This window comes from Dicentrarchus labrax, unplaced genomic scaffold, assembly GCF_905237075.1.
Source record: "Dicentrarchus labrax unplaced genomic scaffold, dlabrax2021, whole genome shotgun sequence".
Lineage (NCBI taxonomy): Eukaryota > Metazoa > Chordata > Actinopteri > Moronidae > Dicentrarchus > Dicentrarchus labrax.
Window position 1 is genome coordinate 13,916,584 of NW_026136723.1, and position 130,779 is coordinate 14,047,362.

A 130,779-nucleotide genomic window follows, 5' to 3' on the forward strand; every position below is an offset into this window, starting at 1 on the left:
AAAGATATGCACATAAAGTTATTCCTGCTGCAACCAAACTGACCCGAAACATATTTTTCATCAGTCACTTTTGAGCTCCCCTGTGGAAAAATAAACCTTCACCCATTTGGAATGAGATGTCTACGATACACCTTTTTTAAACTGTGTGAAAATCTGTAATTTACACTAAAACATCCAAGTTCAGAGAGGAAAAAATCAATATCCATTTCTCAAAGACAGGAGTATTGACTGTGTTTTGTGCGAGGGTATTTCTAAAAGCAGAAGAAAGTGCTGCTGATAAGATATATATTATCACATGATGGGAACTGGAATAAAAGGCTTGACTCATCACATGTCTGCAGACAGTGCATGCTTGTCTATAGACATGTGATGAGTCAAAACATCTGTTTCAGTGGAAAAGGAAGATTATATAATGTAATAATGTACATATTAGTTTTTGGGAAATACCCTCACACAAAACACACACATATATCTGTTTTTGAGGGATAATTTTTGATTAATATTATTTATATCAGGCCACCCTATTAAACTATGGAGGACTAAAAGTGCCAAAATTAAATAAATAAATACAACATTAAATAATTACTTGAATGCATCATTAATTCATTAAAATACCGATTCATTTTATGTAAAAACATATATAATTATTTCACTGTTTAATTCATTATTTCATGGTCCTGTGTTGCAGTGCTTCATGAATTTATTTTATCTGTCAAACTCGCCCATCAAAGTTGGTAGGCGGATCCTAACGCCTGATTGGTTACCCTGCGCATCAAGTCAAGGCAAATCAATTCCAGATAATAGATTGATACAGAGCTAGTGAACACATTCCAATACACTGAGTGGGGCTATTCACCTCTACGTTGATTTAGATACTCTATTAAACAAAACTTTAATTGCAATGGCTAAAAATCAAGGGGAAGAGGGTTGGAACTGCACTCGGTATGTCAAAAACGCCCTGGTCCTGTGTGTGTTGGGCCTGATGCGCCCAGGTACCAGAGAAGCGATGGACTGCTTCTTCTTAATTTGCAGTCACTCTATGGTCAATATCAATATAATATTGAAGGAACTTCAAAAAGTTCCTCTGCTTTACTCGCTACATGTTCTGGGTCAGCAGGTCTCACTTCCACATCCTCTGCTAAGTCTAAAATGTCTCTCACCAACTCCCTAGAAAGTTCATGAAGATCCTCCATCGTCTCTATCCAGGCACTGTACTTCAGACCAAAGCAAAAAAATTTAAAAAAATTCATGAAGCACTGCAACACAGGACCATGAAATAATTAATTAAATAGTGAAATAATTAGATAGATAGATAGATAGATAGATAGATAGATAGATAGATAGATAGATAGATAGATAGATAGATAGATAGATAATGACATATGTAATACACATTTATGTGTTTAAATCCAATTTTAAGTAATTAATGACACATTTAAGTAATTATTTAATCATGTATTAAATTATTTAATTTTGGCACTTTTAGTCCTCCATATTAAACTTCCCTATTCACAGCCGTTGAATTGAAACCAATTTAACTAATAGCTGAATGAATGGCTTTTTAAAGAGGAGCAGCCCCTACCTCGTTCAGTCTGCTGTAAACTGAGCCCTAGCGTTTCTTGAGAGGCTTCCCTGCAATGCTGATGTTTACGACCACACATAACATTTGTTTCGCCCCAGCACAGCCAGTCAAGCAACAAATTAGCAGCAACTTGTGGAACAAGATTCTCAGACGGCCGTCGTGAAAGTTTATGCAGCGGAGTCTGACACCCAATTAGCTGCTTCAATCCGTAATGCCAGTCACTAAAAAATGAAAATACTGGCATTATGTTGATTAAATACTGGAAAATAAGTATGTTTATTGAATTACAGTGGTTTGACTGAATTTACTTTGAATGAAACATAAATTGCCCCTTTAATGCATTCTGCAAGATATCTAAAACTATGTCCTTACACTATAAAAAAAGCCCATATTTGCAATTGGCCATGTTATTTTGCTTTGGTGGCTTCAGTTATGACGTACCGCAAGCTTCAGTTTGGATTCCCAATTTGAACCACAACCCATGAACATTTCTGCACTCTCTTCTCTGCACAGTAATAGACATGTCTGCAATTTCTTTATAGAAACAGACATTCCCATTCCCTTGCAGGTTTGTTTGGTGATGGGACTAAATCAATAAGCCCTCTTTAATGAAAAGCTCTGTGAATACACTTGGCTGTCATTATGAGAATAGGTTTGTCTAAACCGCGCACAGTCCCCTGGTTTCAGTTTTCGATTTTCTGCTCTTACAGAGTGAGACACTGAGATTAAAAGGTCTCCTCTGTGTGTGTGTGTGTGTGTGTGTGTGTGTGTGTGTGTGTGTGTGTTTTAGCCCTGTATCTCTTGAGATGAACCCTCTATCTTTTCCTCTCTTCTCTGTCAAGTAAGTGACAGCTGACCTGATGCGATGGAAAAGCTATTGAGGCATGTCCCACCAATGGGATCTTCAAAGACTTTATTTTTTCTCTTGTTTGTTTACATATTGAGAAAGTTGAGCAAAGTGAGCATGCAAAAATTGTAATAATGTAAGAGCCAGGTACAGCAGATGGCAATGGTAATATTCCATTATAATAATGGGACTATTAATTAATCAATTAACTTACAAATTACTTGCATGCATTCTTTTTTTGAGTATCTAGTTTAATACATTTTGAGAGAATATTTAGGTGATTATGAAATAAAATGTCAGAGGTGGAAAATAAGAAAGTACTTTTTTACTCTTTTCAGGTATCTATACTTTACTTTAATATTTGTTTTTACAACTTTTTACTTTTACCTTTGCTTTGGTATGGTTTACAAAGCATGACCCCAGGACAACATTGATAATTCATCATAATTATAAAAATTTGCATTTCATTTCAAAAATATGATTGAAATCTTCACACCAAGGTCATGTGCTCATAGGTTTCCATTACAATGCCTGTAAAATTTTAATTCAAATGTAATTGTTGAAAAAATGGCTATATATAGGATATAATCATTATGTTGCACGACCTTGGTGTTTTTGAAATGTTTAGCTTGAATGGTTATTTGTATTCCATTCACTTACAATTTTACATATACGTAGGTACAGAATATCATAGCTGTAATATATCAGATTTTGATTTCATAATAAATAAAAAATATTAATACAAGCTGTTAATAATTAAGAGTACAAACCAAAAACTTTAGCTTCAAAAGGTCCCACTATGTGGTGCTAGTTTGTTAGTAGTTGCATTTAAAAGAAACCAAGAAGAGCATCAAAATGTTTGTAATCAAAAACTTTTATGGGGGAGACCAGGGTGGTCGGTGGCGGGTGGAATTAACAGAAAAAACATCTCTCACTTGAGGCCATAAGACTTTTCGTAGCATGTCCTTAATACGTCCATGTTTGAGGATCGTGTCTGCAGCCAGCGTCTATCTGGAAATGAACCATGCTTGACCTCTTATGTTAGTTTTGCACCTGATATGTCAGGACAAGTCACAGCTTTAATCCTTTTGAATAAATGGAGTTTGATGAGCTCTGTAAATTCTCAGTATACCTCCTATTTTCAGTCTGATAAAAGGTCTAATCAGTCAGAGTATTTGAAAACCCACTGTGTGGGGACCAGGGGTGGACAGGAACTGAGCTCCAAGCAAAACAGGCATAAAAATTAATTTCTACTTTAGTAAGAAGGATAAAAAAAAAAAAAAAAAAAACAGTTCAATCAGATTGGTTCTTGATAAAGTTTTAAGTTAGCAAATTCAGGAAATTATTAATCAGTATTTCAAAGTTCAAGATTAAAAAATTCAAAATCAAAGACACGTGATTATCGAAGAACAAAAAGCAGCTTTCTAAAAACTGTCTGCACTTAATCTGGCCATCTCGTACACAGCTTTCTCTTCCATGTACAGCCAGCACAGCTCACGAGAATCTCCTCTGGTTGCCACATTCACTTTTACTCTTCCCCCCCCCTGTCACAGCTTGTCTTGTCAATCATCATGCGAAGTAAACATTACTAATAGGCTCTGCCAGCAATTGTTTTTGGTTACATATCTATGAATAGGCATGAATGAAGTCTGTGTGAGTGCATATCAGAAGACAGTGAGGGAACAGAGGCCATGTGGATCATTGATAGTGATTTCTATGGGCTTGGCTCGTGAAATTTGGCAGAGGTGCAGACACGCAGGAGCAAAGAGCGCCTGGTCTTTTATCTGAAAGGGTAACTGGGCCACGGCATTACAGGAGGGGTACGATCAAGCTGGGCAACCAAATGTGTCACAAAAGGACAGTGGGAACAGTGGTGTTCATTGGGTCATGAATCAGAGTATTGGAGGGGGAGGACAGCTCTGCAAGAAAAGGCAACACAACGGTTGAACGGTCGCATACTGCCACACAAACACACAAACTGCAGGTTAAACTGTCACCATGCCATCAGGGATACTACTATGGGAATAAATATATACACCAATTGTCTTTCTTTTGTCATTGGTCTTTTGTCTCGCTCCCTAGAGGCATCATTTAAATCCAGCAAAATTGATACTGCATACCCCCTCAATGGTGAACCATAAAGGAAAAGAGCCCACCGTTGGATGCTTGGAGGGACTTGCATGATGCTGATGGCGGCAAACGAGAGCCCACTGACGCATTATTTTTAATACGTTTCAGGTGTATACCTCCTTTAGTGTGGTTTTCAAAGTGCTTTAAGAAGAATTAAGGAGACTTCAACTAAAATCAAGGACAAAGAAGGTTAAAACAGTAGGATATCTTATGAAAAATAAGGCTTTAAAAAAGGTTTTAACAGTCATGTGGCTCTTTGTTTTAAAAGCTAGTAGATAGTTCTGTCCAAAACAAAGTTTTTGTAAAACTTTTGTATAATAAAAAACAGCAAGTCTTCAAAGTTAGGAGTCCTTCACAGCTTTTTTAGTTCAACCTGATCAGTGGGTTCCTAAACCGGAAGGCTGAGGGCTTGTAACCACACAGGAAGCCGTATTAATTACTCTGACAGTGTCCTGCTCCTGGCTGAGTAAAGCATCATTAGGATGGACAGCGGCACTGCTGAAAGGCAACGCTCATATATTCGTAATGGTAAAAAAGACTGTACTAAAGCTGCTGGAGCACAAATATTGTAAAGGGTGGATTTATAGATTATACAGTTTATTAATGGAACTGTAAGAACAACAGAGGCCATAAGAGTCCATTATTAGTGTGTTTATTATATTAGAATCATTTTGTTTCAACCTACAGTTCCAACACTGATTACTTGATTTTCACTATAGTGCACTTGACCCTTAACATAATTTGACAATGTTTAAATATTTGTATTAGCTTCAGTTGATAAGTTACAAGATACTGAGGTTATAAATGACAGCACACATCCTGCAATTATCATATAAAAACCCAAACAAGACACAAAGCCAGAAATAAATACAGACATTGTTCAAAACATTCACATTTACAGTATTCTTGGAATAGTTGCACACAAAATATGAAGCTGTATTAAAAACTGGGACTTCATTTTCTTTTTTCTCCTTTCAACAGTAAATCAATCTGCCCTCCCGTCAGGTCTGGTCAACTTAAACTATTGGAGGTGACTGGAGGGGGGCCTTAAAGCTTTGGAGGAAAGCTTTTGTTGACACAGTTCAACTAGTGCAGGAGATATTACTTAAACAGTGCCTGACTGCACAAACAAGACTTTCAAATACTCACCCCAGGACAATAAAATAATTTCCTCCTCAGATATGACAAATCAAACAATCACACCTGGTGCACATATACTACATGTTGACTACAGCAATTTATATTATTTATCAGAGTAATCATTATATTAAGATTTATGTCAATCATGGACAAAACAAATAAAACAGAAGAAGCAGAGAATCCAGTCAGGCACAATAAATACCCTGAAGTGAAATAATATACAGCAAACGCATGGGCTGGAATAATTTATAATAAATGATTAAAATGAAAAATAGCTCAGATCTTACTGTTTTTCCCTCCGGGGGCAAATTCAATCATGTTTTGTATCAGATAGTGGAGGTTTATGACACAGACTCTTCTTGGATCTGTAATTGGGACGTATTTACCAAAAAACTTAACAACGTTATGTGACTATCAAATTTAGCGACTCGTAAATGTTCACTCAATGTTTTGTTTAATATCAAGTTTGGAGCTGAATCGGAAACTGTTTGCAGTCAGTGAAAAGAGACGGTGTAAGTTCCATAAACGGCCACACGGTCACATCACACTGTTAGATCCTGTACTGTGTCTGAAAAACATACTCAACATCTGTTCCTAATGGTCAGGGAATAGATTGAAATTGTTATGGTTGCAGACAATTTGCAGAAAAAACATCATAAACATGAGTGCATGCATTACGGTACATCTACTGTATGCACAGAGTAGCTGCAGCATGCTTGAGAATGAAAGTTTTAGTATTTATGTCCATCAGCACATCATGAGGTGCATTCAACGAGTGGCAGTTTGAGTTTTTGACCACCTAAGGACAGTAGATTAACAGATAATTAGCATGTGGCTAACATATGAGCTTTAAATTGATACATATTGATACATATACAGTAGCTCTACTTCTGTATATACTGTACAGCTTGTTGAACACCACAACATGGATGCACTAAACTGAAAATGAAGACATTCTACGCTGAGCTTCCACTGTGGGGGTTTACTCTGTTGGGAGTGTCCATCTCTGTAGCTGCTTGACACATTCAGGGTCTGCACTGGCCATCAGTCTACCTCTTGGGTCTGTCAATGTCATCGATGGCCGCCAGAAGTTTCTGACGGGCTTTCTTGTTTATATGTGAGCCCAGACAAACGTTCACCAAGTTGGCTAGCTGCTTCATGGAATACTCCTGCGCAGAAGAACACAAGTCAGTGAAAACAGATATGCAGGTGGAAAACAAAACGACTACTTCAGTTAAAATGAATATTTAGTGCTGCGTAGGAACAGCCTGCTTCACTGTCTCACCCTGTGATTCTTGATGAACTGCTCCATGTCATTCTCCGTCAGGTAATAGGCCTTGATGTAGGTCTCGACAAACTCTTTATCAGGGATGGGTCGCAGGTCGGTCAGCTTCTCCAGCTTCATGAGGAACTGCTGGAAGTCCAGCTGCATCAGGGCCCGGCCCTCATTGCTGCATTTCTTCACATTAGCATAGCTGCGGTAGAGGACACAACAGCGGAGGGGGAAAAGAGGAGGTTAGTGTAGGGTAAAGTATTCAGGTACAGGTAGGCAATGACTGGAAAGCAAGAAACTCCTGTGTCATTTTACTTCACGGGTGCTGATCACAGCTTGCTGTTCATTTTAAGATTAGACAACTTTATTCCTTTCACGCAGGCAAACTTGTCTCTGTATATTAAGGGCAAAATCATGGTGCAATGGTTTTAAATTCTTTACTGTATTTCTCTGTGAATTTGCTACACTTAAAAATTGTCTGGGAGATGTGTTTCAGATGTGCCAGTTTTCATTTGAGTCAAAATGGAAATACTGTCAAAACTCCAGCATCGAAGTAATCAAAGAAATGTGCGGTAATTTACTAGATCATGAGAGACATTTGGAATCTGTTTTTGATTTTAAAAACGTGTGTAAAAAGTTTTTATAAATGGAAATGAACAGAGGAGGGACAAGTTAATGTACTTAATATTTCAGTGAATGTACTACTTTGATGTGTAATATCTATTGTAATTAAATCTGCATGTCACACAGTTCATTAGGTCTGTAATAATATAGACAGAGCCGTGTCTGTTAACTTTCTGTTTTTATTTGGATTTTATGAATAATACCTATGTTATTTATAGTTTATTTCATTTTATGTTTATTGTCCCTGCACGAGTTGGATTGAATCTGTAGTTTTGGTTTTTGTATTTTCCTTTTGTCTTCTTTAGTGAATATTCAGACAAGCCTTTTAATGTGCATGTTAATGACAGAATCAATTCCATATATACGAGTCTTTATATGTGTGTCTTAAATATTAGGCCATACTGGTCCATCCAGCTGTCTGTGCTGTGTCAGTGAATGTGTGTGTGGGCCAGAGTACACATATATTTCACTGTGTGTTTCTGTTTGTGTTTAATGTGTTTGGCAGCAGACACTGTTGTCCTCTGGCAGGTCAGTGTGTGTGTGTGTGACATCTACAGTACATTAACACACCACATAGACAGGTCTACTCTCTGTAAACTCTCTCTGTCTCACACTTCAGCTTTTCTCTCCTCTGTTTCTCACTCTCTCTCGCTTTTTCTCTCTTTCATCACCTCTATCTCTGTCATCCTTGTTCTTTTTTGCTTGTCAGGCCTGCCAAAGTTTGGTGTGGAGTGTTTTTTGAGCTTCGGCTCAGAATGCTAACAAAGCCATTTCTGCGGGTCTCTAAGGGGAAACAAGCGCTGGACAGAGAAATTGAATAACAGGCTGAGCGAGTCAGGGTACAAACAAACAAATATGACCACTTCGTCTTGGTGTGCCAGAGGGGTGGGAGATGAGTGTGTGTTTATGTGTGTGTGTGTGGAAGGAAAACTAAGCAGACAGCAGAAGTCTGTAACAGCAGTTTAAATTTGTAGAGCAGAGCAGTCGTAATGGGCCATGTGTTCATTGGAAAGGGTTCAAAAGTTCTCTTATGCAATGGGAAGAAAAGTGCTCAGCAAATGTGTTAGGAGGTAAACATGTTCCCTTTTCACAGTGGGTGAGGGCAAGTCTTTCACCTGTGCTTAATGCCCAATGTTCTCTTTCCTTCTTAAAACCCCAAACCACTTAACAAGCATTTGTTTTTGACCTAACCATTCCTTGTGCCTGCCAGCACAACCCCACCAACACTCACACACTGTAACCTGCACCAAAATTAGCAGCCCAGGATGACTGTGCCTTCCACATCGGTCATTTTCTTCTTCTCAATAAAACGCGTGTAACCTCATGATAATTGTCAGCCGTTAGCGTCTCGCCGCGTCACCATCCAGCCGCTCTGACTCAGTGTTGTTGTGCATCCAGTCTGTCTGAGCAAGAGCGGGTGTTCATCACACCTTCAATCTAAAAACCTATTTCGCACATTCACTCAACACGCTGAGTAAAGAGACAGCAGGGATGCAGTTGCTGAGAAAAGAAAAAAACAACACACTCAGTCGCCTATCACAACCCATACATCTCGTTTACAGGGGAGAAAGTGGTGAAATGCATTACAAGGGATGTGTCAAGAGCGTTTTACAGTTTGTGTGAGTGGCCTGTGTCATGCAATTCCCTGATGGGCCTTCGGTGAAGCTGGAGAGATGTGACACACAAGGTTTTTTTCTAGCATGAGGAGAGGAGGAGATGGCAGGAATTTAGAGTGGTTTTCTTGGGGGATTACTCCAAAGGAACTTGCCAACAGAGTCTCCAGGTTGCTTATGTACTGTAGGTAATTTCCCCTGTTCTTCATGGTGCCTGACAACATGCTTTGGAGATAATTTTTTCTTTTTGAATTTATGATGTGCAGCTGTTAAAACTGAGAGATTAACACACAGAGAAAAAGCTCCAAAGAGGTGAAAAATCTCCACTTCTCTTTGATCAGTATCTCTGTAGGCTTTCCCCTAAAAGATGCAATGGTTGAGAGTGGGGAGCCTCAAATCACTGTGCTGCAATAACTCACAGATGCTGTTTGGTATGCGTACATGACAAGCTTCGGGACACTATTTCTGACTGTTAAGAATAAAGAGACCTATTCAAGCAAAAAGGGGCTTCTACAGGTCTGCACTGTATTTAGCTTGGTCACATTACTGGTCTGAATAATTCATAATGCTAAAATGGGGATTCATTATCAGCAATCTTTGTGTTTTGTGCATATTGCACTCCTCTTTGCAGCACAGTATCACCCAGTATCAACTTGAATAGCATTGAATTGCTTCTTCAATAGCCGTTGAGATATCCTAAATAATTATTTAATACACAAAACCTTACTGCTGACTGTCAATGATTTAATAAGTTCTATTCAATGGTTTCTGACTTTTCTTTTTAAATAGTTCTATATTTATGAATACATGTAATTAATCAGGTAGGAAATGCTGTCCAACAGGCATTATTGCTACAAAAAACACAATTAAAAGATATTTGAATACAGTTAAAATGTATATTTAGCACTGATGTTTAGAGCACATTTGCCCTTCAGAGTATTTGCTTCTTAAATTTGATTGGTTAGATGACAACTCAACCTTGCACATCTTTTTGTACATCTAAGGGTACTAGGATGGATCAATCAAGGGCAAACATAAGTCTGCACTTATGCTCTTAGCAATAAATAGAAAGTGTACAGTCCGGGGACTGTTTCACACTGCTTTGTTGATTCGTTCTTTGATGCAGAAGAAAAGGGGGAAAATATTATGCCCCAAGAAAGTGCGTTTTTCTAGAAATGTTTTAACAATAATTTAAGCTTTGGCTGCACCTCCACCAGACTGGGGTGCACACACAGCTGCACAAAGGTGTTTTTACGACTTTCTTACCCTTCTACAAGAGTCCTGTTGGCCAGGCGGATGCAGTGCTCCCACAGGACGTTGGACACAGGTAGCGGGATGCGCACATGTCTGGAAACATCACCCAGCCGCTTGTTAAATTGCTCAAATTCCTGGGAAGGTGTAGGAGAAAAACAGGTGAAAACATTCAAGAGGTAACCAGAGTATAATAAAAGAAAGTAGCAGAAATTAATGAAGAGGTGGATTTCTTTAATTGGAAAACAGTGTAAAATGAATGTTATGTAATCAGACACAAGTGATATGCTTAATATTCAAAGGTAAAAACATATTATTAGCTTAACCAAAAAACCTACATGCTAAGTAAGACATTTATAAACACAACAGTAAACAACTGCAGCCTCAGACAGGAAACAAGCCACTATGGGACCAATACAACTTTGGTTTCCCAACTGCAAGACATAAACAAAATAAAAGTCTTCATGTAAGACAACATAAATGTATTTCCTCTGATTCGTTCTGAGCTACTCTGTGTTCCTGGATGACGCCCAACACCAGCTCCCCCAATCTTAACATGCAGAAGTGGAACAGAGTTAGAAAAATACCTCATGCTGTGAGTTGCATAACCCAAATTATTTACAGTCTGCAAAGAGTAAACTGCATCGGGGTTTGGATCTCTTTTTATAAATACTTTGGTAATTTAAAATACAGAACATAATTTAATAGTGGTATAAGTAATAGTGGTATAAGTAAATCAGATCAATCAAAGTTCAGTTATCTCCCCCAGAGTAAGCAGCCTGCAGTGTGTCTGGCTTATTGTACCACAACTCAACTTTAACTATACTACTTTAATGATTTTGCAGTCTGGGCTGGTGGACACTACATCCTGATGTCCTGAACAGACGGGGCAGGATGTATGAATCCACCAAGTCACAAATCATAGGTTAAAACAAATCACTCTTACAGTCAGCCCTTCGTCTGCCTTTGGGTTTTTTAAATTTATGTTTTTTTAATAAATAACTGAGATACTTGAGATGCCCTTTGACACTTGTATAACATCTCTTCAGCCGGTATCTCACCATTTCCATGATCAAGTACAAAAAAAGGACATCAGTCATGGGGGTGTTGTTACAGCTTGCCTCTAAATGTTCTCTCTTTTATGTTTCAACCCAAAGAAAAAAGAGGAGACGTCCCAGAAGACGGTGCAGGCTGCAGGACATAAAGCTGTACTATACTGTTTAAATGTGCCATGTTCTGATGCTACTCATTTGTAGCCGTGAAAACTCTGCACAGGAAGGGGTGTCAGCTCTACCAAACACTTGTAGTGTACTCACTGCACTCTGAAATGTTCAATTATGGATGACATTATACAATTATGATATTGTGTCGGTGTTTATAGGGAACAAGTAGCAGTACATAAGGACTGGTCATAAATATTATGGATGTGTCTCACGAGATGTGGTTTTTCTAGTGTGTGTTTGCAAAATATAGGTCTGCATCTTATTAAAAAATGAACCTGAATTTTAAGGCATGCACAACTGGCATTAATTTTTCACCCAAGAATGAAATATTATTCATTCACAAACAGCCACACAATAGTTTCTGACTTAAGCATTTTGTCAATGAAGTCATTCTGAGACTGCTGCATTTCCTTGCCACTTTATATGCAAATCAATGCCATTGCTGAATGCTAGTGATCAACCTGAATTCATGAATAAAATATTCTTGTGAGTGCAGTACAACGAAATTTGTCACACTCTTTTCAATCAATGCACATAACAAAATCCATATGCATTACCAGTGTCTGACAAGTTGGCAGAGAAGGATATTAGTACCTGATGGGGAAAAGTACATGCTACTTGTATTATGCATCATGTCAGTCCATCAGCTGGACACGGTTCAGTGTTTAAACCAAGCCAGTGAGACAAGGAGATTTTCCCCTTAGGCAATTTAGCTCATAAGCTAAATTAGTTAGACTAAACTGCCGAGCTGCCAGAGCCAGACAGAGATCTATGAGTCGTTCAGGAATTCAAAAGGTGAGTTTGAGTTCTTTTCTCATGAGCAGGTCATTTTTAATGGTGACTGGATGTGTATATATTTATTTATCTATCCCAACAACATGTGCACTTTACAGTGTGATTAAATCAACAGCTTTTTCAGGCATGCTGATGCATATATAAGGATTTGTCTTGGTTTGGTGCTGGTCTGTTCAGGATTTCACACCACAGCAAGCCCTTCAGACTTTCCTGTGTCTGAACGTCAGAGGCGAGAAAACTAGTGCCGTATGTCCTTCTACCCCATGCAAAATTTACAATTGGATAAGTGGCCAGCATGCATAAAGACACACATTTAGTGGAAAACTTCAGATTCCAAAAATATGTCTGCGACCGGTGAGCATAAATGTCTTTAACAAAGCTCGAACTTCAGGTGAGGTCTGCATTCAACTCTCAAAAGCTCACCCTTGTACTAAATTATTCACCCCATCCCAAATAATTGATATTAAAGATCCCTGCATGAATTTAAGTGGAATAAAGGGTAATACTTAATGTAGACACAGATGTTGAAAGAATAACTCACCCACTATGTGAGGAAAATCCCCGCTAGATAAAAGTAAATCTATTACAGCTGCCTTTTATGTGCTCTAATTTTTTCATTGTGGATATTGCATGACACGGATAGGGCTGCAGTGGACAGTTAAGTTATTGTTTGGGGAAAAAGAATAAACTTTGGGACAATTCTGAACTTTTCCTGAATGTGAAATACACTCTAAAAGAAAAAAAGGATTTAAAAAGGGTTAGCAGTCATCTTGGTATCCTCATTTATATTCCACTGACAAAGAGTCTTAGTGGCATAAATGATGCAACAATCTTAATGGGGAGATGCTTGCCTATTATCTCTGTGAAATGTGAGAAAAAAAGCTTTTCCAGTGAAGTCTCTATCCTTGTCTTTGAACAGAAACATGACACAGCACAAAGTAGGATTAATAATGCAGCACTGTGACTAATTTACAATTGACTCGAAACCTTTAAATCTGCACTAATCAATATCTTTATATTAACAATGGATAAAATGACTACATGTAATGAGAAAAAGGTCCCTTCTAGTGACAAATACACAGACAGTTATGGACTGACTCTACAGTTCCCCTTAACTTTATCACGAATTGTAGAGTCTTTCCGGTCATTGTTTTGGTTTTCAGGGAAGGAACTTCACTGATTTGGTTCACTCTCGTGGGTCTCATAAACCTTGTTCCCAGCAGCAGGCAGCTGTTTTCACTATAAAAGCTCTGATAAACTGACGGTACACTACTTGTCAGGAACAAAACGACAGACAAACATTTAGCTTTAGATGATTCTGTTACCATCATTTAAAGAGCCAAAAGAGCCAATTCACTATTTCTAACTCCATTCATAAACCACCAAGCTACAGTATAGCACATCACGTTACATCAACAGTCACATACGCATCTCTTATGCAACATTACCTTTAACAGGACGTCCACATAAACATTATGCTGTGACATTATGTCCCTAATGTCCCATTTTACGCCAGCCATCATGAGCAACATTTGTTCGTAGTCAATGGCCTTGGCTGCAACAATCCAGTATATTGGTTTCCGAAGTTCACTGGCTGTAGACACCGTCTGAAGGAAGAAAGGGAGGACACATATGTGGGCAAGTTTTTGAACATTATGTAAGCAGTAAACAGAGAGGCAGGATAGAACAATTCAAGGTCTCTTCTGAGATGAACACATTGTAAAGTTAACATAACGTCACTGATAGCACAATATTTCCTAGAGTAAAATTATAGGACATGACATTCATTTGATGTTTGGGGACAACAGACCTGTCTGCGTACCTGAATATTTCAAATGTCAAGTGGACAAAAAAATAGAAAAGTCTGGGAAAGAGCTGCCTGTGTGGTTCTGAGTGACAGACAATTTTCTCCTTTGCTGATTGAGAACAGGACTGAATGCTTGGGTTACAGTTACACAGACATTTGCCCCCAAGGAGAAAAAGGCTTTTAAAGAAAACAAAAAGGCAGAATGATGGTTACCTATAAAGGAATGAATGCAACTGGAATATTGTTTTCAGAGCAAATCAAATGAAAGATACTCTGCTTATGTTACTCTTTTTTATATAACCACAAGGCTAACACATGTGGGTAATGGTGATTCTTACTAAAAGTTTGATTCTATGACAAAATAAAATAAGTGACAATGAAAGATTTGGTGCCACCGTAGTCAGATGTTTTGTACCACGCTACCTGTGACTGACAGTGGCGACATGATTAAACAGTTACTGTAATTACACAGACTACATTAGAGAAAAGGTGCAAGTATACCTGGGAATAAAACTGTTGCAGGAAGGGCTTCTTGGCTGCAGGCATCATTGTGTCCAGGTGAGATTGGAGGGATTCAAATTGTTCCGCCAGAAACACACTGAGGAAAAAATACAGAAACAGCCATTTAATACAGTATTGTGGTGGCACAATATGGTCTGAAAAATGCTCTGGCCCAGTACAGCACAAAATTGTCTTATTTCTGTATTGTTCAAGAGTGACATTTTTAGCCATTAAGTTTCGATCAAATTTAAGTTTGAGGACCTGAATTAGAGCAACTGACAATGAGAGATAGTAGGGATGCACAAAATAATTTTTTCAGCCAATACAATAACAGCCAATTGTTGCCAGCTTCTCATAATGTCCTATTTTTGTGTTTAAAAAGAGATTGTAACCTGTAGTTTTAGGGTAAAAAAGGCTAAGATGTAGTGAGCAAAGATGGATGATTTAATATTCCATAACTCTGTTTTAACCAAATCTAACTGACATCAGTTTAACACAACAAAAACAGTTCAGACTCTTTAAATGTTTTTTTTACTTTTTCTAGTAAAGTACATCAAAAACACTTGACAAGCATACTTTGGCTTTTATAGAACATAAAGCTTATCAAATGTTTTGCATAAGAACTTAAAATAAATTGTTATCATCATCGGCCGATAATTTATCAACAGTAATTTCATTGTCTGGTTAATTTATAACAATATAAAGTTCCCCATTATTGGCTCAGATGATCATCGTGCATCCCTAAGAGATGGTCTTATTCACAAAACATCATATTTAATCTTAATACCAGAGCAGCACAAGAACAAAGAATACTTGATCCATGAGCTTCTAATATTAAAGCTAAGCCTTTGTCGTGTCACACAACAGCAACAGACAACAGAGAAAACAAAAGGAAAAGTCTTTGACTCTTCACTCTGTCATTCCTCAGATTTAGATGTTAATTTGACAATGTGAATATTTACAACCTGGAGACATTTCTGTACAAACGTTGTACCCTCTGAGCATTCTCTGTGAATGTTCTAACAGTGCACCATTAAATGCAGCTACACCATTCTCCACTGTTGCAGCAATCTAATTTCTCCCCCCGTGATCATTACAGTTTAATGTAATAAATAATGAGGTTGAACAAACTCCAGTGATGTCACAACATAAATCATCCCTCGACTCCGTGGTCATGTTGCACTTTGGGAAAACTACTTCCAAGTTTCAAATCTTCAAGTCTCACTTCAAGAGGCAAAATATAATTTATTTCCAACAAATCAGGCAGGGGTTTTTACGATAAGTGGATTTCAATTATCCGTGAAAAATATTGAGGCTAAGCGAAGCTAGCAGAAAAATAAATAAATACAGGGCAAAAAAAAAAATAAATCAATGCAGACAAAACTAATACCGCTATTCCACTGTGAATCCAGCTCTGACTAAATAAAGACCTTTTGACTCGGGCTGATCGATGGCTCTGAAGTATTGCCATACACTAAATAAAAACTGAGGGAGCAGGTTTGAGTGGACTGAAGTTCAGGGTTGAGTCTGGAGTTTAACAAGCATGCTGCGGTACAGCGCGATGATTTCTTTACAACTCCAGGTCAACAACAACACAACTGATTGGATAGTGCAATTTAAGAGAAGAAAACAACAGACTTAAGCCCTGTGAGTAGGCCACCACATCCTGCACTGCCCCTTGAATCCAAATTTAGTTTGAACTTGCTCAGAAACAAAGTGAATAACAATGTCAGTGGGACCGAGAATGACACAGTCACTCTCAACATCTCAATCTTCCAGTTGCTCAATAGGATGACAAACAATCTGAGTGACGGGATTCTAGCACAAAGATCAGAAAATGAATGGAAACTAAAGCTATTAGACCACAGAATAAAGTGCATTCAGAGTTTTGCATTATGACAACAACAATTATAGAAATATATTCAAAATGGATGTTTTGGAGAGGGCTTAACACTGCCAGTTTTAATTATAGCCAGAGAAATATTGGATTTCTGAGGCTGATACAAATACATATACTTTAGAATTTTAATTGGTCTTTTTCACACATAATATTGACAAACATTCTTGATAAAAATCACAATTTTAGAGATTCTGTTTCTAAATTTTTTGCATCTCTCTACTGCAATTTCTTATGAATTATCAACTGAAATTAGCACCATTACCAATATATTGCAATAAGCTAATACTGACCAATATATGTGCCTGGATTTTTAATCGGATTAGAATATTAAAAGGGTGGGATATATGATGTAATATGAGTAAAAGTTGTAGCTGAATCAATCAGCAGCTTATTTTCTGCAGATTTCTCTTCTCATTTTTCATGACCAGAAACAATTTCTGAGCCGTTCTCATTACAAGTAAAACCTCTCCAAATGATTCTGATCAGTTTCTTCATGCAGCACAAAACTACTAATTTTGGATGCAAGTCAGTATTTTTCATAAACAATTTTCTCTTTTTAAATGGGGCGTTTTTCAGAGAAGAGCCGTAGGTAAGGTGTACGCAATTTCCAATCCCTGCATGGCTGATTAATCCAATAATAGAGATATTTGAGTTCAAAAGCTGGCTATAGTGATGCTCCATAAACGGATCATCTGTAAGGATGTTGCACAGCAGTGAATACTGGCAACCGCAACAAAAATCTTTAAGCAAGTATTAATAATAGTTCTGTCTGGTTAACACTAAATCTGAAAGCACTGCATGAAACACAGCCAGCACCCCATAAATGAGCCCAGTGGACATTTGTTCTTTTCATGGAGCAGAGAAAATCACATTAAGGTTAGCTGGAACAGCTTGTGTTTACCTCGGCAACATGAAGCAGTGTGGAGGGGGGCGGGGGAAGAAGCACATCCTGCAGTTCACACTTATCTGATCACGCTTGTATAAATAAGACACCTCAACAACAGCCAAAGGGGCACCTAACAGAGGTCTTATCTTTGCTTTTGTTTTCAAGATTGTGTTTGAAAGGGCATATGCTGAAGAGGTCAGAGGTTCTCACAATGAACACTATGGTCAGATGCCTTTTCTAACAACACCTTTTCAGAGAGAAAAACTTTTCATGCAGTTCTGCCCAGAATAAGTCTGTCTCCTTTCTCCTTAGGAAATCTTTTTCTTTCAAACTTCGCCCAAGAAATATCGTCACCTCTGCACTTTAGCTCTTTTGCTTTCATTATTCTTCTGAGCTTGTTGCCTGCCTCCGATACACAAAAAACTTTGTGCGAGAGAGTGTAAGCCTATTCAGCATTTCTTTCAGGCGGTGTAATCTGGGCCCTTGGTTTACAGACTTATTTTATAAAGCACTTGTGCGCTGCAGACTTCTCAGGGTCCAAGAGTTGTCAGCACTGATGACAGTTTGGTCTAATTATGTAAGTATGTATGTGTAGATGTAATAGACAAAGATAGAGTAGGAGAATAACTACTCAGGCGGTGAAAGAGGGAGAAAATAAATCAGTAAGTGAACGACTGATTGCCAAAGTTTCACACAAATAGTAAATTATAGGGAGAAAGCTAGGAAGGCTATTTAAGGGTAAAAAAGGTCTCTCCGTCTCCCTTTATATTTCAATCATCTTTTTCATTTTCCAACTTTTTATTGCTGTGAATGTTGAAAACAACACTGCCACACACAAACACACACTGCAGGTAGCCCAACTCTTTGATGGCCTGGCTGTGCAACACTGCCTAATGAAATTATGTGAACCTTGGTGCGAGGCAGCGAGCGAGAACAAGCCTCTTTAACTTGATCAGAGAAAGTGCTTTGATGAACATAACTGCCGAGTTACATCACACCGCCTGGACACAGCAGTGACGACATAAAACAAGCCCTGCAGTCATAATACCGGAGGGGTAAAGACCAAGACTGCTGTGTGTTGCCTTAATGTGTAATTACATTGCTTTATAATGACTGAAATTTTTGCATGCTTTATGTTTACACAATGAGTAATTTTTTAAGTAGTATCACTGCAAAGTAATCATTTGAGATTTTAAGTGTTGAGTAGAAAGAGTACTTACAGAGACTCAGTGGCCACCACCCTCTGTGCTAGCCCGTAGAGAGTCCCACTGTTAGTGAGGACTACCAATTGGCTGAGATGAGGGCTGGGCACCTTCTCTTTCCTGTCCTCTGCTGTGCCGTGGACTCCTGCGTTTTCCCCCACTGCCTCCTGGAAGACACAGAGGTAGATGGAAAACTGAGCAAGCAGTCAAACAGTCAAACAGTCAAAAATGAAAATGTTCAAATTCTTAGAGTTTTCAGAGACACTTTATAACTCTTGAATAAAGCCCAAAATGATACCTAATTGCGTGGGGGTGATCGGACCTGGTTACCTGACGTTTATACTTTCGTGCAAGTCTACTTATTATCAAAATTAAACTTAGACTTAAAATACTGAGTACTGATTTTCATGGTTTGCAACTATCTGTGTTAATGGTTACACTTTCTAAAGAAGTCCTGCGGTGGAATAACATTGTCCTACTGTCACTTTAACAGTTAACCTGACATAACAAATATTTCACTTGCAAAATGAAGACAAAATGTAGATGTATGCTGGTAGGTAAGCATAATCTGAAATTCAATCAACCTTGTGGAACTCAGTTACATCCAAAGCACACAGTCTCACATTCTGCTGACCAAACACTCCTCAACAGCACACATTTATCTTCCTTTTGATATATTCCACTACACCTCTCCATCCAGAAACTCCTTTATCCCTTCATTTGAAAAACAATTGAAACAGAAAAAGAAAGATTTCAACCTAAATCCCCTCCCATCAATCACAATAATCTATATCTGCATACAGAGTCGTTGAGATTCTATACGCAAGATTCTATATGGGGCTTATGTCTTGATCTTATCCTATCATTTTCTATGGCATGTCTTTGTGACATGATGTATCACATTGGCATGTAGAGCTCTGCGGCTACAAATCCATTTGAAACAGGCAGATCAATAGCAATCACACAGGTAATGAACGAATGGGAGCTTTTAATGCTGTACCATGTCACCCACTTACATACTGCACTCCTGTGCAATCTGGGCCTGATAGTGTATGAGTACCATTATTCCTTAGGGCCAGTGGACTGCCTGTATTACTGAGGCAGCACCAAGTACAAACAGCTATTGTAGAATAAGGAAGTGTGTAAATCAAAGCAAATGGTTATATATATATATATATATATATATAATACTTCTAATTCATCTGAAGAACAGGAAAGGAAAACATCATAAAACATTCAAACTTGCGTGATAGCAGGCCTTCATGTCATTAGTTTATCATCACTGAGAACTAGAGAGAAAGCAGAAAGAAGGAAGAATATTTGCACTGAAGACAAACCAGTGTTGTGCATTATTGTAAGAAGATTCTTATAACTGTACAACAGCAATCTATTCACTAAAATCATATATATATATATATATATATAAACAGCAAATGCAGCATACGCGGCTCTGCTGACAATTTATGGTTCAAACCTGCTAGACTGATGCTGCCTCCCTGCGAAAGTGAAAACTGCAACCTTTTCAGAACCTCTGACTAATCTCTCTCCATTTAATCAAACCTTCAGTGTTACAGAAACCATTATCAGTCTGAAATAAAATTTTATCACATTCAGAAGATTAACACTTGAATTATATTACTTTTACTGTACAGTGAAGGGAACCTAATGGCTTCCCAATGGAGAGTGCAATATATCGCTCCCAAGAGCAACTTATCTGCAAATATAAGCACTGAAACATGAATAAAATAGGACATTAAGTGGAACGAAACACTCCTTGGCACAGATGGTAAAATCAATATCATAAGCAGAATAAATTACTAATAGAAATACATTAGGTTTTTAAACCAGAAATCACATCTGATTACAAAAAAACAACAACTATTTAACAGAAAACCTTCTTCTGACGCATATGCAACCAGAATTGAAAGGACAGGAGTAAAGGCATATGCTGATCATTTGTCCAATGCACACATTTTCTCCTCAAGAGGCTCCAGAGCATTTACAGCTGAACCTCTCGTCTAAATCCACACCTTGGCCTTCATACAGCTGAACTTGCTGAAAGTGCAGTTATTCTAAACTCAAGGCAAATTAAAAATGCTCTTTGTTTTTCAAACCCTGAAGTGTACAGAATAGATGTTTAATTTAGTACTTTTTAAGATTTACACAAGCTGTTTATGTTTTTAAGAGTGCGTTATAGATGTTAAGGAGTTTGTACTGTTAATTCTGTTGAGTCTCACTGATAATGGCAATAATATTCTGAAGCCTGAAACACCTAATCAGGGGTATTATAATCAAGATTATGCTGGCAAAAAAAACAAAAAACAAAAAACAAAAGGCAAGTTTAATCTTGCCCGTATTCCACAACATTAACATCACACATGATTTAATAAATGTGTTCAATTCTTTCAATAAACAAAAGGTACCATGTGATTGAACACATTTGAAGCTAAAACAGCTCGGTCACTGATCCATGTGAAGGGTTAAAGCCACTAAAAGAACAACAGTCATCAACATTGCAAACACTTCACAGCACATAAACATGACAAACGTGCAGCGGTTATGGACTTAATCCAGAAAGGCCATTAGTACCCACATTCAATTATGACAAATGATTTAAGATTTGGAACATGATAAAGATAAAAAAAACTGTTGCGCAGCAGCGTCTGGTGGGTATTTGTATGGGTGATGAGCCACGCCAATACAAACACCGATCACCAGAAACAGTCCCCTATTTATGGTGGTCTGGTGGTTTACAACCTTTTGGATTCAAAATTGATATCTTTCTACCCTGTGTTTGCAGGGGGTACACGAGCCACCACTGACGCTGAGCGCTCATTTGCATTTCTTGTCAATCTCTTCTTATCTTTCTAACATTACAGCGTGATCCCTTTAATTATGCTGTATCAGTTCTTATCATGACTTCTATCATTGCTGCATTATAAAAGCCACGCTGCTAGTTGTATATTCTCCTTTGTATTAATCAAATCAATTCAACTTTGGTCGCATTAGTCTGACATTACAGCAAAGTCTGGTTTGGTCTATTTTTAATCTCTCCACATGAGGCTTGACCTTTCATTGACTGTGGCCCTGCAGCATAAACACTTTATGCAAAAAAAAAAAAGAAAAAGGAGAAAAAAAAAAGGAAAAGATGACTTCTGAAAGATTGTCGGGAGAAATGTTGTGCTTCTTTTCCAACTGCGTATAACTCTGCGGGGATTCTTCAGGGAAAAGCAATGGCTAGGCCCGAACAACATCATGACATTTAGGATTTTATGTATGTGCAAAGACAATTTTAAACATGCTCCGAGCTTTGGCAGTGTAGCAACCTCAACAGGATTTTAGCTCTTTAAACTGTTTGGGATGACATGCACACTGAATGTGATACAGCACTGTCCCCGAGTGCCTACTTCATGTTTACTAGTTTATTAGATGCTTGATCTACTATCATTATAGGCTCAAAATGGCAAACGTGATTTGATGGAATAGCATTAACATAATTACCCACTGTTGTTGCCCTTTGGTGCCCCTGAATATTTAAATGATTTTTGAGAATAAACATGCAAATCATGTCTGATACTTAGGAAGACAGCATGGTAATATAATGGATACAAATACTTGCATATAATTTGAATGCTTCTGCTTGTTTCAATCTGCAAATAAATGTACAAGAGGCTGAGATGAGAAAGCTTATTTCTTGCCATAAATGAATTCCTACAAATGAGAGCCTAAACTCCTTTCCTCAATTGTCTTCTTAGTCCTGTGGCAATTATGACTCAAGCACAGTAATCAGTGTGGTTGTTGGTAGACGAGCACCAAACTGCAGTTGCTGGAATCCTCTGATTTATCAGAAAACAGGTAAAAATAGTATTTTATGATTCAAACTCGAAAAAGCTTCACGACGTACTGTACTCAACTGTATTGTAACTTGTTGCTTATTTGACATCCTCAAAGACACAACTACACAAACAATTTTGATTTCACTTTTATGATGACACTTGATCAAAATGACAAATGACTCCAGCAAGATAAAAGTAAACCAACTCCATCCGCCTGCTGCATTGCCAAGTACGTGCAAAAGAATGCCATATTGGACAAATTAAGCATCAGTGATAGATTTTTCAAACTCATACAAGGCCTGAAAAACTTTCCATATAGCCTGACTTATGGTGAAGAGGTCATACATCATTTGATTTACATCCTGCAGCTGCGGAAGATATTTAGGAGTTTAAACCTCAACAGCAGTTTGTCTGCTGTCCCACTGAGATAAATAGTGAAATTGCTTTTCCATGAAGTGTAGTATATTTGTTAAAGACTGTTGAATTGTTCTGTGGGGATATTCAATATCTGCTACCAGATAAGCTGATGGCATGCAAAATTTAGAATGCCTCTATGTATTTACAGTATCTATCTGTGGTTATAGTGTGTAGTGTATACATATATTCTACTAAATTTAAGAAAATATTGAAGCTAAAACTATTTACTATTTACTATTACATTTTAGGCCAATAAAATAGTGAAAAAGTCCCAAAGATTCTCTGGTTTCATCTTCCCAAATGAGAAGATTTGCTGCGTTTCTCTATTTTATGTCATAGTAAATGGAAATGGAATTTTACCATTATTTTACATATTACATTTTAAACAATTCAGAAATTAAAAAAGAAAGAAAAACAAAAAAGAAAAGGCAGATTAATTCACAAATAATCGTTTGTTGCAGTCCGAGTTATTAAATTAAATTATACTTTAAAGGCAGTAATTTAATCTTTCATATACTATCTGCAATCATGCTACAGTAAATACTCATTAGTTTAAGATTGACAAGTTGACATTAGCGAGTGACATTAAATCCCTTACAAAGTCTATTCATTATTAATGGTTTCCTGTTCACAATGTGTGAGAGGAAAAGAAATCAAAGTTTTGACAAACGCGAAATGAACATGAATCCGGTATTAGCCATAGCGAGACGCTGCATTGACTTTATTATTACAACCATATGAGTGATTTCCTCAGTAAAAAAAAATGTCATGTGCATCCAAGCATGGTAAAACAGTTCTCCAACAAAATGCTCTCAAATTGCATTTGTTGCATTTCCCAGAGCACACGCAAGATTAGAGCAAAAGGCTGAGCACACACACTCTTCACTTAGCAGATATTCACAAATCACACAACTATTCAGAGGACATTTTACAAATAGCCAGAAGCGGCTTTCTTTCTACACGCCTGACATAGATTTGGCAGGTTATGAGAAGGAAAATATGTGTGTTTTCATTTCTCCCTGTGAAGACATTCACCTCACTGCACTAATGTAAATGATCATCAACTTCTGACTGAGTTTAACACAGACAGAGAACCTGGGGCACTAGTGACCTCTGCAAAAACACAAGAAATAAAGATTAATAAAAACAAGTGTAGTGTAGTGAGCCATGGCAAACAATACGAAAAAAATGACTGTATGGAAATTAAGAATATTCCCATAATAGGTCTAGCTGGACTATTTTGTCTCTATGACTACAGTAAGCATTTTATCTACGATGCTTATTATTATCACTGCTTGAACCATTTCTCACAAACACTGCTAATAAACATAAATGGTAGCCCCACTACAAAAACTCCAACCTGCTATCCCCATGAACAGACCTCTATTTTGAAATATGATCAGTTTACTAAGATACCATAGCTGATAAGGCTTTCTTCATTCTGTGGTAGTCGCTAAACTTCTATCTATTTAGTTATAAAAAGAACCAATTGTCTGAGTTATGGTCTCTTTGTATGTGATTAAATTTCATGAAAAACATGTTTTGGTTTGGGAAAATTTTAAAAGGCTGGTTACTCCAAAGACCAACAGCCACATAAGCAAGTGAGGCCAAAAGTTGGTTTCAAGCCCTGCAGGTAATAAACAAGGTTGGCATCCTTCGAGGAGGATTCGCCGCAGGGTACAATTTGTTCAACACTGGTACAAAGGAACAGAAAGCAGTCTGCTGATAAAAGATCCCAAATCAAGTTACTGACTAAAAACGAGCCAGGAGGCCCACTGAAGCCTACTACAAGTAAGTGGTGCTTGAAAAATGTCCATCGGTGACTTCCCTCAATTAATGTAGCGCCCCTCAATAAATGTAGCGCACATTCTGTCAAAAAAAAAAAAAAAAAGGGTTAGGGTTAGTTAATTCTATCCACATTCTCCTCTAATTGCTTCATAAGAGAATAACTCACCATGCTTTCTTTAAACAAGCTCCATTAAATGAACCTACTGTACAAGAGCAGACTGACGTTTAATTAGTGAATGGGACGTAGTTTGGGAGTAATCTACACAATTATGTAAATTACTTAATCGGGACAGACGCAGTAGGAGGTCTTCACTGATAACACAATAATTAAGATTTCCCTTCCACCCAAAATTAAATTGTTTGTTTGAGACAAAAGTAATGACAGAACAAATTAAAGAGTTATAGAGATAGAGATATCAGGACAATATGTTTAGAATGTGAGAACACCACCAACCATACAGACTTAATTTTTTGATGAGCAGCTAAGTAAGCACTTCTGGTGAAAATACAATGTACAATGACACAGAAACTAATAAACTAACGTTGGCTATGTTGCAAACTGAGCAGAGCAGCCCCAGACAGCGATAGAACTCTGCTGTTAGTATAGCTAACATCACAACAGCAGCATTTCTCTGCAAAGTAATCTGAATGTCCGTGGGCAAGTGATTTAACATTACCTGACAAACAAATCCTGGCTCTTACTGTGGCTCGATATGATCTACTTTATTTCGCTTTTACAGAGCCAAGGCTGTGTACAAACAGCACACACAAAGAATGGAAAGCCAGTAGAGTGTAAGGACAATTACTTACCCCACCTCTAATGAATTAGTTGATAAAGCCAGCTAATCCTAGAAGAGTTGACCAGACTAGTAGTGGACAGAAAAAATGGGATGTGTTTAAATGTAAAGAAAGGAAGGAAGGAATTTGATGTGAGATATCTATTACTTTAATAATCCAGTTTTCTGTTGTTAATTCTGAGGATTAACCCAGTAACCAGACAAGAATACATCAGTAAGGTGACCATGAGTAACTGGACTTTTCACACTGCATATTCCAAGCCCTTGGCAACTATGCAGTGTGAAAAGTCGTGATGAGGCCAGGTCTCTTTAAAGATAAACATTTACGAGTTTCCTTGTAGAAAAGCTCATCACAGCAGCGTTAAATACAACCCTTTAGCCTTCCTGCTTTTCTATGCATGCCATTAGCCCCTTTGCAAGTGTGGTAGAGCAGCAGCTAATGAGCTTTGCATGCGTTGGGATAGTATATTTCCATCTCCCCTATCCATATCAACAGCCAATGTCCTCCATTTCATTAAACTGAATACTTCTTGTGAAAAATAATCAAAGCCCACCAATGAGGTTTGAACAAAAAATTTGTGCTGCCTATTGTATTAGAGAAAAGGAAATATATGTGTGGGTGTCTGAATGCTCAGCGTAATCTGAACTGAAGTAACAAAATGGGGGCCACAAAGTAGGAGTAGAGGCAGAGAACAATTATTTTCTTTGTGTGCTCACCGTGTTTTAATTATCTGTCTGGCACTGGTGCTCAGATAGAAGTGGCCCTTGAGTTAATGAACCATTATAAGAACCTTTTGCTAAACGACGAGTAAAACTATGACTGAAACTTCCCTGTGACAGAGAGATAGTTTCCGTCTTTTGTTAATTTTTTTTAAAAAGAGACCTCTCTGCCCCTGGATAACACTTAAAGTAATTCAAACCTTTGACTTCATCTGTCATAGATATAACTAAAGGGCACTTTAATGACTTAAGTAACACTTCAGTGTGTCAAGCTGAAGAAGAAGACACCACCTACTCAGAAATGTCTCTTTCTACACTGACATACAGAATGAACACACTAACAAGCATACACTGAATCTAAATGATCTAGAACTGACAACATTATGCTGTGAGATTTTGGTACTTATTAAAGACATTTAGTTTGACTCTTACTATTGTTAATGAACTCTTTCTCAGGGTGTAAGTGACAGCAGAAGCTAAACCATCGGGAATAAAATGTAAGAAATATGCTAATCTAATGAGTGGAAAATATATGAATCACAAACATCATCACAACAGATCGCCTTTTAGGACTTCGGCTCTTGCCCATTACGCTTGATGCACACTTTATACACTTGACAAAACTTTCAATGTTATTAATACTGGCAAGAGGCCATCATTACAAACCAAATGCCTCTGTCTTAATACCTAAACATATCTGATAAGTTTATTTGTGCTTCTGGTCTTCTGGGTGGTCTCTGTTTAATTTAATCTTTCTTTCTGTCTGCATCCACATACAATACAGTTAAAGTCAAACTATTCCCTTCCAGTCTTTGTCCTCCTGTCATTTTTGGCAATGGTAGCACCGATACAGCAGAGTCTCATGCTGTAGTGTTGTGTCCTTACCGTCAGGCACTGGGAAGACTTTGATCAAAAATCAAAGTGAACAGTGCAAAACAAAAAAGGGTGAGTCAGAATGGGGAAGTAATGGCAACTTTCAGCCAGAGTTTATATATAAAAAGTTATTTCTAGTGTGTATAGAAAATAAAGACGTGTATGCCAAAAGACAAAAACAAATCAGAAATGAGAATGTCAGCGCTTCAAGAGACATTTCATTGCAACTGCACTTATTTGAAGCCAAACCATAATTCGATCAGGAATTTTGGAGAGTATCACCCAAAAGCCTTCGGTGAGGATTTCTTTAGTTGATTCTGTCAGCTTTACTAACATACAGTTGTTGAGAAAGAACATCTTGCCACAGTCCAAAAATCAACTTCAATGTCCTTGAGGTTCTTTGTATTGTGAGGACAGTCGAAAGTAAAAAAGGTTTCCAGCATTGTTAAATATGAAGACATCAATCGTCTAAGCCAGGGAGCGTATCTACCCTTGTGTAATGATTAGGAATTAAGCTCTGGAATTCCCAATTAAAAAAAGGATAAGTATAAAAAACAGGGAGGGAGTTAATAACAGATACAAGCAAAGCTTTGAATAAGACTAAAAACCACGGGTGTAGCAGTTGCTTGATGATCAATCTTTTCTGTTTTTCCTCAGATCAAAGACAAGATGTTGTGATATTTACCCAGCTGAAAAATGATTCTCAATGAGGATAGACAGATGTATATTGTGTGTGTATATGTACAATAATTGTGTGTGTTAGGACTCAACTATAATGAGATTCTGCTAAGCTTTATGGTATTCATATGGGACATGTAATCTTTTTTCCCATAATGCCTCAGGGGGACAGTGGCACTTTTGTATTTTGTTTTATATCAATCAGGATGAAGAGTGCATTTTAGGTCCACAGGGAAAAACCCAATCAGCTTCCACTCCATGTCCCATCTCTCTGTAGTGTTTTTTAGGTTTTGTATACATACTTGCATTTCGTTGAACACAAAACCAACCATAGGCTCACTTCCAGCATTTCCCATATAAAATGTAGGGAAGGCAAACTATAGCTATTCGCTCCCTCATTACAGTTAAGTAGCAACAGTTTACATTGCGGGCCATTGGTTTCACTGGCTTGGACAAATTCTCTGTCTCACTAAAGTGCTGAGTCAGGCCCACCTCTGCTGGAGCATCATTTTTTTCATGGGGTTTTACTACACACACGTCCACTGGGTGATTTGTTGTGTGCAGCTCAATTTTGAGCAACAGCCTGAGGGAGTTTTGAGGTGGGTATAGGAAGCCCTATCTGTCAGCAGCAGCAGACACCTGAAGAGAGACGGGAGCTCCCTCTCAGTATCAAATTTGCTGGATCCGTCATTTCAACTGTGTGAAGTAAGATTATATACACCGCGGGGATGGGCTAGAAATAGTCCTCAACGGAAGTGTGGGAAAAGATATGAAAATACAATGGAATACTTAAAGGCCTTAAAACAGTTTTTAAATTAGCTTCAAAAATATATGATGGCAGTTTGCTTGTGCTGCACGCACTGTCATTCATATTGGATCCAAACACACACATGAGCTGAACGGACAGTTTTCATTAGTGTATAATCGTTGTGTTTTTGTTACCTTAGAATGAGCTGTTTTTATCTACATAGAAGTCCACCATGTTGAACCGCCATGTTTCTACAGTAGCCCAGAACAGATAAGCCAAACACTGGCTCTACACTTTATAGTTTTTCGTGAGTTTCACAGCCACCGCAGTTTTGTCACTGAAACCTACACACATTTTTCAGGTAGGTACTTTAAAATAAAAATATTGATACATTGATACAGCAATTTATTAAAATGGCTGATTTATTAAACTTGACTATAATCGAGCATCGGTATTCAGCTACATGTAAAATAACTAGCTTATTAATCGATTTATCTGTGCACTAGTGATAACTGACCTTTTAAGACATTTATCAAAAAGAAAATCACTGGTTTTAGCTTCTCAAATGCTTGATCATTTTAGGTTATGGTGCCCCTTTGCTCCGGCACCTTTTAAATACTAGCAAAAGAGCTAGAACCTAAGACCAGTGGCCTTCGCAGGACACAAACTTGAAAAACATAAGTTTCCAATATTATTCCCCAGCAAAAATGAAATTAAAAAAAAAGACTATTAATTTGAATGGAGCTTGATAATTCTGTAATCACCCTTGTCATGGAGGAAGCTTCCAGCTGAGGGAGTTGAAAAGTGATCTCTCAGTTGAAGTGTCTCAATCTATCGTGATTGACTGCTTACTCCTCTCCAATCCATTCCATAGAGATTTATGACCAAATCAAGTGGACTGGCTGCCAGGCAATTACTGTCAAGTGGATCCTATTGCACCTCTTTGTCACTCTAATACTAGAAATTTGGTTCTCATTAGATGAATGTCAAATGGAATTAAGGCCTTCATTTATTTTGTGCGACACTGCCCGGCACCTCAAAGCCCATCTCCGGCAACTTCTTTTCCCATAGCTGCTGGTCCACTCACCTGCTTTGGCTTGACTAAACGCGCCAAGATACAAGGGAAAAAACAACTTGGAATACTTGAATTAAGAAAGCTGAACATGAACAAACCAAACTGACGTGTAAAGAGGAGAATGCAGAATACAAATTCATACAAATTAAAAGTGCATCCATTCTGCTCATTGCCATGTTCTGGGAGATGTGATGAGTCATCGGCAGAAGTTGATGAGAAGTTGCAGACAGAAAGCGGGAGGTGCCGTATCCATGGGGATCAACTGTCTCCTCACAGCTAAGGAGCATGACCTAAAGTTGGGCCTATCAGTGATACTGTGTGCATGTGTTCCACTGACGTCCCAACAAAATGTCAATACTTGTGATATCCTGACAACTACAGCATAAACATTCACACCATGGAGCTTAATTATGATCCATAATCCCTGTCAAATGGCAATCCCCTTTGGTTCGTTGCACCATTCACAGAGAGAGACAGCAGGCCACAACAAAGAGGCCAGTCTGGACAGTGATGTGCCCTTGTGAGAGACACAGAACTAATGACTGGGTTCAGTGTAAAAGAAAATGCAGTGTGTGTGTGTGTGTGTGTGTGTGTGTGTGTTAGCTGTGCCAACCCAGTGTAGCGAACCACAACCGCAACACATGCTTAGGGATTATCACTCTGCTACTGGGAGACAGACAGGAAGAGAGCGTGAAAAGTGTGTTGGACAGCGGGGGTTAAATGTAGTAGTGACATACAGTAGCACCACAAACCTAAATGTTTGTTACTTTGTCTGTGAAAGTTTGCATTCTCTTGGTATGTGTGTGTGTGTGTGTGTGAAGGGAATAGTTTGTCTGTCAGTGTGTGTGTTTTTTGTGCACATCTCTACAAGCACCCTTCACTGCCAGATTACCGGTGCCAACACAGAAATTACCCCGGCTTCTAATTTCTGTGTCAGTGCCAAGCCTGAAAAAGAGTCCCACTCTACACTGAAGCCGAGTACCCACAAGCGGATGTGTACACACACACACACACACACACACACACACACACACAATTGTGGGTTTTAGGACTCACAACAAAGAGAAAAAAAAGGAAATCAAACACAATTTCCAGCCTGTATGATCTTATCTTCATGCCTGGGCCGATTTTGAACACTGAAATAAATACACAAACACACCATTGTATATTTAGTCGGAAGCACCAATAAACTGGGAGGAACGATACAAGCAGTTGTTTGTGCTGGGAGTCGAGAGGCATGTAATCACTGGCACACAGCTGCTAAAGAGAAGAAGGCGATAGGACAAACAGATAAAGTGGAAAGAGGGAAAAAATGAGAGGAATGAGCAAAAGAGTTGGGAAAACAAGTGAGAGAAATGGGTTGACTGATTGAACGGGTAAATACTGGTGGTTTGAGTACTGAGAGAAGCAAAAGGATGGTGAACCAGTGGTGGCCTTGCAATTGTGGCAGTTCTCTTCACAACGTTGCCTGCAGCAACGGCTCTAAACAGCTGTCATAGCTGAACTTTCTGGCAGCAACTATATGGCCACAGATGTAGTTCATGGCATTATTCTGATAGGGCTTTGTCATCTAACCTGCCCCGAGCAACATCACCAGAGGATTTGGTTTTTTTTTAGCAAGGATTGTAAGCAAAACGTTGTTTTATGTGACAGCTGATTCCTTTCAAGTAAAACAATTCAGCTTCATATTCAGGTAAGGATACGCATTAGAATTTCAAACTGGCGACAGCGCATGTGATTAAACATTATGTAACAAGTGTTTTGTGGGAAACGTTGAAGGCAATTATGTGTCTGCCACTCTCAGAAGTTTCTCCCTAACCTCACAACCTTCCAAACATTCTCAATGAAATATTCAAAGCCAAAAGCGAGTGAACTCAAATTGAAAACCGTCAAACCCAGACGAGCGACGGGGTTTCGAAAAGGTAATCAAGAATAACGCAGGCGGAGAAACAGAACATAAACGGGGGATGATCTTTTAGGTTTTTTCCCCGTGGAACTCCAAATTTGAGCTGAAGCCACCAGGTACCTGAGGCGAGATGAGATGGAATCTCGCTGCCGTTCATATGGGACTCAGAGTCATTACCAGCACGCTGGTTTTGGGATCAAACAGTTGCGACGGCAAATCAGGAGAACAAAACCGCAAGGATTCGGTGGCTCAATTGAAATGCAGTGTGCAATTAACTTTATAATCTGTTTACAAATGAGGTCTACCCTGCTGCAATCTCTGGAGTGTGTGGGTGTGCGTATTTGTATGCAGGTGCAGAAGTGCGTTTGTGTACTCGATGTGAATTCATGCACCCTCTCACTTTGGACCGAAGTCACCTATATTAAAAAAGGGAGTTATAATCCATATGCCCCCCCCCATATAATAAAAACTTGCATATAAATTATTATAAATGACAATATTCACATAGCAGCTGCTTTTTTCAAGCAGTATACATTCAATATGCATTAATACTTTGAATGGAAGAGTGTGTGAGATTTATGTGTGAGGATCATAGACGTGAAACACAGAAGAACAGAGAGGGAGGGAGACGGAGAGGGAAAAAAAGGGAGTTCTGTGTTAGTTTGGAAAATAGGGCATCTCTCCACATTGAATGATTTATTGAGATGAGCTAAAATAGTTTTGCATATGAGAAAGGGCAGACTAAAAGCATTTGCCGATACATTAGAGAGTGGATGGGTTTTGTTACAAAGCCAGAGTCTGAGGACACAGTCTGTGATAGCCACAAAGTGATATGATTATGCTCATCTGAAATGTGTGTGTGTGTGTGTGTGTGTGTGTGTGTGTGTGTGTGTGTGTGTGTGTGTGTGTGTGCATGTGCTTAAGGTTTAGCATCGTTTTGTGTCTTGAGAGAACTCTCACTCACAAAAACCCACACACATCACGGCGCATCACACGTTTCCACACTTTATCTCCAGATAGAGGATAAACATATTGCAGCTGAGCACCGAGCTCATCTGACATTTGAAAACGACTAACAACTTAGCCAGAAAATTACTGGGGTGTAAATAGTTGCTACAGTGCCCCCTGAGGGAAGAAAAACTTGTCGCTGCATCACACTGTTTAATACAATTTCAAGTTTCGATTGTTTATTATTCTTTTCTGGGTTTTTGACTTTTATCCGTTTTCTTCCCTCTGCCTTCTCCTTCTCCTCAGAGCAGCCAATAAACATCACAGCCAAGAGCCTGCGCTTGCTATCACAGCAAACTGCCATTATGCTGTCAAATGCATGCTTTGTCTTAAACAGGCGCTTTAGATGCTGTGTGGAAAGAGTCAATAATATCTGCATGCAAAGGTGATGCTGGTTGAGAAAACGCTTACTTCACATTCTGATGGGATATGCATTAAAGATGAGACTGGTGTTGATGGTTGCCATGACGGCTTGCCATCTGATTGTTATCGGCACTGACACTCAACTGACAACTTAACAAAATCCAAATCAGTGATCGAGTGGCTGCCACCTCTTTTCTTAAAGTTGCAAAAATGTTTAAGACCCAGGAAGAACAACACTAAATGGCGCATTTAATAGTTGCAGCCTGGTTTGTGGTGTTATGCGAGTGTACAGATGAAATTAGAAGAGATATTTGAGAGAGACAGACAGAAAGCCCCACAGATTCTCAGAAAATGAAAAATGAAATGACATTATTCAGGATCTTACCATGGGAAAAGAATACATTTTCTTTTTCATTTTCACAGCTGATGTATTGTGGAGTATTGTGAATCAGAATTTGTGACATATGATAAAAATCTAATTTAACAACGCATAAGAATTATTGGCCTCTTTATTTTCCAACACAAGCAGCTCTGGGCTGTATATTTGTCTGAAATAAAAGCTGAGCTAATGTTGTCTGTTTTCTAGAACTTCAGAACTGGACACTTCTGAATAACAATAACAGACACATGTAAACGACATATTTTTAAATGAATAAAAGATGGATCTTAGTATCCAAATTTGAATCCAAGGACGAATGACTAAAATACAGTGAGTTCAGTGAGCCATTCACTCACACACAGGGACACAACTAATTGCTTTTCCTCACTAAACAAAAAAAAAAAAAAACATCCATATTTGCCTCCAAGGTAGCAAAACTTCAGTGGCTATGCAGATTCGGGCCAGATTAAGTAGCATGGCTTATTTGAGCACAGGCCAAAAAGGACAGTCTAATATGGAGAAAAATTAAAGGCAGAAGCAAGAGATGACACTTGTATAACCATGTAACAGAGGAGACAGACTGTAGACAGATATGCTATCAGATGAAAGTATAGGGAGTGTGGGCTGCAGCAGGCTAATTGTCACTATGTAGTATTACAGAAGGGAGTAGTGATTGAGACTAATGGAATAACACACACATCCACCCTGGTGTGGCCACTTAAACAGAGAGAGATGTGTACGTGTGAGTGACCACTGGTCAGATAATGATGACCCATAATGCATTTTGTGGCGACACAGGCTGTGTGCACTCTCAACAACGTGACCACACATATGGTTGGGATGGATAGAGTGGATGTGCAAAAAAAATACAGAGGCATAAAGAGGAAAGAGGCACATAAGGATTAGGGGAGGGGAGGGGAGGGGGGAGGGTGGAGAGAGCATGTTTGTGTCAGAGAATGAGACAGGCGATGAGGTAACGAGCGATGGTTTAAAGGAAAGAAAGGGAAAAAGTGTGAGTCGAAGAGAAAGTGAGACAGAGAGAAGAGGAGGAGAGTTACAGTCTTACCATGTCAATGAGGCTCTCCTGGATCCGGTTCAGTGTGGTTCTCAGTCGGCTGCTGATAAGGCCCAGACCCGATGACTCATACTGTAGAACACACACACACACACAGACACACACACATACACAGTTAAGAGTCTGCACCATGCACAAACACTCCTCTAAGAGAACACACACTTCAGCAGAGTGTGAAAGCACGCACACACGCACACACGCACACACACACACACACACACACACACACACACACACACACACACACACACACACACACACACACACACACACACACACACACCGCAACATCTACACTCATCTCACGTAGTCGGAGACGAGACAATCTTTACTTTCTGCTTCTGGTAAGTCGACTCAAATCCAAAAAAAAAGGGAGGTGTAACTGGGAGGAACAGACATCAAAAAATTGGGCACTCACACCGGCTACAGTAGATGACAGACGAGAGGTAAAAGAGGAGGGTGGAGAGGGTGAAAGCAGACCAAACTCAACATCTAAACGCTTCTGAAATCACTTTCAGATGTGCTTGATGTTACTTGAGAGAGAAAATCACGCACACCTTAAGGGTTTCAAATCAACCACACCACAACAAGCGTCAGCTAGTATTTTGGACTCACAAGGCAGGGACAGCCTTGTGTATTAGTGATAATACTTCCGGAGATCTACTCTTACCAAGCATGCAGGGCCCACCACCCTGGCGGTGCCTGCCTCTCTGCCGCCATGAGCTGGCAAAGACGGGCTTGGGACAGGCTATTGATGACGAACAGACAGCAGAAAGGAAAAACGAAGAACAAAAAAAATTGTGAAGGAAGTGTTACAGAATTAAAAAGACAGCATAAAGAAGCAAACAAACAAACATAATTGACTGAATAGATTAATGGAGGTAATATTTAAATGTAAATTGTGCACATTCAAATTGTTTGTAATTTAGAAGAGTTAAGACATTATCCAGTCCCTCCAGAAAAACGCGATTATGCAATCGCATAATTCAATGCATAATCAGCCAAAGTCCGCATATTTATGCGGGGGGCACATTTTTTCAAATACGCCGCACTTTTTGCATAAATATCCCGCATATTCCATCACATTTTTTAAGAAAACGTGCCGTATAATCAAGGATTTTTGCCTGCAACAATCACAAAAAAACTGCGTTTTTCTGGAAGGACTGATTATCCAATTATTGTTGAACCTTGCCTGAAGGATTCATTATAGCGTCCTAATTTGTGTCCACACATTAACTTGCACTTGAGTACTGAAACTGGAACATACTGCCAGTTCAACAATGTCCCCCTTTCATACCTCTCAGATGTGATACAAAGCTTGGTGATGTTTGAGAATTAGTTGTCACTGGTGTGTTTGTCCTTATTGTCCTGTGTTTTAGAGACTCAAGCAGCAAAGAGTTCAAAGCTTCTCGATAGTCGACTTCAGAAATATTTTTATAAGCTTTCAAGTTGCACTGACTATTTTTAGCAAATTCCAAATTAGCCTTTGAACCTTTGATAGAAATGGGGCATCACTCATCTTAATGCATCTTATGCAGTGGGTGGCATCAGTATAAAAGAGAACAATGCAATAGATTTAGTCTACCACAATACTAAAGGTGATGTGTAAAAGTCCACTTATTGTACTGTACAGAGGTGTATGGCAAATTGGTAAGACAACATGGTTAATGACAACATTAAAAGCAGCGTCCCACTGATTTTAGCACACTAATATCAGTTTAGTCATCATGATTAGTACCGCACAGCCTGTGTAAGCAGCTGTATAATGTCTACTCTGCCTCTGGGGGGAGCTTTTCTAGGTTTGAAATAAATAACCCTAATGATGCCATCGGGGTTATCTCAGTGTGGGCTTAAGACTTTTTAAAAAGAAAGCTTTTATTAGAAAACTTGAAATGTGGGGTTTGTAAGGGGTGGGTAATGGGGGGGTCTAATGAAAGATGCTACTGGTTTGCATTATGGGAAATGTAGGATCAAGCGTTTTTAAAGCATTTTTACTCATACTAGAGACTAAAAGTCTAAATAAATATCTCAACCTCTGCTGTTTTTAAAATCTGTTTCTTTTGAATCCTGAGTTTGCAAGTCCGATATGAAATTGCTGGTGAACCCCTTTAATCACCTGGCCCTCATCCTAAAGGGATTAAATAGTCTTACGTTAGAGAAGAAAATTGTAACCCATCTTTAAGATACCCTGGCTATCAGTGAATAACTAATATCTTAAATTGTAGTCTTAATTCAGTCTGCTTCACTGGGCTCATTTTCCAGAGAAGCCATCTATTCAAGTGTAAGATATTTTCCTGATCCGATCTCTCTCTCTGTGCAGCATTGTCTCAACACATCTTTCCTACTTCATTCTTTTGGTAGCCAGCCTCTCTCCTCCCTTCTTTTTGCCTTCATATAGCAAAACAAAGTGACACAGTACACAGTCTCCCATCTTTATCTCGCCTCCATCTTTTCATTTATATCTCTCTGTCTTAGTCTCTTTTTCTTACCAAATCCTTTTTCTGTCCAAGGTTATTCCCATGGAGTACCACTTTACATACTTTTGAAACATTAAACATTTTTCAAAAAGTGTTTGTAAATCTGCCTCTATCCCCACAGCAGAAAGCCCGAATATTAATGACGATGGAGAATCCATGAGCACGGCCCATATTGCACCTTGTGTGACAGAGTCAATAGTGCAGCCTGACTTGACAGGCCCAATATACACAGATAATGGGGCATTTACCCTTTTGAATATTAATGTCACCCATTACTCTTTAAGTAAAGACGTCAAGCAGCTCCATCTTGATTCCAGCGGTGTAAAGAGAGCAAAGCCTAGGTCAAAACACCAGCACACAGTATGTGCATAGCAATTTCCATAAGCTTTTTAAAGATTCATAGGGACATTAGCATTTTCCTGTAGGTGCCTCTTTGAGTGAGACTAGTCATGAAATGGGTGGGTTCCTGAAATTACACTTAATGAGGACTAGAGGTACAGTGGAAAGAAGAGAAAGTGAGAGTTTAAGAGAGATGCAGACAGACAGATTAAGAGTGGCATGGGAGTAATGAGAGGGAAAAGGCAGAAGGGATGAAAGACAAGCATGCTATGTGAAAGGAGCAGATTAGAACATGTAAGATTAAGGATGCTGTATGGCACAAAAGATGAAAAAAGAAGGGTGGGAAGCAGCAGGCTTGACTCAGAGAAATTACATAAATTATACGTGTAAAGAAGGAACAAAGAGTTTTGGACGAGGTAGATGGTGATGGGGAGAAATAGCGACATACATAAACGAGTGAAGAAAGAAGAAGACCTTGGGATGGAAACACACTACACTGGACTCACAGTGGTCAGATTGAGACACATGAGGAAAGGGACTGCTTGACAAGTTGTCAACTCACAACCAGTGCATCACCTCCCCACAGCTCCCCATAACGCACACACACAAACACGCCAATAATGTGTATCGGAGCGCCCCCGCGGAGCATTCAACCTCTTTATCTCTTCTACCTCGATGGGACAGAAGTCATTTTGTTGCTATCATTACCACTTCCCTGAGGGTGATACTGACACAAATGCTGTTTTCTTTCTTTGTGAGGCGCAGTATAAACGACATGATAGTCTTTCGATGGAGTGGGGGAGACTGGGCTCCCAGACTGTAACCTATCGTTCAACTGAATTTTTTTTTTTTGAGACAGACAGCAATGAGAAAAGATGGAAGCAGTGCTTATTCCCTCATCTCACTGTATATCATCTAATAAACATAAATAATTCACAAGTTCATCTTTAGAAATAAATACTTGCAATTTTGTTAAAAGCACCATACTGATGCAGTAGTAGTAATATTATGTAACTGAAGGCATTGCAATTACTTTTGGGCAATAGCTAAGTCAGTTCTTTATTTTTAGTAGCGGTGTAAGGGATGACACACACCTGCACAGTATGATACACATCAAAACACATGTGGAGCATGTCATGCCTTTATTTTTTCAAACTGACGAAAGAGAGAGATGACAGGAAATGAGGGGAGAGGAGGAACGATATGCCAAACACAAATTGTGAATGTTGTAGCTCATTGTTAGCACCTTAAACCTCTAGGCTGCCAAATCACCCTGTATACCTATGTTTCCTTTGTAAGCTCAAATACTTGTTAACTCTTCAGAAAAGCAGCGATTTTTTTATTTACACATTTTTTCCCCAGATCAACAGACACCCAGTTCTGTCTGTACAACGTGTGTGCCGGTGTGTTTTATAGGTGTTAACTGGTGCACATCAAATAATGCAACACTACATCACACGATCAATATGTGCTGAATTCAAGGTTATAAATTCTTTCTAACTGCCAAAGTGCTTTTTTTTCCCACACCCTGTGCAGCAGTGATGTACCACAGTGCTGTAGTTCTACACTACATCACAGCTGTGTGTGTGGTCCCGTTCACAAGACTGATACCATAAAGCCCAAAGACGCCAGTGCAGCTATGTTTTTCCTCTCTACAAAATCTAGTGGGAACATACTATGTGTGTGTGACCTGTCTGTGTTTTACTCATTGCTCTTTAACATAAACATAGAGTGCGAAATTAAACAGGAGCATAGCGATTCAGAAAATACTGTACCATATCATTGCGTCCAAAGAAGGTGTAGACAGCGTACAGGTAGTAGTCGAAGAGCTGTGACACACAGTGGATGACATCGAAGGCAATCGGCTTCAAAATGTTCATCATCTGCATGTACTTCCCTGTGTGGAGATGACAGAATATGAACTGTTAAGCAGAAGTATGCATTCCTGGTTGTATACCAGGGTGTGACATTGTGGACACACTATATTAGGATTTATTACAGTTTTTCAAACCTAGTGCAAAGAATGAAATGGCTGTGTTCTTAAGTACATCTTGTAGGAGATTAAAAGAGTTAAACTATAGTAAGTTAATCAAAGGTGGAACCACATCCTTTAGGGAAGAACTTCAGCAAGAACACACTTCATTTGCATACACTTGAGGGCAAGGATTTAATTTAGCACCAAGGTAATAAAAGCACTGAGTACGGAGGAACAGGGGTGCAACAAGGTTACCGTTGACTCAGAACTGATGAATGGAGGAAAGAAAAGAAGAAATAAACTCAATCTAGCTGGCTTTGCCACTGAGACAGCACTATTTCTCTCACAGTCTCATTTTTCACGCCCATTTCTCTTGAATTCTGCACCAAGAATGCAGGGAGCAATCTAACTCAGTCAAAGAGCTGCAGAGACTGAATTAGGAGCGATTGCTTGGAATCAAACTTTGGCTTTTTCGCACAGTTTTGCCACATGGCTCTAAATCAATATTACCAATTGTGTGAGAAAAATAGACAAAAGGAAAAAAACACAATGATTCTATTTTGTTCTGTATGTGCAGCAGAGTTTTGAAGTAGGAACAGAAAAGGGACAAACAGTTTAAATGAAAACAACTGGCGGGAACAGAGATTCTTTTTTTAAATATAAAATGTTAAGAATAGCAGAAGCTCTGTATCAGCCTGAGTTATTAAATTATTTCATATAGCAGAAGATTTATTCAGTCATACAACCTACACAGGAGAGATAACTGCCTCATCTAATTCCTTTTCACACATGCAAATCACATCATGAGGGTCACATCACCAAAGGGCACGCTTTGCCAAGGAAGGGGCCCCGATGTCTTCAAAGCCACGTCACCACGACGCATAAGCACCCCTTGGGAAACGATGGGTCAGAGCTCAGGGCAAAGGCTAACCATTATTAGTGCAGCTCAGTCACACAGGTAGCAGCAGACACCTGAGCACACCAGTCGCGATGAGCTGCTGGTTTCAGCGGTGAATTAATGGAAATCTCAGCAGGCTTAGAGGAGACACCCACTGGGGCTGAGTCTGGGATGCTCTCAATGAGAGGTAAGTGGTAGAGGTGTGTATGCGAGTGTGCTTGCGCAGGACTCACCGACAAGCCGGATGACGTTGAGGGTGGTGTTGGTGAGAATCGGTGCATTGGTTTTATTTAGGTTGTAGTCTGACTTTTTCTTGCTTCTTATGGTCTCTCGGGACACACTGATGCGTGCAGGGGGTGGGGGTGAGAGAGAAAGTAGGGCAGAGTCATGAGTAAGAGACAGACTCAGTAATATATGTTAACATCACTAATCCTCAGCAATGATCGGCCAGGTTCAAAACCTTAATGCAGGTCAGAGGCTTGTAATCGATCAATCAGAACCCATTACACAATGCAGGAGACACAGGAGGACCCCAGTGGTGAAGTCTTTGAACTGGTGATCCAGGAGCACCAGACACCTGACTCTTATCATTGAGCCATATTAGCCAGCAATCATTACATGGGCCTTCTAATTTCTGGATGTGACCATGTGAGCCATTCAATAATTAACAATTAGTTATAAGAATGAGGAATTTGCATTTTAGTGACTATAGGCAAATGTCAGGTTAATACACATGGGGAGCAGGGAATCAAATGTGTTGAGAATTGAAGCAAAAATATGAGAACTCAACACTGAGCACAAACATCACAATACCATTACTAAATCATTGTACATTGCATGACAGGAAATGATCATTATAACAATGCTTCTGTAATGAGGAGCTACTGAATAAGTAATAGTATTTTATGTCTTGTTTCCCGTGCAAATCCGGTGTAAAATCTGATGTCAGCTCTCAGATATGCACAAACACACGTACACCCGTACACACACGTACACACACGTACAGACACGTACACACACACACACACACACACACACACACACACGTACAGACACACGTACAGACACACACACACACACACACACACACACACACACACACACACACACACACACACACACACACACACACACACACACACACACACACACACACACACACACACACACACACACACACAGTACTAGGTTCTTAATAATTCAGTCCACCACATACACATGGAGTGAGTTTACTGTAAAATCACTATAAACTTGAACAAGGAGGGTTATAAAATTCAGAACTCCATTGCACTGCAACAAAAGCATCCATATTTATGGGGTTATTTATGATGCAGATCTATTTGAGGGGAAGAACATGCTAAGAAGGTGATTGCTTGCATTAATTACAAGCCCTGAATAAACAAAATACTAAACTTTCGTCAATTGTGTTCATATTTCTCATTAAAATGAAATTGAATCCTGTTACACAAGGTGCAGAGAAAACACATGACCACCTTTATTAAACAGTGACTAATCTTTCAATAGTCACCAATCATGTAGGCGTAGGAAGGAAGAAAGAGAATTTTTCATGGGTAGACAAAAAGCTTCATACAAGCTTTCTGCCTACTTAGCAGGGTTAGGCAGAGGGGAGCTAAAATTATCATTGCTAAATGCATAAAAAGTGGCGTAATGCATGACTTCCCATCCTTTTAGAACCTCCTTAAAAAAAGATTCAAGGACATATTATTTTATTTTTCAGTCGGTGATTACCATGAGTTACTTGCTTTTTTGTGTCTTTTTATGCTCACTTACTTTCATACATTTTAAATAGCTAGGAGTAGAAATGAAGGACACCTGGATATACCACGTAGCTGTGAGTCTTCGGTGTAGTGTAAAACAATTTGACTTGGAACTGACCTCTTGAGGGGGACATCACCCGTCTGCTCGTCAACGTAGTCCTGCTTGAGCTCCTCAGGGACATCACTGTCACTGTCGTAATCTTGATACACACTCTTCTCCAGCTCGTCTGACTCGTACTTGAGAAATGGGGAGAAGAGAAAGATCAGATAGAAGTCACGGGTGACGATGGTCAAAGAAGAGATACAGGACAGATGAAGCGAGTAACAGGGATGAAAGCAAAGTGGAACAATGTTATGACATGCTGTGAAGCTTTCCTGTCACATTACCAGTTGTGAAAGTGTGGAAAAATATTTACAGTAAAAAAATTGTTTTATTGCTGTTGATCAGATAACACACTTCAATGAATGGTTCATAGAGGTTTTAAAATGACAGATAATAAAAACTGGCATTTTTTTAAGAATAAAACCAAATTATGTTTAAGGGCTTATTATCCAAAACCTAATAGAAAAGAAAGATCACATCCCCATCTTTTAGCCCAGATGGATGCATAACCATGAAACGACTGGCTTGAGGAGTAAAGCAGAGTTCGGTTAAAGCAGAAAGACAATATTTTCTTTGTCCTTAACTGAAAGCTCAGGCAACACAACAGCCATATAGAAAGGATTACAAGCTTAAGTGCAAGCCAAGCTAGGGCCCCTGTAAGCTTAATATGTTAGATAGCACAATATTGCTTTTGATGTTGAGCCTGAAAGGAAAATATATCAATATAAAAAAGTGGGTGATGTGCAAAGGAACCTGTGTAATCTCTTTTCTGTCTATTCTTAAAGATAAATACTGTTTCTTTCCACAAATAATCTTTCAAGGTACAACTAACTGATTTTGGACTTTATACTAGTCATAGGAGGAGCACATGTGTAGAATATCCACAGTACAAGGCAATATTCTCTGGATCACTGTATCCATCCTATAGATATCTGGTACAAACCCTACAGAAGCTTTGAAAGAGATGTAGTGTCACTACACTTCAGTCACAACATACAATGTTGTCAAAAGTGAGTCAATACGAGTCTACTTCTGAGAAATTCAACAAAGAGAGGCAGAGGTTCATGCTGGTGCTGCTGCAAGTAGCAACCTACAGCAGACTTGTTTGTGCTCCAAAACCAAAAAAAGCAAATCAAAGCAAATCCAAAGCTGCAATGACGATTTGTCAGTCCCAGTCAGGCAACAAAGTGTGTGATAACAAAGACTTTAACCTTTCCTCAAAGAGTAAGAAGGCCCTAACTAGTGTAGTACCTTGCTAAAGCACATACTGTGCGATGTTTATTGATTCTCCGGTTCCTTCTTCACCCACAATAGTAGCCACTGTTTGGCTGTTGTTTGATATAATGGTACATGCAATGCCCATTATGTTTTCAGATTCAGATTTGTCGGGCAGGCTGAACCGCTTGCTTCCCGTTGTTGGACAAGACAAGAAGCTTACGCTCCCTCCCCAAATCAATCTAGACTGCTTCTTCTGGGTTTGAAGATGCAGTTGCACAAAGCATACTGATAGATACAGTCAAACAGGCTCTCAAAGATTGAGAATCACGATTGCTCTTCTCTGTTAATTATGTATGGTGCTAAAGTGGCAGGCCTATAACATCGACTGCCAGCAGAAGTGAATGGCAGTAAAAGATTTCTTGTAAGGTGAAGTGCTGCCTATTTATATTTAACATAAAACGCGGAGTAGAAAATGTGTTTCTAAGAAATAAAAAAGGTTTCTAATATTGGAGGGCTGAATGATACTAAACACTACACTAAAATGGCACAGTAGGGAATTTTGCTTTGTTGAGGAAAATGATTGAGTACTGATGGATGAGGACCCCCAAAAATCCATAGAAAAATGACAAAGATTCTACATTATTACATTCAGCTCTAGTCTTAAGTTTCTAATGCGCACTGCCAGTGGCTCTACCCACAGATTTAATTTGCTATTTAACAGCTTCTGTTGCAAGTCAGACAATTCGTCAAAGTGTTATAATAATCATGGCAGGTTCTGCACTGCTGGCCCTTCGCCATTAATAAAACGTTTGTTACGGCCCTGGTGGTGACAGCTTGAGGGCTGCTGTAAACCACTTAATGACTCACAGTGATTATGTCCCAATTAATCAAATTGTCTCTACCTCAACAGGTAACCTTGTTAATTAGACATAGTTTTAGTGTGACAACTTGACTGTATCAGCAGTCAATGAGCACTACCACTGTGGTAACTAGATACTGCTTTGGTAGCCTTTTGACTGACTGGGCGTTTCTCACAAATACTACAAATTCCAAACTATTAAGAAGGCACCAACTAGCTTGTCAGCAATTTCCTTCACTTGCACTTACCCCATTAGATGCCAGCACATCCTCTGTCTCCTCCTCTTTGTTCTCAGCGTGCATCTCAAAGGGGTTTCCCTCCTGAAGGTACTGCTGGAACAGAGACTGCTCCTCCTGAGCCGGGCTGGTCGAGGACACGGCCTGTCTGCTCGGGGAAACGGACGGAGAGCGACACTGGCCCATGAATTTAAATTCCTGGATTGGAGAGGATTGGACAGAGAAGTACAAGAGACAGATATACTGTAGATTAATGTCTGGTACAGTTGAGGCACATTGAAAAAGAAACTGAGGTTTAGAAACTTCAGCATTTGTGCTAACAATCATACTATCTTACAAAAATCTACAATGTACAGGATAGAATTTTGCTCATTATTAATTAGTGGCTGCTTCTGCAAATCAGCAATAATGACTAGGTAGAAAACAGTGATAGAAAATACAGTGGGAACATCGATGAACAAACACAATCTAACAAGTCAGGAGCACAATAGCATGCATAGCTTGGCCTAAAGGCAAAAACAGAAGCAAACTGTTAGCTTGCAAGGCAACATGCTTGTTCTTGAATAATTTTTCAGCTTCCTTTCAAGATATTGACCTTCAATTACGGGCTTTCCTCAGGCTGCAGATGTGTAGGTGTATCAAACCTTCCTCTATAATTTCCTTGGGAAATGCTCCAAAAACTTAAAAAATATTTCAAATGGATCCCAAGCAGTCAAGTCAAAAAAATGTATCAAGTGCTGGGAAGACCTTTAGAGATAAAGGCTCGCATCACAAACCCAGCTCCCAGTGTGACAGAGGACAGGTAGAGCTACACTTCCTCACCTCATGCCCCAAATGCAAGGCTCTGAGAAATCATAGTTTTCCTTATATTGTAAAAATACACCTAGAATTTGAAAACATTACAGACATTGAGAAACCAAGCTTAAAACTTGGAGAAATGCCTAAATGTGAAATTATTGCTGCAAAATATATCACTTCCTGTTATGACCCAGGAACAACAACCAGTGGAACTTGAGAAACACAACTGTCTATTCATTTGTTTTTGTTGTTTTTTTTCATTTTCATTTGTTATTAATATTATTATTTTTGTATATATCAGTCAACCTGGTTTATGATTCAGTAAAGTATTGAATGGTTATTACTACTACTATTATAACCTGGTTATATATGTATATAATGCTATTCTATGCTACACACACACCAACTTTAACACACACACACACACACACACACACACACACACACACACACACACACACACACACACACACACACACACACACACACACACACACACACACACACACCTATAACAACTTAACAACAATTGAAACAACCAAATACGAAGAATATTAAAATCACATTTTCAGTTGTATATTGTCCATGGTATCTGGATTATTTTTTAAGACAGGGATTTCTCTCTGAAATTGACCACAGTGGCTAAAACAGAGTCTAATAATACATAAATTACAGATATATATTTATGTAACATTTTACAGTATGATATAATGTTAGTACTAGCAGTCTGTTAAATTCTACACGACACTGGTGCCCAGTGGGGTTTGAAGGGCTAGAGTCACAAAAAAGCATTGTTTCAACTGGACACATATAACAAACTGTTGCTGAAGCTTTAATCTTTCTTTTAACGTCGGGCAGGCTTGATGCACATTTGCCTGTGGCGTAGCCATACAAAATTCTCATGGCAGTGGGTTTAATATGAAGATTGTTTGGCATGTGTGTTTGTTGCAAAAATGTGCCCAAGCATGAAGGGAAAAACCAGATGTATGAAAATGAAAATTCAGACTTTGAATTGACTCAATTTATCTTTCTGACATCTCTTTCTTTCCATTTATCATTTCTGCTTTTAGATCAAGTGAGCTGAACATACTGCGAGCAAAATGATATTTTCTTTGAGTTGGTTATAGTACATATCCATGAGATACCTACAATATTTTTGGTGGACATGATCAAAACGATGCTCTGATATCTAAGGTTTTATTTTTAACTGCTGCTCATGAGTGTGGGAAAGAAAATCTTCTAACATACAAGCCACATGGGACAACAGCCATTTTATCTTCTTCTGTGTTATATAATGTGCGGCGAACTTTCCTCCTCCTATGTTAATACACTGACACACACCCACACAGAGAAATCATTGAGCAGGATCCCCTGTGTTTCATATCCATATGCAAATTTCACAGTGGTAGGGATGTGCAGTGAGTGACAGCGTGGAATAAATTAATGCAACCGTGCTTCACTCTCTCGCCTCAGTGATGTGATTTTTACTCACATGGAGCTGGGCGATGTTAAAGTTAGACTTGACCGGGCACAGTTCCCACGTCTCATTTTCCAGAAACATCCTCAGCTCTTCCAGTCGTGCCCTGAGGGTTTGAGGAGAGAGAAAAGGGAACGAGGAATGAATAAACAAAGACCAGAATAATAGAGAAAAAGAACTCAACATCTGTCCATTGCTGACCACATATCATTTTGTATATTCACGCAGCGTATGTGTTCTGAGAGCGCTGATTAATTGTGCTGCAAAGGTCACTGATGAAAAGGAAAAAGTGTATGTGGTGTGATATGTTTAACAGCTCAAGACAGCCACCCCTGGTGCTCACCCGCTAGGTCAATATCAGGTCTTTCTGTGTGAAATGTTCGAGTAGTGTTGACTTCAAACACTACAGGACCCCTTGTTACTTGAGGTGTTTGAAGTTAGAAGAAGTGAAAGAACATGGAACAGCAGTGAGAGAAAGGGAAGCCTTATGGTACAGAAATAAAGAGGGGAAATCAATTCAACTTTCTGACTGAAAGGGTACGCTACAATCTGTTACCTGTGGTTGGCCTGGCTGTGCGTCACTCAGAAACCCAAACAGAAAAGAGGCTGATTGAAATTAATGAGACAAAATACAGAGAATACACGAGAAAGGAGATGTAAAACCATACTGAGATGGTTTTTGGTACTTAAAAACATAATTATATCTTCTTATGGATATCAAAACTTTAAAGAAAACACTGGAAAAGTGTAAAATATTGGACCTTTAACCGGCCCATTTTGCATCATTTCCCTACAGTTATGTTTCTCTAATGTAATTTACAGAGAATTAAAAGGACATTAAAACTTTGAAAACATTTCAATCACTCAGAGAAAATTAGTACCAATGGCACAGCTCTTAGATATTTATCATGTCTGAACCCTGACAATGTCATTCTGTCCTTTGCACCCGCAGGCCAACAACACATCCACCCCGATGACTGAGTGTATTACTGCAGGCAGCTGACAGACAAATACAGGCATCAGCCAGTCAAAGTCCACTGATGGGTAATCTCTTTGGGAATGACACCCGGGTGGAAAATGAATCAAACCTAATGTAAAGATGATACAGTTCTGATTTCTGTGTGTGTGTGTGTGTGTGTGTGTGTGTGTGTGTGTGTGTGTGTGTGTGTGTGTGTGTGTGTGTGTGTGTGTGTGTGTGTACATGGACACAGTGGCGGGGTGTAGCATAATGTGCCTTTGTTATGCTGCCTGGTGTCCACCCCCTCTTCTTCTCTCTCTGACGCTCTTTTTTCAGTTCCGATTACAATCTCACACCAATATCACCTCCATCTCATCACCTTTGATCTGAAGATTAACTGTATCCCATCATGCCTCTGTGTCTCTCTCCTTTGCCATTTTGTGTCACAGGAATTAAGCTTCTCAGGATTCTGATATTTAAGAATCTTATCAATGTTTCTTGACAGGCAACCACAACAGTGATCAGTGCAAATCACCTCGGATGATGTGTCTGTGTGTAGGCATAAATATTCATGTGGCTGGCAGGGGTTTATGTAATCAAGAAGAAAATGTGCTTACAGCTCAGTGAGTATTACTGTGAAATTACACATCTACTCCAAAGAGCGTTACGCTGGGAATAGAGCATGATCAAGGCATGGTTGTGGTTGTGTGTAAAAGTTTTTATCAAGCAATGATTACTTGCTTTCCAAGAATCATCTACCATCGTCTTAACTACTTTCTTTCAAGGATATTGGGGGACTGCCATGTCAGATCCATGCACTCTGTGTCTAAATAATCACACACAATCAATCCTATCAGCACAGTTAAAGAAGATAAATGAATGTTACATTTTGCGGTTAATGGTCTGGGAGCGATGGAAAACATCCTACCTGTGATAGTTTTTAAAGTAGTTGACACTCTGGCGTTTGATGGACTCCTGCAGGACCTCGGACTTACTGCCGCAGAACTCCTCACCCACCTGCATCAACCTGGAAGAGATGGTTGAAAGATGAGGGAACAACCACAGTAAGCTAAGACCGCTGATTATTTGATCAATCCAGATTTCTGTCAATATGAGTAAATTCGTAAAGTAGTTAGTGGAATAAAGTTTTATTGCAAAAGATCTTATACCTTAATTTCCCTCTGTACCTATATTGTATATGTGCTTCTGCATAAACAATCATTAAAACTGATGTGTTGTTTGCATAAAGGAATTCTAAACTCTTCAGGTACACATCAAAAACAGCCTCTGGAGGAGGATGGCTGTATGTGTTTGACTGACAGCTGAGCCAGCAGGGGCAAAGAGACACAATGTAAACAGACTAGCTCTGGCAACTGTAACTTGCCAGTCAAGGGACAGACAATGTACTGTGGCAGTTGTATTGAAGCAAAGGAACACACAAGCCTGCTTGTAAAAGTAAGGGATCTAAAGTGACCTATTTTGACACATAATTTCAGATGGACTTGAAAACATGTACAGTTATATCCTGGATTCTCTTCAAAACTCAAAATTTCTGACTCCTTCCAAACGTCCTTCCAATTTGATGTCCATTGATGCAAAATAACCTGGATTATCACATTATTATAATCATAGTTAATACAATCAAAGTGTGGAGTTTAAATGGGTTTGGACATACTGGCATTATATTTCTAGTTTTGATGTGTCTGAAAAACAAAGTCAATGAGAACTTTCTTATTAGACAAGGGAGTGTGTGTGTTTGTGTTTGTGTTTAAGTGTGTTACCCTAATTTGAGTCAGTTAATGAGTAAATTACTGAGCAAATAAGTATTGTGAGAAACAAGAGGGGAAAAAAGAGACACTGCATGTGAAAGCAGATCAACCTGAAAAACAGAAAGAAATACAAGGAGAAAGAGACAGTGATAGCAATGAAAATGAAGACCAATTAGTGGAAACAAGGACGAGCTGGCTGCTCTGGCCCCGCGGCATACCTGCTGATGACATCCAGTACCACTATGAAATCGTCGTACTTGAAGTTAGACATGTCTGTCCCCAGGATGTAGGCCTTTACTTTCAACTGGACATCCTGAAGAGAGAAGTGAGGGGGATAAGGTGATTTGTGGGAGGGGAACTTGTGATTGAGCAACACTGAGTTAAGCAGAAAACTGGGGGGGGGATAAATGATAAGAAAAAACTAGAAGTGGAGAGGAAGGAGGCTAAGACCATAGAGAGGGTACAAAGAGAGGTACAAGTACACTGCTCTTTCCTAACCTGCCAGATCCGTGTCAGTCCATGCTCCAGCTTCTTCTTCACATAGCTGCGGTCCACCACCGACTCATCAGACTCTGTGGCTGCGGCGTCATCTAGGGGTATTCAAACAAAGAACATAGATGGATTAAAAAAAGAATATATATATATACGATTCCTCGTATGCATTCTAATGTATACAGTATATATAATCAGGAAATCTGTTGTAGTTTATCTACAAGCTGACATGCTTGAGTACTGATAAAAGTACTTTGTTGTTAGTTTGACCATGCAGGCAGGCAGAATTTTAGCTGGAAGAAGTGGTTGTCAGTCAGCATCTGACAGGAGTGTAGGTCACAGAGTCCCTCAGTAAAGGGAAGACTGACAGTGACCTAGAACACAAAAGGACAATACTGGATTGCACTTAAGTAAGGTATCGGGGTCCTGTTCACTGTCAGGCAGTGGTTCCTCCTCTAACATCAGCCTATTATCCTCTTTCGTTAGGTTTTTTTTGGTCACCGATCAGATAGGAAAGCATGTGGTGCAGACACTGCAGAGGCTGCAATGTCATAGTAGCCGTGATACTTTCCCTTGGCTGAAAATTGCTTCAATCAGTCTCAAACTGCTTGCTCAATTTGAAGTGGCTCTCAAGGAAAGCCAGCAGCAGTAAGCCTGCAAGTCAACTAGCAGGTGGCTGTAAATCCCACATTAATTTTCTTGAATGTATTGGGAAGACAGGAAAATGTTTTTAATGTTACTGGGCAGAATGTATATAATATATATATTCCTTTTAAAATGAATAATTTCCACAACTTAAACATTAAATATATGCCTTTTACAATCTATCCAGAATACACAACCTTGTCCTTGTTTATTTCATACAGGGAATTACTAATATTTTAGAGGGAAAAAATCAATGAAAACACCCCTGTAATATATATAACATAATATGATGTTTATTTTGTTGGTCCTGTCAAGGAAATTATTTGTTTTTTCAATTTCTTCACTCTAAAGTGAGGCCTTCTCCTAGGAATTGAATGTCTCAACAATGTGCAGATTGAAACTATTTGGAAACCGCTCAGCCTTCCAAGCGTGTAGAAGAAACTATGGTGGCCACAAAACTCACAAAAAAACCATGAAAGGCCCTATCTAGAGCCAGCGTTTGGTTTGTCCGTTCTGGACTACTGTAGAACTGTTCAACATGGCTGCCTCTGTAGAAGAGTGCCCGCTCCCTCCGTAGATAAAAAGGCTCATTCTAAGGTAACAAAAACACAATGATTCTTATTTTCATGCGATTATACACAAGTGAACATACCTATAAATATTATTTTCCATTTCTTTCAATAGGTCTTCCTAAATGTTACACACTGGACCTTTAAAAGAGAAGATGCTTGTAGACATCGGAGCCTGAATCCTGGCTCTCTCTGTAGAAAGGAAGACCTTCCTACCCACTGCAGCATCTACCTAAATCATTACTGAACTATTAGTGCAGTGCAGTATATAATACCCCAAATGACGAAGAAGTCAAAATACATCATCACAAGTTTCTAGGAGGGAGAGAAACAAAAAGTCTAGCCAAAGTAAAAACAAACAAAAAAACAGCTAAAATTCTGCTGCAGCATCTGTTATTAGAGTCTCTTTTCACTTCTGGTTAAAAGGCATTCTTGTCAAATATTGGACTAGAATGTATATTTACAGGCAAACAAAACAATTCTTCATGTGCCCAAATCAAGGGCAGGGGAACCGATTATTGATGAGAAAGACATTCCAGAGGCGAGATTTTCCAGCCTTTAGTCTTCAGAGCCATGGAGAAAACATAAATGTGTCACTGGCGAATATGTGTGGTTCTCATTTGTGTTTGAGATCACACACACTGCCCTTCATTAACCATTAAACCAGATGATGGTTAGACACATTATTAGTCAGTGAAAACAAGGGAGACAGGCATGAATCATGGGTAGTGTTTTTCTTATTCTGAAGCAGCGAGACGGTTGAAAGACCTAAAGCCTTAAATACACAAACACATAATTTAACTCTGTTTGACTCAAACATCTCCAAGCTGTAGTCAAAACAGAGCCACCGTACACTGAACCTGCTCGGTGAGGTGCCTGGTCTTCTGAGCAGGAGCATAAATATCTTTCTATTTTGCCTCTTTGTAAACACGTATGTCGTTCTTTTTAGGAAAAAAATAATGGTACTTTATACCAAAACTGCATATCAAACATATTCCTTTTTGACCTAAGAATCAGGGGCAGTGAGGGGGTTCTCATAATGACACACCACAACTAAATGTTATTACACCCACATGCCATGCGTGTATCTAATTACATAAATATAATGACAGAGAACAAGAGCGACAACAGGAACTGACCAGAAGAATAGAGAAATCAAGATGTTGTGAGTGAGGGGTTATAGAAAGGAAAAAAAGGGAGGTTATGAGACACAAAGAAAACCTACAGCAAAAAAACACACAAAAGAAATACTGTGCAAATTTGAAAAAAAAAAAAACACAAGTACAAGATTTGAGATTTCCGCGTTCAGCGGGGATCAATGAACCTGGATAAATCAAAGCTCCTCAGAAACCTCTGAGTCTGTGAAGGTATGACTTAACAGTGATACAGACAAAAGGAGAACTGTTGCATTCACCAACATGAGGTGTTTAAACACAAAGCAGTAGAAAGCAGTGGGGTGTTCTGGTGTGACACAAATATATGAAAGGGTAATCCTAGGACAGGTGTAGGCAACCTGTGGCTCTTCAGCCCCTCTCCAGTGGCTCCCTGTGGCTTTGACAAAAGATTATATGGAAATAAATAACTGTTCATTTATCATTGCTGTAGGCCTAAAGTGGTTCTTAGAATTATGTAGCCATTACACACCAAATAAAACCATGTTTAAACATTTCTGAATTTAAATTTCAGAATTTAATAGTGCAGTATATAATACCCCAAATGACAGACAGATCTGTTTGCTTTTACCAGCAACGCTGCAAGCATACCAGTATGCTTGAGCTACAGAGAGATATTAGCATTAACTACTGCTGGTGGTCCAGTTGCATTATGGGTAACATACACACCAGGTTTTGACAAGGACAAAGAATGTGTGAAATAAAAAAAGATATCTCTGATTTAGCTGCATCGATTTTCCTAAATAGGTGGAGAACTGCTAACCGTGGATCATTAATCATCACTTAATCATTAACATCCCTAGCAGCGGGTCACACCTCTGCAAAACACAGCAGAAGAAGAAGAAATATCCCCCATGCAGCATAGTTCACCTCACAGGCTTTTCCTACTCTATTGTTCTTTTTCACCAGTCTGCATTTAGACCAGCACTTTACCCACAGGACCTGTGATTATCATACTTTGAGGCATACAATTAGCAGCACAGAGGATCTGCGCAGCCTTACCATGGATTCTGACAAAAAGCTCAATACACCAAAGAAGAGAAAATTCCACGAGAGGAATTCATGTCAAGTTTTATTTGTTGTGATAGCTCAGAAAAAGGTTTTCCTTTTACACATGAATAATGGGTAACCCCATGCCTCAGATTGTCAACTGCAATACTTTTCCATTTTAACATGATGTCTAACCTTGCATTAATGTCAAAAAACGTATCTTATTAAAACAAAACAACGTTTTGTAGTTATTTTCCTTCAACAACAATCTTCATCAACACTGAAATAATCTCATTAAATTTGCACTTTTTGGTCTCAAAAATATATTAACCATTTTAATGGCTGTAGTGTCCAACAGCGCAACAGCTTAAGGACAACTTTGTTAATAATTTTGTGAGTGCATATCACCAGTATCATGACTCACACCAGTGCTCTAGCAAAAAAAGATTCATATATTAACTTGAAATGGTCAAGTGTGTTCTATCCGTAGGGAGAGGGAAAGCTTCTCCTGTTACCAAGAATGGATAACAGCTGTTTTGAGCACCAGACCAGCAAGATTATTTGGTGGACAAGGAGATAGCACTTTCATAACAGCAGATCAAATCTTAATTCTGGTCAGAAAGAATATCTCTGCACCTAGACATATCATGGGTGTTTATCTTCTCCTTCCACCAACTAACTGATTGCAATCATCAGAAATGGATGTGACAGTGAGCAATACATCTCATGCTTTTCCTTACTATTTGGATTTATATGAAATATAAAGTGTTCTTATTCTTTTCAGATTCCTACTTTCACTGGGATTTGTGCGTTTTAAACTCAAGCTCTTCTCATCCTGTCACCAGCACTGTCGTGTTTCTAGTAATGAGTTCTAACAATGACATTGTGGCAGGGTTTAATCAAACATGTCACAGGAATTTCAATGGGTGTTTTAGGTGGGTTTTCAAACACTGTCCTTGACACTCCAATAACATTGGTTGTAATCTGAGTCATTAATAGGGATAGAACTGGTGAAGGAATTGCATCATTCACCAAAAGACAAAAGAAAAGAGTGCTAGGGAGGCATCGTGACATGGCAACTTGACATATCTGGGATTCATTTAATGAGCACAAGGACGGTAGTGGGAGTGAGGGGGTGTGAGGAAGAGAGAGGAAAAGATTTTGGAGAAGACAAAGTGAAATGGAGGTTGTGAAAACTGAGAGCCTCGACAAAGGTGAGAGAGCTGTGACTGTGAATGTTTAACTTTAAGCATTGGCTGTGCCAGAAAGAGTAAGGCTGTGCCAACAAAAAAAAAAGAGCAAAATCTAATTGCACACTGAAGCATTAACTAATACTTTTAAAGACAGAATTCTACAAAACCTTGGGAATTGATTCGAAACTCCCTAATACCCACAATCCTTACAGAACAGCATGAAATACCCACAAAATCACTACAATTGCACCCAAAACAACAACGCCCACATTGCCAATTTACAGCCAGTAATATAGCAACACAAGAAGCATGTTGATATGAAAATATGCTATTACTGCCTCCTATCTGCAACGTTCCCATGAATGTACAGACAACTATAACTGGATTAAGTCCTGTAGTTATACTTATCCGAAAGTGTGAGTCACACTGAATCTAAAAATATGAGTATCATGTCTGTGTGCTCAATCTTTACTAAATTAAAAGGAAGTTTTTCCTTGCCGCCATCGCCAAGTGCTTGCTCATGGTGGTAACTGTTGGGTCTCTGTAAATAATTATAGGGAGTACGGTCTAGACCTGCTCTATTTTGAAAAGTGTCATGAGATAAATTCTGTTATGATTTGCCGCTATACAAATAAAATTGAATTGAATGGAATTAAATTATGACTCAGACAGGGTGTGTACCTTTATTGCCTCCATGAGCTGTGTGACAGTTGCTGCTTCTGTAGCTATTGTCCGTGTTGGTAACTGGGAGAAATCAGCAGGACAAACTGCAATAATTGTTTCAGACTATCAGCCTACATCTGTCCCTTTCACCTCATGCTGTATCTTTGCCTCACATCTCTCACTCTGCGTCCTCCCTTCAACTCCACCATCTCAGTTTGAAAACCTCTGCTTTACATAAGCATGCTGCAAATAATTAAAAATTTAAATCTCATAGTGACAACACTGAGCTTGCAAAATGCAGTCTGCCATTAAAAGGCCTTGAATGAAGACACTGAAGTAGTTCATATCTCAACGGAACAGTGCTTATACCGAGTTTTTATTCCATTTGACAAATTATTTTCCTCCATCCGTCCCCTTTTCCACCAATTTTTGACACCATTAATTCTAACTCTGTGGTTGTTGTCAGTGCAGTTTGTGTCACTGCTATCACCCACTGTTGACCTGGTGAGGGTGTAGACAGCCTCCCCAGGTTAACTACTGAGAGAGCCTTCACAATGGTCATTAAAAAGAGAGGGAGGAAAAGATACATTATAGAAAAAAGCCACCCATTGCCAATCTGTCGGTGGTAACCAGTGTTTGACCTTTGGTGGCATTGTGGGTAACGGAGTTCTTAGTGAGTCACAGGACAAACACCCACAGGGCCCTTAACTCCCCACTGGTTTCAAACTATGACTAATAAAAGAGCAGCATGTGCATGATCTGTAATAAAAGTTAATAAAGATAAAAGTCAAAATATGGCTCATAGTTTCAGAATATTATAACAATATGACGTAAATAGAAACAAATATTTGACAGGAACTATGAGAAACTGGAGAAACAAGTTTGATACCTGATCATACAAATTCATAACTACGTGGAATTGGAAAGAGTATATTCTTCACAGATAAGTGAGTTGAGATAAATTTAGAATAAAAAAATAAAGCAGTAGAGCTGACTTTGTCATACATAAAACTCCAAACTAGCTCTGAACAGTTGCGCGGTATTGGCATGTAGCACTGCACCACATGGTTAATACAGCCCACTTAATTTCAATTACTTTGCATCACACTTCATACCCTATACATTCATCATTTATTTATTTATTCAGTGATGATTTGATGCAGTTTGAGCATAGCAAATTCTGTTTTTTTTAAGTCACATGCACACCTTAATGTGATGCAAATTATTGTATAGGCATCGTCTATGAAAATATTGAGAAAAAAACGTTGACTCAGGGGAACTGAGCGAATGAAAAACTATGATGAAATTGCTCAATAAAAAAAACCAAATTGCAATACATACTGGGAGAGGTCAGTAAACTATAGTAGGTTATTTCACATACAGTAGCATGCTCCCAAGCTTAGTTTATATGCCATGGTACTACTGAACATTAATGAGGTGTGAAGGCCAATTCTCATGCTGGCTGCTGAAAACGGATCGCTTTTTTTATCATAGCAGAGCAGACTGCCTTCATACATTTCAACGTTAGCCTGTATGGTTCATGCACATGCTCCGTATGAACATGTTAGAGATGAAGAAACTGGCCATGGTTATTTACTTTCACGCACATGGGATAAAACCATGCCTGACAGCCATCAGTGGTGATCAAACACGACAGGGTGTTTGCTACAGCAGGAATGACCCTGGCCCATATTACTTCCTGAAACAACCTTTCGTTTTATCAAGTAGATTAATTACCGAAACATCACAATGACCAGCTCAATATATCCAGTGGCCACAACCCTACATTCAATGGGAGGTTCTCTTTTTGCTTTCTTAATGAGGGGAGAGGTGAGATTGCATGTTGATTGATCTTCAGTGGGTCTGACCGTTAGGACTCTGAAGGTCCCTGACGGGAGATGGAGGTCACCGCAAAATACTCTTCAACAAATGAGACAAAGCCTGTACAGTAAATCACTTCTCTGATGGACCCCTCCCACGCACGCACACACACAGGATAAAGTGAGAAAGGTGAGAGGCAGGACAAAGCCAGGGCCGGGGACACCTTTACTGAGAGGACAGAGGTGACAGCCAATCAAATACTGAGATGACAGATGGGCCTCATGAAAGGGAATGTGGTGTATGTCCTTTCCCCCTTCGAGGAGGATGGCATCTAATGAAGAATCCTGAGGACTTAGCATGTCACCAACCTTTCAGGACATCCTTGCGTCCTCATTCATTCCCCTAATGAATTCTGTATGGTGTGGGAAATGGAAATGAGCTATCTTTCAATACGCAGCAGGAAAGTACCAGCTAATTTGACAGTTCTGTACTTGCAGCTAATATCTAACAAAGTCTCTGGTAGGGCAAATGATATAAACAGTGATGAGGTGAAAAGTGCTATAAACCAAATCCAGTATGGTTTCTTTTCTTGCACTGGTTAGAAATTCAACTTCTAGTGGAGCTTACTGCTAAACCGCAAAGTATGTATTGCCTTGACAACTGAGCTTCCCGAGGCTGATGTTTTCACATCTGGCTGACTGAAGGCAGGATGGAGAGAAGCAGCGACACAAGCAGGACTTTTCATGTTGATCCAGGCGTAAGTTTTGGGTTTGGACAGATGCGGTGTTCAGTCGTCTTGCTGTTCTTAATGGGCCGTAACTTGAGTGCAGCTATACTGAGTTTCCAGTGGGGAGTCAGTGTGCTTTATGCTGCTATTGTCACGAAATGTACCAAATGTGCAAAAAGAATGCTCAACTTGCTATTTCTTTTCTAAAACCAAAAAACAGGTATGATTTTGGGATCTAAATGATATCGGAAGGTCAAGAATCTCACTCCAGACAACATAAAAAACAACCCAAGGTGTGGAAAAATGCATTATTTTAACTAAAGATGACATATTTGTGGCAAGTTATCTGTAAAAGTAACATCATGTTGTAATACGAGCTGCATCTGAAAGTCCTGTTTGTATCAGCATGGAAACAAACCACATTCAAATTCATTCATGACACATTTCCCTCAGAAGCAAATGCATCATTCATGGTTCATCACCTGCGCATATATTTATCCTTGAAACCATATGACTGGGTCATATTCATTTTGCAATGTAGACTCAGCAGAGTGTACATGTAATTTATATTCATGCAATTAGGACAGACTGTCAAACTGATTTACATTTGATAATGCTACAAAAATGAATACATAAAAACACTGTATTATTGCACCACAGAGCTACATTATTTGTATTGTTTCTCAGAGGTGTTTCACCAATGACAGTGTAATCAAAAGTGATTACTCCACAACAGACCAATACGATGACCTCTACACTAAAGCGGAACATTGTAAATGCAGAGAAATATATGCCAGGTCAGTACTGTGTGCTGCAATGATGCACCAGCACAAATTCAATACTCTCATGTCTTTTCATACACCAAGAGTCAATCATTCCTTTCTGTAAGCTAGATAGAAATAGAGCTGATAAATCTACTGCATGTTGGAATCAAACAGCCAGGAAAGTGTGGTACTTCTGAGAGTGTGGAGAAAGCTGACCCCATATTCACCACATCTTTGCACACTGAATCTGAGCTATTTTTTCAGCCTGGTTATATGGAGCAGATTTGTAGTATGAGTACATCTAAATGAAAAACTAGAGAGAGACAGCAATTGAAAAAAAGAGTCAAAATTAAAAAAAAGAAGGATCAAATATTAGCTTGTGCAAGACAGAAGGTGAGAGCTTGCTGTATCTTTAATTTCTGAATCTGTAATTGCACCAAGATTATATGCTTCTGCAGAGAACTGTGCATCTTACTGCTGCATTTTCAGATCAGAACAAACAGAGTAGTGTTACATTCTGAAAGAGGACCACGGTCATATGGTCGAATAGGTATAGTCGCTTACCTGGAGTGGGTGTGGTCTCCTTTTTGTCATGCGCCTCATGCCACTGCATGGTGCGATGGTAACTCAGCATCACCTCCCACAATGCCTTGCATAGATCGGTCAGGCAGGGAATGTAGCTGTCCAGGGTGATATGCTGCCAAAAGAGAAGTTGCAAAGAACAAGGTCACTGATGCTCTTTTCTACAGTTTATGAATTCCTTGTCATATTTTGTATTACTCTATTTGTGACATACATCTATACACCAATCAGCCATAACATTATGAGCACTGACAGGTGAAGTAATCACTGATTATCTGGTTATCATGGCACCTGTCAGTGGGTGGGATATATCAGGCAGCAAGTGAACATTTTGTCCTCAAAGTTGATGTGTTAGAAGCAGGAAAATGGGCAGCATGAGGATTTGAGCGACTTTGACAAGGGCCAAATTGTGATGGTTAGACGACTGGTAAGAGCATCTCCAGAACTGCTCTTTTAGGGTATTCCCGGTCTGCAGTGGTCAGCACCTAACAAAAGGGGTCTAAGGAAGGAAAAGCAGTGAACTGAAGACAGGGTCATGGGTGGCCAAGGCTCATTGATGCACGTGGTGCATCACAGTTTGTTGTGTATGGGGCTGCATTATGACCACCAGGATGCTCAGGTGGTCATAATGTTATAGCTGATCGGTGCCTCTATTGTACTGGATTTACCTAAGAGTAAAAAAGGAATATTTTTCAGAGTTAATGAAACACACTGAGCTGAACTACTTTAAAATAAAGTACAAGATTTAGCAAGAGACTAAGATAAAAAAAAAGATAATCAGCTGTCCTCTATGTTGTATCTAATTAAAGCCTGTTTATAATCATCATTCAAGGACACCGTGTTGGAAAACATTGATTTTCTGTGTCAAAAGAAACACTTTCATCTTATGCTAAGAGCTAATTAATGTAAGGGCTGATTAAAATAAGGATGTTATTGAGATAATGTCTTACTAATACACAGAATATAAATTCAAAAATATCTCTGATGTGCACATTACTTTATATTATACCATGACAATATTCCAAAGTGACATGCATAAATGATTCTCAATTGTTATAATAGCCTTAAACTCAAATAAGACCCAGTTTTTAAGGTTATCTGTGAGAGAAGGGTTTTCTTTTTACTTCTTTTTAACAGTCATGTAAATCAAATGGACTTCAGGGCAATATTGTACTGTATGGTTGTCATGGAAACGGCACTCATGTCCAGTTAATATAAATACATTTACTCATATATGACATTTTTGATATAATAAAGGTTAGAGCACTTGTATAATAATCCTAGTACTATAGATACATAATATGTTTATGCAGGTGAATCATCAATCGCTGTCTGTGCACCAGAAAGGAATACATCAGCTGTGATATATGTTCATATGCCCAAGGCCTGAAGTGACTTATTGCTTTCATGGCAACTTTCTAATTTCTGCACATTATGAGACACTGTGTCGCACAGGACACAGGATCAATGGTAATTCTGCCAGTAACATGGCTTACATATTGATGTTTTTTCAGAGGATTCTAATTCTCTTTTTTTATGATAAATAAATATTTATCGACCTACCTACATATCAGACAATATGACTTAACCCATGGACTAACTGCAAACTCCTGCACTGAGCTTTGTGTAATATCAGAGTGGTGCTGAATCCAAACTTTTATTTATAGTAACAAAAGTACTCAGTATAATGCACACTGTTGTTTTTCCTGCACACATCGAACAGATACACACACTGAGCTCATATGAGGCCAGACAGGCTGGAAAACTGGGTGTGTTAAATTAAAATTTGGCCCACCTAAGAAAGGTGCAGCTGGCACAATAGCAGCCACTAACACAGTTCAAGGCTCTACAGCACAACTCGTCAATAGAGTCCTGTCAACATGTTCAGAAACAAATTAATCACTGCCAGATGAAACAATGCCGTCCACAGCAGCCGCACTTTACTTTGTTTAAACCACAATAATGAATTGAGTGTTTGCAGACCCCTGCTATCTTGCACAAAAGCACAGTAAATTATACACCACAAGCCTCACACATTGAAGACTACTGAGAGTAAAAAAAAAGTGCATTGTAATAAAGACCCCAACTGTGCAAAAACGAACATGAGTAGTCCTTCTCTGGCTTTTTCCTCTGGCATGTCCACGTCTCTGAGCAACAAACCACCACTTGCCAAGACAATCTCTCAACAGATCATTTCATTGAGACATCTGAAGTAGATTCACGACTGTAAGGCATCAGCAAGAAAGTTTCATGTGATGACTGCTATCTCAAAAGATGCTACCCTGCCCAAAGGAGCTAAATTGAGTCCACTGCTGTCAAACCCTTTTGTTAGACATGGTGGGGTAAGGTGGGGGAAAATGGTATTAATTCAACAGCCACTTCTCCCAAAAAATTAACGGGTAAATCAAAAATGTATAGGTCTTGAAATAAAAAGTGGGAAAAGTGAAATAGTGAACATTCTCAAAATAAAGAAGTCAGTGAAATACTGCATTACAGCACAGAATATCAGAGGTATGGTGATGCTTTTATATAAATGTCACTGTTAAATACACAGACTTTTAATCATCCAACAACAAGGCCTGCAAAACATTTAATGATGACAGTCAATTATGCTCTTACCAATGGACTAAATCCTCATTCAAATGTGTTTTAACTGCACTCAAACTTAAGAGGTTTATAATACCTTTGCTGCAATGGACACTAATCGCTGTTCCTGAGGATGTTTTTCTAAGCATACACAGCGGCAACTCCTCTCCAAATCAACAAACCTCTACACCACACCGACCACAGCAAGCTGTTGTGCTGAAGAGAACACTTGACCAATAAGTTGAACCAATTATTTTTTCTTAAAAAAAAGGTGCACAGTGTAAGAATTGGCCACCTGAATTGGCTAACTGCTGCTAACTGTAGCTGCCAGTAGCTAGTTAGCTCAGTTAGCTGTGCAGGTTTTTTTTTTTTTAGAAAAGCAATCAATGGCACCAGTGCAGGATATTGCAGTCAGGTGTGTACAAATGACAATGCATTACCTGATATTGGTAGTATAAGTACCGCCTGAGCCATTAACACCAAGAAAGTATCAACTAGCCATTAACAACTGGAACACATTTAGCAAATTATTTTTATTTTGCTCTTTATTAATATTGCTTAGGGCTGATTGTATATAACTATACTGTATATAGGGCTCTCCTCATGCCTGAACAAACAATATCAATCATAACACTGGATGGCTAGATAATCACAACTAAACAACTCAAATTATTATTCATTATCAACAGTACTTGTAGAGAATATTATTTAATATACTAATTGTGTGTGTCCACTATTAAATATGACATAAAATACTAGCACTAAGCCAAAGCCATGATATAAAAACTATGCTTTTATACTAGAATCATAATTTTCACATACAGTCAATGAATTGCTCAATGAATAATTGAGCACCAGTACTTAAGAGACCAACCTGAAATAAATAAATAAAGACAATCATAGCTGCAGTTACAGACCGGCTCCAGCACCACCGGTCAGATCGGTACGCTAATGAACCGTTTCTGACAAGACAAGACTTCCATTTGACATTCCATGTTCTCCACCAGCCAGCCAACAGTATGTTGCCAGGCAACTGGGGTGAGGGGAGACAGTGTGGGGGCAAGAGGTCTTCAGTGGGTTTGATAAGGAGAGGTCACCTTAGCTATCTTAGCTACCTAAGCTACTAAAAATATTTTGTTGGAAGCAGACGTCCACCTTGCTGGACACAACTTTCTCAACAAGTACAGACGAGAGCTCGGAGGAGGCAGGCTTGGATCTATTTTAGTTCTCGCTCTCATTATGCACAATGCCAAGCTGTGTCAGGGAGGTTTTGAAAAGACAAATCGCTGAGTCCATTTTTTTCCAGCAGTGATGTGGATATTTGTAGGAGCACGCGTGAAAAGGAATGCCACACATTTTAGAAAAGAGACGTGGAAGAGAGAGCAGGTACCCTTAACCGATTCTCTTTCTTTATGAATAGACAATCAGACCCCCCCCTTTAAAAAATAAATAAACAAACAGATTAACCTGCAAGAGATCACAAACATAGTCAGCAATCTGTAGACCTGCTGCACCAGCAAAAGAAGCAAAGTACTCTCTGCTAAACAGGAATCTTTCTTTTTCTCTGTCTCACACACACATTTAAACACAACCGTGTGCACACGTTTGTGAAAAGATTCTGGTTTAACTTTGGGCCAACATATGACACATTAGCCAACATATATGACAGGTACAGTGGATTCCTACATAAACAAGAAAATCTCTCATTACTGTGCGTGTCCCGATTTAATCTACTTAATTTTATTTGTAAGGTTAAGGACTGGTTTCAGATATTTTGTAGCGTTCTAGATGGCATAGATCTGTTTGTAAGTTAAGAGAGGCCTCGGCAATTGAAAGTGACATGCAATTTATGTGGCTAGAATTCAAACCACTTACCAATGCTATCCTTAAAGCCAATGTCTTTAAACCTCTTAAGAAAAATAACACCGGTTGACACTATGCTTTTGATAATTCAATAAATAGTTTTAGGCGATACTCCTTTTCATCATCATCACTTTATATGCAGTTATCAAAGACAGATTAGAGAATAAAGTATGAGATTTCACACAGGAACACACATTTTCAATCATCTGCTCCCTTTTCATGTTATACTTTAATTAACTTTATTTATTTATAACTTTAACGTGCATCGTTACAAAAAGTTGAACAAGGTTATTTGCACATAAATATTTGACTTCATTTGACATTAAATTGACTGAGTCTCCATGGGATTCAGGGGGAGATTTTATTGTTGCTATTCAAACAACAGATTCCACAGAAACATCCAAAAATGATCCAAGAAATAAAGAAAACTAAATGAATGGGCCATCCTGAGAATGATACATTTTTACATGGGACCAATTTCCACCCATAAGAGCTGCTAAGATAAGGTGCACAATGTTTGGCAGTAAATTAGTTTCATTCTGTAATGAAGCTATCTGCAGCCACGGTTAATTAAACACAAAAAGCCAGACTAGGATCGCGGTACTGCTTAACATGAAAAGACAACAGAGGCTACAGCCACTCCACAACCTTGTAAAACGGCCTATCCTTTGGACATACAACTGCACTAAAGGTCAGACTAAATCAAAACAATGGGACACTGCATAATAGAGTGGGATAGATCACTATGGGTTACTGATGAGAAGTTGTTGGATAGGTGTTGGTGTGATTTCTCTATCATCAGTAGAGCTAATAGCTTTGTATAACACACTTACAAAAAAAAAAAACAGTACTAAAAGGCTAAACCCCCACTAGCAGCTTCCAGCAGCAACTTAACGGAATTATCAGAAACAATATTTCGGTTGCAGTGTATTCCCATTACTGTAACTACTATGATATATACGGCATAAACGAGAAGTTAAGTAAATTGCCACGGTGGCTGGGATGCAGTATACCATCCTTTACAGTCACCTCCTCTCCTATGAGAACCTCCTATGATTCAGGGAGTGAACTGTCCTATTTCCATCGAGAGAAAAGTCAGACAGACCAGGGGATTGATAAGGAGTGAGGCTGGCCAATAATGATGAGATGTTGATGTAAAATTAATAAGACCCTTTCACAATCAGTACTGACCTTTCTGAGTGTTCCTATTTCCCTTGAATTTTAAGTTGCATACCTAAGTTCAGAGGGTCTAATGTGGCAGTTACATTTTCTTAACCTTTATTTATCAGGGGAGCAGCAGCTGAATAAGTTTGCTCTTCTCCACAAACACACCTATTGATATAGTTCCACCAACATTAACACCAGCTTCACAGGAGCAGGTGATGATTTGATAGCTTGTTGAAGAGCCAATCAACCGTATATGTTGAAAAACCAGAGTATTGCTTAAAGTGTAATGATTTGAACCAGAACTCGTGACAGGTATATGTTTTATACTGGTCAGAGAGATCTTGGAAATGTCAGCGAGTTCCTCTATGCTGCAAAATACCCAGAAACATCAGAGCAGGACACTGAAAGACATTTCGAATAGTGAGAAATTTCAAAAAGAACAAGTTCAAGCCCATCTTCAGATGTTGAGCACCTCTTCAAAACCACTTCAGTCCAGTGTGTGTGCAGTTAGTAGTTCTCTTTTTGACCTTTTAAAGGCAGGTACAGTACCTTAAATAAAACTATCTATCGTAAGGAGTAAAAGTAAGCAGAAAGGCTTAAAACGCTGCAAGCCAAACAATCGAACTGCGTGTGGTTGTTCGCACACCTCTTTTTTTAAGCGTGTGAGCGTGTGTGTGTATGTGCTGCCCAATCAATCATAATCACACAGCCGAGAGTGTAACGACGCATCCCATCAATCTTAAGTTAGTGGTTGTACAGTCTATGTGTGTGTTTGTTGCATGAACGGGATCATCCAGGCAACACAGCATGCTGTCAGGGTATCTATCAAAAACAAGTAAACATTAGTATGTGTCTGTAAGAACTGTAGAGTTGCATGCACATGGTATTTCAGGGGATCCATGACACCGATTTCCAGTAAGCCTAATAACAATTAGGCCCACAGGAAAAGTGGACAATTAGGTATGTCTCTTCAGCTTAAGGGAAGAATGTGTTGTTTCACTGAATATAAAATATATTATACACAACATCACAAATGCAAGTAAAAGATAGATGAAATATGAAAGTAGTCCAGTAATTTTCCTACTTAAACCTCCAAAAAGACATTAAGGCCCTTAAAGCACAAAGACACTGAAACATCTCGTTTCTCTGCAACTGTGTCTTATCTTATCTTTCGAAATTCATGACAAGAAGATTAACAACGAGCACGAGTTCCACAAGGAACCAAACTTTATTGTATATTAGATTTTTTTCCTCCATAACTCAATCTCAACTTTTGACTGAGGTGGATTAATCCCAGACGATCTCGCATTAAAGAGAAAAGAAACATTTACATAATTTATAACAGCAGCCACTGGTAAAGCTAACAAGCAAAACTTCTTTGCAAGTAAGCTCCCACCCCCACAACAGTGAAAGACAGCTCAGACCACAACTGAGAAAAAGTTCACATTCCATCAGCATCACCTTCATCACATCACCTGTTTCATGTCATACCTTTGATATCTTTTTGTGGTGACATAAAAACTGTGCTCATACTGAGTGAAGCCTTGACCTGGAACCCCAAGCATTTATCAACTGAATATTGCTCCTTCCAGGCCACCTACCTATTGGGGTAGGAAAACGAGCATAAACGGAGAGAAAAAGAAGAAGAAAGCAGGGGAAGAAGAGAAGAGGTAATACAGAGGCAAGAGGTAAATGGCATGGCATTGTAGATATGAGCACAGTGGGCCATGCCCCTAAAAAAAAGCTGTGCAGTCAAACAACAAGGCCAAACACGGAGTATGAGGGTCTGGGAGGAAAAATCTATGACAGTTGACATATCGGGAGGGACTGTAAAGAAACAATCTGCACCCTACAACAGAGTCCCCCCAGGCAGAGTCTAACCTTTACCTATACCTCTATATACTCCTCCACACTGTAGGTCAGACTGTAACACAGCCCCTGGGGGCTCACCCCCATCCAAGTTCATGATGAATTGACCACGTTATGGCTTGCTGGCCATGCAAAGAGGGAACTGAGGCGTGTGGGCCTATATGGAGAGCCCCACTGCTGCAGTGTATTGGTTCTGTATTGTGAGCAACATTAATTATCGCATAGTGAGGGGCTAAGCTATACGCCACCCCCCTTCTCTCAATCAGTTTCTCCATGCTTTCTTCTCCTCCTTCATTTCACTCTATTATGGAGAATCTGTAGAATCCCATGTCATGAAATAAGGTGTTTTTCAAGGCAGTAGGACAGCTAGAGGAGTAATGTGTGTAACAAAGTATGTGCCCCGACTGAACCTTTTCTGGCCTACACAGTTAAAATACCAACAGAATGGGTGGATATTGGTGGAATAAATTGACCAACACACTCTCTCATGTCCTTACCGTGCACAGGTCCTTGTACTGCATCTTCTGGAACTTGGTATCAGCGTTGCCGGCACACAGCTCCACATATCCCAGCACCACTTGGAACACTGTGTTGTGGATGGCCTGGGTGAAGTGCATGTGCAGCTGGTCCATAGCAGTCTGCAGAGAGAGCCAAACACACTGTTATGAAAACTATTATCTCAGGATGTCCCTGACATCTGCCAGTGTGGATCTATGAAAAGGCAAACAGCAGGGAAACTGCAAATCAAACTTCTTGGAGACACATTCTGTATAGTTGATATTTTAAATTATTTGCAGACATATTATGCTAGTTACACAACATGGCAAGAGGGAATATGAGGATAGCTGTCTACCCTGGGAGCTGTAAATGTTCAAGACCAAGAGAAAATGGGCAATTTTGCCTCCAGTTTCCATGATTCTTGTCTCTGAAACCAGCTTAGTTTGCTATTAGACATTAGTGACATGTATAGTATGGTACCACAGCAAACTGCCTCTAGCTCTGTTCACTTGCGGCACCATTCGTCACATATGGAATACCCTGAGCCATGCCATCAAAATTAGTTATTATCAGGGAACTATGACTTAAAGAAAATTTTCCCCCATCAGTCTTACACTGTTAAATATCACATAAAAATGACGATATACTGTACAATATTCTTTTAGTTCCATTACGGTTTCCTTGAGGGAAATTATCAGTTGCTTAAAGCTCCACGATGTTCACCAGATAGTCGATCATTTTGCTAAAAATATTGAGTATGGAAGCTTTAAACAAACACAACTTACTAATAGCAAAGTAGGATTTCCTAATTTCTTCATTTATCATTAATAAGCAGCATTGCTCTTAACTACGGAAGGCGAGAACGGCCGTGCTTGCAATTATTTTTTTAAATTACAAGCTAGTTATCAGTGAGTGGTTAACTTGATCACACCTGATTTCATCCTTCAAGATCACAGTCAGGGATGATTCATAACTTAACTGAAAAAAGTTGTTACCAGAATGAACATCTGAGAGTAAATTTAAGCTATTAATTTCCTGGCAATGGGATGCAATACTGACAAAATACATCAGGAAAAGATTAAAATTTGTTAAATGAGCTCAAAGATCCATGCAGTCGTACAGATCCTTCTCATGCAATGTCAGGCTTCCGGGCTGCTGGGCCTTGACAGTAGGAGGGCTGCTGCTGCTCATTTTCAGTATGAAAATGAATATTAACTGGCAATGCATTCCTCCATGCACTGTCCATTATGTTGAACCAACATCTACGCATGCTGGCACAGCACTCCTGAGTAATACGAGGAAGCAACCTTTTGTTTTCTCACAACAACAGGTTGATTATCTCGGTTCTCTTAAGATAACTGCATTAAAAAAACAACATCTGTAATACGATCTTCCTCCACTGTACTGTGGTTTATTTGTGCCCTCAGAAATTCAAGTGTGTTATCCCCTATTCTCTTTGAAAGTCAAGTTCCATTTACCATCATTTTCTGTTTTGCAGCTACCACCCACAGTCTTGCTATTGGACCCTAGTGGAATCGAGGACACCAGAGTTGCAGGAGAGTTGGGCAAAGCCCTACAGGTAATGGGTGTTGCAGTGCAATTAGATTTTCTTACCGCAAGCTCAAGACCACAAAATGGTGCCCCCATCCATTCTGACTGCCTGCTGCCACAAAAGTAATTTAAACATTTCCCTCCTTTGTGAAAGAGTTTCACTTCATCAGTCCTAAAAACACCAAGAAACTCTGTGGCTGTGGCTACACAAAGCATGCACTGTAGATAGGAAAAAGGAGGCAGCTATGGCAACTAACATAACAATCACTATCATCATTTCCAGCCACCAATCTTATTAATCAACTGCAAAAGCAAAAGGACTCATTCTTCGGCAGCTACTTATACCAAACAAGCAGATGTTTCATTCAGACAAATGTTGGAAAAGCAAACTGGGTGTCAGGCTCATTAGGTAAAGAGCAACCAGTGTGCCTCTGAGCCAGGTAATGAGAGTGAGAGCCAAGAGACCAATGTAAGGGGAAAGATACAAATGGTTTGAAGTGACATGCTGCTTTATGTCATGTATTACAGTACATCTTGAATAAGAATGTGAGAGACAGATGCAAAGAGGGTGTGACAAACAGCAGAAGTAAAAAGATAAAAAACAATACAAAAACAATAACAACAAGCACTTAGGCAGTCAAGAGGCAGTCAACAACAACTCCTTAGTTAGCTCTTGAGTCTACAAATGCTCATAATCACAGTCATAAGAAAAACATTCACTCTTAACACGCCTTGATGACACAGTCTCCACCTCAAAGATATGCCTAATGTCAAGAGGCATATAGCATATTTATTAACATCAACAATGGCTCAAGTTTCGAATAACAATGACGTGCTATGTTGTTGTACGAGCGCCAGGATGAAAACAATAATCTTTTTTGGTTGCTCGGATTATGCGACTCTTGGCGACTACGCTGTCCAATTTCAACTGTAACTCATCAAATACCCATCATACATTAGTACTGCCACACGGAATGTAGAGAAGGTGACTCAATCTTATTTCATGTAGTCTACCCCATTAATTAACAGAATTTACACTGACGATACAACAGCTGTACAGTAAAATGCCGTGTTTGCAGAACATTAATTCCCCCAATGTGTTACACTGGCAAGTATCCACACACATAGTACAATCTGGCCCAGCTCCAATATCCACCATAAGCCCTGAGCACTAAACCCTCACAGATTTTAATTACCATCGCCAGGAGGCTCAACGAAAATGTGTGAGTGCAGAAGGTGCAAGAGTTCAAAATGCTGGATAAGGAATGGAAAAGCATTTGTGGAATCACAAAGTCCAAACAAACCTGGCTGAAAGGTGTTCTGACACAGCAGCCTCATCATTGCTCAAAATGATCACGCATAGCTAAATAAATTCTCCTACTTGTCAGAGACCGAAGGTAACAAAGGTTTCAAGGATGACAAGGAAAAAGTGCAAAATGTTTCATTCTCGCTTACAACTCGAAGCTTGATTGATGATCTGTACCAGAGAGCACTGGTTCAGAGGAGTTGAAATAGTTTTACACCTAAGCTGCGAATACAAGGTCAGGGCTGTGAGAATGGAAGAAGGAGCGCAAGTGAAGTTACAAGAAAGAGATCAGGGTGAAGGGAGAAGCTGACATGACATGGGTTACAAAAGAGAAAGGCCCAACCATTATGGATCAATGCTTTTTGACAACAAATATGCAGTTTGGGACATGAGCAGCAAAGGATTAAAGATAGAGAGACAGAAAGCCGCTATTGATAAAATATCACATAACGGTGTCATTTAAGATTATGGTCTATCATATTTCTGCCCGGGGCAGTTTGACAGAAACCACATTATTATTTATTGTTCTCAACATAAAGGTCTTACACCTTCAAATTAACTGCAATAATTGTCCCTACAAACATATTGTTGTGACAGTATCGCCTCGGCCGTTTTGATGTTTTGAGAGCTTATTTTATATTAGCCAACTATTTTTCTTTTTGTGGGTGAATTATTTTTTTATTGGCTAGGACAGCTCAAGATAGAAAGGATGGGGGATGCTGGGGATGACACACGGCAAAGGGCCACAGGTTAGATTTGAACCCATGGCTCTTACAGCAAGGCCTCAGTCTCAGTACATGGGGCACAAGTTCTACCAGGCGAGCTCCACGCCACTGGCTAGAAGGAATAATAATTACAAAGAGACACTTGAATAACCCAAATTACATTCTCATGTATTCCAAAATGGTTTAACTAGCCTGCGTATGTAGGAATTGTAATTTAAATGGTGGCAAAAGGTGAATGCACACAACCCTGAAATTCTGTTAAGGAGAGGAACAACCAAGATGAACACAAACTTTTAAAAAATGCTGATATTTAATACCCCCTCCTCAAAAGAATCCCCAATAAGAGAAAAACAAAGAGTCAATATATGCAGTGAGGACAACAATTGGACCATCACATCCAGTCATGTTTAGCCATTCCCCGTGACCCTGTAGACGAGTCAAACCACTGACCTGTGTCTTGCCCAGGAGCGTGTAGGCCAGCTGGACCTTGGTGTAGTGCGAAACATCAAAGTGCTTACAAGTCTTCGACAGGGCGACATCAAGCTGCTCCTGGAGCCAGAAATAGATAGATGACAAGGGGGAAAAGGGGGGAAAGAGAGGGGAAGAAAAGAGAGAGGGATTATCAACGTTAAGACCAGGGATTTAGATATAGATGTGAAGATGTATAGCTACCACACAAGGCCAAGGGCAGGTAATTGGATGTGGACGTCGATGTATATGTTTGTGTGTGTGTGTGTGTGTGTGTGTGTGTGTGTGTGTGTGTGTGTGTGTGTGTGTGTGTAAGTCTTTGACAAAGACATAAAAAAGAGTAGAAAGTAACACAAGGTTGTGTAACCCTGACATATTAAGCCAACCTCAAAGAATATAACGCTGACAAGGCTCAGGGATCAAATACCTTGCGTCACCACGCATTTTCTCACGCCCTATGTTTAAAGCTGTGCTTTTACTGTAACATAAAGCAGTGACTACCGCTGACACAACAACGTTTTATTCTACAGTAGTTATTTTAACTGAATCCTAAAAGTCCAAACTACTTTGCGACTGTAAATATAATGTCTCATTATATGCTGTGGGGTTTTAATGCAGACTGTGCTAATTTTCACTGCGATTGTCTAACTTTTATACAATGGTCACATAGAAATTCTGGATGTGCATTCTGCCCTGATAACACATTTTACATCTTACTGTGCCAAATCATGCTTAAAGAGCAGAAAGTGCTTTGATTTAAAGAAATATTGCTTGACTCGGTTGAGTGGCTGGTTGCCTTTCCGTCGAGGGCCAGGACAGTAGGAGATAGTTATGTGTGTATGTAGAGTATATGTATATTTACATGAGTGGCTCTTAGCTGCAAGATGAAGGTGTTAGATACGAAAATCCTTAGTGTAAGTGTTTACGTTTATGATTTTAGAGGATTTTGCTTTCACAAACTCATACTGACAGGTAAACAAACAAGTACCTTGGTGCATGGCTAATATGTATGTGTGTGTGTGTGTGTGTGTGTGTGTGTGTGTGTGTGTGTGTGTGTGTACATGCACGCCTGTTTCTTGTGTACAGACAAAACTGTAAGTAATTAATCTACTGAAGCGCAGCAGCAGCGGAGCAGAGAAAATTGCTTTGCATACCATTTATCACACACAAGTATCACGACACAGCTCGAGATGAAACAGATATAATTTACTGTGCTTGCATACTCACAATAATGACTTTATGAATGTGTCAATATTTGGCAGACCCAAAATGAGAAAGCCAAACTATCAAAATGTCAAAATGAAGTATAAATTGCTTCTTTCAGATGAGGGCTTCTGGAAAATTACAAGGTTAGAGCAAAATATTATTCACCGCTGAAGGTCTCTCACTGATAACGCTCTCAAACAATAGAATTAGAGATAAAGCAGGGAAGCACATACCTCTATTTGCTCCAGAGTGTCTTGTAGTTTGGAATTCAATTCGCTGTGGGGTGAAAAAGGAGAGCGTTATTTCCTCAGTTCTGAAGCAGAATATGGAATCTACTATCAGTTAATCAATTAATTAATGTCTGTTTGGGATATTAATGGCTTTGTCAATAAAATGTCAAAAATAAACTAAACATAATATGGCAAATGTCCATTTCGAGTCCAAGCAAATTACTTTCTTTGTAAAGAAAACTACAAATATTCCAATCATTCCATCAATTTCCAATCATATCAAACAGAGACAAACAACACATTGTATTTAACAATCTGTAACCACCAAATCTTTCATATTTTTAGCAGAAAAATAACATATTCTGCCATTCAATATTAAAAATTACCCTCAATTTATTTTCTATGAATTGTTCAATTGAGTTACAGTTAGAGGATAGGATTCTCCTCCTTCGTGTGTGTGTGTGTGTGTGTGTGTGTGTGTGTGTGTGTGTGTGTGTGTGTGTGTGTGTGTGTGTGTGTGTGTGTGTACCAGACTATCACAGATACAAAACGCCTACGCATCCTTGGAGCGTGCTCAGATTTCGCCTCATCTTAGGAAACACTTTCAACTCAAAAGCTGCGAAGCAACAACAGAAATCACGACTATTTTGCCCATCCCAAGACAGCACCAATTCCCTTGTGACTCCCCCTGCACTGGGCCCATTCATAATCATCCTCTGTTCCACCGTTTCTTTGCCTCTGTCCCTGCTTTGCTTGGGGTCTTTTTCAGGTCAGCCCGCTCTTATGTTGTGCCTTGTGAGACCACAGTCGCCCAAGGGAGAGAGTGTCCTTAACAAATTGTTAATTAAGCATCTAAGCTTCAGCTGAGGATCGAGCAGGCAGAGTTAGGAGGAAGGAGCTGAGAGGAGACTGCGGAGTCCCACAGGTCGTTTGCAAAACAGGTAACAAAATGAGCATGCCATTTCAGAACTTGATGCACTGTAACCCTTTTTTATCTGCATGCGTGTGTGAGTGTGACAAATATTATGGAAGAGTAATTGGCAGGAAGCTACACCTACAATAAAAGCTGAGACTCACATTATGGCTAGTAAGTACAATGTGAAGTAATAGACAGATGAGCTCAACACCAATGGCACGCTTGTTATATAGCCAAAATGTTGATATTAGAGTGATTGCTTAGAGCAAGCTAATTACTGTACTATCAGTATCTGAACTGAACTTCCATCTCTGATTTTACCATCAAACAGTAAGACATAGTAGATGCCACATTACCATTACACTGTAACTGAATCCAATTAGTTAGTATGTGCCATGGCAATGATAACACCAGAAATTCTTAGCAATGAGCTCAGTAAGGCAAGCCACAGCCAGTATCCTCAGTGGAAACCACGACTGCAGCCAATATAAAGAAACGCGAAGAAGCAAGTAAGCTGGCTCAACTACAGAGGGGTGAACAGATCAATGTCAGGTCCTGGCTACTGAAGACATACATCTGAATGTCCATATGCAACGCCCCCGGAGAGTGCTAAACAAAGGCCTACACCTCTGGCAGCCACAATAACGAGATACACCAGAGGAGCAAAGGCCAACAGGATAAATGCACTGTTCATCACACATCTTTCTAGTGTACTCCCACGCTGCAGTGTGGTAAAGTAACAGAAGCTAAACCGCAAACTGAACAGCACTGGAAGAGCATATAAGACCAAAAAACATCCTATAGGTCCAGCCCTCGGGGGGATACCACACCTAAGACAGAACAGGAACCAGTCTGCAACACAATGGTTTACAAGAGTTAGATGAGAAGATTGATACCACCATCATGTCTGCACAGCAAATATAAAGCTAGAGCCACCAGGCGATTAGATTAGCTTAGCATAAAGGCTTGAAACCACAAATTGTTGCTTTTACATTTAGCTTGCATATGGATTAAACCAACAAGATAAACCATGGCAAGGCTTGCTGTTTTCCACCTGCTTACAGTCTTTTTGCTAAGCTAAGCTAACCATTAGCCTGCTCTAGATCCATAATTAGAGATGGGCAGTGGCATCAGTTTTCTAATAACACTCTTAGAAAGCATGCAAATAAGCATATTACCCCAACTAGCTAGAACAGGGTATTGTAGAAGCACCCAACTGCCAACCAATAGCCTGCCTCTTCATATAATCACAACTCCTGTTACCCATCATAACCTCTAAGCTAAACTGACATAACTATGCAGAGCAAACTTTTTCTAGTCCCATTTCAGAAATGGGACTAGAAAACCACACAAGAGGTCAACTAAAAGCCAATAACCCAGGTGAGTATATAATCCAGTCCTCCTGTTATTGTGTATATATTACTAAAGATTATGAGGTCCACTGAGTGTTCATATGTGTGCAGATGCAGCTCCTCCCCACATACTGGCACCCTTCCATGATCAGACAGAATACATAAATAACAGATGAGGGGAAAAACCTAATTAACAATCTGTTCCCTGCAGGAAACACGTGGATTTAAATAGAGTTACGTGGAAATCAGGGTGTTTTTTTTTCCAACAAGTTTTCAATTATCACTGGCATTAGGTGTCCACAGGGCCTTGAAGCAAGTTCCTCCACAGTGACTGCTGACTTGCTAAACAGGCAATGTGTTTTTGCTGCAGTCATGTCAGCCACTGTTGCAAGGCGTGCGGAGAGGCAAAAAAGTGGCAAGGGAAGTGAAACTGGGGGGGAAAGGTAAAGGAAGAAAAAGACTGAATGAGGAAGAGAGTTTGGAGAAAGAGCAAAGGGAAAATTGACTGTTTTCTTATTTTCTCCAAGTCCAGGATTTGTTGCAAAGTGATCCTTTCTCCGTGAGTACAGGGGTTCTGATTTATGGGCTCCAAGGTTACTTGGGCCACTACACAAAAAAGTTGACGATCTGAAGTTGGTTCACAAGGGATGATTTCATACCAACCTACCAGATTCCAATATCCCTCTTGTTTTTGTTTGTTTTCTAGACCATGTAAAATTCAGACACAGTTGAGAAAAGTGTAATGGTTTTCGGAAGACAATGGGAGTGTGATGTCTGCATGTTTCATGCTTCAATCTCAACTGTGAAAACATTCAGCTCAGCAGTCAAGAATTGGAATATTTACACTAATTTCTTAACCGTAGATATGCTCTAGGTGCAGGTGTACTGTTTTTTTTTTTTATATATGCTAGCCTAATAATAAAATAGTGAGTTGATTAGTCTGTCTGTTATATTGACTATTCAGTCCAGTAGCTTATGTGAACATCCAATTAAATACAGACATTTGGAAAGCAGATAACATGTCTGACTCAAACAGGTTTGCTGGAGAAATAAATGCACCAGCACACACATAATTTGTGCTCATCATTAAAAAAAGGACTGCAAATAAAGAAAAATAAAGTCTTCTTTCTTCCGAGCATGCAAGCGTAACTGAAGAAGGGATGCTGGTGACAAATAGCGAGACAGACAAAATGCACTGTGGTTTAGCTGAGTTTGTATGTGTGAAACCAAACCTGCCAGAGAGAAGGAAAAAAAACACTCCCAAAACAGCATGTCGTTCGGATGAAAGTAACTGACCCAACTTTGAATACGTCCCTCAGATCCTGCTGTTGTTGTGAGTGCTGGGAGGCCTTTATCGTGATCTTTTCAAAGCTAGCAAGTAAACACACATACAAGTGACACACTGCTATGGAGATCTTCTTAAAAATGTGCACTGGCCCACAATCACACAGCCTCCAAAAGAAAATATACTACAACCACAAAGAGGGGGGAAGGAGGCACCGTGGCTCTGAATAAATTGGTGAACTTCTGCAATGCTTGCAGTGTCATATGGGGCAGCCTGCACAAAATTGTTTGTGTATCGGAGACACAGAAATTAAGGGCCTTCTGCCCTTCTTACTACACTTTGCTCCTCTTGAACATGCAGCCGAACCACCCTGTCCTTCGATTAGATTAGCAGGCATGAACAAACCACCTCTCTCAATACTGAGACGGCAATTAGCTCAAGGGGAGATTTGGAGGAGCTTCACCTAGAATAACCCATTGACAATTTGTATGACAACTAGTGTAAAATAACAGACTCAAAGTAAAGTATGTTTTCTAGTGAGCACAAAAACTACTTACAAATTCTGTATGAAATTATTTGCAACCTTGATATTGTGACAGAATTGAGATTTTTATTATTTACAACGCCAGTTTTGTAAAAGTTCCATTTTCTGAGGAGTTGATAGACAGATGCCTAACATGCATTTATCTTATGTTTCAAAGGGAAGCTTCCGAGCTGATCTTAAATGTAAAGAGGGAAAAGTATATATATTTCTTTGTTACTGCCATATGAGTGGCTCACAATAATACAGAGACGTTCTAGGCTAGTTGGAAGGCTACAGCAGAGTTCACAGTTTATGAACATTGTGCTGGCATGTGGGGGTCTTGCTGCCCAACAGCCGCCCACATGGATCGGCTGATGAAAATGAACTGAGACGGAGCATGAGGCTGTGTAAGTGCCTTCTTGGGGAAACAATATTGACTTTTAAAGGGCCAAGGACAGGGACAAGGGAAGGGCAGGCATGAAACAAAGCCTCCATGTAGGACATTCAGCGGTGCATGGAAAAGCATAGCTACAAGGTTAAATCAAAGTGCAGCAGACCGGCAACTAGCTGCTTAGGGAGGGTGATGCTGCAGTCAGGGTTCTAGCAATTCTGGGCAGAGAGCCTGGGTGCAGATGTGTGATCAGTGCACCAATGTTAAAAACGATGGTATTCAGGGAGAGGTATTAGCATAATGCAAAGGAAAGCACAGGTGAAGAGTGCAATAGAATTTCTATCCTGCTGCCACAGACACGTTTGGTCACACATCCAGACCTTGTGTGAATACACTGAAGCTGCCGATTCTATAAAAGTGCCCCTCCTTCTTATAATGATAACGTTCCCTTTATTGACAGGCCGGCTGCAACGGGTGGTATCGTTGGTGGAAAATGGCGCACAAGTCTCTTCGGCACATTCAGGGTGCATTACCATGGATATGCAACGGCATTAACAGTGAATTAATGACTCTGTGAAAACAAAAGTGATTTCCAGATAAATAAAGCAGCTGCACACGGAGAAGAAACAGTGGGAGGGATTTTCCACACCACAAAAATCCCCTGTGCATAATATTGCCATATTGATTTCCCAGCAGTCAGTCTTTCACTTGAATGGTATTGTCACAGCCAGAGGCCCATTGTTTTCTGTTCTTCTCTTTTAATGTGGTAAATGAATGCTGTTACTGTTGATATGAACTCAAACACTTCCTGCATTTGCATCATAATAAATGTGTTTTAATTCTAAGGCAGTAATCAGCCTTAACCGCAAAACTAACCAAGTGACGGCTGGTTAATAAAAGTTGATTCAAAAATTTTTTTGTGGATGTATTTTTGGGGTGTTTTGGGGTTTTAAAGGAGTAAAAACAGAGAAAAATGTGGACCTACACACAGATGAAGTGGTTAAACGCAGAGGTGTAGGTTCTTAGAACTGTAAAAAAAAAGGTCTGTATCTGCGGGAGGAACTGCCCACACCTTGCCATGCATAACAAAATAGCCAACCGTATGTTACATATGCAACACCATATGTGTGCGTTACGTTGGTGTGTGTTGTAAGAGGGTCCTTCCCAAACACTTCTTCATAAAATATTCTGTCCCGAGTCTGTACTTCTGGTGTTGCAGGAAGAGGGAGAGAGCCAGCAATGATGTGCAGCCCTGATCAATCCTTAATCAATACACAAAAAGGACGCCTGTGGCACCCACATATTGAGCACAATTACACAGGAAATCAAAGGGACAGAGATGATTGCCCCTCTGGTATTCAACATGGCCAAGCTTACATTGGTGTACACACACACGCACACGCACACACATTTCAATATACCCTATACTTTAAAACCCCACTCTTATCTGAAATAGGAGGAGAGAGAGAAAAGCGTTTATCATGACAATGATATCAAAACACAAAAGGTTAAAAACATCCCTATCTATCCCTAAACGCTCGCTGTTCATCCTCTGGGGTTCTCATGTGCTTTTGACTGAGTCTGTCTGCCTGTCTGTCTTCTCTGTTGATGTGTTTTTTTCTGTCTAGCAATCTATATGGCACGACCAGCTGTCTCTCTTCATCTTGTAGCAGGATAGCTTTCAATCCAACAACTACCTTAGCACTAAAGGCTTTCACAATAAGAGTTCAGCAACAATATGCTTAAAAGCTGGCAGCTGCGTTCCAAGCATGCCAACCGCAAACCTCTTAAAGGCGGCAATAATTGCAGCAAGCTTACACTCACTGAAAATGTCCTGGTTACAATTTTTCCAAGCTAAAACCCCACTGACAATGTTGGCAGATAGTACACTTTTAAAAACGTATTTGACGTCATAGCCAATGCATTAGCACAGCCACAAGGCAATGACAATGAGCAAAACAAGAGGACATTTAAAAAAAATAAAAATAATACCTTAATAAGACCCCTCCTAACAGAGCAATTGTGTTCCAACACAGGGTCACAATTTTAAAGGAGACCCATTTCCTACTTTCCTCTAAAAAGCAGAGTTGGTCAGATGACCAGACAATGCTCAGAATGATCTCCATGTCCATGCCTGCTCTCCATTTTGGATACAACAACAACATCAGTCTGCTCGTACTGTACCTAATGCAGCTGTAGTGTTTGAAGGTGCTGGCAGCCTTCTGACATTCCAGACAGAGCTGGATGGCACCTGGGTAGTCCTCCTCCTAAAGGAACAGAGCAGTGAGGGTATGTAAAAAATACAATAGATTGACTGGGATTGCATTTACAGCACTGTCTTTACTACAGTTTATAAAAAATAAAAAATAAATGAAAGGGAAATTAATGATAAATTAAATTATATAAGTGTTATGTGTGACTTCTTCTGTGCATTTTTTTTCTGATCCAGTTTGATCCTCTTAAAAAAGGGTGTTACGGCAGATAGTCTGCAGATATACAGGGATTACACTCTGTGGTAGTCAAATCCATTGCATGTGCTACAGCTGACCTTCACAACAGATAGGCATTTGCCGGAGTGTCTAGTGTTTGTGTGGGTTTGTCTTTCAATGCAAAATCCCTACTGATGTTTGACCTTTCAAGTCAATTATAAACATTTCTCCCTGTGTGTCGGTGTGTGTGTGTGTGTGTTTGTGTGCGTAGAGAGGATTACAATACCTCAAGCATCTCGCTGAGTCTGACATCTGTTCTTTGCTGTGAGGGGAAGAACGACAAGAAGAAGATGAATACAGCATCAAATCACTATCAGGACACAATATTAAGCCATAACTAGTTCAACGTTGGTTACGTGTTTTCCTGCTGTGACCGATGTCTCTAATCTTTGAAAGATTACAGCTTGAGCAATTGATCAAAAGCAAATGAGCAAATGATTAAAACAAAGTATGTCTGATTAACTTTCATCTTAATTTTAAATCATGTGTGGAGGAACAGTTGCGGTAATTAGACAACATCAATTCATTTCACAACAGTGGCATGTCACACACATTTATGACTGTATTTTAGACTAAAACAGTCTAAAAGTAGGAAGGTCAGATTTCCAAGTGGATAAAAAAATTAAATAAACACTCAACAGGCAGATTAAAATTGTTCCTCAGGACTACAGTGTACATGAATTATGTTACAGATCAGAAACATACATGAATCAACCATAATTGTACAAAAATAATTATGTTGATTCCCGTAAGTAGCCAGGTTAAACACAAATAATTCAAAGGATCGCTTGTAGACAAGTTTCCAGCTTTTATTCAATTAAACTGACAATCTCTGCTGGGCATGGCAGTCATGCTGGCAGGTACTAATTTGGCTTTTGTAAGTTAAACAAATCAGAAACGACAATTCAAACAAGGCTCAACGCAAGGACCCAGTAAAAAGCATGCGATTACTCGGGACTACCTTTTTGAAGGTAGATCAAAGGTCAGCCTCAATTGTGAACCAGATTGTGAGTGCTCACTGTGGTAAAGCCGCAAGGATATTTACTTATGGACACTTCTGTTCTCCAATCTTAATGGCAAAACGCTCTTGTACCTTTACACAAGGGCTAGATGAAGTTTGGAACAACATATGTTGTACGTAAACTAGTGCTGTCAGTTAAATGCGTTATTAATGGCGTTAACGCAAACCCATTTTAACGGCGTCAATTTTTTTATCGCAAGATCAACGCTCTTTTTGGCCTCGCACAATTTGTAGTTTTTTTCACATGCTGTTGCAACAACTAGTAACGTTAGAAAAACTACAACACCACACCGGATCTAGCTAGACTGGAAACAAAACAACAGGCACGCCGCACACACTTGTTTAAGAGTAGTAGGCGTTACGTTTTGAATGGATGGCGAGCGCGAGATGCCGAAATGGATGCCAATAATATTGGAATGGAAAGTTTACTTTTAAAAAGTTGCCAAATGGTTCATTGACAAGACCAAAGTGATCTGTGTGTTTTGTCGTTGTGAACTGAGCTATCATCGCAGCACGTCCAGTCTGAAATACCACTTGATGGCCAAGCACACAGCTGATGCGAATTCTCCACCCCCTCGTCAAAGCCAGGCGACAATGGATGATGTTAGTGTGAAATTGAACACTGCAGTATATGCCAATGTTGTTTTCATAAAAACAACATTTGCACAAAGCAAGCCGATCCACTTTTCCATGTTGATAAGAGCATTAAAATGAGAAAAAAAATAATGGGACAAAAAGAAATCAAGGGACATTTAGAATAGATAAAAATGTGCGATTAATTGCGATTAATTGCGAGTTAACTATGACATTAATGCGATTAATCGCGATTAAATATTTTAATCGTTTGACAGCACTAATGTAAACCAAACTTTACCAGCGTCTTGATGGTCCTCAGTGACTTAAGGAGGCCTGTCAGCAGTTGCCGTCTCCTCTGATTGGCCAATAGACCCAGGCTTGCTTCTGTGAATCCCTCCTTCGATACACTCAGTTGCCTTCACACAAGATGTGACAGCACAGGGAGAATATAGCATCAATTCAGATTAATACTACTATGTACTGCATTGTAATGAGCTGTACACCTGGCAATATTATGCACCAGTAGGACTCAGTATTAACTGCAGTCATTATGGCAGAGCTGGTAGCACTTATTTTACCGAAACCTGCATATTGGAACAAATCATTGGTATGAATAATTTTGCTTTTGATATTTCAGGTTCCCCAAACATGTACCTGCGACATGAATCATGATACCTGTAGAATATACAAAATGTAATATGGTGTTTTAAGGGCAAACACATAGTTGTCAGTTGTCATTAACAATCATTTGTGACCATATTATATATATGATCATATAAGAATATATGAAAGGAAGAAATGTTATCACTGTTAATAGAAAAGCACTTTGTATGCAGATGCGGTTTGAATGGGCTATCGCAGCAGCTATTTCATTTAATAAATAGACAGTTTATATAGAACGCCATTACCTCCTTGCATTAGTGCAAATGACTGCTGCCAACTGCAGGTTAGTCTGTAACGCCGTCACACGCTCCAGTTCCTGTGTATAAGGAGGTAAAAATTACAGTGAATAAGAAAAAGCAGCATCTCTAAACAATGGAACATTTCAAAGTTCATGTTTCAGATTCTAAAGAATGATTTACTCTTTGGCACTAAAACTGCTGAAATATCTATCTACTGCTAAGAATTCTAAAATCATCTATAAAGCTGAAGCCTAGCAAAAAGACATGTTCATTTAGGGTGCTGTCAATGAAATATGCCGGTAATAATGCCTTTCACTGAGTAAATCATTTCCCCCACTAAGTACTGCACAGACTTGCACAGCAACGCTCGCACACACATTCATCAGAGCACTCTTCAGTAAGATGCATCCTGCTGTGAGCCCTTTATGAAGATAGATATTATAGATGATGCTATTATGTAAGGCATGTATCATCAGCGCCCAAGTGTAATGTCGTTCAAGAGAACAACTTTCGAAACATAAAGGAAATGAGGGAAAGCCTACATTTCTTCATAGCATTGACATTTAGAAAAGGATCAATGAGTACCCGGCTCGGAGGGTTCACTTAATATGCCACTTGAATGACCTCTGTTGAGAACAAACACTCCCTGAGCCAAAGAAAGTCCGAGGGACAAATTGCATCAGTTATATTTTTGACTTTTCTCTTTCTCTCTTTGTTTTTTATTTTCTTGATCTGCCAGATGTCATGCCTGAGGTGGGAGATGCTTGTTCTTTGATCTTATTTTTTTAATGCTGTATCGCCCTCCGCTTAAACAAGGTCTAGTGTTCACAAAAATGTCCTCATAACACTGTCAGACATAAAACAACCTTTTACCAAAAGAATATAGTCTGGGGAAATTCATTTTCAACGGTAATAAAAAAAACAACAACAACATCAAAGTGCCACTTCAGCTGTGGGTACGGGATCAATGATCCCATTCAAACCAATCAGCCCTCATGATCTTGAGTGTTGACAAAGACCTTGACAAGTCCTCCGAACAGTTTGCAAGAGTTGTTTCAATAGCCAGGGTTTTCTCTGAGGGGACATTCACCATGCGACTTTTATGCTTTTTAGCTCAGGGCCTGTGAAATTGGGACGATTAGACAACATATTATATCAAAGAACATTGTTAACACTTCACTGTCAGAGAGATCAATAAACTGCTTGCAGCTTTATAGACCTCAAATTATAATAGTTAATAATAATAGTTTTTCTATCATTAAGCTATCATTAACTTTGAATTTGTTAGAGGAATACTTCAACATTTTTGGAAATACACTTCTTTCTGGAGAGTTAGATAAGAAGATTGAAGTCATACCTCTGTACGCTAAATATGAAGCTACATCCAGCAGCCGGGTATCCTAGCTTAGCCTAGCATAAAGAGTGGAAACGGGGAAACAACTAGCCTGGCCCTGTCTGAATGCAACAACGTCAAACTACCAGCATCTTTATAGTTTTTGGTGGTTTTACTTTTCATTTCTACTTGTTTTAGATAGTGATAGCTGGAGAGAGACATGAAAGGCAGGGGAAAGAGAGAGGAGATGATATTCAGATGCAGAAAGGACTCAGTGTTGATGCATGGTATGCACCATACCAGGTGAGCTCCTGGGGTGCCCAGCATCTCTAAAGTTCACTAATTAATTGACAGTTATATCTCACTGTCTTAATTCTTACAAAAAGTAAAGTGTAAAATAAATAACAGAGGCACAACTTTTTTTTACATTTCACTTGCACAGTTTTTGTATTTTTTGCACAGAGGCAGGCTAGCTGTTTCAAGCCTCTATGCTAAGCTAAGCTAAGCTAACCACCTGTTGGCAGTAATTTCATATGTCCTGTATAGATATGAGAGTGGTATCAATCTTTACATGCAACTCTTGTCAAGAAAGCAAATAACAGTATTTTCAATTTAATACTGATGCCTCTATATGACCTACACAAACAAGCAAGACCATGAGCGACAAGACTGGCTGTTTCTATATAATTATTCTTAATGCCTGCCACCAGGACAGCTTCGGTCGGATTCCCCTTTAAATCAATTAAATGAGGTGACTTTTGTCCGCAGAGGCCGCCAGAATTAACAAAAAAAGTAAGTTCCTTGCTGCTGCCTGAAGTAATGTAATGTTGCCAGGTACTAGTCAAGCCAGTATTACGAATATCATAACATTAATACGGTCAAGGACAATATATAGACATGAGAAACTCACTCGCACACTCACAATGATGCTTTTGTAAATCAAATAGTACTCAGATATCTAAAAGCAATTGTCCATGAAGCCATCACAGATCTAGAATCCAGAAACCTTTCTTAAATAAGTACATAAGCACTGGTCAGAACAGTTTATTAAAACATGAAAGTACCACAGCGGGCTCGGTACACTCAAACATACATTAAAATGTATGCCGCAGTGGGAACTTGCTGGAACCGAGCTGACTCACCAGGACCAGCTGAGGAATAATTTAGAGACTGAATCAAGCAGATTGATTCACATACTGGGAGCAGTGCTGCCACAACTGTAAACCTCTGCTATGTATTGACCAAGTAATAGAGTGAGATTCAAAAAAGCCAGACTCATCAAAAGGTTCACGGCGAAAGGGCTCAAGCTATGCGGGGCATCATTTTCAAATCTCAATCTCCTCCTGACTTCACCAGCATCATGAAAGTGATGGGAAGTCTAAGTTGTAAAATGGATCAATGACTGACATGTATACCGGTCAGTGGTCAATAACTGTGTACTTACGAAGAAGTGCACTCACGGGCAAACCTGATCAAGGAAGGAGTCATTTTTCTTTCCTGTGTCCTATGACTAATTTTCTTTCGCTTTGCCAGATGAACACACACAGTCTGGCTCACGCTCTCTACCCATGACGCCCATTATCAACACACAGGTAATGCTGTATCTAGCAGTTGTCCAAACACTTAGTCCATGATGAAATATAGAAACACTCATGCATTAAGTTATTTGCACAAATCCACACAGGAAAAGATAAAAAATAAACAGCTTGAATAAACACATGCAGCTTCAAACAGAATCACATACACACTCAGAGACACACGTGGTCAACATGCTGAGTGCTTCATATGCAGCCTGAGGCCCCGATTTGTTGTTATTTCGCTGCTGTGAGCCGTCTATCCTGTCTGTAAGCCACAGTTAACCTGACTGACAGAGGGCTCAATCAGCTTAGCTTGTGTAAGGGGAAATACAGTAACTGTGTACACTGGTGGACAGACAATTGGTCTGTCAGTATTTAGTAGATAACAGAGGTTAAAGAGCTGGTGTGCATGACTGGGATAAACCATTAAAAAAAAAAAAAAAAAACATGAAATAATACCTCAAGTAAAGAGAGGCTGAATTCCACTATATAACCACACACAAATGTCGGTATACAGTGGATCTGTATCTACTGTGCACACACAAGAAAGGTGAGCCTAATCAAACTATACAAACCAACTCTTACAGTGTCCACAAACAAAGGCACTGGTGTGGGAAGTGAAGGTCAATGAGAAATGATTGTTTATCATATATTCATAAGTGGCCCTCCCTGCGACCCTCCAGCACATTGCCTATGCACGGGCTCCATGTTACCCATCCTGCCTACACATTCTAATGATGCTGCTGTCTGGGCCCTGCTCCTGCTTTGCTTTTGTGTATGAAGGTGAATGGAAAACAAACCTGAATGACATTTAGGACACACAAGTGCAGTGATTCACAGCCGGAGTTGACATTTTTTTGCCTCCACCTTCACACACAATTACCAAAAGGGTATGTGACCATACCAGCAAATCTACCACACATATCAACAACCCTGCTTCCTGTTAATCTATACTCTCGCCGATGAAACAACCCTATACGTAAGGATTGGTAAAGATCGGACAAATTACCAATCTCTTTTAAAGGACGCAACTGGGGAACACAAACAAAGGCACCAGCAGTAACTGTTATTGAATAAGTGTTTCCAGTGGAAAATAATTGAATACAAGTCCAAATCCATTCCATTCCTTTCCAGTGGTGCTGAGTGAGCTGGTTAGTGCTACCTGGGACGAATTCATTAGAACTTGGCCTCCCCACAAGGTCATCTTTCTTTCCTGGCAAATCTAAGGGTCTTGCACTGTGGACACTGTCAGTTACTGGCAGGTATTTGAAATTGTCCCATTATCCGTTTTATTGATCTTTATTTATTATTTTCATATATATATATATATATATATTTATATATTTATTGAGCTATTTAAAAATAATGTTACATCTGTCGACTTTAGATTACCAAACTCAATTGTAGAGGTAAAAAGGTGAAAGAGAAGGGAAGAAAACTCTGGGAACCTGAAAAATATACACAATTTGTAATCAACGGTCATAAATCAATAAATAATAATGGCTCTGGTCTCCGTGTAACCTTCCACATGAGTTAGCATGATCACACTTCTGATCCTTTCTGAGTGCAAGCAGAGGCCATGTGTCACTAGAGGGCAGCAACAGCGGTAAGACACAGCTCCCAACAGAAGAAAGGTTAGTCGCTACATAGCTATGAATCACATCAGACGCTTAGCGGGCTGTCATTTCAAGTTCTGAGGCAGGGGTGTACGTGTCTGCACAATTTATGTGTCCACCAATGTGTTATACACATCACGCAAGCACTGGAGAGAATTGATATTTTGCCCTGTGGTGGTGTTTGTGCAGGAGTATGTCTTTCTGTGTACATGTTTGATAAAATATCACACGGCGGAGATAAGACGACTTGAGAAAGAAAAATGGTGAAAACATAAAGGGGGGAAATCAACGGAACTCCTCCTATAGAAGCAGGTACATTGCAGCAAACACAACAGTGAGAGGAGCCCAATTTTTCAACTGCCTTTCATGATCGAAGAGCAGGATAAAGCATATTGCAAGGCCGTATATACTAAACAAATCTGCAAATCAAGAGACAAGCACCAAGTACATCATTGCTCTTGGCTTCCTTTGGTCTCTATTTCTTTCTGAAAGGCTAGGAAATGATGTAGTTAAACTCTGCATTAATGCAGTGGATGTAGAATCTGAAGTGCCCTCCGAACTCTACAGGGTACTTGTAGACCAAGTGATTCTGGACTGAGAAGGGCCAATGGAAGTGCCCCTGAAATCCCTGGCAACATCGACTAATAAGCCCTGCTGTCATTTTAACTCTGCAGAGTTACACAGAGGGTCACAAAAATAATGATCAATTCACTATTCATAGACTGACCTTCAGATGGCTAAGCAACGACGGTAATTTCACTGCGATTTCATGACATAGCAAATATGTTAAAGCTGTCAGTCATCTGCTGTGTCTTGCTGGGATAAAAGCTCCACTGACTAAACACAAATTTGACATACTCTACAAAACTTCAACAGCGATAGAGCTAGTGAAGTTTGGTTGCTAAATCAAATAATTCAAAAGGCTATGAAATCAAATCTAACACACATAAATATAAACATTTCAGCGTTCACTGATCTTTGATCTTCTGCACTTTTAGCTTGAAGCCCACTCGATGCAGCCACAAATCACTTAAAATGCAAGCAAAAATGTTTACCTAGTTACTGCTGCTGGCCTCAGCTGCTGCACCAGTGTCTGTATAGAGTTTCACTTACAAATAATCATTGATAGGCAAGATTATTAAACCTCCAAAAAAAAAAGGTAGTAGGAGTCATTCTTCTTCTTTTATATGTAGGAGCAGGTACAGACAACTACTCTTAGCTCATGTTTTTATGGTTTGAAGGGTCAAGAATGTTGCTGTTGCTGCAAGGTGCATTTAGAATGAGATTCACTGCAGCCAAATGAATCAGATTAATCCGTTAAAAGAATCACTCTGACTCATCACTGTAGCTATTGTAGTCTCCTGTAATTTCTACTCCCTACTGGGTCTGACCAAAAATAGACTGATTATCCTCTTACTCGATATAAAGACATCATTACACACACTGGTTAATTTCAGTTCATTGCAACATCACTAGGCGATCAAAGAAGGGATTTTATGGACTTGGTTTTAATTCACAACCTGACTATGCTTTGAATAAAAACTAGATTATTGCCCTCCTTTCCTTATCCATGGAGGAGTCAAATTACCCATTACCATGGTTACGGAAATTCTAGCATATCTTCTTGTCACCAGCCAACACAAGAATACATCCACTGATACTCTGATATATATAACCAGTGTAAGCCATACAGTAAGTCATAATTTGAGAGAAGATACCATGAAAAAAAAGACCAAATGGTATTTATAACTAATGAAATACTTCTTTAAGAGTGTGGCTGGGACAGAAAAAGACAAAAACAGATGTTTAATGGGGTCGTGAGTTAACACTGGAAGCTTACCTTGACATAAGAAGGCTGTTTCTCTAGAATGAGATCGGCGACCTTTTTAGAAACCTAAGGAGAGGGAGAAAGGGAGAGAGAGAGAGAGAAAGAAGATAAGAAGTTGAATATAAAAAAAAAGAGTGAAAAGACATTTTGATGTTCTTCTGAAATGTCCCCCCACAAAAACAGTTTGGGCAGTTTAATCTTGCTACTGGGGACGGAGCATGAATAACAACCACTGATGTCTGTATCTAAAGCGCAATATAGCCAAAGTCTTTTAAAAGAGTGTCTCTCTTTCTCAGTTTAGTTTCATTCAATGTCTTATTCAATAGCCTTACTCTTGTTTCTTTCAAAGAAGCATCTCTGTTCTCTCTGTTCCTATTGTGTTTTTTAATGTTCTCTCTTTTCCTTTGTGCCTTTTTTGCCCCAATATTACTCACAGCTAAGGTAAAACTGTAATAATCAAAAGAGCATGTGACCTTCTTATGGCATAAATAAAGCACAGTAAGCGCTGCCATGACATCAGTATGACCCCATGCTACGAGTGTTGCCCACCGTTGCTTTTAGCGGTAAAGTAAAAAGGTGAAGAACTCTGAGGGTTAATGGAAATTGAAAGACGGGTAGCCTCACTCACACTGAAGAGCCATACAAACAAGGTTAAACCAAATAGAGCTTAACTCCTATTTATGACTCTCATTTAATACTTTTAAATGATTGTAAGCTGTGTGTAGGATTGTTTTGGATTTTATTACTCTGTCTTTGGATAATATCGGAATGTAAAAATGTACATAATCATGTATGTTCAGGAATGTTTCGTTTCTAGAGCTCACTGGCTGAATCAATTAGAAGAAAAACAATTAATTTCAATGTCAAAGTCAAGAATGAATGAATGAAGCTAAAATGCTTCAAATCTTACTACAAATTCATAAGCTGGAAATTCATTAAATACTCATCCAGTAGATGCAACAAACCAAACCACTTTCTCCCATTCACAGTGAGGCAACACATACGCACAGCGAGTAGATGTTTTATGGTAGGCGTGAGTTTATTCAGAAGTGAGGAAGGTTCATATGTATGCAGCTAGTATGCAGTAGAGCAGACTAGGGGCGGGGATGACATTTCACCATGTGTTAAGTATGCACAGTGGCCGACTGGAGACCTGAACAGATGGCGACTACAGCTCAGTTGAAACTGTTCATTCCACAGGAGTGTCTGTGTCTTTTAACATTCAAATGTATGAGTAAGAGAAAGTCAGAGAGAATGGAATTGTGTTAAAGAAGGCCAAGACAGACATTCAAACTTTTACAATGCTGCTGCAAAATTAGGCCATAATGCCACCTATTGGCAACCCGGTGATCATACCACTCTAAACTTTTTAAAAGGAGCTAAAGAGTCTTAACACTTAATGGAAAGCGAGCAGTGAGCCACTAAACCCTCCTACCTGAGCCACAAGGCCAAAGTCATTAGTTTTCAGCTTGGCCTCACGTACAAAAATGGAGGCCAATAGTGTAGCAGCTGGGTTGCAAAGCGAGCACAGCGCAAGCAATATTTAGCAGATGGAGTAAATGTTGTCCAAAAAATCAGTGTCTGGCTGTAAAAAATCATCAACTCAGACACACAGGAAGACAAAGAATGCAATTTATTTCCGCAGGGAAAACACACGCACCATGAGGGAGAACAAAAATGAAGAAAAATAAAGAAAATGCAACACGAGAAGACAGATGCCTTATATAAACTACACCCTGCATCTCACACATATCATCTATTAGAAAGAAAACATATAAGCATCAGTAAAAGAGAGTGAACATGTCTGGACAGTTCATCAAGCTTCACTCATTAGCAGGAAGGTTGAACACCATATACTCTAAATGTTATTCTTATAATAAATGAGAACATGTTTGCTGCTTCTGACAAGTGTTTACCGAGATATATGAGTCAATTAAAGCTAAATTAGCTAGTACTAATTAGGGCTGGTAGCAGTGAAAAGTGCCGAGCAGCTCAGTAATAGTGAAGGTCAGTGTTCCTGATTAAGTGAGTTAAGGACTGAGACAGAGGTCTCCACTGGTAACGCAGGGGGACATAACCAATATTAACTTTGCAGCAGCGGTCTTATGCACTGCACCTGCACTTGTAAGGAGAGGTCTTGTTAATGATGCAGAAAACAAGTCCAAATTGCCAAATGAGAATAACATTTGGAAAATTAATTTAGGATATTCAAGGTTCCTTTTGTAGACTGAGGACTACAGGCCAAATTGACCCAAATATGATTTTCATATGTTTGTCGTATGACAGTGTGAACGGCACCAAACACATTAAATCTGATCTTTTCAATTCTGATTCAGACCACTTTCATATGTGGTCCAAATCAGATACAAGTCAGATTTGTGTAACCTGTAACCTGTTCACACTGTAATCTGATATGGGCCATGTTTAAAAAGTAATGTGAGCAGCCAAGCAAAAAAGATAAATAAATCAGATCAGAGCAATGTGTGAACTTAGCCTGGCTGACTTCTAAACAGGGTGTTGTTGCACCTTGAAGCTGTGTACAATATGTCTCTTTTTCATGTAGCAATGTGATCTCATGCTCTATTTTCGCTCACAAACAAACTTCCTCTGCACAGCAAATCGTCTTTTCAGCCCGATTTAAACAGGGACAATTTTGGCAGCCAGGCACAGGATTTAGGCAAAGGTTGCATAAGCATTGCTAACTTTTTTTTTTTTTTTTTTAAACTGAGCAGAGGGAGATAATTCATTACTGCTGCAGGAGGGATAGTCATCTCTAGCTTTCAAGTTTCATTAAAAATTGAATATGTTCATCTACGTTATTAACATCGCCTCCTCCGACATCTCTGCAGCCTACATTCCTGTAAAGAAAGTCACTTTGAGGTGGATGGGAACTATAAAGCAAAATGTGGTGATACTGCTCATGAGTTGTCTATTCAAAGGCATTAAGCACTGTGCACACGTACCTGGTTCATTTTTTTTCGAGAAAGCCAGGGGATATTTATGTCAACATGCGTCAACACACCAGTTCTAGCATACCTCCTCACAACAGGAGTGGAGAAAGAGAGGGACAAGTACATGCAGTACACAGGTACAGTACTGCATCTTTCTTACTTTTATCTCATGTAGTCACGCCCCGAGCTAGTACACACACAGACACACACAGACACACACACACACACACACACACACAAGACACACACAGGACACACACACACACACACACACACACACACACACACACACACACACACACACACACACACACCGTGCCACTTTACAGCTTAACTAATGCCGTCACAGATAAAGTGTGAGGAGACCTTCCACAGCATCTGGCGGGAGGAAAGGCCAGTACAGAACAGCCCCATGGTGAGAATCTGAAAGCACTATTATTATGTCTTCAGAGGCTCTATTTCACACATTGACGACTACATGCCTCTATAGGCTTGGATCTGGTGTGTGTGTGTGTGTGTATATTGATGTGCATGAGTCGGGGAGTATATATGTGGCTAGTATGAATGCCCAAATACAAACTGCCCACCTGTAGAGATGGTTTTTCCATCAGTGGCAGCAGGAGATCGTCCTTAGTTTGGTGAACCGCAATGCGTACAAAACCATCCACACATGACTCCACAACACAACAATGGAATTTCAAAAAATGTGTGAAGGACTTTTCTGCATTACACTGTCAAATTAATTCAGATTTATGCTCCGCTAGTGTATTTCAAACTTTCTCCGGTATTTTATTTGCAATGCATAAGATAATATTGATTTTTTCAACACATAAAATCACACAGGCTCCCTGTTAAGGCAACAGTGTTGATTTGCTCATACAAAGCAACAAATATTTTTACAAAACTTACTCTACCAATGAAAAAGTGTCAAAAAAGGCAAGATGCATGTACAGTGGGGAGAACAAGTATTTGATACACTGCCGATTTTGCAGGTTTTCCCACTTACAAAGCATGTAGAGGTCTGTCATTTTTATCATAGGTACACTTCAACTGTGAGAGACGGAATCTAAAACAAAAATCCAGAAAATCACATTGTATGATTTTTAAATTATTAATTTGCATTTATTGCATGACATAAGTATTTGATCACCAACCAGCCAATAAGAATTCCAGCTCTCACAGACCTGTTAGTTTTTCTATAAGAAGCCTTCCTGTTCTCCACTCATTACCTGTATTAACTGCACCTGTTTGAACTCGTTACCTGTATAAAAGACACCTGTCCACACACTCAGTCAAACAGACTCCAACCTCTCCACAATGGCCAAGACCAGAGAGCTGTGTAAGGACATCAGGGACAAAATTGTAGACCTGCACAAGGCTGGGATGGGCTACAGGACAATAGGCAAGCAGCTTGGTGAGAAGGCAACAACTGTTGGCGCAATTATTAGAAAATGGAAGAAGTTCTAGATGACGGTCAATCTCCCTTAGTCTGGGGCTCCATGCAAGATCTCACCTCGTGGGGCATCAATGATCATGAGGAAGGTGAGGGATCAGCCCAGAACTACACGGCAGGACCTGATCAATGACCTGAAGAGAGCTGGGACCACAGTCTCAAAGAAAACCATTAGTAACACACTACGCCGTCACAGAATAAAATCCTGCAGCGCACGCAAGGTCCCCCTGCTCAAGCCAGTGCATGTCCAGGCCCGTCTGAAGTTTGCCAATGACCATCTGGATGATCCAGAGGAGGAATGGGAGAAGGTCATGTGGTCTGATAAGACAAAAATAGAGCTTTTTGGTCTAAACTCCACTCGCCGTGTTTGGAGGAAGAAGAAGGATGAGTACAACCCCAAGAACACCATCCCAACCGTGAAGCATGGAGGTGGAAACATCATTCTTTGGGGATGCTTTTCTGCAAAGGGGACAGGACGACTGAACCGTATTGAGGGGAGGATGGATGGGGCCATGTATCGCGAGATCTTGGCCAACAACCTCATTCCCTCAGTAAGAGCATTGAAGATGGGTCGTGGCTGGGTCTTCCAGCATGACAACGACCCGAAACACACAGCCAGGGCAACTAAGGAGTGGCTCTGTAAGAAGCATCTCAAGGTCGTGGAGTGGCCTAGCCAGTCTCCAGACCTGAACCCAATAGAAAATCTTTGGAGGGAGCTGAAAGTCCGTATTGCCCAGCGACAGGAGGATCTGAAGGATCTGGAGAAGATCTGTTTGGAGGAGTGGGCCAAAATCCCTGCTGCAGTGTGTGCAAACCTGGTCAAGAACTACAGGAAACATCTGATCTCTGTAATTGCAAACAAAGGTTTCTGTAGCAAATATTAAGTTCTGTTTTTCTGATGTATCAAATACTTATGTCATGCAATAAAATGCAAATTGTGATACAATGTGATTCCATCACTCACAGTTGAAGAGTACCTATGATAAAAATTACAGACCTCTACATGCTTTGTAAGTGGGAAAACCTGCAAAATCGGCAGTGTATCAAATACTTGTTCTCCCCACTGTATATATATGCGTGTACATGGCAGGAGGTTCCATGTTTACCAATACCCATCTACTGTGTCTGTGAGGGATGGGAGTGATAGTTAAAGTGTTGAAGATCGTAACTGCAATAAAAGAAATACATTATTCATCTTAAATAAACAGACAACTCTGTGGACAACTGTCAAAAATGTCCAAAGAAGGGACGTCAGCGTGACATGGAGGGAACAGATGTGAAAAAGGACAAAAAAAAAACCGAAAGAGCTGAGGGAGCGAGGGAGACAAACAGGTGTGTGAAAGTACAGAAGCTTGTCAGGAAAGAGGGCAAGTGGGCGAAATCTGCACTGGATTGTGTGGACTGAGGGTGCGGAGGGGAAAAGAGCTGTTTTCTCTCCCACGTGTTTCTATAAATAGAATTTGTTGACATGCCGGCTCTCCAGTCTGAAACTGCAAGGACCTGGCTGACCTCAGAATGGTGGCGGCTGTGAAAATGGTCCTGCAGTGGCCGCAGGAGGAAAACACAAAGCACAAACTACAGCTGGGTGCAGGACATGTCCCTCCCTTTTGGATTAATGGACCACCAAGTTGCCAATCAACAAAAAAAAAAAAAAAAAAGGAGAGAGGAACATTAACACCCCTAAACACCATGATTTTGTTTAGCCTCACACACTCTCAGCATGGCCGCCGTTGACTGGAGTGGGACACAAGAAGTTGTCAGGCAGGCAGACAGGATCTTTGGGCTGCCAAGCAAATTGTTTCTGTGAAATCATGGCACAAACTTCAAAGCTTTTATCTGAATGAAAAAAGGCTTTTGTGGTATTATTTTCAAGATGCAATAGTGTTTCATACTGTATGTCTGCAGCGTATGCCAGAGTGTTAGGTTATAAGCACTTTTCATTACTTTAATTCTTCCAAAAACAGAATGAACTTGAACGCTGAACAACAACTCTTTTAAAACAACATAGACAAAGTGCTTAAAGCGCACAAGAAAAATGGAAATTTGAACATCTACAGTTGCATGACATGTGATGAAGATGATATGATCGAAAGTGTAACTTTCAGGATTTGAGTGGTGCTTTCAAACGTATTACATGGTCTTCATCAGCAGATAGAGATGTGGCTCATACGGACGAGAAGGAGAAGGCGAAGTGTTGTAGTTGAAATGACTGAGCTCTGAACGGCTACTGAGGTCAGATGTCAACAAAACCGTCTCCATGACAACTGAGCACATACAGAATACAGTACATATAGAATACAGATGAAAGAGTATTTCTTAATAACAATGCAAATAATAGCTACTTCTGTCTTCCTGACCTTTACAAACATGAGCCAGAAATGACCCTTAAATACACTGACCGGGTCTGACACCACGTGTGTTTGTGTGTGTGTAAGCGTGTGTGTGTGTAAGCGTGTGAGAGAGAGAGAGAGAGAGAGAGAGAGAGGGAGAGAGGAAGACACTTACTGCTGCTTGTTGTCTTTTCAGTTTGTCTCTGTACTCCTCCAGCTCCTGCAGGTTCAGCTCAGGTGGGAGTTTCTATAAACACACGCGCACACGCACACACACACACACACACACACACACACACACACACACACACACACACACACACACACACACACACACACACACACAACCTTATTGTTTGTTTACAATACATCCTCCTACACAGGTGAAAGCGCCCGAGACATTTGCAGACACATCCGCAAACACAGTCTGTAAGACCTTCTCACTTCTATAGAGTTGCATTCTGCTTTCAAACACATGTTCCGTTCAGCGTAGTAAGAGTTGCTGCTAGGTGTGTGTGTGTGTGTGCCAGTCCCAGACAGAAAAATATTCAAAAGGTACAACTATGGCAATATCCAAGTTCTGGCGCTCAGGGCCATAACAGGGATTTCATTTATCTTGAGAGAGCTAATCTTCACTTCTGAGCATCTTAATTTTTCAAAGATATCTCACTAGGCATTTCAAAAGAGCTTAAGCTGGTTTAACTAGTGCGACTGGAGATAGCTGCAGCTCTTCCTCCATTCAAAAAAAACAAAAAGAATTTGCTCAATAAATATACTTTACCAGATCATAAGTCAGATTAGTCAAGAAGGTAGAGGACGTTATTTAGTAAACAGCAAACAAACTCTGCTAGGGAAAGAAAGATATTACAAATCCATGGCCCAAAGGATGATAGGTAATTACTTTCCTCTTGACTGAGAGTCTCATTTCAGATGGTGTAGCAATACCAAGATAAATCTAATGAGATTTCACACCCTTCCTCTGTTGAGCGGATGCAATGCATCAATCCAGATGTCAAAGGCACGCATGCGGCTCAGCAGAAGTGTAAGAGACAGCAGCTCAGGTGAGAAAGAGCTTTAACTCTGCCAGTCAGACAAGGTTCAACGCACAGGAAGCCACATTTATTCACATTAGAAATGCAATATTTCTCTTATCAGAATTACTGAAATGTGGTGGGAGTTATTTTTACGGAGAGGGCGTGGGAACCTGGGAGCGATGTCATCATTTTACAAGTGAGTGGTGCTCATTCAGTCAATAACGCTCATTCATAGAGAGTATCTGACCTCCAGTTCATGCTGCACCATGTCGAAGGAGTCATTAGAGAAGTAGATCTCCTCGATGCTGTCGATGATCTCCTGCTCCGCCTGGGGGTCGATGGGCTGCTCCCTCAGCTCCCGCAACTCCTCCTGAAAGAGGGCGAGACGGGCAGAGAATTAAAAGACGTCCTTGAAGAAAGCACTTTAGAACGTTCCAGACACACTAGGACACAAACAGAAAAAAGGCCCAAAACAAAGAATTACATAATTTCCAAGTAATGGAAACAACAACAAAAACATCCAGAAAAATACATCAAAACAGAGGAGGAGAAAATAGTGTAACACAGGGGGAAAAAAAGAGGAAAGATGCCAGGGGAATAAACAATAAAGGGGAAGAGATAGGATTAGGGGAACAAGAGGTACAAAGGAGTTTAAGGATAGGGCAAGGGTGAAGGACAAAGTGAAGAGAGGGCAGAATAAAAATTAGGTAGAGAACAAGAGGTGAGGAGAGGGAAAGAGGAGGTGTGGAGTGGGAAAAAAGGGGAAGAAGAAAACGATCTCCGAGTTTGGTAGAGGATTGCAGCTTGTTTCGTCGGACAGCTGTCATGAGGGACGGCAGGCAGCCTTCAGAGGCATGATGAGAAGAAAGGAACGACCGAAGAAATACGACGGCGATTCCCCTTCAGAGCAACTCGGAGAAACATCAGAGGCTTATTGATTAACATGCTGTGCATCCGTTGAGGCTTACTGCTACAGTGAGTCTTTCAGATGAATGGTTTTAAACCCACATTCTTAATGAGCCAAGATATAGTCACAGGTCAATAACAAAGTGGTGGGATGGCTGTGTTAGCAGTATAAAACGAGGGGAAGTTTAGTATTTAGTCATAAACCATAAAAGTATTGGACAAAATAGAAATTTTAACTTAGAAGAAAAGTCAGGAGGTCATGAAAGCCAAAAAACCTAACCACAATCCTAAGAATCACAAATGTCAACCACATGGTGGCGCTAGTGGAAAACTCAGGGCATCCCCAAAGTCCTTAGGATTCCTCCTCAGGGGAACATGGAGGTATGTAGCAAATTTCATGGCAATCCATCCAACAGTTGCTGAGATATTTCAGTCTGGAGCAAAGTGGTGGACCACCACCATGCCCATCCCTAGCCTCCAAAATCCTAAATATAGCTAAATGTTACATTTAATCACAATAAGACATCACATATAAAGAAAACATCTCATGCTAAGTGGCTTCACTTTATGCCCTCAGTGGAAATGCTTTATTTAAGGTAACGCTGCTGAGTCTAACAGCTTGTTTGTGTGGGATCAATACGTTGAGGCATCAGCACATTAAAGCATTATGTCACTAAAAATAGTCTGCAGGCTTGGAAAAGAGGTGAACCAGGATGGATGTGGAATTATGAGATAAATTAAATCTATGGATGCCCCTATATGCATCCATTCTCTATTAAATCAAACTATATAAATCTCTGTTTAAGACCTGCACACATCATCTCATAAAGAGATAGCAGACTGATCAAGAGAACCTTGTTACAGACTTGCCTAACCACAAATATTTTTCCCAGGTATTATGAGCAAGAAGCGTGCAGCAAGGCAATGAAGTGTGCCACCCATGCAACTGAATCTGCTTCTGTGGGTGAGTATGTGTCTTGTAGAATGACACTTATATAGGGCAACGCTGCTGTGAGTAATTTTAATGTTTGCAGTCAAATATAGCCACATATAATTCAATTACACCAACAGAATCCCATTTGTATACCATATATATAATTATATAAGGCATCTGGGAGGACGAAAGCGTGCGCATGTGTCGATGCCTGTGTATGTGTGTGTCTCCAATATAGGACTCTTAGGCAAGTGTGCATGTTGCCATGTATGAATCAGGTAAAGAAGTGAGCAGGAGCCCTGGGGGAAATGCGTGGGTGAGTCCGTGAGATTGGGAGGAGGTAGGAGATCACACTCTGCCGTCAAAAGGGTGGGTGGGAAATCAGCTCAAATGAGAGGGAAACAGGGAGGGTGGGGGGAGTTTGAGGCGGATGACTCATTGGTAGCAAAAGTTAGAGCAGAAAGAAAAAGACAGAGGAGTGAGCGAAACAAAAGACAATGATGTGGTGCCTCCTGTGATGCCACTCCAGTACGGTTAGAGCAATTCACCTCCCCTGTGTCACTGCCTTTCTCTTTTCCCTCTCTCCGCCTCAGACTCCCACCCATAGTGGCGTGAAAAACTCTAAACACCTTTAAGTGAAGGACTTATGGAGAGGCTCCCTTGCAGGTTAAATAATTACCTCCCTTTCCCACCGCTGCGTGGGCTACAAAACAAAACAGACGCCGGTGTGCCCCACGTGTGAATCTCAGTATCAGCCGCTGTGGGGCTTTGATCAAATTTCACTTTGAAGGATGAGGGACAAACAAACCACCCTTCATCCCCCTCTGGCAAATTAATGAAATTCTCATCTCATTGCGGAAATTAGAAATCTATTTGCATCCGAAGTGCGGGACATTTAACAAGCCTTATCAAAGAATCACAGTGGATATTCGTCTGGAGTGCTGATTGAATGTGGAAAAATCAAGCGTGGAACAAAAAGGTGCTCAACAACACGGGGCCCTGATAAAACCAGAGACTGAATAAACAATAGGAGGTTCGTGGAAAATCCTGCGAGACATTGGTAGAGAAAGACAAGGGGAGAGGAGGGCCAATTATTTCCACTATGGAATCATTCATTAGATGAACAAATCAAAACCTCCTCATTGTAATCAGCATTGAATATTTATGCCAGGTCTAGCCTGCCTGTATATCCTCGTCTGCTCCTAAACAAGGGTTTAACGCTGTCATCTTCTGGGACATTAGGACACAATCACAGCCAATAGCAAATACCCAGCCTGCACCACTCCTGTCAGCTGCTCGGTTAACAGGCAATACTGCTGAATTTTTACTTGGAAGTATGGGACTATTTCTCCTTCTCCACTGAGTATCACTGAGCCAAAAGCGAGGGGCTTCTCTCTGTGTTGTCATGCAGTTGTTTTAATATATGAGTGTACAGTCAGGTCCTTGGAAGCATAATTAGACAATATCTTATCGGAGACAAACCTGATTGGGTCACCTAAGGCCATAACACATGTGAACTGTCAAAGTGAGCTGTGCTCCCAGCCTCCAGACAGCCTGACAGGTTATCAAGCACGCCCTCCTCACAGCTTCAGGCCCAGTGCCTATCTTCAGAAAATACATATTGCATACTGGAGGTATTCAGCCAATCATATTCTTCAGGAATATCTTCAGGAAGTAATGCAATAATGAGCAGGAAGTGTACACAGCTTGTGTAAGCGAATGCTGTGTGTGTGTGTGTGTGTGTGTGTGTGTGTGTGTGTGTGTGTGTGTGTGTGTGTGTGTGTGTGTGTGTGTGTGTGTGTGTGTGTGTGTGTGTTCTATGAAACTGATAAGATAAAAATGTGTAATGAGTAAACTGAGGCTGACCCCTGCTGGTGTGAAACGGTAACTGCATGTACCCCGAGCACTAACTGCAGGGCTGTACCACTGTTTGCCTGAAGGAAACTGAAGCCTCCAGGGAAAAAACCCCTCACTCCCAACAACTTCCCTCAACAGCGTTAAAGTTAAATAGAACATTTCTCAGGACCACACAGATATTATGTGCCAGCTTGCTCCGCTAAAACTGTAGAGTAGAGGGCTGCAATGGAAGATTATTTTCATTATTGATGTGTCCAAAACCAAGAGATACTGAATTTCCAATGATAGAAAAAAAAACATAGAAGTACATTCTCACATTTGGGAAGCTGTAACAAGCTTGTTTGGCATTTTTGTTTGAAAAAATACTGCTTATTGTTTAAGCTCTTCATCTACTTGTGAAATAAAAAGGTCCAAGAAATCATTTTTGTAGAAGCATCAATAATAGCGGATATCCTGTACTGTTCATATACAGTCCAGTTGAACTCAGTATTCTATCTGGAATTAAAATTATTTTTCATCCGAGCACAGCTTTAACACACAATATGAGATTGTAATGATGGAACCCATCAAAGGCTCTGTAGGAGTGGGGAGGTTAAGAGACCACAACACCTACAAAGAAAATCATTGAAACTGACTCACAGAGGAAAGACCGCTTTGAACAAAAAGGACTGAAAAGGGGAAAAAAGGTTGGCTTGTTTATTTGTTTATTTGTTTGTTGGTTTTGTGAACCCACAAAGCAGCTTATATCATCTCTAGAACCCAGAGAGATTAACAAAAGGAACAAAAACATCAAAGTGATCTAAAATAGCCTGGAAGCATTTAGAGTAATTTAAATATATATTTTGTTTTGTTTTAAGATGCCATGGCTGTGATTTATTTAAAGCGTTTGGTGCACATTAGCTCTTGAAACGTCTGACACATGAAACGATACAAACTTCCCATCTATTTTTTATTATTCCCCAAAGTTTGAATGCCGTACACCTCCGATTATATCACATTGAAGTCTTGTCTAAGGTCAAACATGTATTAAATTTAGGTCCTTGGCTCACTGTCCAGATTTACATGTAAATTAGTAGAGGGCATTAGGTACGCAGCAGCAGGTGAACAAGGGGGATCAGGTTTTATTTGAGAGAATGGTTTCCCCTGAGGGTAAACTGCTGTTATAGCCAAGAGTCTGAGCTCTGAATGCACATATCACCGGCCTAACATCTGTGAGAGGAACCAAATCAAGTGCACCAGCAGCTACGTAGAGTAACACTTCATAATAGAAACCATATTACACTAAGTTCATTAACTTCTGTAATTACCCAAACAGGGCAAACGGGTAGATCTATTAAAATGACTATTAAAACTAGAGAACAGCCTGTCGAACATTTGACAGATGTCTCAATGAAACAGCTCAAACTAAACAGCGGTAAAAAGGTGCAAGGTATCATGTGGAGCTGAGCAAAAGTTGCAGAAAATATCAGTCGCCACTTCCTGCACAAAAAAAAAAGAAGGAAGAGTCATTGCGTCATAACACCAGCGTTCTAACGATGATCGGTGTCAGACTGTGGCGTCAGCATTGAAGCTTATGGGAGATAAATGGAGAAGCACACAAAATCCCAACACATTTACGTTGTACGATCTGCAATGAAGAGATGCCTCGACCGGATGAGAGAACGTCAGAGAATAGATTTCTCAGAATGTGCGCATTCATTTATTTACTGTCTACAAAGGCATGCTTTACAGGGGCTCATGGTGAGTCACATAATGCTCACCATGGCAAGGCAACCCCTTAGTTATAAAACAACATCTGTGTTGTGGTGTTACAGCGAAGGGGTTGTTTACAGCCTACCAGTGCACAATTAATAATCAGAGGACATGTGTCAATGCTTCCTTTGAATAAATTATATTCCCATAACATCAGATCTCATTAGGCCTGTCAAACCTCGTAAAGCAGCCAAAGGATTGAAGTAAAAGAAAGATAGAAGGATGAAGAATACAGATTTTGCTCACAATATTTATCCTGAACTCAAAAACAAGGGACATTTCAATGCAACTTTTTAAATTGAATTTTAATGTGACTCGCCTCGAGTCGTGCAAAGTATGCCTATCTATGTCCATATGGCCATCTGTGGATACTATTTGTAGACTGACAGCAAAAAAAACCAAATCTGAATGACAGAAATCTACAGTACAGGCTAACTAGCGTATGTTTATGGTTTCCCTGCTTATTACTCAAATGCCATCAAACCTTCAAGTCATGTCCAAATTGTGACTCAACAGCATCATTTGTCAATCATCCCCCTCATCAGTCCTCCCCCAGACAGTTAGCCAGATGTTGCTGTCAGCTCCTGGAGGATGATAAATGATACGAATCGCGGCTAAAGTGGTTGGAATGGAAAACACATGAATGGTTCGAAGCAGCGAGTATCAGACTAAATATCGCAATAATACGACGCAGGCAGTCAAGCACGCGGAGCAGCGTGTTAAGTAATGCAGTGTTCCTCACAACGGCAGTGGCATATCGAGGGGATTATTCACCTTTATTCAAAAAGGACCATAGGTCTTCGGTGCACAAAGCCTGGCCTGTGTGGGTCCTATTTCATTTAAGGCTGAAAGGCCCAGCAGCAAAGCAAATAAAGTAAAGCATAACAGCATCAAATAATAACCCCTGTGTTTTGGTTGAACACACAAAAGGCAGGTGTTTGCAGTACACACAGGAGATATAGAGGCTGAGGTGCATATAATCCAGACAACATCCATACTAACTCTCTCCCAGGTTTTCGCTCGACCTACACCACGCTGCCTCATGTTACATAAGCCAAACATGGCAGCTGTTAATGAGATTCACAGGGATTCTTGGGGCCATCATTCCAGCATGAACAAAGGGGAATATTTCAGGCCTAAAAACCAGGGTGTTTTATGTCTGCATATCCAGTTTGGCAACGTCACCTGATACCAAAGCCAGGGGGGCAACATGCATCTTATGAAAAGAAACAAATCTTCCTTGAGACACTCCCCTCTGTTTTCATTCAGGCTCTATTCAGACCTGGAGAATGAATCTTATCTGATCAGTGCCACTGGGTGGTTTTTGCACAAGAACATATCAAGCAAAAGGATTGTTATATTGTATACAAAGCATTACACCAACATGATACAATGATGTCAAATTATTAGATTCTTAAATGATATGTTTGTTATCCGCCATGAGCCTGTGTTTGATGAACGCCAAGCACAAGCCCTAAAAAAACATTGCTGTGTGTGAGCCTTTCAAAAGAGACAGCCTGTGTTTACCGCACGCTGCTTTGTCTTTTTCTTTTCTCACGACATCAGGACTTGAAATAAACAACAGATTGAAAGATATTTTTCAAAATTCTCTCAGCTTCTCCTTCTGCAAATTGTCATAGATGAGATGACAGAACAGCACTTCCTTTTAGTATTATATTTGCAGTATTTTTCAACTGTATTCAAATGGTACATCAGCAAAGCACACCAGGAAAAAAAAAATACATTAAGGCCAGACTGAAGGTGACAATCAAAACAAAGTCAGCCATTAAAAACAAAGTCTTTCAAGGGAGAGAAATGAAATGTCTGGTTGAATTGACCTAGCTGATATCACCGCGCATGGCGAACAAATAGAGTTGGCCACCTTCTAAATTGTACTCAGCCACATTAATAGAAGGTCAACACTACGAGGCAAAGTCAAAGCAAAGCCAGCAACTAGCAGTGCATTGAGGTGCAAGTAAGTAAGTGACTATACATTATATAAAGCCACTCTGCAGCTTCGCTCTGCCAGCTCTTGACAAATTGAATTTGTACAAGTGGATAATGACAAATGCTTCCTGTGACTAAGCATGACTGATTGCATTTTCAGACTCTGCCATGCCAAAATGCTAAAATACTATTACAGCGGACCACATTTCACACTCCTGGTGTTAGGGTAGTTAGTTGATGTACGTGCTTAAATGATATAAATGGGAGCGGGTTAGGTATCTTTACAATACTCTCTCGAAAACAGTAAGTGTGATGTAACGAATGTCATTTGGAGGAAGCTATTCAAAAATGTAACACAATGCATGGTGGACAAAGCACTGTCTGACACATAAGCTACACAATAAGTCTGCTTCAAATCTAAAACCATCCTGACACACTCAACCTTACTGTATCACTATTAGATATAACTGATTGGGAGTTTGATTGGAATAAGGATATGCCTGATCAAGTTTCCCACACAACAACAGTGCAAAAAAAATGACACTTTCACTGTGTATTGAAAATAATGCAGCAAAAAAATCAGGTGTCAACAAAGTTACAGGAAGCATAAAACTACAAACTACACAAACCTTACGGTGCAGTTAAACATGGGACAGGTAGCTATCTACATATAACTACTTGAACACATCATTAGCTGTGGAGAAATATAATCAACTTTCACTACAGTCACAACAATAAAAGATTACCTTGCTCGGGATCCTCAGGTTCTCCACAGGGCTGAGGTCTGCCATGCTTTCTTGGGGGCTTTTCAGGCCCTGTCAAAATAAGAGTCGGTGTTAGACTTCAAAACTCCCAATAAGTTAACTAACTCTGACGGTAACCTGTTTCTGTTGTCACACACACAGCAGCTTGCGATTCATCAGCATCAAAAAAAAAGTGGAACCGACAGAGAGATTTCTGAAAGCGATATGCTCTGTTGTGTTCATTGGTGAACAAATGTGGTTCATGAGTCTAACATTACTGCAGTGCAAACTGAGAACTTCCCTAACCGCCCAGTGGCCACTGTGGTGTCCTGTTGTTGTGCTTGTCTGAGGGTGAACTCTTACAACTAGGACTTATACTTTTAACTGCCCCTATACGTGTATTTACTTCCTGCGGGGCAAACAGTTTGTAGCTGTGATACAGTCGTTTAAAAAAGAGCCGCTGTTACTCGAGCTTAATGTGTCCTTGAATGAGCCCCACGATGAGCTGTCAAATTAGCCAGTTAGCTTAGCTAGCTGCCATGCTAGCTCCCTGCAGCTGTCAGAGACAAACGGCCAGCAGCTCAGCTTCTGTGGACCCGAACAGCTCACCTGGCGGGCCATGAGGGACTTGATCTTCTGCATCCTGAATCCAACTTGTGTCGGTGGACAAATTAATGAATGAAGTTACAGTTTTGTTTTGTTGTCAACGATGCGCCTCCATCACTACGAGAAGGAAGCCATAGTTGACCGTCACGTGACTTGCGTGGCAAGAACCGGAAGATGCCAAAGCACCCTGGGAAATGTAGTCTTGTATGTGTTTTGTATTTGTATTAAGTAAGTGTTTAAGTAAGTTATTTTTTACTATGTATACATATATTTTTCACCTACTTCAGCACTGTAAACGTATGTTCCCCATGCCAAAAAAAAAACCTTTTGTATTGAATTGAATAGTTTTTATTCAGAAGTGTGCTTGTGACCTTAACTGACAGAATCTCACAAATGCAAAAACTGCAAATATTTAGGTTACATTAATAACACATATATGTTGTTCTGAATACAAATATAAAAAATATATTCAAAAGTGGTGGAAGAAAAATAAGATTGACTGTGATACATACTGCCTTACACCACTGGATGGTAGTAATTTAACATCACAGAATAGAAATTTATCAGCAATGGTTATTTTTCCTTCCTGAAAACTGTTACTCTACCTCTTTGTTCTATCAGTCAACTGTAGGTGTCGGGTGAAACATTTTGGCACATTACACACGATTATAGATTAAACTTCCTAACGGTACAGGCTATGAAGTAGTTCAAATTTGTCTCTCCTGTATCAGCTACAACATAAAAATGCTGCTTAGACATTAGTGCATCAGTTATAATAGTACAATTATATAATATACTTTATGTAATAATTCACTGACAGGGGCCATTGTTTTGAATAAATCATTATTTTTACTTTTCATATATAAAGTACATTTTTGAGTGCAGAACTTTTGCTTGTAATTGAGTATGTTACACTGTGGTATTGCTATTTTGATCTAATTTAATTATTCTACTATCTGTAACTTTCTGTATATGTATTGTATCCGTGGTATATTGTTGTTTACATATGGTAAATGGCAAACCTGTCTAAGACCAAACAATATCTATTGTTTACATATGGTAATTAAATAGATATTGTTTGGTCTCAGACAGGTTAACGTTAATGATATACAGTTTTGTTTAATTATTTTTTGTATGGCTGCATTATTTTAGCAAACCACATTTCCTTTTGTGATCAAGAGAGATCATGACATCATATCATGCCATCCAAGCCTCAGTGCCATGTAGCCAGGAAGGCAATTACACCTGGCTCTGCACTGTAAACTGTTCAAAATAATTACAAAAACGGTGCATGCAGACCCATTTACTGCTTTGTAATTGCCTCCTTGGGTGTTATTTCGAGCAGCGCTTGGTTAAAGGCAGGCAGCATGCAGCAGACAGCAGGCACTAGAGCTCCAGTTCCTGGTTAATGTTACCTCAGGCTATTTCCCAGTCAAATGAAGGTGAGGTCAATCTCCTTAGGTGAATTTACTTCACTGTTGTTTGTTAGGCAGTCATCCACAGTGCGGAGCCTCCCTTAAAGCATACACTGAGACGGAACAGATGGCAACCCCTACCCGGAGATGCCACCACAAAGACACAGCACACTGAGCTGGTCGCTTCATAAGTTATAATTAGAGCTAGATTCAATAAACTGCTTGTTGTTATGCAAGGGAGCATCACGATGAGCAGCACTTTATGACTCAGTGTGAGGTTCAGATCTTGACAATGTATTATCTTTAACCAGGGAACAAGTAAAGTCATACTAGTGTAAAAATTAGGCTTGTAGAACAATTAAATACTTTCATCAGGGTAATTTATTTGTGAAATCAAACTCACTTTTTTTAAAAACTTTTTTTGGGAACAAGCCACCATGATTCAATTTTAAAAGTTACTAGATGAGCTAGCTTGTGAATTTTTACAGTTTTTGTGCCACTGCATTGGACATGAATTTAATTAGAAGCCTCGGAACAATGGAGGACAATGTTTGGTTAATAAGCAGACTGCTGTTTTTAAGTCATACATTGTACAAGGTGGAAAAAAATAGTAGAAAACTAATAGATTTTGACCTCTGTTTTCTTGACAAAACACTTTTGTATCTGGTTCTTGCTTGTCTGTATCGTTTCCCTCGACGTGCCTCTCTTCTCTCTTTCACACACATACACACAGAAAAACAAGCACACACATTTTTATCTACTCGTGACAAGGTGTCAGCAGGAGCAGGTGGAGGGCATTCTGCCACATGCTGAACCATCCGTCTGTTGCTGCCTGTCTCCATAACACGCCAGGTACACAGCATACCAACACAACAAAGCTGAGAGAAACAAGCACTGTGCAGCCATTTAAAGACAACAAGTACAACTCAAACACTTTGTGAGAAGAGAGATCACAGCCAAGACATCAGACAAAGACTGACTGTGAAGAACAACTGACATCTCAGCTATGTTTTTTTGTCAGGATCTGTGATTAAGAAAGTGTTCATTTCAAGCTCTGGCTTCTTTTGCCATTCTATGAAAATACATAAAGGAGAAGTAGGCCTAATATAAATGCAGAAATGGCAGAATGAAGTACATTGTCTTCGCATGGTTGTAGGCAACAAACACATATTTAAAAATGACCCGGAATAGTAAACAGTTATATATTTAATAAAGTAGAAAACAAACATGTGAATGCAAACTGTACAATAATTTATGAATCATTAATCACTTTACTTGTTTCAGCATTTCATTATATCCATGTTGAGCAGAAGAAATGCTACATTTGTGGAAACAGGGTTTCTATAGGAATAAATAGATTTGAGCAAAACATAGAAATAGAATAATAGGTATAAAGAATCTGCAGCATAATAATGTACAATATTTACACTTATATATATTTCATACAAGAAAAAGCATTCATTATAACACTTGTCTTCTCACAAAACAGACTCTCCTTGGCAGGAATGTTAAATTAGAAAGATGTTAATGAATGGCAAAAAAAACCTTTTTTAAATTAAACACGTTTTAAATAGTAATCAAGATATGACAATTTGTAGGTACCTTGTAAGAGCTTAGAAATAATGTGAAAATGGCTACTACTACCTTGCTTGGTTTAACATGATTTTGAACAAAAAAGGCAAAACAGTGTCAACTTCAGTTATACTTTCACATTTTAAAAAAATTCAAGCCACACATACACTTTCATCTCACAATAATGTCAGCAAAAGACATTTAACAACAATAACAGTGCACGATCAGGTTGTGTACTCACACCAGTCTCCTTCATCCCTTGTGCAAAAAATGGGCCAACGAAACCAGTGTTTTGAGAGAATAAAGCTACACGGGAGTCTTCAAGTGAAATCACTGTAAGTTACAGCTCCGCTCTCCAACTAGAAGTTACTGCAGCAAACTGTGACTAGGGGTTTCAGGAACGTGTCTGATCACATCGTAGATGGTGGTGTGCATATCCTGAACTGACTCGAGGCAAGCCAGAGATCTGCATGATGCCTGCAGGACAGGTGCACAGGAAAATTAAAATTAAAACTACAAGCAACTGTTTCACCACTGAATCCATGTCAATGTGCAACATGTCAAATACCTGTGCAGACTCCATTTTCCCAGGTATGGAGACAAACTCGTAGATGCCAAAGTCTTCTGTTGCATCCTCGTGACCTGTTGATGCACAGGTTTCCACGTCAGACCAACTCTTAAGTTACAGTAAGTGCATTAGTGAGCCTATCTACTCTGAGTCATACTTTACAGTACCATAATTAATGTAATGTCACACCATAAAACCATAAAAATTCAGTTGAAATCAATGAGGCATCCTGACCCTGACTAGTTTTCTGCTTTGGGCTCCTCCAATCTTAAACTAGTTTTTTCAGGAATGTGAAGTGTATTGGAAAGATGGTAAGGTATATGCGTAAATATGATGTAGGTATACTCTTTAATGTATGCAGAGTCTGATAGTATAATCAGGTAAGAACATCTGTTAACAAGCAGTAGCTTACCTGAACGATGTGGTCGTTTCTGTTCTGAAAGCGGTCTGCCAAAACATGCAAATAAAGTTGTCAGTTGAAGCATGTGTACTACAGTTTGGTTAATGTCTGTGATAATATCATATTCGAGGCTCTTACCTGTTGTAAATGCTCATAAGCACTGTGGATAATGGAGAAAAAGAGACAGGGGAAAATAATTATTCATGAACACAGAAAGGACAAATGCAGTAGTTATTTGCCTGGTTACCTTTCGTTGACTGACATTTGCAAGTTATTTATATTTATGATTAACTTCAACATTCCCAGTTCTCAGCATTCCGACATGAAGATTTCAAACATTGAACATGTTAAACAGGTTGCAGGACTGACTGCGAGACCTGAACAACAAGCAAGAAAACTTCTGTCAAAGCAGCAGAATAAGACATTCATCTAACCTCTCTTAGGATGGCAGGTTCTCCTGATGAAGAACAGCAGCATACAACCAATGACGAACAAAGAGCAGACTGTAATGGCTGCCAGAGGGGATACAGAGTTGCCCTCCTGGGTGTGCTTCTCTTTCCCTGTAAACAAAAACAGGAAGGACACTGATATCAACACTCATTTTTAGCAAAGCTAGCAGTGTGGCTCTAGTGACAGCAGTGTTAGGCGATTGGTCCAACAATATGCTCCAGACTAAAATATCTCAACAACTATTAAGCTAGTTGGACTTTGTGAAATTGTATTCTACAGACATTCATGGTCTCCAGAAGATGAACCCAAATGACTTTGATGTCCCCCTGACCTTTCCTCTAGCACCACCATGGAGTTGAGTGAACTGTTACATGAATTGGATCTAATAGTTTTCTTTTAGAGCCATCACCAGGTAAACATTTGAATTTGAATTTGCTCAATACCAAATATGTTACCTGCAAAAGTAATGCCATTCCCGGCAGCTGTACAATGCTAATTAGCAAATATTAAAATGCTGGCAGTTTAAACTCAGATAAACCTGTTAAACATTACCTGCTACACACCAGCATGTTAGCCTGCTCATCTTAATCTTAAAGCCCCAGTGTGCTTCAGCCTCACACAGCAGCTGGTATGGCTGGTCTTATTAAAAGGTTAGTCATCAGAGGATTCTTCGGAAAGATTGTCATGTCGATGAAAAATGGATGCTGTCATGACTTACTGTTGACTCAATAAACAGCATTTTAAATCATACCCAGTATCAGTAGTAGCCATCAGTGAGCCTTTCTCGGTATCACCAAGACAACATATCAATGTCGCATTCGGCACACAGAAACTCCATATGCTATAAAACTTAGTCAACAAATACAACAGCTGTTATCCACTGTTTACTTTCCCAGCCACTGAACTTTAATACAGGCTGCAGGCGTTGGAACCTAGCAACAAAGATAAAACACGAGTTTCATAAGAGCATATTTCATGTTATATTCATAACATGGTTTCATTTTTCACCTGTCGTGAATACACTGCTCAGCTGTATATAAATTACGTTGTTGTCATTGTCAAGATATATCTCTCATAGCTCATAAACCTCTTCTGCTTTTGGCACGACACACTGTTTGCAGAGTGTTTATCTCAGAGGATTCCCAAAATCTACCCACGCTCGGCTCCCTCTTGCCGTGTTCCACCCTCTACCCACCTGTTCCTAAGCTGGCCACCACCAGAGTAAACTGGGCCTCGTCCTGCTTCTGCGTCACGTTGTTGAAGGCGCGGCACAGGTACTCTTCAGCCTGGGCCAGTCTGTAGGAGCGCACCTCCAGCCGCGGGCCCTCGGTGATGACCTGGGTGGTGTTGCGGCTCTTAGAGATCCAGACGTAGCTGTTGGGTGGGTTGGAATCAGCCTGGCATTCAAAGAAGACCAGCTCTCCAGGGTTGATGGTGAACACTTCTCCTGTCCGCAGGCCCTGGCCTGAGTTCACCTCCAAGTTGTAGGGTCCATCTGCAGGGGCCAACAGTGGGTCAGGAAAACATGACAGTTTGCTGCTGATGTGTTGCTTATTATACAGAGTGGTTACTTTTCTATGAATTATCTCATCTTAATGCATCGTGGGACAGCAGCGGCCCAAAACATTTGACTACAGGGTCATAGGTTCAATCCACAGTCTACTGTAACAGGATAAGTCCTGGTTAGGAAATGAAAGAGCAGTGTTTGCCCTTCCCAGTTGGGTTGCCCTTGAATTAACCAATAAAACAGCTCCAATGGAGAGAATTATAACTGTGTATGGAAGCAGCATTCTGTATTAATTGAATAACATGTTACATCTTGTTACAGGTAGATAAGCTCATATGTGTTATAATGTAAAAAATATTGAGAAAATGAAAGAAATGATGTCATAAGAATTTATTATAACCACAAAAAAATCTCCAACATTCTCCTTTTCATTGTGACAATGTCATCCCTACAACATCTCTAAGTGAGGTAGTAAGTAGGAAGTAAAATCTCTTAAGTCTAAAACTTTCTTCTTCTAATTAAATGTGTTGCATCTAAAGTGAATCTGTCCGTGTCACTGTCACTAATCCATAACATTAACAAAGGCTGGAATAGAAACTCAACAAAAACTAAAGGAACTGGTATTTGAACTGACAGAAGTGGATCCTTGCTTTCTGCTGGAGGCTACTGTATGCTAACACAAACATGCTCTGTCTATGCAAACAGAAATGATGACAATGCTTATTTTACTAGTGCTGCAGTTCTCGGCGCCAACACACCCACTGTTTGGGCACACTGGCAGAAGGGATGCAAAAAAATTAAGGAAGTTACAGACATGTTACACAAATGTACTAGCAAACTAAAGTCGTTTCTATAATTTGTGAAAAGATTCAAATTAATTCATGGAAAGAATATATTGGTGTTCTGGGTGCAACCTCAGACTCACAAAAGCCGACCAGTTTATCCGTACATCTACACGCTTTAGGGTAGAACAGAGGAGCTCTGTGAGATAAGTCTGCTCCCATGCAAATACTATCCCATAACAGGCGTGTGTTTTCAGTTGTCAGAAAGAAGTCTGATCTCATAGACATTTACATACGACCTCACAGGGAAGAGTGCAAAGAGGACGTTAAAGGGCGAATACAAACATAGATGTTCTCTATGGTTTTGGTATTATTGCAGGAGCTTTGTGAAAAATACTTCCTTCAACCAAATGTTTTTGAAACTGTAGTTCACAGGCTATTCTGCCCTTGTAGTGTTAACAGATCTGGGCCTCAGTGTGTGCCAAATTATTAGACTTATATGAAAGAAATTACACCTACAATTGCCTTTTTTGTCTGCATTGTTGACTTTATTTGTTTGGTTCATTGAGGTTCATCCTGTCTGATTGCAAGTTAAGATCCTGCCATTATTGCCATATATCCTAAGATTTTGGCAGGGAGCTAAAACAAATGATGTAATATTAGCATTTCATTTATCATTTCTGACGTTCGCAGCAGCTACTTTCATGAAAAAAGTGAGCAGCATTTTCTTATACCAGACTATGAGATGTCAGCATCCATCTAACTAACTGGGGACTAGACTTGCAGTATAGCCTTGGTGCAGGGAAAGAGAAGGAGAATACAGATGGTTATATCTACTCACAATAGACATTGAGTTCCACAGAGCTGTTGCCCTCTTCCTTGCTGACAGGGTTGCTGGCCACACAGCGATAAGTTCCCTTGTCCTCTTTTCTTACAGGACTGATTAACACTTTAGAGTTGTCTTGGGAGAAGTGGTATCTGTCACCGGGACCCAGCAGGATGTCGTCCCTTAGCCACTGGAACACAACTCTTGTTCCTCTCTTGACGGAACAAGTCAAGGTTACATTCGCCTTGTCCTCAACAACTGCATATAAGGGGCTCTTCTCAATGACCGGAGGGGACACAGGGACTAAGGAGAAAATAAAAAATGTTAGTAAATTTAGGGCTCCATAGAGTCCATAGATGATATCAAACTGGTTAATGGTGTTAGGGAAACACTCACCGTCCACTGTTACATACACAGTTTTCTCCTCCAGGATAAGCCCTGTCTTGTTGTGAAACTGTATGTTGAGTTTCAGGTGGTAATCCCCCTCATCGTCCTGGTTTAAAGTCTGGATACTCAAAGAAACATTGGGTTCTCTAAAGCGGAGGTGGTTGCGGTACATCATGTCAGTGATTGAGTTCTCTTTGGTAAACGTCACCAACGTGGTTCTGGTGCCGCTCGGCCTGGTGTGGGACCAAGTTCCCTGGATCTCAACTTCATCCAATGGGAAGCGAGTCTCAACAGACAGGAGCAGGGACTGCCCTTCCATACCATGATGGATTAATGAAGGGATGTGGATGAACTCAGAGCTGGCTTCTGAGTTGGCAGGAGTTGGAAGAGAAGGAGAGGGATGGAAACCAACAGAGTTAATGCACAATCACTGCAGGGTCACACTGGATCTCACATGAAATAGCAACAAGACCAAAAGAAGGGATCAACACACAAGTCTGTATCTGTCTTTACAGTGTCTGTTAGTTACTGAGTTTTCTATAAGTGTTCATTTTTTGCTATAATTATTAACAAACTGTGTAATTGATGCAGAGACCAAAGTTTAGGTAACCAACTATCTAAATAATTTAACTGGGTCAGCAGTTGGTGCAAGTAGGGTGATCCACCTTCAGGTAAGAGGTAGAGGGAACTATTTAATAAAATGTGCAAAGAAAAATTAACCACCATTCCAGCCTGTCGTCTTGTAATTATCTCAAGAAGGACAACTGGATGGTGATTAAAAGCTATCTGACATTTCAACCTGACTTTTTGGACTATTAGAAGCAGTGCACCAAGCTGTAAACACAATACTGACATATTATCAACGTATAAAGTTGATGTGGCAAATGTGTTAGAAAACAGTTGTCCATTTACACATCCAGCTGGCACATAGCAATATTATTATTATTCGGAGTTCTGTTTCTGGCAACATGATACATTCCAATATTCACTCTCCTTTAGCTCTGTTTTTGGTCCCCACTAACTCCTACTGAACTCCATGTTCACTAGCTGGTTGCTAACTTTGTCTGTCTGCTGTTTGGTGCTGAGCACAGTCAGTTTTTTATAGCTTTTTTCAGCTGCCTGTTGCATCTGGGAATATCACCCGTGAGGTGAGAGTGATTCAAAACAATACTGAAAGTTGCAGGAAGTAAAGCCAAAACAACAAGCTGAAAGAAGCTAAAACTCTCCGTACAGGGAGACTACAAAGGGAGGTGATAATCCTCTGTTGGTGTGTTACTACGAGAGATACATTACGTGTTACACATAGTTTTTATTTAATGTTATTAAGAAAATACTGATTATTGCACCTGTAACAAAACGTGGATATTTAAAAAAAATGTAGGATATACATGTACTGTATACTAATACAGGGGTCTTCAAACTGGGGTCTGATGACCAACGGGGGTCCTTGTCTGGGTTAAACAAGAAAATAAATAGGGATTTTGATTGATTGTAATTTATAGTTATCCTAGTTAATTGACTAGGACCTGACCATGAGGACTTGATTGCCTTTAAACCTATTCAGAAAGGATTCCTTAAGACAAAATCCTCTCGTACTGAGGGTCTGTGGTTTAATGTGCATCCGCTGTGGGGGACTTGGCATGAAACAGTTTGTGTGCTCCACTTTTCACCAATATTGAAAAGTAACTACACAAGACCTAGACACTATCGTTCTTTTGTAAATACTATGTGAGAGCAACCATAACACGGACACAAATCCATTCAGTCTGGATTGAAAAGCATGGCACATATCAATGCTGCTTCATGGTATTAATTATTAGGGCCTGACAATAATGAAATATTATCATCATAGTCTTGCACTGTTGTCATGAATTGTGTTATTGTTTTACACAGTTCTGTAGCCCAAAAGAACAAATTTGAGCAATTTACTAACAGCATATATTTGCTATATAATGAATTACAGTATAACAATATTGGAAAAACATAGTTATTCATATTGTGCTATTAATTAGATGGAGCGAGGGTGACAATATGAAAGCAAAACAGGTCTACTTTCATTTTAAGAGTTGTCTGTGTAATCTCATAATCTATATCCTCATCACACCGAACAGGTCCTGAAACTGTAGTGAGTTAATATTGACCCAGCTCACCACAGGGAGCCATTGTTGTCAGACAAGGAGGAGGACCGTCTCTTTGATCCCAACTTGTCCCAAAACAAACACACAGGCTGTCTGAAGTGACTAGAAAACTGTTGATCTATTGCACCTTGTTGCCTGCTAAAGCCCTGGCTAGTTGCCATGGCAGTTTATTCTCTAGAAACCAGCCGAAAACAACCGCAAACAAAAACACCACGACTGTGAGGAGCTATGGTTGTTTTTCAGCAGCTAGTTCAACTATTTAAACTTTCAAATTCATTCCAACTTGTTCGAGTTTTGATCTAATATATAGCGACGGTTCTTCCATACCTCATCTACATAGCCTTCCTGAATTCGTGGATCATTAATATCATATCAGAGCTATGACCTGATGGTGTCATTTGACGTGAATTTTTTTTGACAACTTCATTGTCTGGGAATTTTTTGACAGTTTGAAGTTAAAAAGTGAGGCGCAGTTTGGACGCCAGGTTGAGTTAAGCAGCATGTGAGTAGGCAGTGCTACTGTGAAACAAACTCACTGAAGCCTCTCACTTTTCTATTACTTGTGTCCCTTTGTCTCACTTCTGAATGTGTGTCTCCTCTTTCTCCCTTTCAGCATTAAGGAAAGGACGAGGAGGAGATGGAAAATACTCGTGGAGAACTGTTCATTTGCCGTGTGATTTCATCTTAAGCGTGTTAAATCTCGTGCAATAAAATCTCAATATGAAAACAGGGGCAACATCAGAAAAGTGAGTTTTGTTCTCCTCTTTAATATTTCCCTCACATCTCAACCTTTTTGACCCCATTTTTTTTCCTTTGTTACCCACTCCTCTGCCCTCCCCTCTAACCGGTCCATACTTCCTCCCCGGGGACGTCCAGCTGGTGTCAGCCAGGTCTCTGGTGACTGCTGCCCATGTTGCACATCACAATAGATTCACTGTGTGCCTGGTGTTATGTCCTAAATAATAAATGCAGCGCAGACGTCCCTTCGACACGTTCCACTCTTACAGGCCTGCAGGCCAGTTTCTGTGTGTGTGTGTGTGTGTATGTGTGTGTGTGTGTGTGTGTGTGTGTGTGTGTGTGTGTGTGTGTGTGTGTGTTTGTGTGTGTGTGTTGTCAGTAGCAGGAGTGTGCCTGTGTTTACACCAGCTGAGATCCGGTGAAAAGAACAGAGCGAGGAGGAGTGTGCTGGGCCCGCTCCTTCACTGTTGTCCCCAAACAACACGGATATTGTTGTGGTGATGTGGAGGAGATTACACTGACAATGGCCTTTGAGGTGAGAGGATATCTTCATTTAGTGGCCGTGCACACACACAGCCAAACAACCATGTGCGGAGGCCCACAAGCACCTGCCTCTTATCACCCTCACACACACATCCGAGTTGTTTGGACACAAAATAAAGTCTCTCGGTGCGTGTCCAAACGCCACCATCTTCTGTCCTCTTTCAGATAAGACAAATAGTGCCCCTCAAGAGAGGTTGATGATACAAACAGCAACCCAATGGTGGGGGGGGGGGGAGTCCATGTTTTAGGGACTTTTCTGTTAGATTTATCTGGTCATGTGAGGACTGTGTCTGTTAACACTCAGTCACACAGCTGTGGCCTAGGTTACTTCTTCTTTCCACTGAACCCCTCTTCGTGTCTTTACTTACAGACGACAGTAGAAGAAAAGCTAATCTTGTAAAGTCACACATCACACGGCGATGACTATGGAAAGGACATGCAAAACAACCCAAGACAGACTGTAAAAGGAATCCTTAAAAGACTCACATTGAAAACACCGGTGGAGAGGTTGGGGTAACAAATAACTCACAGAACAACTTACATTATTGCTCAAAATGTTACAATATGAGGATGCCAAATTTAACTTTTTAAAATGCAAAAACATGCAGTGTTTGTCCTCGCATTCACTTCTCGTGTCAATTTTGCAACCCAGTTTCATTACTGCTTCTCTGACCTGAACCTTTCGAAGACAAAAGATTTCACAAGTTTTCAGTGAACATTTTGTTACAGAGGACCACAAGAAAAACTTCCTCAACTCACCCTCAGTTTTTACCCTGCCAACCAAGCAAACACAGCAACCACAGTAACTGCCATGGCTGCCCCAACACAACACTGACAACTCAAGCAAAACATCCCTCCACGGTAGCTCAACGCTCACCTGTTAGGATGAAAAGAACAGAGCAGACGTAAAGCGCCGTTCCTCCTGTGGCCTCCATGACATCTTATCCTCTAGGGATATGTGGGACTTCTGACAGGCAGACAGGGAGTGAGGGATGTAGGAAGGAGGAGAGGAATGGAAGAGGTGGAGGAGGAGGAGGAGAAGGAGGGGGAAGAGGAGGAGGAGGAGGAGGAGAGAAATGTGACTGGTTGTGGTGACAACATTTGCCAGGGAAATAAGAGGACATAGCTTTAGCCTGCATGCACCCAGGCCCCTCCCATGTCCAGGAGGAAGAAGAGGTCCACCTGGCAGGGAGACAGCGCAGTGTGGTCCTCACACACACACACACACACACACACACACACACACACACACACACACACACACACACACACACACACACACACACACACACACATACATACATACACCATACACACAGAGCTGCCCCAAGGCTGAGGGTTTCACTCTGTCATAGAGAAACTGAGACATAAAACTGTAAAAGGATAGTTGAGAGTAGAATAGAAACTGTTTCTTCACATTCTAATACACCAGCTGTCTGCTGCTTCAGTCCCTCAGGCTGTGAAACAAAGAAAAATCAGGCAGACGGAGAGCTTTTAACTGCCAGCGTTTGGTTAAGTTACAGAGCTCTCAGAGAACAGTAACGGACAGCAATCACTTATTCCATCTGTAATGATTTTGTAGTCTTGAAATTAAAGGACAAGAAGACATAGAGCGATTGATACTGGGATAGAACGAACGATAGACACCGAGACATGTATCATTGACATTTGTAGTGCCTTCAAGACACACTCTCATCGAGATCAGAGAGATATATGTTGATGACATTTTTATATTATTTTTCAGCCCTCGGGGAGACATTATTCCATGACAGAAAAATAAAGGAAAATCTGTTGTGAATTCTCGTCTAGCATACACCCTCACAAGGACTTGTTTGTGCCACAACCAGTGTGTGTTTGACTCTGAAGCATAAGTCTGTATGACAGACTTTTCACTTAATTTTCCTACAAAGAAACTGGGTTTTATTTATTTCTGCTACAGACGCCACAAAGTCCCCAGCAGTCCATGAAAGGACAATTCCAGGGCAGCGTCCGCTCTGATCATTTTTCCAAATTGTAATCAATGCTGGCAATAGTGAAATCATACCCAGCCAAAGTTTTGTCACAGCAGATGCAACATGATCACATGTTAAACACTTTAACACTCTGTATGTCCCCTCAGTGACTTGCTCAGTTGAGTTTCTTTCTGCATGGTCATCCTCTGAAAGGATATGGTGAAACTGAACTGCACTGTGCATGAATTAGGCCATTGTAGGTTGTGTAAATGAGTGCCTAGTTTGGTGATGGCACCGTTAAATAAACTGATTATTTTCTTCACTGTCAAGTACTCCATGGGATGCCCATTTACTGAGAAACCTAAGGACAAAGATCAATGGTTAAAACGGTTTTATCAATACAGCATTTGTTGGCCGGAATTCATAATTCCAAACAAATAATCTATTTGTGTTCTTGGAAAACTCATAAATCTACATTTAACGAATTTAACTTGGAGTCCAAACAATCTCAGTTAACTGAAAAGTTTATGTTAATATTCAAGTTAAAAAAAATAAAGACATTGGCAGTATTTGCTTGTGCATTCACTTTATGAAGCAGGCTCTCTCTCACAGAACCTGCAAGTTTCCGCTTCACCTTTAGATGGGGTCAGAGCATCATCTAACAGAGTGTGCCAGTAGCTTTATGAACAAGAGCTGTACAGCAGGTTACAGTGGGTTGAAGTAATTAGTTTCTACTTGTTAATCATGACTACCCGCTCTGGCATTGCATGGCTCTGTGGCAGCGGTCCAGTCTTTAACAGAAAATTATTTGCAGTATTCTTAATTTTTTTACCTTTTACCAGATTTGTCTTGCAATCCCCTAAACAGGTCCACATATGTTAGTAACTGCTGCTGTTTTGGATATGGATATATTGTTTTTTTCTTCTTAACCACTTCCACTTCTGTCACATATGATTATGCAATTGAGAATAGTTTGTTGCCGTCCACTCAAACCATCTTTCTCCAAATTTGGATCTTTGAATCTTTCAAATAAACTGCAGGATTAAGTGTTCCTTTGTGGGATGAGAAAATTGTCCCACTTCTCAGGCTAAATAAACTATTAAAAACCCCAGTGTATTATCTGAAAGATGCACAAAGCTGAAAAGTGCTGCTGAAAATCAGGGATTTTGGAGATTCATGGTTTTTACAGGACAGTTCATATCGCCACATGATTCCCTTCCCAGCGATTGTTTGGATTGAGAATTTAACATTATTCCTTCAAGTTTGGTCTACAGTCAAGAGCACTGACTAATAACAAAACTGTTACAGGAAGTGATGAGATATGTTATGTATTTTCATGCGAAAGGGAACAACATATTGTCATAACACTGGGGGATATTGAGAAAGACAAAGTAGATACACCCTTACACATAAAGTATTTAAAAGGGGGAAGATGATATAAATAGTCAGTGTTTAACACACAAATAAGTCCTCAACAGCAGTTTAGAGGTTCAAGGTTTCACATGTCTGCTCTGTGAGTGGTTTTGGTTTCAAGAAATATTTGGTTTGAACCCTCTTATATTATTATGAATGAAACAACCAATAAGGAACAACTTATGTATCTAACATATTTTATTAATCTGGTCTGGCCTGTACACTTTACATCTAGCAAGTTACGTTACAGTACGGTATGGTCTGGTATGGCCTTTTTGGACCGCCATACCAAAACCAGGACACAGCAGCTGAGTGACACACCCACACACACACACACACACACACACACACACACACACACACACACACACAACCTCAAATGGGGGCCCTCTTGCTGTGCTAAAAACATGTCACATTTTCCATTCCCAGCCTATGTCTGTGACTGTTGCCATACTTCACCACAACTCTGTTTGCCACCCGCTGCCTGCTGATCCTCCTCATCCTCATCTATTATCTTGCTCTCCTTATTTTGTGGTACTAAATAATCTTGAAGGTCATACTTATAAATTATTCCCACCTAAACTCCGCCTCGCTCTTTTAAACCATGCCTTTGTGCAGCTCCTCCTGAACATTTTCTCTCCTCCCCAACCCCCTGTATCTGTGCTCTCATTTACTCCAAATCCTTCTTCTCCTTCTTCTCTTTTTCAATCCTTCCTCTTCTCCTCTTTCATTCCTCCTCTCCTCTAGCAGCCTTGGCCTCCAGCTGCAGACACTCAGAGCAGACACAGCACCAGCCCACATCAAGGCCACACTATTGGCACACGTGTGTGCATGTGCATGTGTGTGTGTGTGTGTGTGTGTGTGTGTGTGTGTGTGTGTGTGTGTGTGTGTGTGTGTGTGTGTGTGTGTGTCTGGAGCAGTCGTTACAGTGGGGCCACATAGGGTGTCAGTGGACTACTGTGATGTACTGTAGGCTTGCATGCATATTTCTTAACCCATGGAAATGTGGAATAAAAGTTAACTGTGACTGTGTCGCTGTGTTTAAAGGTCTCTCCATTTTGTCAGTGAGGATGTGAAAGTGCAGGACGAACACATCTATGACTGTCATCTGCAGTGTATATGACACCAGTTCAAGTTATATTAAAGGATTGTTCATAGAAAAGCCAGCACACACGCTCAATTGATTACCGTGCGACCAAAACGAGAAGCGGGCACGTACAGTTGTGCTTTTGAGGTTGCTGATAAGAGGATATCACGCCTTGGATGACAACTTAAAATGCTTTTAAGCTTCATAGGAAGAAATGTTAGCTTTTAGCTTATAGAGAACAAGACGCAGAGAGTGAGTGGGGTTAGGTGGAGCAGTGAGGAAGCATAGAAAAGAGGCGGGGACGTCTGTGCGGGCTGTAAGAGATTTGATTGGATGACAAAGTTTCATTCACACACAAAGATTTATAACAGTGGGAAACAGAACGCTGGACACACACACTGCACTGTGTGTGTGTGTGTGTGTGTGTGTGTGTGTGTGTGTGTGTGTGTGTGTGTGTGTGCGTGTGTGGGTGTATGTGTGGGTGTATGCAGGCGCATGTTTTTTCCTTATGCTTGCATGTGAACAACACTTTTGTTTTTTACTGCTGCACCATTGAACCCTCTCTGGATCTGACTGTAGTTGCCTAAATAGTACGTTGACTTCACAAGCCAAGCATTTGACCCAGAGCGTGTGGGTCGAGTCTGTTTCAGAGAGATTTCTCCACCCTGAACAACATTGTGTGCTGACCCTTTATCTATAAGTGTGTCCCAGAGCAAACAAGTAAATATGCCTCTACAAGTTACATGTTTTTATGTATTGTTTTGGTGCAGCATGTATCCAGTTGCAAGTACTGCTGTGTGTGTGTGTGTGTGTGTGTGTGTGTGTGTGTCTGGTGGCAAGAGCCTCACCCCTTTAACGCATTCCACTATCTCGCGCCCACGCACTCGCCATGTGACCCGCAGTCAATGACAGGAAATAAGCCGATGTCAAATCCTGCTGCCTGCAATCCAGATCCTCTTCTGCTTCCAGCCAAAGACTCAACTTTGTATGTGCACACAAACACACCCACAGCACAGAACTCAATGTTCATCTATAGGAACATAGCTGCATTTTTTAAAATCTGCGTGCACGTTTTTCCCCCGTAGTGTCATTGCTTTACCTCGGTTGAGTAATTACACATGCTTTAGTCAAATTCCTCACTTAAATACTCAAGTGTACATTCAGTGCAGCACATGTGACATGGTATCTGTCAATGGCAGGTGTAGCACTGATAAAAACTTTCCTCAACAGTTGTGTTTACATAGTTGACACCCATATACACACACAGAGACATATTATCTTATTTCCTGTTCTCCAGTTTAGAGGTCCTTAGAGAGATAAAAAAAAAATCAAAGATTCTTACTCACAACAGGAGCTATATACACCACTTCCATGAAGTGAATATGAAAACTGTCTACTCCAGACATGACTAAGTAAAATGTCTCTGCAGAACAAAGTGTATATTTACTAAACCAGAGAAATGAAAGTTCACAGTTATTCCATTGCAGAAATGAGTCCTTAATTAATTCCCCGGCAGCATTTCTTCCAACACACACATACATCTCTGAAAAATAGGTGTTTACATCGCTTATGCCACAAACCAAAAGTGTGTGTTTTTTGTGGGTGGTTGCACGTGCATGCATACAGAGTCAAAGGACACAGCCACCTCTATGTTCTCTCCAGCAGTAAACTGCTGGCTGTTAAGACAGACTACGATCCCAGGCTGAAAGGCAGTACTCCCTTTGCTCAGGTCTGTGCTTGTCCTCTTTGCTTCACACATGCAGTCATAAAGCGCATGGATAAGGGAAAACAACACCACACGTGCACCAATCTGAAGCAAAAGGGTATATATTAACCTTCTTTGACCAGCTCCACTGGCTTAGTAACAGCCTCAAGAAACCTGAGAGGAAAAGGGTGACATTCTGCGACATAATGTCAGACACAAGCATACTTTTCATTTCCTGAAAGCACAGTTTTGTACTTTGGAAGAAGGAGTCAAAACACCCGGCCCTCCAACACACACACACACACACACACACACACACACACACACACACACACACACACACACACACACACACAAACACACACACAAACACACCTTTGGTTCTTACAGAGACCACCTCATTCCCTTTTTCCTGTCATGGAAGGTGCTAATGTTTATCGTCACTCGACACACAGTAGCTGGTGGATGCTCATGAGTACCAGCGTACAGGACTCCACCATTTATCAAAATATTTAACGTAAACCTCTCTGTCCCGCATCCCTGCTACAGTGCTCAACATCTGGTGGTCTCTCACTCCCTCCCCGGAGGTGTCACGGTGAAATGTTTCCCATTGGTGCATAGTAGACATATGAGATTACATAGTTCCTGTCAAAAAAAGAGGTGTATGGATTGGGGTTTTTGAACAGCTGGTCGGGGGCCAATCACACTCCAAGTATCTCAAAAAGAGGCATTCCTTTGTTTGAAGGTATTTAGATGTGAAACCTCCAACCACCTACTGCAGTGATGTAATCTTCAAGAGGTGTGAAGTAAAACAAGCCACGGTCACCTGCGTTTGTGTGGGTAACTGTCGGTTGGTTTTCCAAGGAAAATAGATTGGGAGTTGTTTTGAATTCCACAATGTTTTTAAGAGAGCGTTCATTGTATGTGTGTTTACAAACTGCAAACTCACAAATCTGGTGTACACTGATGCAGAAATACCAGTTCTCCCACCCAAATACGTCACTAGTCTTACAAAAAAAAACACACAAAGAAAAACTTTTATTTGTGTAGGGATTTTGTTCAGATTAATGAAATGAGATATTACATGTTAATTACAGAGCTTTGGACGTGCTGGTAGGTGGATTTTGTTATGTTGGGACAGAGACTGGCTATCCAGGTTAGGCAAATATTCCATTAGGTGTCTTTCGGCCATAGTTGGTGAAATTGTTTGTCTTTGCTACAGCAGGTTTGTCACATTACATAACTTTTGAAACAGTTTGAAACTGATGCACCAGAAACACAAGCAAATGCTAATCACACTCGTACAGAAATGAGACATATTGCACAGAACCAATGAGTGCTATGTGTCAGCTTTGACAGAGGTCTATCAAAACAAGTGAGTTTTTTAAAAAGAAAGTGTAAGTCGCTGCCTGAAGTCGTACGTGGTTCATCAGTCACAAACATGTAATGTGGCAAGAGGAAAAGTCTCTAAATTCATGTCGACATACGGCGAATACAGCAAAAACTGCATTTGCAAAGAGGAACAGTGCTCACAAGCAGACCCTAACCCACAGAGACTACATGACAGAACTGTTTAGCAACACTGCAAACTGTAGTCTCAAAAATGACCACTGAGTTGTATCAACACCTCCAACAAGCTGAACAAAAACGAATAATTATGAACCTCACCCCGTTGGTATTTACTCCAAGGCTAATGTTTAGTGTTGTAAGGTGTTTCTGCTTTTTTCTCCACCCCCATATGCATCCAAAAACACAAAAACTGGAATGTAAAGTATGTGTTTTCTTGTGCAAAAACCATAAACAAGACAGAAAGCGACCCTCTAATTGAAAGTGATGTGGAAAACAACCATCATGTTACCAGTAATTAGATCCCACCTGTCTCCAAGGAGTGTTGGTACAAATACATGGAAACAGGACAGTGAGACCATATGCTGCTCAGTAACACAGCAATATACTCCCACAGCAGGCACATACAGTATCTGTGACCACTCAGCTGATTACAGAGAAGATGGCATAATTGTTCCCAGGTGAAACAATAACAGTTCTTCACAATCTAAGAGCTGCAGTTGCCAGTGAAATGCCAGCGGTTCCTTTCAAGGTCCAATTAAAGTCCTCTCCCAGGGAAGATGAAACAACTTTGATTTCTTTACTACAGATGTAATAAAACAATACAGCTTGCTTTAAGGATGACACAGGCTCTGATTGATTATATTGTTTATAGTGTCTGACTCAAACCGGTGGATTTTCAAAGGTTGCATGGGGCAAGCATTGCATTCTGGCTTATGAAGACAATAAGAAATGCTTCTTTTTTGCACTAAAGAGTAACGCCCAGATTAGAGTCATATGCACCAAACTAACTAAACAAAAAGCTCTACATTTCCTACAAATTTCACTTTAAATTATACATACAATAACACAGTTTTTGGCAGCAGCGGCTCCTTTCAAGATCCAATCAAAGTCCTCTCCAGGTAAAATAAACACACATTTACCGTCAGATAATATATAATATAATAAGATACAATAAAAATACTCATTAGGATAACAAAGGTGGCTTGTTGCTATAGTAAAATCCTTTGTCATTTTAACAGATTCCACTTTTTTATAGCTCACATAGCTACTGTATATTAACACACAGTTTGATGGCTTTCATCTCAACAATAAAGTTGCTGAGTTCACTTGCTTCACATCCCCTGAATGACTAAGCGCCAACGCAGCAAACACGACTTGTTCCCCCATCTTCTGCGTCTTTAACTATTACCGCACAGGCTTAAAATAATCCTTTCCGGTCCACTCTTTCCATACAGATCCATTCCTTAAAAAAAAAAAAAAAAAAAAAAAAAAAGACAAAAGCAATCTGTCAAATATTATTTATTTGCTCCCAGCTTGTGTTTCCTGCGTCTGCGGTTAATTTTCTGCGGAATGTGAGGAGCAGCTGTCACTTTAGCACATGAATGGAGCCAGTTTAGTGGCCCAGAGGCATCAGAGTGGATCAACGGCGGAGGAGGGACAGCTGGGCCCGAGGGGACAATAGCACTCTCAGTTAATCATTAATGCTCTTAATGAACAGCAGCCAGGCACCAGAGGTTCACTCACCAGTCTCTCCAGAATATTCCGCCTGCAACAGGAGGACGCAGGCAGCCTCGGCTTACCAGGCTGACCCCAAACTGACACTTGTTGATTGGGGCCTTTAAAGGGGCTGCGGGAGCTTTAAACCGCTGTCTGTTTGATGAAGTTTCATCCATTGGCCTCATGAAAAATGACGAGTGAATGATAGTAGTTTGATTTATAATATTGTGGAAACAAAAGATCTGGACTGGGCTTCTTGTCAAACTGCACTCTGTTTGTCGACATGACATGCGTTATTTGCCCAAAAGTTTAATAAAGGTTAGTAAAAGTCATGGTGAAAATGTATTTTCACTATGGTTAGAAGGCATGGGAGCAGGTAGGGGAAATGTAACAATGAGATGGTGCAAGGTATTAAAAACACCACTTCAAAATAGAGTCACAAATAAGAAATAATAATTATGCTAACGCAGGTTCTAGCGTTTTGTTGTTTGGTACCTTTTGTCTAGGTTAGCCAAGACTAGAAGCTGATAGTTTGGATGGTTGAAGCTTCAAATAGATAAATAATAGCTTGACATGCCAGGTAAATAGAGTTAGTGTTTGAGAAATTGGAGTTATATGAGATTATTTTTATACAGATTTTAATACAATTTATACAGATTAAACCAGCAAGATACATGTTAATTAGTAAGCTTTAGAGGTGCTTTGGGAAGAGCTGTTTCCAGTATTTAAGCTAAGTGAATTGCCTGCTGGCTTCAGCCCAATTCTTAATAGTTCAACATTTTGGGAAATACTTTATTTGCTTTCTTGCCAAAAGTTAGATATGTGCGTAGCTTAGCTTAGCACAAACACTGGAAACAGGTGTAAAGAGCTAGCCTGTTCGTTCCAAAGGCAACAAAACCTGTCTAGTACCTCATAATCTTTTGAGTTTCAACTTTCAGTATCTTTATTTGTTATACTCACAGCAATTAACCTACAGTGAAGCAATCGTTGGCAATTATTTACATTTTCATATATAATATGTATGGAAAGAAAATCAAAGTTAAGGAGAGGTGAGGTGCCTAATTAAATACACAAATTATGTTTATTTAATTTGTAAAAAAAAAAAAAAAAAAAGAAAAGAAAAACTTAAACAAATAGGATTCAATGTGTTAATTAATCAAACAAAACTCCCTTTTAAGATACTTTTCTCTGTAATCAGGAACTACTAAGGTGTAGTGACAGTTAACAAGCAGGTACAGTTATTGTATGGATAAGCTGGTCAATCAGCTGAGCATGTGTCTGGTTCTCCTTCAGGATAACAAATAATTAAATTTCTTAAATTAAAGTAACCACTGGTGTGAAAAAGATACAATCGAGATGTTAAAATAAGGAAAAACTTGTGTCTTAGCCTGAAACCATAAACCTTATTAATAACGGATTCTTTGTTTCTATAAAACTCTTGCCTTGGTTTTTGCCAGAACATGAGTTAAGAAAGCCACCAAACAACCTGAGATGTTACTGGAAGATAAATGAGCTTCTAAAGGGGAGCAGATGTTAGCTAGAGGTCTCATTTGAATGTTACACTGATCCTCTGTTTATGTGTGAGAGACAGTGTGTGTGTGTGTGTGTGTGTGTGTGTGTGTGTGTGTGTGTGTGTGTGTGTGTGTGTGTGTGTGTATGTGTGTCTGCATTTGTGGCCACATGAATTTGTATGTAAGTGTGTGTCTGCACGTGGCCAGGCGTCCAGCCCAGCCCTCCCCATCAGCGGAGGTGGCAGGTGTTCCTGTGTCCCCTAAAAGAGCAGGTTTTTATGTCGCCTCCTCAAGTTAGTGGCTTGGTTGCCATGGCGATGCCCCAACAGAAAGAGGCTTGTGTCTGGGGGCCGGTGCCGGGGAGAAGAGGAGGACAAGGGAAGAGGAGAGAAGGGGCTTTACTTGCACCAAACACTCTGGACTTCAGTCTGGCTTGACAAGAAAGACGAAGAGAGGAAATCAAGTCAGAGTCACAAAACAGCCTCAGATTGTCTGCCGGCCCCAATGCCCGGCCCTGTCTTTACACTCAAAATGTCGCTTAAATATTAAGCTGCTGATGGGTGACTCACGTGAAAACACTGCGGACTAAGTGATGCTTGTAAATCCTGACAATGGGATTGGGAACTTAAAAAGGAATCCAATATCACACATCCTATCAGATTCCTCCCCAGGTGTGACATCTGTCTACCTAAACAGGTTATTATCACTGTACCCTATGCCTTGTGGCATGGACATCCCCCTCTATTTAGGTGGGATGTGGTAGACAGGCCCACAATCAATCTCTCCCTCTCTCTCTCTCTCTCTCTCTGTGTGTGTGTGTGTGTGTGTGTGTGTGTGTAGATCTTCTGCTGTGTCTGTGTGGGTGGGTGTAAGGAGATCTGGGAGAGACTGGGAGTCACCTGTCCCTTGTTGGCCTCCCTCGTCCCCCTTGGGAGGGCCATAATTCTCTCTTGGCTGGACTGATCAGCAGCTGCCACGCGCACCCACACACACGCACAGATACACACACATAACGCATTTTCTTTCTTTAACATCTCAGAGTCAGAGTGAAAATAGGGCCAGGGTTTCCGGGGTGCTCAAAAGCAGCAGTACATTATGACTCAAGTGCCCTGCCTTTGTAAAAGCATGACACCATATTATTACTGTACTAGCCTCAAATTGTTGAGAATTGTGAGCGGGTGCAATTTTGGTAAAAACAAATCAACATTTCGATATTAGCTACAGCTAAAATGACTGTGTGTAACATGGAAGGAGTTGCTCATCAAGTCAAATTAAATAAAAAAAAATGTAAATCACAATTTGCCTCAAGGGGCTTTACAATATATACAACATTCAGTACCCTCTGTCCTTTAGATCCTCGATTCTGGTAAGAAAAAAGTCCTCAAAATAAATATTTTGACAGGGAAAAAATGGAGGAACTCTGAGGAAGAATCACAGTGGAAGGATCTACAGAACAAACAAAAAGCAACAAAATCCCATTATTAAGATTTGCTAGATTTACTTGCCCGGAGTGGCAATTTACTTGCCCTGGGCAAGTGGGCAATCCTCATGTTGAGCCCTGATAAACAGCCAGATAGTTCCGTATGCAGTTGGTGGAAATCATAAGAGAGCTTAAAGAGTGAACATTGGATTTACATTTGCTGAATGGATATAAACATGACTCCACATAAATATTAATGTTGCTCTTTGTGTGCTGGGTACATTAATAGAATATAATAGAAATCGCCATATTGATCTTCTACTGTATAATGTGTCAACAGTGTGTTTACAGCTTGTTCTGCTGCCTCCAAATGGCCCAAAAACCTATTTCTGCAGCTTTAATTTTTAGAGCTTTGAATTAAGTTTTTGTTTCTGTTGTTATTTAATGATATATTGAAAAGGGTTTGCCTTTGATTACCAGACTCAAATGCTAACAAACCTCCAACTCTGACAGATAGATAAGAAACCCGTTAAAGCAAGAAGCACTGCTCTCACAATTATAATGTTTGGTTTTCTCCCCTGCGATATGATATCTGCTTTTATCTGAACCTGAAGAATGTGCAGTTCTACCCCAAACACCCTGCACTGTCTTATCACAGCAACATTAAAGTATGCAGAAAGAGCTTATTACTTGACCTGTCCATACCTGAGGAACGGTCTATACAACCTGTCTGACAAACATTTAACTACAGCATCAATTAAGTCAACATGTTGACTAAGAAAAAAACAATCAGACCAGCATATTATTAGCAGTATTAGCATTTTGTAGCAAAATGTAAAGGAGTGGCTCTGTCAAGCAGTATTGTTAAACCGTCAACTGGCAAGCTGAAATGCCAGTTGGGGAATTTGGCTTTGCTGCAACTTGTGTTGTGTTTCTTAACTGTTGTTTTGGAGTGTTTGTGAAGTTTTGATAAGGAGTGACCACAAGACATGCTTAAATCATCAGTGGCATGGAGCTACATTCGAGGAGATATCTGCGATTAACACCAGCGTGCAGTTTTATAGTATGTGGAACTTATTTTAGTATTTCCATTTGACGCTATGTTATACCTAAAGAGCAGTAGTGACCCCCCTTTAACCTCCAAGATAGGATCCATTTAGAAACGAGATAAAATTATCCAATATTTCACAAAATAGCAAAGATCCACAAAAATTATTAGAAATTTGTTAAGAAGGACTTTCTATTTTCTTTTTTCCCCATTACTCATCGTGTGATCCCCCAGATTTATTTTGTGACCCCATGGAGGGTGCCTGAACCAGGATTAAACCCAACTAGATAAAGTTAAAACTAACTCCACATTAACTAGCTACAGCAATTAAATGCTTCTTACATGTTTATGCATCATCAGTATGAACAAGCTAAATAATATCTCTCACTCTGTTGCAGAATTCCTATTTTGACTTGTGATACTTGAACTATATTCTGCTTATGATACTTCTGTATTTTATTTAAGTAGACCTGAATGATTGCATGAACTTTCACTTGCAATAAGTAATTTCCTTTTCTAATTTTTGAATCACTACTTTTACTGAAGTAAAGGATCTGAATACTTCTTCCACCAGTGATTAACACAACATGCCAGCGTTAAATAGCAGCAACATAAAACGTCTGCAGCAAAATTAGAAATGTTCTAATTGAATAACATTCTGAAATGTACAAGTCACCAATTCCACATAAGCTCATCTTGAGCAACTGTGTCTGAAAGTCAAGATGAACAGGTTGTTGTTCTAGACCTATTTAAACTGTGTCTTGTAAAAGTTAGAAAACAAGGTGTCGCTTTCATAAAACTATAGTCAATAAAAATGATAAATGATGAAAATAGGTGTCAAAAAGAGTAATCAGCTAGAAGATCATTTGCCACTAAAATGATACCATCAGCCTCAGAATTGTCTCACCTTTTATTTTTGCTTCTTGTCCACATGAGGTTCTGAATTGTCAGTACATGGTATTATTGTTCATAACTTAAAGAACTTGAGAAAAGCACAAGACTAAACATTTAATTATATTCTGATCATGCAGCTCCCAGAACAGGATGCTCTTAATTGGACCACCCTGTTCCTGCATCTTCTCAAAAATGATTCCCCAGCATGGGCTGCATCAAGGGAAACACATGAAAAACACAGACTGTGGAAACTTAAAGATCCCCTCCAGATATGTGTTAAGAAATATATACTATAAATCTGCTTGGAACAATAATGTATGTCTGTTATGTGTTTTTCCAGAATCTACGAATATGTAGATTTTGTTAGTTTTCTGCCAGACACAAGATGTCTTCAAGTTTCTACAGCACACTGTATAAGTTGCATACTGGACTAAACAATTTGTCAAGTCAACAATCATACTCGTAAAATCACAGAAACTTTCCACTTTCAGCCGATCAAACATCACACTGTAAGGAAAAGAAGAAAACATTTTTTTGGAGTGGAGAGGGACTTAAAAAAAAAAAGGTTTGGGTCTAATTGGGTAATGAATGACTGTTGGAGAATGTATGTGTGTCTCATCTTTATA

At 39.9% G+C, this 130,779-nt stretch overlaps 2 protein-coding genes across 3 annotated transcripts; both read right to left on the reverse strand.

The window, feature by feature from the left end:
* Positions 1-5,195: 5,195 nt before the first annotated feature.
* Positions 5,196-104,896, reverse strand: vps50 (VPS50 EARP/GARPII complex subunit). Of its 2 annotated transcripts, XM_051389836.1 has the most exons (29): positions 104,735-104,896; positions 104,129-104,197; positions 96,234-96,356; positions 95,128-95,199; positions 88,231-88,284; positions 81,871-81,941; positions 81,261-81,378; positions 79,592-79,627; positions 79,061-79,143; positions 72,413-72,455; positions 70,956-71,054; positions 66,923-67,063; positions 58,923-59,055; positions 49,821-49,912; positions 49,541-49,635; positions 48,482-48,580; positions 46,611-46,701; positions 44,333-44,518; positions 42,023-42,141; positions 40,360-40,466; positions 39,029-39,150; positions 35,108-35,185; positions 34,429-34,509; positions 18,793-18,941; positions 14,787-14,883; positions 13,927-14,085; positions 10,476-10,597; positions 6,985-7,174; positions 5,196-6,868 (listed from the first exon to the last, which is right to left on the reverse strand). In XM_051389836.1, exons 1-29 carry the CDS (start codon positions 104,765-104,767, stop codon positions 6,749-6,751), a joined length of 2,982 nt encoding a protein of 993 aa, XP_051245796.1. In that variant the 5' UTR covers positions 104,768-104,896; the 3' UTR covers positions 5,196-6,748. The 2 variants fall into 2 exon arrangements, with proteins under 2 accessions (XP_051245796.1, XP_051245797.1); XM_051389837.1 differs by lacking the exon at positions 35,108-35,185.
* A 2,438-nt stretch (positions 104,897-107,334) lies between these two features.
* hepacam2 (HEPACAM family member 2) lies at positions 107,335-117,097 on the reverse strand. The gene is made up of 9 exons (XM_051389859.1): positions 116,935-117,097; positions 112,648-113,004; positions 112,267-112,554; positions 110,332-110,631; positions 109,121-109,246; positions 108,825-108,846; positions 108,699-108,733; positions 108,287-108,360; positions 107,335-108,195 (listed from the first exon to the last, which is right to left on the reverse strand). The coding sequence occupies exons 1-9, from the start codon at positions 116,990-116,992 to the stop codon at positions 108,085-108,087; spliced, it is 1,371 nt and encodes a 456-aa protein (XP_051245819.1). The 5' UTR covers positions 116,993-117,097; the 3' UTR covers positions 107,335-108,084.
* Positions 117,098-130,779: the final 13,682 nt, after the last annotated feature.

Coding starts and splice junctions, on each gene's coding strand:
- vps50 (XM_051389836.1), bottom strand. CDS start 104,767: ATGCAGAAGATCAAGTCCCTCATGGCCCGCCAG. Junction 96,357..104,128: donor ACCTGAGGATCCCGAGCAAG/GTAATCTTTTAT, acceptor GCCCTCTTTCAG/GAGGAGTTGCGGGAGCTGAG. Junction 71,055..72,412: donor ACACTCTGGAGCAAATAGAG/GTATGTGCTTCC, acceptor TTCTGGCTCCAG/GAGCAGCTTGATGTCGCCCT.
- hepacam2 (XM_051389859.1), bottom strand. CDS start 116,992: ATGGAGGCCACAGGAGGAACGGCGCTTTACGTCTGCTCTGTTCTTTTC. Junction 112,555..112,647: donor TGTGTATGTAACAGTGGACG/GTGAGTGTTTCC, acceptor TTTTCTCCTTAG/TCCCTGTGTCCCCTCCGGTC. Junction 108,734..108,824: donor CTTATGAGCATTTACAACAG/GTAAGAGCCTCG, acceptor ATGTTTTGGCAG/ACCGCTTTCAGAACAGAAAC.